Source organism: Lissotriton vulgaris, chromosome 3_1 (assembly GCF_964263255.1).
Source record: "Lissotriton vulgaris chromosome 3_1, aLisVul1.2, whole genome shotgun sequence".
NCBI classification, from domain to species: Eukaryota; Metazoa; Chordata; class Amphibia; order Caudata; family Salamandridae; genus Lissotriton; species Lissotriton vulgaris.
Genome location: NC_141689.1, coordinates 1,752,378,401 through 1,752,522,579, shown reverse-complemented (window position 1 = coordinate 1,752,522,579; position 144,179 = coordinate 1,752,378,401).

The window sequence follows — 144,179 nt, the reverse complement described above, 5'->3', positions numbered from 1 at the left end:
ATTATATCCCTCCGCCATCCAAAAAAAAAAAATCACTATAGCAATCATTTTAAACGGTCAGGCAAAAGTTGCCAACATTCCCACAGAAAGAAACACAAAACAATTTTTACATTAATTATGTTTTTTAATAAGGCCATTCACTTATACATAATCTCATCTTAATTATAGACAAAGTCACAAAAATGCTAATAACACCTTTTTTATTATAACTTTGCAAGATGCTGAACACGAGCCGCACAACTCTACAACATAGCTTAAACACATTAGGAAAGCCAATAGCTCTGGCTAAAAACGTATGAGGTCCCAAAGGCGAGACTTTTTTTGTGTTTTTTCAATGCTTATTCTGTTTGTGTTACGTTTCTGATGCTCTACTGTCGTCTTCGAAAAGAGTCCTTGCATTGAAATAAAATATCGTCCTTCTCTTCAGGGTGCTGATAAACTTGTAGCTCCTTTGTGTTCACATTACTTTATGGGCCAATGAATCAAAATTTCTGCTATCCAAAAAGTTGCTGTCCCAACAAACTCTGGTTGATGTTGACTTGTGCATGACTTCTTGGCCCATGAGCCTCAGTTCTGAGAATGTTAAAAGTGTTTTAAATTAATATATGCTTTATGAGTGCTACGGTGCACTTGAGGGACGTTGAGGAGTTTGTATGACTGTGGGTACAGAAAAGACCACTTGAGATTTGAAAACACATTTTTCTTGCTGTGCCTCTGTATTGTATAACTGACAAAGAGACCCCCCTGCCTGTACCAGAATGTGAATGTATTTTCGTGGCTTCTTTCCAGACATAGCCTTTTTGTAGTGATGAACCTCACACAGGGTGGTTGTAGCATCGTGCTACAAATAAATATAGACACTTCTTGATGCTTTCTATGGAACTTTATTATCTGCTTCCAACACATTCCCTGTCCCTACTCTAACTGCCCTCATCCTGTCCTGACTCCTCCTCTTCCCCTCAGCCCACCTAACTCCGCCCACCCCAGCTACTGGACTGTCAACTATATTACATCTCCCCCCTTCTTAACAAAATGAGCTTAATGTCTTCAGTGTTCGCAATTCTTCAATCCACCACACGGGTCGGCGGACAGCCTGTTCTTCAAGCCTCAGTAGTGTTGAATCAGTGGTGGGCTTGGGTTTCGTCAATCTTTCTGTTGCCTTAATCAGGGCATTATTGACCACGTTGCGTGTGAACTGCTCGGTCCATTTCATGAGTGGAAAATGTTATGGTCCTCTTCTGGGTACCTGCATCTACTTTTACTTCCTCTTGTCTTGTCCGGTCGAGGGCAACACTGTTCTCCAATACAGGGTCATGTATACCAGACAGTACGGTGCTATCTGACGAGACTGTCTTGGTTTGGTTCGGTAACTCATTCACCGCATTTACTTTTACTCCTTTTTGTCTAGTCCGGGCGAGGGCAACACTGCCCTCCAATTCAGGGTCATGTACACCAGACAGTACGGTGTTATCTGACGAGACTGTCTTGGTTTGGTTCGATAACTCATTCACGGCCTCGGGTTGTCGGGCGAACTCGAGGGCTATCTGTGCATAGGCATGTCTCTCTTTCATCTGATGATCTCTTTCTACTGACATGTCCGGCTTTCCTTGCGGAGTGGCTGGCTGATCCCTTCCCGTCAGGTGACTAAGGTCCACTGTCTCTGTTTTCCTTTTGTAGGTCCTTTAAGTCAGTCTCGCAGACCCCTTCAGGGGTGACGGTGTCTGATCTATGTCCGGATGTACTTGTGATTGACCTGACAGGTTGTCTTGTAGCGTGACTGAGTATTCAGAGACCTTAGTGTGTGACATTTTGCTCTTGACGGGAAGGATGTCCTTTGGTTCCATGGTGCGTTTGGGTGGTTGACGCCATGGCTGTTGTCGGGACCTTGACTTGGTCAACTCACGGGATCGAACGGACGTGCTCTCTGGGTCAGAGAAGTCTCTAGTCGACTTCCAGGATCGGACAGACGCGCTCTCTGAACCAGAGGAGTTCCAGGTCATAGTCGTGCTTTCTGGGTCCGAGAAGTCTTTTGTCGACTTCCAGGATCGGATAGATGTGCACTCCGCGTCAGAGAGATCCTTCTCCCCATTCCTTCTCAAAGGTTTCTTTGAAACTGTCTTTGGTAATGGATTTTTGAATTCTGTAGTCCATGACAAATTGCTTTTCCCCTTTGAATTGTCTTTGAGATGCTTCTCCGTGTGCCTTTGTTGGAACATCTTCAATGCTGTCTCATTTGGGAGGTTGTTTGATGATCCTGTGCTTGTTCCTTGTGCTTGATCCCAAGCTTTTGCCTCTTTGTCCTTCTCGTCTGAAGTTAACGATTTCCTCTCCGTTTCTTCGTTGTCGCGGGAGCCATGGATGCATGAATCTTTTCTAGTTTGTTGCTGTGGAGGATCAGTCCGTCTTGTGCGACCTGTTTCTCCTTCTCGCTTGTTTGATGCTCTAGCACCTCTGATTTGGGGGTGATGTGTTCTCCTGCCAGATGTTTCCTTGGGCTCGTCTTCACTGCTTGGCGACTGATGTTCCTGCGCCGACTTCCGGTGTTGACCAGTGCGACCTCTTCTTCTATGGTTTGTCTTTCTCTCCCACTTGTTGTGCAGGGTGCCCTCTTGTCCAGGAGTGTGATCTGTCCCACTTGACACTCTTTCCTCATCAGAGTACTGTGTGTCATACTTTGAATGACTCCTTGAGGACCTCCTGGGGGGTGAATAACTCCTTGGAATTGTCTTTTGGATGGTTGACTCTGAGTTATCTGACTCCGAGTAATCCTTGGTTGACTTTGAGTAGTCAGACACTGAAGAATCTGACTCTGAGTAATCCTTGTCACTCTCTTTGTCACTGTATCTTTCACGTTATCTTTTTGCTGGTCTGTCTTCCCTCTCTCTCTCCTTTCAGTTCTGTTTGTTTTCTGAGTTCTATCTTCCCAGGTATCTTGATGGTTTGCTCTCAGGTTCACATCCCTCAATCCGTCTCTTGCTTTGATTTGCATTTCAATTTCGGCCTTCTTGATGATTTCCTTTAACGACCAATGCCCTTGCAGGATCTTGCGCTTTGTGTCAGGGTTTGTGCAACCTTCAACTATCCGAAAATGAACCGCATCCTCATTTGTAAAAGTGTTGAAGTGGCAGCCTCGTACCATACTTTGCAACCGAGTGATGAAATTTGGCAACGGTTCGCCTGGTTCCTGCTGTGCTGTATTGAAAACCATGCGATTATGATCCACATCTGTCTGTGCGTTGAGATGGGCACAGAGCTCCCTTTGGAGTCTTTTATAGATTTCTGTATCCTCTTTGGAAAATGTCCTGATTGGGCATCGGCCTTCCGGACCCACCAGATGGAGGAGTAGTATCAGACATTTTCTCTCTCTTTGCTCACCATTGGCTTTTAAGAAATCTTCTAATGCTTCGAGCCACCGGTGTCGTTTGAGATCCGAGATCCAGTCATCAGTCTGCATCGCTGGGGGCGGTACTTCACTGTATGGAGTGACCCGCTGTGTTACGTCTCCTCCCGCCATGAGAGAGGGAGATTCTGGTCAAGGTCTTTGGTCTGTCGTTTGCTTAGAAATTGATAGTCTTTGTAACCATCACGGTATGCGCCGGTGAAAGAACTTGGATGAATTCTACTCTCTCCAGGGTCCTCTGTAGGACTGCCCTCCTCTGGGTCTTCTGCAGGTCTTCCCAGCAGCTCTTCTCCTTTCGGCGCTCTTCAGTTTGTGCTCAGTGTCGTCTTACTGCGCATTCGCTTGCGTTTCTCAATGTTCGCGTTTCCACCCGTGCTGACATTTGTTTGTTGTCAATGCATGATTGGTAAGTCACTCTTGTGGTTGCTTGTGCTTGTTAGTTGATTCACTCTCGTGTTTGCATGTGCTCATTCCGTTTTGGTTGCCAAGACTTGTTCACGCGCCGTTATCCACGCTTATTTATTTGCCTTACCAATGCCTATTTCTTGGCATTTACCAGTGCTTGTTTATTTGCACATACCAAGGCTTGTTGACTTGCATGTACCAATGCTTGTTTATTTGCATGTACCAATGCTTGTTTATTTGTCTTTGCTAATGTTTGTTTGATCTTCGCTAATGCTTGTTTGGCCTTCGCCAATGCTTGTTAGGTCTTCGCCAATGCTGGTTTGGCCTTCGCCAATGCTGGTTTGGCCTTCGCCAATGCTTGTCTGGCCTTCGCCAATGCTTGTCTGGTCTTCGCCAATCCTTGTTTGGTCTTCGCCAATGCTTGTTTGGTCTTCGCCAGTGCTTGTTTGGTCTTCGCCAGAGCTTGTTTGGTCTTTGCCAATGCTTGTCTGGTCTTCGCCAATGCTTGTTTGGTCTTCGCCAATGCTTGTTTGGTCTTCGCCAATGCTTGTTTCTGTTATGTTCGCCAATGCTTGTTGCTAAACTCAGCTCGCCTGACCTCAAAATGGCCGCCTACAGTTTGCACAGGGAGGATGTCCCAAAAGTTGCCTGACTCAAAGATGGCCGCCGTGGTTATCTGCATGCACTACTTTCTCTCTCTTCATTCGACCCGATTCTTCACACAGGACTCACCGGCCGTTGCTCATAGGGTCAGCATACTCCGGATTTGGCTCCCTCTGGTCATGGCTACAGTCAGGTGAGGTTGGGGTGGGCTCCCGCCTCACTTTGCAGGGTCCATCGGCGGCAGCGTGCCAAAACCCACGCATCCGGCGTGAGGTTTTCCGACGTCGGCATCCAGTTTTACTGCGCTCAGCAGCGCTTGGCAGTGGACCTTCGCGGGGGCAGTCCACACCAGGATTCACTCGTTTCTGGCCACAGTAGTCATCAGGTGAGATTGGGGTGGGCTCCCAGCTCACTTTCTCAGTTTCCGCTCTCTTAGGCCGACAGCATGCCAAACCTCACGCATCAGGCGTGAGGTTTTCCGACGGCACCCAGGCTCCGGTTCCGGCGCGTTCAGCCGTGCTTGGCAGCAGGCTCTCGGGGACAGCGTCCTCTTCACCAGGGCACTTCTTCACTCACTGTGTGGCGCTGTACAGGGTCGGAGTGGGCTCCCGACTCCTGTTTCTTTCCGGCTGCTGGGTTACATACACTCGGTGGGACTCGCGCCTTCAGCGCCACAGGGTTTCTTCGACCGAGCGTTTCAGCGCTCCCAGGTTGGGATTTCCTCGGGGTTCCCTGGCTTCTTTGGAGTCGCGGTCACTTGTTCTGGGCCACAATCATCAGGCCTCAGCTTTACTCGGCAGCGGAGCTCTTCCCTCGACGCTGCATGGGACAGGGTGCCTGTATGTGGTCTCGTGGGCTGCAGTCAGTGTCATCCCACCCTCGTCGCCAGTTGTAGCATCGTGCTACAAATAAATACAGACACTTCTTGATGCTTTCTATGGAACTTTATTATCTGCTTCCAACACATTCCCTGTCCCTACTCTAACTGCCCTCATCCTGTCCTGACTCCTCCTCTTCCCCTCAGCCCACCTAACTCCGCCCACCCCAGCTACTGGACTGTCAACTATATTACAGTGGTCTCCTGCCTGGAGCATGCACAAAGAGGTGCAAATGTTCTGCATTTGGCTGTGACGAAGAAATACAAAAGTCTGAGCCTCACCTAAGGGGTTTCCTTTACCTTGCACAGTAGCTGCAATTCCAAAACCTTATTGCGTGCAATGTTTCAGACTTTTAATCAGTAGCCCTTTGCTAACAAATCTTCATTTAATTTGGAAAGGGAGTCTAGTCACCAGTATTCTCACCTAAGTGTCTGGATCTCCACCCATGGGAGTGCAGGCAAAACATTTCCACTCCATGTGGAAGCTGCCCTGGCTCTCCATTTTGTGCCATTCCACATGGTATGGTGAGCATAAAAAACGATGGATTTAGGCCCAGATCTCTGTACTGGGGTGAATGTATGACATTATTCTGCATTCTGTCCATCAATTGTACTTTTTGCATGTGTCACCCTGAGCGGGACCGGTATGCTCAGACGTGAGTCCCATGCTCTCCATGCCACTGGAGTCAAGCTATCCAGGCTGATGAGGGCTGAAAGCCTGAAACCGGTCCTAGGATGCTTGTTTCCAGGCCAGGGAGGACCTGGCCTGGCAGTTCTGGCTGGACTGTTCCCATTGGGCGCAGGGTCAAGACTGATTTGCATATGGCTGGGTCCAAACTGGAATGGCATGGTGAGCAAAAAAAACGATGGATTTAAGCCCAGATCTCTGTACTGGGGTGAATGTTTGACATTGTTCTGCATTCTGTCCATCAATTGGTCTTTTTGAATTTTTCACCCTAAGTGCGACGGGTATGCTCAGACGTGAGTCCCGTGCTCTCTATGCCACTGGATTTAAGCTATCCTGGCTGATGAGGGCTGAAACTCTGAAACTGGTCCTAGGATGCTTGTTTCCACTCGAGGGAGGACCTGGCCTGGCAGTTCGGACTGGACCGTTCCCATTGGGCACAGGGCCAAGACTGATTTGCATATGGCTGGATCCAAACTGGAATGGCATGTTGAGCAAAAAAAAAGATGGATTTAGGCCCAGATCTCCGTACTGGGGTGATTGTATGACATTGTTCTGCATTCTGTTCATTCATTGCTCTCTTTGCATTTGTCACCCTGAGTGGGACGGGTATGCTCAAACGTGAGTCCTGTGCTCTCCATGCCACTGAAGTCAAGCTATCCTGGCTGATGAGGGCTGAAAGCCCGAAACCGGTCCTAGGATGCTTGCTTCCAGTCCAGAGAGGACCTGGCCTGGCAGTTCGAGCTGGACTGTTCCCATTGGGCGCAGGGTCAAGACTGATTTGAATATGGCTGGGTCCAAACTGGAATGGCATTGTGAGCAACAAAACAATGGATTTAGGCCTAGATCTCTGTACTGGGGTGAATGTATGACATTGTTCTGCATTCTGTTCATCAATTGTTCTCTTTGCATATGCCACAATTGGTGGCATTTAAAATTGACCACTACTTTCTTTTACAGTTAATACTGTGAGCCAAACTCGAGAATGAACATCACCAGAAACCCACTCCTGCATTTGTAGAATCTTCTTCTCAATGTTTGTGTTGTTTACCTTTATATTTTATGACATTGCTCTCATTTTCTCACTGTGCTGTGATCTTGAAGTTACTGCTACCTTCTAGCACAACCTAAAGGGGAGGTTGTAGGAGCAGGGGATGGTGTTCGGGGGTGACAATTAAGTTGGGTGGGGTATGGGATCAGTTGCTTGGATGTTGGCGGGTGTGGTAATGATGGCGGGGCAAATGTGGGGACAAAGAGGAATTGGTGCAGATGTGGGGGAAGCAATGGTGTCAGAGGAAGCTCTCTGAGTACATAAACCCATGAAGATAATCCCAGGTTTATCAGATTAAGGGAATGTAAAGACTGAATGCTTGCAGCATTTGGCATTTCGCTTTTGAGACCAGTCACAGAAGAATCGCTGATGTTTAGAGCCTGATGTTAAAGGTTAGTGTCATTTAAGATTGAGGGGTGGTAAATATTAGTATAATATTAACCCAGGTATTGACAAGGAGGATTTTAGTCATAGGAGAACATGCATTTTTCTCCTTTGTTGGGAATTTAAGGTTATATTTGTGCTTTACGTGAAGTTGAATTAACCTGTATAGGAGTTTTGGATTTGCGGGGGGAGATATGTGTTATTTCTTTCTCCCACAGAGGGATCAGAGGGATAACCTTTTACCCTTGATCATTATTTAATTAATTATCAATTTAGAACTTCAACGTGTTATAAGTTTGTGAGGATGAATTACACTGAGGGATTCAATATATGATTTACCCCTTGTAGATTTTTAATGGTGGAATATTTGAGTACTTTGAGACTGAGTGTTCTTCTTAAGGTTGGTGAGTGCAGGATGAATATTTATAGGTAAGGTTTGTTTGGGAGGTTGTATGTAAGCACAAACCTGGTGCCATAACTAGTTTTAATGTGAACCATTCCCCTTTCAGGGACAAAGGAAAATCTAGTGTGAAGTAGGCCCTTCAGTGAAAGATGGATCCTTTTGCCCTCTGTAACACTGATTAGGAAGTATTTATTGGAACACTTGTATATCCCAACAGAGGCATCACCCTGTTATATCGAGGCAACATATTTTATGGGTTTAGTACTGGTTTGAGGCCGGGGTTTGCAACCAATGTTTGATAGTCATCTATATTTATTTTCTTTACAAATAGATGACATGACAAAAACCGCACCAACATCGAGGAAAATAGATAATAGCCCATACATTCCCCATTGAGGAGTATGTGAGGGGTGGAGACCTATGTTTAATTGATGATATCATCAGTTGGTGAGTGCTTACAATCCATAAAAATTGATGATGAGAATAAGAGTGAGTAAATGCCAACCTGTTTGGTGTGATGTTTATTTATATGAGTGATTAGATTGTATTTGTTTAAGTGTGAATTATGTTTTGTGTATTCTATACCACATGAAGATAGGTTCGATATATGGTTTTAAAATGGAATTGGTTGTATGCATTTTCATTTAAGTTTTGCCCTAAATGTTTTATTTAGCATTATTGTCTTTGTATTATGCCACAGAGATAGTAGATTTTATTTTTAAACCATTTTATTTTTATCGAGGTCATATGATAGAATATCCGAATAGTGATATTTAAATTGTCCTGAAAATGTGGTTGTCATAGGTATTGTCTCCCAAAACATGTTGATGATATATTGAGGACACGATTTACACAGCATTTGGCTTTTGTATAACCCTGGGCGTAGTTCACGAAGTAGTGCTACGCGATGCTAAGCGAAGAGCACTTCGTGAGCTACACGTAGCACTACGCGAACTGCGTAGTGCGCTGTTCTTGATGATTGCACAGTGCCGGATGCTTGTCCGCACTGTGCAATCATTGAAAACAGCATCTTACATAGTGCGAGCTGTCTTTTACTGCCACTCGAGTAGATTTTTACTCGAGCGGCAACTTTCTCAACGCGGACTGGTATTTTCTCATCGTGAGCGGTCGCAAGCATACGTGACCACTCGCAATGAGAAACCTGACCTCCCCACGTTGAGAATCTCGCCGGGAGGTTTATTTTCCACTCTCGCGATAGGCAACTTGATGTTGCTGATCGTGAATGAGGAAAAAGTCTCGTCGGGATGTCATTTTGCTTGCTCACGGTCGCCAACTTGACGTTGAGGCCCGCGAGCAAGCAAAAAATGACCGCTGCACTACGCTACGCGTGTTTACACTGTGCTATGTGCAAGTCGCTTAGTGCGAAGTTGCGCAAACTTCACCAACTACGCGAGCGTAGGGTAGTGCTTTGCCCACGGTTAGTTTTGTACATGTTTAATAAATTCATAGAAACCTGGTGATACCATCAGTAGATGTGTCTAATAGTATATGCTAATTGAACTTTCTGAGATGATTTCCTTTATATGATATGCATGTGTTGCATTTTTGAGGGGTCTCTCTCACAGTTTAGTACTGACTTTCAAAAATGCCACCTGCCCTAGAGAAAGGCTCTTTAACACATCAAGGGCCTCTTCCCTGCTCGGTTGAAGGGGAAAATTGCCCAGAGCAAAGAAGACCCTAGCCCGCATCCAAACTAAATGTAGGCTACGTTTTGGGTGAACATGACTGAGGGTACTGATGGTAAGTGTGGTGGTGGCAGACACAGGACCAGCTAGAGCATCCTGTGATATTTGCTCTGTCGCCACAAGGGGCTGGTCCGAATCAGAAGCCTCTGAATCTGTCATTGTTATGGCCTCCTGGTCAGCCCGGTCACCTTCTGTGTTGCTTACTCCTTTGGAGTCTGCAGCTCCACCCTCAAACTCCCTGCAGCTCTCCTGTAGCACCCCAGAAGTCTGGCCACCATCTCCTTTACTCAGAAGATGCATAAAGTACTCGTATGCATATATCAGTTACAGAGTGTAGTGACAAACCCAAAACGTTAGATATATCAAACGGATGTAATTCTAAAATAATTTTAAATTAAATTATATATCAATGACACACAAAAAAACATTATTAAAGGGCGGAATATGATTTTTGAATACCGCTTGCTGATACCCACGTTTCAAGGATTTCCTGTTACCTGTAATATAATTGACCGCCGGATTGCAGGGATGGCGCTGAGTTCGGACCTCTGTTGACTTTGAGGCTAAATGGAACTTATCATTGCTCCATAACAGCACTTTATTGTGAAAGATTGACTCACTACACTACGTTTTTTGGAAAAGATTGAGAACCATATGATACTGACACAACTTTGTGGGACAAATCGGACAAAGATCTGCCAGTGGCATTCACAAACGCTACAATAAACAGAAATTTGTGTGCTATATGATAATAAAGAGCCTTGAGAAAGCCTGAACGGGGCGAAACGCGTGTCGGCTGTGGATCATTGTCAATCGAAAAATAAAAGCTTGAATTATCAACAACATATGGTTTCTGGAAGTTGCTTCTGACAAAGGACATGGAGTAACAAGAAAGTGCTCTAATTGCACAAGGGATAAAAGTGACTATCTTGGATGTGCACTGGTGTATTATTTGACCTTTAATATAATTCTTTTAATCATATTACATTTATCAACATGCTTAGAGGACATATTTGAATTTTATGATGGATTAGCTCCTCAAAAACAATGGACCTGATTAACAAAGGTACTTAACATTTTTGAGTGATTTATACTTTTGAGTATGTTTACTACTTATTGCCTAATCACAATATCTGACGGTAAATTTGCAGTAAAAGTCTAACCAAACTGAAGTTGCCCAGAAACTTGGTAAAAAAAATAGTTAAAGTAGTACTATAGTTAGGTACACTCAAAATTCACTAAAACTATAAAACAAAGGTTAAGGTGATGTTACAGTTAGGCATGGTAATACGTTCTTAGCTTACTTTAAAACATTTCCAGAAATTAACTGAAAAAACAAAGGTTAAATTGATGTTGCAGTTATTTATGAAAATAAGAACTTAGCTTGCATGACAAAAACCCAGAAATGTACTAAAACAACCAATGATGAAGTGACGTTATAGTTAGGTGTTGAAATGAGATTTAAAAAAATGGATGTAATCTATAATGTCTTCAATTATGTCATTTAACATGTCATGGGTGATATAATATTTGAGGTCATAAGCAGTGTATGGTAGATGCGCACGTTTAGTCCTATTACAGCAGTACTACTCACATACTATAAAATGTTACATACCAGCATATGTGTGGAGATCTTTCATTATTCTATCTTTTATGTGTGTCGATCTCCATCATTTGTGCTGAGGTCTCCACACCCTAAAGTATACATTTTAGATGTAAATGCGGGAGGTTCCTGGGTTAGTGAGAGGAAAATATGGAATAATTACTCCTAAATGGGAGTGGGTTTGGGCTGTGGTGTAGCGTGGAGGGGCCACAGGGGCAGTTTACCTGGGTGCAAAATTAGGGGAACAAATTGCAAATTGTGCCAGGCAATACTAGCTTTGCCCCGGGTGCTTGCAACCCATGCTACACCGCTGGGTTTGGGAGGTGTGTGAAGGGGACTTGCAAATACATACATCCACCCACATACGAGTAAGCTCATTACTATTTACAAAGTACACCTCTAAATTTAAAATAGCCGACAAAGACTCAAAACAGGAGAAAATGTACTGCAACCCAGTTTTGGAGTAAATCTATTGCCACATTCGCCACTCACAGGTAGAGGAACTCATTCCCGTAGAGATCAATGGGGTCAAGGACTTAAAATAATACCGCATAGGAAATAATAAAAATTAAGATAGGGTATTTATATGTGTACGGAACAAACATCATATTCAAGTGTATATTCTTTTAATTTAAATAAATTATATTAATATTTAAATTTTTGTTTACAAATAATTAAGTACTTAGTTTTTAAGAACAAAATAACATTAATTAAAAAAATACATTTTCATAACATTTAGTAAATACATTTAAATATAATGATGATAGTGACGGTCAGGATTTAAAAAAAATATTGTAAATAATTGTACTTGGAAATTGAATTATTATATTTTATTTATTTAATTATTTATTACACATTATGGGGGTCATTATGATTGCGGATTTTCCGCATCCTCGGGGCCGGCGGAAAGCACCGCCGGCCCAGAGGATGCGGAAAAACCGCAGCGGACTGACCAAAGACCCACCGCCACATTAGGATGGCTGGTGGGTCCTGGTTTCCGTCCGCAGCTTTTCTGCCACGGTCGGCTTACAACCGCGGCGGCAAAGCTCTAACATGGTGAACGTGTCTTCCAGACACCGTCCACCATATTAGGATGGCCTGTAAATTATGCTTTTCCGCGGCGGGTTTTCCGCCGTGGAAAAGCATACGGAACTTCACTGCGGGGGCCCGTTGCGGGCCCCCTAGGTGAAGGGGGGGTGGGGGGGTGCACATGGGGGGTACCTATGGTACCCCCCTGCATTTGCATGCAGAATGCGGCAGGCACCGCACGGTGCCTGCCTCTTACTGCATGCAAATGCAATGCGTGCATTTTTAACATTGCGGCGGGTGCAGCTTGAAGCTCCACCCGCCGCAATGTTAAAAATAGAGGATGTGACCACAACCCTTGCGGTCACATCCTAATTGCACAGGAGGGAACTCCGCATGCCATGCGGAGGTTCCCTCCTGCTCTGGGGTCGCGGACGGACGCAAGTCCATCCGCGATCCTAAAGACCGCATGCAATTCTTTTAGCTCTATGTTGATAATAATTGGTTTAAATTAATTTTCATTTTACATTGCATTTTTTTATAACTTAAAAAAAAAACTTTAAAACTTTCTTTTTCTATATACTTTACCACAGGGAGATCTCTGCCCTGATTTGGGGACCTCCTCCTATTTGTGGTAAGTTACTAGTTGTAAACTTACAATCATAATTCCGGTTTCAAAAGGTTTCATCCCTAGGACTAAGGTGGCAGAATCATGTAAGACTGCAACTAGTAGGAAATGGTGACTAGCAAAACAATATAAATGTATTTTATGCACTAAGATGAATGTTGCAATTCTTGTATACAATACCTAAAAGTTGTGTTTCCCTTAAGCTATTTTTTTATTGGATATATATGACATTAACAACTAGGTGTGAAAGAAACTTTTAATGGAATGCCAGGCACTGTCCCCACCTGCGCTTTCAAGGCCTTTTTGCACAGCTGTTGTTGTGCATGTCTGACAGCCAGGCCCTGTTTGGCTTGGATGTTTCCATTTGGTGAGGTGTAGGGCCTGGCCAGAGGGCAAGACCTGTCATACAACTGCTTTGCAATGGCTGAATGCCCACAATGGGGTTGGTTACCTGTGGAGTAGGACAAAGAAGCAAGTTGTAGAACAGACCCTGTGCCTTAATGTTTCTGTTTATGGAATAATGACATGCACCATTATTAATTTTATTTGTAATCCAAAGGATCCATACATCCTACAAGAAATATTTGAGGAAGCTGTGCGAAAAAAAGCTTGCCTGGGCAATACCCTCTCCATGGGGCCATAGTCTATGCACATCAAGAATTGTCATCTCAGGCACATTGGACGCATAATCTTCATTGCTATTCTGGCTCTGCACTCAACACAATAGTACAATCCTTCTCACTCATTTTATGCAAACTGTCACTATTTCAGTGATGCACAATTCCACTCATTTATCTCACTGTATGTGCATCATTTGAACTCTCATTCAATTCACTGATATTTAAAACATGAATGTTTCTATATTTCTTTTTACATTTTGAGCATAGAAAAATACTACAGGAAAATCAGAAATGGTACTTGGATTATTAAAATATATATATATATATATATATATATATATATATATATATATATATATATATATATATATATATATATACATATACACACACACACATATATATATATATATATATATATATATATATATATATATATATATATATATATATATGTTACTCAAAGTGATCCTTCAGCCTTTGGGACGCGCTCAGCAGTGTGTGCTCTGCCTGGGGGTCGGATCCTGACCCAGGAAATTCCAGAAAACAAAAGAGGCGGCACAATCAGGATATCTGTGTTTAAGCCTTTATTTCAAGACTATTCACCCCACCAACGCGTTTCAGCCTTACACGGCCTTGCTCACGGTCGGTTAGTCCCTCTACAGTGTTTCTATATATACTGGCCCATAAGCAGCCAATTATGAGGCATTATGGGATATGTAGTTTTTGTTACATTTTAGTGAAAAATTGTTTTTTTTTTTTTTTTTTTAAAAGAAAAGAAAGACTTGGCATGCTTGTAATTTCAACATGTTGTAAGTAACTTGATAATTATCAAAATAATGCAGGGTCTAGTACCCTAGTCTTTTCGTGATGTTGCCAGTTCTGTGTATAGAGAATATAGGGTATAGTACCCTAATTTCTACTGCGGCTTTCAGTCCAGGTGAATATGCAGGTCTTCCCCAAAGTTCATCCCTCTCGGGTGTTTGGTGCGGAGTCTGATAATCATCCGCGACTCCATTTGTCGTAGTCTGCGGACTACATCACCTCCTCTTTCCATTTTGTCTAGAACCTTTACTCCGAAAAAATGCATCTGTCTCCAATCTCCGTTTTGGCATGTGTTCATGTGTTTGGCAGTGGCATATTGCATGTTGGAATTTTTGACTGCCCTTATATGCTCCAAAATTCTTGTTTTCAACATGCACGTCGTGCTCCCTACATATTTCATTCCGCATTTGCATTGTATGATGTAAACAACATTTTTGGAACTGCAAGAGATTTGTTGATCTATTTTCATGGACTTGCCATCCGGTTCTTCAATCATTCTCATGTATTTGCCAATTTTGCAGGCCTTACAGGAGTTGCAGGGTTGAAATCCATTGCGTTGTGTACTAAGCCAGTTCTGTTTTGGTTTTTCTTGAAAATGGCTTCTGACTAGTAAGTTTTTCAATGCGGTGTTCTTTTTGTATGTTATTAGGGGAGCATTTCCAATGGTGGTTCCAATGTCAGGATCTTTTGTGAGCATGTGCCAGTATTTCTTCATTATTCGAGCGATGTTTGAGCTTTCTTTACTGTAAGTCAATATTAATCTTGGAGGAGCATTGGCTTCAGTTTTTTTCGGTTGATCCATCAGTGTCTGAGTTCGTGTCTTTTGATCAATTTTGCGTTTGCATCTCTTTAACACTCTTTCATCATAGCCTCTCGCTCTGAATCGACATTTACTTTCTTCGATGACCTTCTCAGCTTCTTCAGGTAAGGAGCAATTTCTCTTCAGTCTAGTAAATTCACCATACGGTATGCTCCGTAGGAGGGGTGCAGGATGAAAGCTTGTACCATGCAGTACACTATTTGTGGCCGTCTTTTTCCGGAAGAGGGTGGATTCCAATTTACCATTGTGTACATATATCTTGGTGTCCAAGAAATCAATTTCCTTCACACTAGTGTTACATGTAAATTGCAGACCGACATTGTTCTTGTTTAGTTTGTCGAAGTACATTTTAAATTGTTCATCCGTACCGTGCCAAATAATGAATAGGTCGTCGATGTAACGGACCCATAACATTATTCGTTCTAGATCTTCTTGGTTGTCTTCATTCCAGGCGATTGTCTTTTCCCACCATCCCATTGTAATGTTGGCATAGTTCGGTGACAGAGAAATGCCCATGGCAGTTCCACAGATTTGTTTGTAAAGCTGTTTGTTAAATAAAAAGACATTGTTTTTTAAGCAGAGATCAATCATTTGCAACAACATGTTTGAATGGTCTAGATATGTAATGTTGCGTTGTTTCAAGTAATATTCGCAGGCCTGCATTCCGATTTCATGGCGGATCGACGTGTAGAGTGAAACTACATCAATTGTTACTAAAAGGAAGTCGGGGTTCCAGGTCACATCCATTAGGGTTCTCAAGAAATCTCCAGTGTCTTTAATGTAAGATGGCAGAGTTTGGGCAATGGGGGCTAGAAATTTGTCTGCGTAGTTTGAGATGTTTTCATACAATGCCCCACACGATGAGACTATTGGCCTTCCTGGTGGTTGGTTTAGAGTTTTATGGATCTTCAGGAGAAAATATATGCACGGTGTTATTGGGTGATCAATCGTGAGATATTTTCTCTCTTCATCATCTATTAGACCCTTCTTATGCCAAGTCTCCAAGTGTTCGTGTAGTTCCTTTTTCATGTTACTCAAAGGATTCATTGTTAACTTTTCATAGTTATTCAATTGATTTAGTTGTCTCATAGCTTCTCCTGTGTAGTCAATTGTGTTGAGTAGGACAATGTTGCCCCCCTTGTCCGCTGGTTTTATGATGATTTTATCATTATCCATTAGCGTTTTGATGGCTACACGTTCTTCTTTTGTTAAGTTTTCGCGTGTCTTGTTTCTGACTTTAACCAGATTGTCAAGTTCTTTTATTGTTGCTTCTGAGAACATATCGATTTTGTTGCCTGGTGATAGGATGGGATAATATCTCGATTTTCTTTTTAAGCCTGTAGCTGGTCTGGCATCTGTTGGAATGTTTAATTCCTCCAGAAATTCAGTTTCTGTGATAGAGGCTCCCTCCAGGTCAAACAATGTCTCAAAGCTATTTCTCATATCAGGAATATCTGCAATGGTTTCAAAGTGAATTGTATCTGTATGCTCATTAGCTCATTAGCTCATTAGCAAACGCCAGTACCCACTACGAAATCGCAATCCGAAGCCAACTTAATAGTGAACCTTTCAGACCACCAATTAACAGAAGCAGAACAGCGTGTCTTGAACAAAGGCTTATCTTTTTGTCCTGAGGCTCATTTCGACTACACGGAGACTCGCATAGATTTCTATAAATACATTAGAAAGTTGAAACTTGCAAAGGTACACGCTAATAACCAGACGGTACCAGAAACCAATGCTAATGAGCATACAGATACAATTCACTTTGAAACCATTGCAGATATTCCTGATATGAGAAATAGCTTTGAGACATTGTTTGACCTGGAGGGAGCCTCTATCACAGAAACTGAATTTCTGGAGGAATTAAACATTCCAACAGATGCCAGACCAGCTACAGGCTTAAAAAGAAAATCGAGATATTATCCCATCCTATCACCAGGCAACAAAATCGATATGTTCTCAGAAGCAACAATAAAAGAACTTGACAATCTGGTTAAAGTCAGAAACAAGACACGCGAAAACTTAACAAAAGAAGAACGTGTAGCCATCAAAACGCTAATGGATAATGATAAAATCATCATAAAACCAGCGGACAAGGGGGGCAACATTGTCCTACTCAACACAATTGACTACACAGGAGAAGCTATGAGACAACTAAATCAATTGAATAACTATGAAAAGTTAACAATGAATCCTTTGAGTAACATGAAAAAGGAACTACACGAACACTTGGAGACTTGGCATAAGAAGGGTCTAATAGATGATGAAGAGAGAAAATATCTCACGATTGATCACCCAATAACACCGTGCATATATTTTCTCCCGAAGATCCATAAAACTCTAAACCAACCACCAGGAAGGCCAATAGTCTCATCGTGTGGGGCATTGTATGAAAACATCTCAAACTACGCAGACAAATTTCTAGCCCCCATTGCCCAAACTCTGCCATCTTACATTAAAGACACTGGAGATTTCTTGAGAACCCTAATGGATGTGACCTGGAACCCCGACTTCCTTTTAGTAACAATTGATGTAGTTTCACTCTACACGTCGATCCGCCATGAAATCGGAATGCAGGCCTGCGAATATTACTTGAAACAACGCAACATTACATATCTAGACCATTCAAACATGTTGTTGCAAATGATTGATCTCTGCTTAAAAAACAATGTCTTTTTATTTAACAAACAGCTTTACAAACAAATCTGTGGAACTGCCATGGGCATTTCTCTGTCACCGAACTATGCCAACATTACAATGGGATGGTGGGAAAAGACAATTGCCTGGAATGAAGACAACCAAGAAGATCTAGAACGAATAATGTTATGGGTCCGTTACATCGACGACCTATTCATTATTTGGCACGGTACGGATGAACAATTTAAAATGTACTTCGACAAACTAAACAAGAACAATGTCGGTCTGCAATTTACATGTAACACTAGTGTGAAGGAAATTGATTTCTTGGACACCAAGATATATGTACACAATGGTAAATTGGAATCCACCCTCTTCCGGAAAAAGACGGCCACAAATAGTGTACTGCATGGTACAAGCTTTCATCCTGCACCCCTCCTACGGAGCATACCGTATGGTGAATTTACTAGACTGAAGAGAAATTGCTCCTTACCTGAAGAAGCTGAGAAGGTCATCGAAGAAAGTAAATGTCGATTCAGAGCGAGAGGCTATGATGAAAGAGTGTTAAAGAGATGCAAACGCAAAATTGATCAAAAGACACGAACTCAGACACTGATGGATCAACCGAAAAAAACTGAAGCCAATGCTCCTCCAAGATTAATATTGACTTACAGTAAAGAAAGCTCAAACATCGCTCGAATAATGAAGAAATACTGGCACATGCTCACAAAAGATCCTGACATTGGAACCACCATTGGAAATGCTCCCCTAATAACATACAAAAAGAACACCGCATTGAAAAACTTACTAGTCAGAAGCCATTTTCAAGAAAAACCAAAACAGAACTGGCTTAGTACACAACGCAATGGATTTCAACCCTGCAACTCCTGTAAGGCCTGCAAAATTGGCAAATACATGAGAATGATTGAAGAACCGGATGGCAAGTCCATGAAAATAGATCAACAAATCTCTTGCAGTTCCAAAAATGTTGTTTACATCATACAATGCAAATGCGGAATGAAATATGTAGGGAGCACGACGTGCATGTTGAAAAAAAGAATTTTGGAGCATATAAGGGCAGTCAAAAATTCCAACATGCAATATGCCACTGCCAAACACATGAACACATGCCAAAACGGAGATTGGAGACAGATGCATTTTTTCGGAGTAAAGGTTCTAGACAAAATGGAAAGAGGAGGTGATGTAGTCCGCAGACTACGACAAATGGAGTCGCGGATGATTATCAGACTCCGCACCAAACACCCGAGAGGGATGAACTTTGGGGAAGACCTGCATATTCACCTGGACTGAAAGCCGCAGTAGAAATTAGGGTACTATACCCTATATTCTCTATACACAGAACTGGCAACATCACGAAAAGACTAGGGTACTAGACCCTGCATTATTTTGATAATTATCAAGTTACTTACAACATGTTGAAATTACAAGCATGCCAAGTCTTTCTTTTCTTTTAAAAAAAAAAAAAAAAAAAATGTTTTCACTAAAATGTAACAAAAACTACATATCCCATAATGCCTCATAATTGGCTGCTTATGGGCCAGTATATATAGAGACACTGTAGAGGGACTAACCGACCGTGAGCAAGGCCGTGTAAGGCTGAAACGCGTTGGTGGGGTGAATAGTCTTGAAATAAAGGCTTAAACACAGATATCCTGATTGTGCCGCCTCTTTTGTTTTCTGATATATATATATATATATATATATATATATATATATAATTTACTGAAAAAAACATAGGTTTCAGGGGCGTTATAGTTCGTTGGACATTTCACTCATACAAAACCATAGAAATTCCCCCATTATAGTTAGTCACTGACCATGTCATGAGTGATGTAATATGTGACTTCATCAGCAGTGCATTGCTGGCGCGCAAGTTATAGTTACCTGAACTAACTATAACGGAGGAATGTATATGGTTTTGTACATGTAAAATGTCCAACTAACTATAACGCCACTGAGATCTATGTTTTTTCCAGTGAATTTCTAAGGATTTTTAAATGCTAATGTCTAACAATAATGTGCCTGAAACCTATGTTTTTTTTCAGGGAATTTCAAAGGTTTTTTAAATGCTAATTTCTAACTATGCCTACAGAGGTTGGACATGTGAAGAAAGAAGAATAAACGCACAGAAAGAAGCAAAAGAAATGCCGAAGGAGGCAACAGAAGTCACAAAAGTACCTCCAGTAAGCGCTACAGCGCTGCGTGGCACAGAGGTGTAAAAAGGGGCGTGGCCTGGACCACCTCTCTGCAACTCAGGCCTGTGGCGCTCACTGGAGGTACCTGGTGGCCTACTTGGCCACCAGGGGCCCTCAGGATTGAAGGGGACTTAAATCTTTAACTTATAACGCTTCCCAGGGCATGTTTGCACATGTCACCTTTGGTCCCGTCCCTCCCTTTACCACTGTGCAAAGGCGCCCTGTGCCACATTTTAAGTTCGGGGATTAAGTCCCCTTGAATCCTGAGAGTGCCTGGGTCCAACTAGCCCACAATGTACCTTCAGTAAGCACCACAGAGCTGCTTTGCAGAGAGGTGGTCCGGGGCCATGCCACATTTTACACCTCTCTACAATGCAACTCTGTGGCACTTACTGGACGTACCTGGTGGGTTAGTTGGACCCCAGGGACCCTCAGGATTCAAGGGGACTTAATTCCCCAACTTAAAACGCACCACAGGGCGCGTTTGAACATTTGTAACATCAGTCCATGCTCCCTCCCTGCACCACTGTGCAAACGCACCCCCTGGTGCGTTGTAAATTGGGGGATTAAGTCCCCTTGAGTCCTGAGGGTCCCTGGGGGCCAACAAGCCCGTCACTTACCTCCAGTAAACGCCACAGAGATGCATTACAGAGTGGTGTAAAAAGGGGCGTGGCCTGGGCCACCTCTCTGCAACGCAGTGGAATGGCGATTACTGGAGGTAAGTGGTGGGCTAGTTGGCCCCCAGGGACCCTCAGGATTGAAGAGGAATTAATTCCCCAACTTACAACTCGCCAGGGGGCTCGTTTGCACAGTGGTGAGGGAAGGGGCAGGGCCTGAGGTAAGTTGCGCCAGGGAGCTGCTTTGCAGAGAGGTGTTCAGAGGCCATGCCCCTTTGTACACCTCTCTGCAATGCAGCTCTGTGGAGGTATCTGGTGGGCTAGTTGGCTCCTAGGGATCCTCAGTCCTGGGGTGGGCTCCTGGGACACTGCAGGAGCTGACCCTGGGGGTGGTGGTCCCCAGGGCCATTACAGGCTCCAGGAGTGGGGCAGTGCGGCCCCCCTCCCAATGTGTTCACAGCCCCAGGGAGGTGGTGGCCCCCGGGGTTCGGGGGTCCTTAACGGACCCCCATATTTACATTTTAGTGCCCCGGGGAGGTGGCGGTCCCTTGGGCCCCCTATATAGGTATTTATCTTTAAAAAGAAGCCCGAAGGGGTGGCGGTCCCTGGGGCAGCGGGGGGACCGTGTGTTCACTGCACAATAATTAATGAAAGCCCTGCGGGTGGCAGTCCCTTGTGCTGCAGGGGTCCCCCTGAGCCCCCATAAATATTTTTTACATGCCCCCGGGACTTGGCCCACCGGGGGCTAATTAATAACAAAGCGCGGGAGTACGCGCTTCGTTTTTTTTTATTTTCACGGCCAGATCTGCTTTTTGTTGCCCTGGGGGTCCTTGTGGGACCCCTGAGCAGGAAAAGGGGTTCAGGGTGTTTCTACCCTGCCCCCTTATCTTGTTTTATGCAGTTGTTTCCCTGGTTTCTTGTGCCTCGGTTCTATCGAGGCACAAGATGGCTGCCAATACTTCCTGGTTTAAAGTGTTGACAGCCGATTAACATGCAGCTCGTGATCAGCAGGGTGCGTGGCTCTATATATTGATATATTTTTTTTTCTCAGCAACTACTGAATGGATTTATACCATTTAAGAAAAATTGTTCTTTCTGAGGCAATGGCTAACTTTATGCCAAATTTGGTGTAATTCCATTTAGCAGTTTGAGCTGTAGCTGCGTCTAAAGTTTGCTATGGGCAATGCATTTTTTTACCTCTTTTTTTAAATTTCTCAGGAACTCCTGAACGGATATACACCATTTAACAAAAAGGGCTCTTCCTGAACCAAGGGCTACTTTTTTGCTACATTTGGTATAATTCTGTTCAGCAGTTCGGGCTGTAGCCGTGTCTAAAGTTTCCTACGGTAATTAACATGGAGAAAAAATGTTTTGGGACCCCCCTTATTTCTCGGCTCCCGCTTACGAAATCAACCCGAAATTTTCAAATTAGGAGAAAACCAGAGTGCCCCACTAGCTTTAAAAAATTTGCTAAGATTCGTCAACCGGCGCCAAAGAAAAAAAATACTTTTCCTATTGAAACTAGGTCCTAACTATAACTGGCTATATATATATATATATATATATATATATATATATATATATATATATATATATATATATATATATATATATATATATATATATATTCACTGAAAAAACCATAGGTTTCACACCAGTTATAGTTACCTGGAAATTTTACTGACATAAAACCATTGAAATTCCACGTTATAGTTAGTTGGACTCACTATAACTTGCGCGTGTAATGCACTGCTGATGACATCACGTAATACATCACTCATGACATGGTCAGTGACATCACTATAACTATAACTGGTGTGAAACCTATGGTTTTTTCTGTGAATTTCATAGGTTTTTTAAATGCTAATTCCTAACTATAAGTCTCACTTTATAAGTAAGACTGTTAACACTCTAGTTGTTCTTTAGAACACTCTGGTACATTTTATCATTGGGCTATAGTTGGGCTACATAGGGCTGATATTTGGGCTACATTTGTTTTTTTTGTCTCTGGTGGCCATCTTTGGGCTACATTGGGCTACATTGGGCTACATTTGGGCTCTAACATATATATAGCAGATATATATATTTTTTTGAACCTAAATTACTCAAAATCCACTGTAGCACATATCTTGAGACATAGCAAAGGCACATCGGGCTACCAGTCCCTACAATTTTGCCAAATTTGGTGTAAATCCATTCAGCCGTTCGGGCTAAAAGTGAGGTCGACCGCCCTATGGAAATTAACATGGGGAAAACGCGTTTTGGGATCCCCCTTTTATCTCGGCCCCCGCTTGACGCATCCCCCCCAAACTTTCAGGGAAGGACCGGAGCTCGACGAGGCCATTTTGAGGACATTTTCAGGCAGATTCGTCAACCGATTCCAAGATAGAAATGCTGTATTTTTAAAATGGTAATAAGCGCGACGCGCAGAATTCACAGCAGCAAAATGCGCGTAATGGCACTACAGTACAACACATCCTTCTTGTGCTGGTGCTCATTTACTACTTTCATGATCTCTACTACAGAAGGGACTGCACAAGCATCTGTGACCCCTTCTGTTCTGCGATGTGCCCTGAGGGTGCATAGTAAAGACACACATGACTTCTATCAATATTTATATCTATGTGTATATATTGCACTAGCAGTGATAGCAGGAGTGTGGTTATGATTACTTCAGAATTTATATGAGAAAAGCAATTTTTGATTTCGTCATGAAAACAGTGGTGTTGAGGAAAGAAAGGGGGCCCCCATGTTTCTCATGCCTTGTGTATGCACACAGGGGGTACAAAATGTGCCACCCTGTGTGCATGCACAGAGGTTTCAGCACAGCAGGAACTTCCTTTGATGTTCCCCATGTGGTGCCTATTTTATAGGCACTGCAAAGGAAAGGCCCGCAAATGACAAAAAAGTAATTATAGGTCGAGCGGTCCTCACGTAGTTTTGAAGGTGCTACAGGTGGGGGTATTGCTGCACCGTCAAAAGATGTAATCGGGCCCTCTGTGTCTTCCTTTTGAATTACTATTTCAGCTACCATCTACAATCAAGTATTATCAGTATTGCAAAGGAGGCTTTTCTGTGCCCTTTGTGGCTTTTTCCTCAGAGGTACGACACATTTAATCAGACACTTTACACAGTTCATGTTCATGCTCTGGTTTGTCTTTCTGTCTGTTATCTGTGCCTTGATGCCCCTTGGGGTTAAGTTTGCGCATTATAGGTCACTCATTCATTCATTCATTCATTCATTCATTTATTCATTCATTCATTCATTCATGTGTACATTACTGTGTAGAGTGACATGTGGCTAATGGGAGGAGTAATCTTTTCCTTGTGTAATTGTAAGAAAGTGGATTGATATTTGAAGTGGGAGGGCGCCCACCTCAATGAATAGTGACATTAACTTATTAGCGTGAAACCTAAAGTCAGTAAATTTACCTGAGTTGAACCCCATGGTTGGCATGCCACAGAGCAGACAGGCTTAACTTAGGGTAATGTGCAAAGTTAATGTTAATGTTATATGGGCTTGTATAGCGCGCAGCTGCCCCAGCCAAGGGGCGTCCCGGCGCTTTCTGTATGAGGAGTGGACAGATGGTGGGATCGGGGAGGTAGGAAGGGAGAAATAAAGTTTTAGCAGAAGAGGTGAGTTTTTATAGCTTTCCTAAAGGTCTGCAGATCCTGTATCCCTCTGATCGGATCAGGGAGGTCATTCCACAGCTTGGCGGCCAAGTATTCGAAGGAGCGGCCGCCCATCCTGGATAGTTTGATACGGGGTACTGTTGTGAGATTTTGTCCTTCGGAGCGTAGGGTACGTCGAGGGACGTATGTTGACAGAAGTGGGCAGAGCATGGGTGGAGAAGCCATCTTTAGGATTTTAAATGCTAAGCACAGCGTTTTGAAATGAATTTGTTTCTCCATTGGGAGCCAGTGGAGTTTGGTGAGAGTATTGGCTACGGACGCATGGCGGGGGATTCCTACCAGTGCCCTAGCGGTGGCGTTCTGTACTTGCTGGAGTCTAGCTTTTTCAGCTACGTTCGTTCCTAGCAAAAGGGAGCTGGCGTAATCCAGCCTGGAGAGGATGGCTGCCTGTACTATCGCTTAAGGGTTTGGTTGTCGAAGAATCCTAGGATGGGTCTGAGATTCCTTAGAATGCCGAAGCAGGTTGCTGCCACTTTTTTAGTGTGCTGAGTGAATTTAAGGGCAGAGTCTACCCAGACTCCCAGGTTTTTGGCACAGTCCTTGGGTTCCGGTGTTTGTCCTAGGTCTGCTGGCCACCAGTTGTCCCCCCAAGTGTTAGTCTTTTTTCCTACCACCAACAGCTCGGGTTTGCCGGCGTTGAGCTGTAGGTAGTTCGCTGTCATCCATTCTGTGATGTCAACGAGAGTGTGTTGGAATTTTTGGGTGCTAAGCCCACTTTCATCGTTTAGTGCCACCACAAGGTGAGAGTCGTCAGCGTAGGATACGAGGGACAATCCGTGTCTCCTGGCTACCTCTGCCAGGGGCTGGACATACACATTGAACAGGGTGGGGCTAAGAGCTGAGCCCTGGGGTACGCCCTGTTCAATGGGATATTCCCTGGAGAGGTGGGGGGTGGAGACTCGGAAGGACCGGCCAGATAGAAAGTCTCTGAACCAATCAAGGGCTAGTCCTGATACCCCAACATCTTTTAGCCTAAACAGCAGAACCTCGTGTGACACCGTGTCGAAGGCAGCGCTGAGATCAAGTAGAATCAGTGCTGCCGTTCCACCAGAGTCTAAAATGGTGTGGAGGTGTTCAGTCACACTTAGTAGGGCTGTCTAAGTGCTATGACCAGCCCGGAAGCCATGTTGTGACCAGTCTAAGATGTTATTAGATGCCAGGTGTTTGGTCAGGATGGTGTTTACATGGGCTTCTGCTACCTTGGCTGGCCATGGGAGGAGGGATATTGGTCTAAAGTTTTCGGGTTTGTTAGGGTCCAGTGTAGGTTTCTTAATGATTGGTGATATCCAGGCTTGTTTCCACTTGGAGGGGATTATAGCAGTAGAGAAGGATTTGTTAATGATCTCTCGCAGAGGGCCCAGAACAATTTTGTCAGCTTCTCTGAAGGTTTCTGGTTTGAGAGGGTCTGCTGGTGAGCCGGAATTGATTTTATTGCAGATTTTAGTAAAGTCTTCTTGGCTAAGGGCCGGAATGTTAGCGAGGTTAGATTTGTTAGGGTCATTAGAAGGGGTAAGTTCTGAGGTGGGGGGAAAAGTGCTGTAGATTTTTCGAAATTTTTTTAAGAAAAAAGAGGCCAAATTGTCGCATAGTGCAGGTGAGGAGTTTGGGTTAGCCATTGTTTTTTTGGTGCTGAGTTCTTTAAGAATTTTAAAGATGGTTTTTGATGCATTATGGCTATTCTTGATCTCCGTGGCGTAGTAGGCTGCCCTGGTCCTGCATATGCTATGATGGTAGGTTTTTTGAGATTTTGTGTATAGGATCTTGAGGGCGGGGTCGTAGTTTTTCCTCCAGCATCTTTCAGCTTTTTTGCACTCTTTTTTTTAATGCGGAAAGTTCTTTGTTATACCAGGGACTGGATTCATGGGTATGTGCTTTGATCCATTTGGTTGGGATCCAAGTGTCTAGGGCTTGGCTGATCCAATTGCAAAATTGGTCATATCCATGATCAGGGTTTTCACTAGGTGGGGGGGGACACGTAGTGAGGAGGGCGTGGAAGTCCTCAACACGGAGCTTCCTCCAGGGTCTTTTCCGGACCTGCTGGGTGGGTACATTGAGCAGTATGTTTTTACAGGGAATTGACATGGTTACTAGATAGTGATCAGCCCAGGTCATGGGGATGGGCATTTCGACCTGTGCATTAGTGATATTCGAAAAAATGGGGTCCAGGAGATGGCCACATTGTGGGTTGGGCCCTTTATAAGTTGGTCTAATTGTAACGCCGCCAGATAAGCTAATAGAGTATTAATCTTAGAATCTTCCGTCCGATCAAAGTGGATGTTCAAATCTCCAATAATAGTAAAGTTGGCGGTATCAGTGATCTGAGAGCACAGGTTCTCAAGGAGTGAGTCAATGAATTTACCGTCTTTTCCTGGGAGCCTATAAATCAGGAGTCCTACCAAGTTAAGCTGGGGATTGATTTTGATGTTGTAGCGTGTACATTCGCTATCTTTGATGTCAGCTTTAGTTAGCTGGCACGTAATATGAGTTTTGGTCATTACGGCAATACCACCGCCTCTGGAGTTTCTGTTGAGAGTGTGAGTAGTATAACCTGTTGGAGTGGCCAGGTTTAGGACGGTGTCCATGTCATCTTGGAGCCACGTCTCAGTTAGAAATAGGATGTCCAGGGCAATGTTAGTGACCAGATCGGAGATTTCAGCGTGATGCTTAGGCATAGATCGAACGTTCAAATGGCCGATTTTGATTGTTGAGCATTCGGCTCTGACGTGGGAGGTTTGTCGGTGCAGTGTCGGAAGGGAGAACCCACATGAGCATACTTGGGGCGTATTTATATGGGCAGGGTTGAGGATAGCGCATCCTTGCCTGGGGTGTCGTAAATTAAGTAGCTCAGTTTTAGAGTATGTTGCCTTACCACTTTGGCATGAGTCATGGTGTCTGGCGTCTTTGGCTGTCTCGACGCTGACGAGCGCAGACGGGCAGGACTCTGGCTTGACTCCGGTGCGGCACCGGCGTGCCCGCTGTACGCGTCCGCTGCGCGGAGTCATGCCTTTCCCTTTTTATAGTGTCCACTGGGGTGCCCTGAGGCTATTCCCAAGCTAAGATGGCCGCCGCGTTTTTGAGTGACGAGGTGCCTTCAGCTCTTAGAAAGCTGGGACAGTATAGGTGAGTGCGGGGAGCGAGGGGCTTAATGTATCAAGCCGATCGTACTTAGCGCTGGGGGAAGCTGATGGGTAGCGGAGTTTCGTTTTCGTTTTCAAACCTGCGTGCCACGGATTTATACAGTACAAAAATTGTAATAAAGTCAAAACATCAAACAGTAAAAATTGCAACTGAACTTAGAAAAATATAGCAAAATGTATATTACAAACTGAAAGCAAATCAACAAAAATCCAAAAAGTAGAACCTTCGACATGAATTGTTAAAGTTGTAATTGAGAATAGTTCCGGAATTCTATAAGCCTCTATGAAAGTCTAAGATCACTGTAGTCTGCAACTTTGGTATGATATCTAGCTGGCCCTGATGACGCACAAGTTGAATGCACCAACTAGGTTTTTCCCAGTCAAAAGTTTTACCTTCCGGCTTAAGATTTTCAGAGTTTGGCGGACCGGGTTACTCCGTCACAAACCCGATGGACATACCGTCCGGCGTATTACGAGTCCAGTATATCCTATTGCACTAGTAATGTGGTGGACGGAATATCCATCACATTTGTGATGGAGTAACCCATCCACCAAACTTTAAAACAAGCCATTGGGCCTAGTTAAAATCCTGGTGGATGGGATACTCCATCACAAACATGACGGATATCCCAGCTGCTGTATTACATGATATATAGAATACAATGGAATTGTAACACGACATTTGGGATATCCATCACTTTTGTAATGGCGTAAACGTGTCTGCCACAATTGCAATCAGGTCCTGAGTCTTTCAAGATCAAACATTTCAGGGTTTCTGGAGAAGTTCCTACTTCTTGACAAGGGCACAAGTTATAGTTTCTCTAGAGCACAAGTTGTAGTTACTTGAGATAATTTTAACTGGTGAATTTAAGTGGTTTGTTCATTTAAAACAGTATGCTTTTATTTACACTGTCACCTAACTATAAAGTCTCTTCAATTAATTTCTATGTTTTTTTTAATGCAAAGTAACATACTATTACCACACATAGATATAAAGTTAATTTAGCCTTTGTTTCTTTCAGTGAATTTCGAGGGTTTCTTAACCTAAAGTAATATGTTATTGTCATGCATAAAGCCAACACCATGCTGCACACAGCCGAAGCAGGGCCTGGCCTGTGTCTGTCAATTGGTTCGGTTTTCCCTTATATTTTCTAATACTGAAAGTGATGCATCTATTCTTGAGACAGGCGTTCTAGTCTGAAGTAGCAATCTGATTATCTTTCTTAGTAGTCACAAGATAGAAAATATTCTACTTTCCACAATAAATTCTGTGTGCCTATTGACTTAAAGCTGTGCAAACAGGTCAGCAATGGTGGCATACCAGTTAAGAAATCTGTTGTAATACCAAACGTTGCCTAAGATACTGCTGATCTGGTTGGAATTTGGGAACCAACACTGCCCGTATAGCCTAATTCCAGGTCTGGGTACATTGGATTTTCCTTTTTCGAACTAAGGGCCTCATTACGATGGTGGTCAGATGATCGTTTGAGAGCCATTGTATCCAGATGGAGAACGTATGACATTTAGTCAGCGGCTCCACCTGCCTTATTATGATGCGACTGCCGTGAAGGCGATCGTAAACATGCCTTTTTTAATTGCGACTTGTGCTCCCACCCGAGAAAGGATCGCAGCACAAACCACATTTGAAAGATGCATGTTTTTAAATATCCATGCACTGTGTGCCAGGCACTATGTGGTGCCTGGCACACGGTGAATGAATGTTTGGGGGGACTCCACACATGGCCCCTTGGGCATATAGCGGAGGCCAATGGGGACCCTGCTAGAGGCCCCAAAAGTCCTATTCCAGAAAAGGGACATTGAAAACCCTATGGTGGTGCATCCTCTGGCACTGCCCCCATTGTAGGGATTGTGCTCAGACAGATGCTTTGAAGGGCTCCTTGACTCTGTCAGAGGTGTCTATCGGTTCCACCGCCCTCAGCGCTCCGACAGACTACATCATGATGCGGCACTCTGTCCACAGTTTCTAATGACAGATGGAAGACAGGAAGAAGACTATCAGGTGTTCAGCCATGTTAATTTTAACTCAGACAATAAGGGACTGATTATCCTGCCGGTGGCTATCCACCCAACATCATAATCAGGCCCTTATTGTCTGAGGTTGGTCCTATAATTATGTCCCAACATCAGTTAAGATTAACATGGCTGAACACCTGATAGTCTTCTTATCAGCATTGAGCGTGCACTGAAAACGGCTACATCATCAGGATAAACCAGTCAGAATTTCTTCGAAACAACTAGCTGGAATTTTGCATATAAAATGGTTGGGTGAGATAACAGGAGCGTCTGAATAATTATGGAATAGAAAAAGGAAGGATTTACATGAACATGCAGGGACAAATGGACTTATACTGTCTCCACTGGAAAGGGGGTATCAAGTATATTTCTTATGTTATATGAAACAAGTAAACTGAACACAGTCTGTGCAAAGGAGGGGGCACTTGAACTCCTGGCTGTTGTTAGGGACATCCTTGGAAGATGGCTGGGTGGTCTCGTGCAAGTGCCACAAGGTGTCAAAAAACCTCTGATTGAGGTAGTACTACAAAGCTGTTTGTTCACACATCATCCATTCTCATGGTTGAGTCACTATTATCAATACAGTTCTGTTCATACAATCTTTTTAGCCCATCATCGCATCAATGTGCTTTCACGCTGCTCCCCTCACACTAACACATACATGAATATCACACAGTCTATTATTACCTTCAGGAAAATGTACCACCATATCTGGCTGCCCTGCTATGATTTTATTTTTACTCCGGAGCCCAGTTGTGCCCTTTAGAATAGAGTGGGCCCTGCAATAAGCTTTCTCAGTTAACACTGTTAAGAGGATAGGCAAGTGTCATGCACCAAAGTATGCAGAATAAGGGCATGGCTACACCTATTCGCAAATAATTTGAAGGCACATATCATTAAATAAGTAATGGGCTGGTCAAAGTGTTTCTGTAATTTGTTTAACTCCAAGAATAAAGAAAATGGAGAAGCAAGAGTAGGAACTGTGTCAGCCAAAAGCAGCCATGCCACAGTGCTATCCAGATAACATATATGAATGGCCTCTTTAGAGAGCAGCTAGCCGACAGGAAATACATCAGAACAGGAAACAGCTGTGATGAGCAGCACTGAACCAGTGACAGTGATGTGTTGCCCTAATCTTAAAACAAAGGCGTTGTGGACATACTTCAGGTCTAGTGGGAAATGGCACCAAGACTGGTTTCAGAGTTTTGCGTGATGACTGGATTTCATGACTTTACTGTTTGCCCAGTTTCTGGCAATCAACAGTACTGTCAATGGTCTTTGTTGCAATGATGCTCCCTCCCACAGCGGTAATGCCACCACCACCGTGACCTAGTGGCATCTTGTTGCAACCTTATGTTCATCATAGCACTTCTTGCATGACAATAGAGCAGCCAATGATTTAACTGGTATTCGTTGCAACACAATAGTTATATTAGGGTTGTAGAACGGCCATGTGGGAATATTATTAAGGAAAAAAGTGAGTTACGAATGGGATGTGCATTCTTTAGGAAAATAACGCGAAATTACAAAATATTTGACGAATCCAGCTCTAAGACTCCACACTGCAGCGTTCCAAATATATCAGGAAGAGGACTGGAGACTTTGGTTCCAGGTTGTAAAATGTAACGCTATTTTAAGCTTTAATTTCCTGCATTTCTTGCTATGTCTTACAACATTAAATATTTATGTGCACATTAGTTTAAGCAAATTTATGTGTTAGGGAATTGTGCCAGCAGCTAGTACATGATGGGAGATACGGGAATAAAAGCACAGCCCACTAATTAAACATGTTAAACACTGCTTTATTAAGAAAAACATTTGTTTAACAAATCAGGAACATGAGTAGAAAAATCAATGCAAAAATGCAGACCTAAATCGAGCCACTAGCATGGACTCCAAATGATATAAACGTGCATGTGTTGCATCAGCTGCAGTGAACTAAAGTATGTTTTAAAGAAACCTCATTGTGGAATGGACGTGTTTCAAACAGGTAGGATATTGTTCTGAGTCACACAAGAGCGTCTTACACGCAAAAAGTTTTATTTACTATTCTTGCTGACATTTTATTCTTTAGAACAGTATGTGGCATCACGTGGAAGTGGAAGGTAGGTATAGTTTTATTAGCCTGGTAGATAAAGCAATATGGCTGAGATACCCGCCACCCCCTCTCAACACAATCCCCAAGGATGGGAAACCGGAAACAGTTCTGAAGTTTTTGGAAGACGGGAGGGAGTGACCCTCCCGGGCCGTATTTATTAAAATATGAAACAAAATTAAAACATTAAATCAACAGTTTCATATTATGTACAATTTCATTACCACATTGCGATGTTTGGCTAACCTTAACATATCCTCTAATACAAAGGTTCTCCTAGCCGAACTAACATCCTACCAAACATTTACTTAACTTTTGAAATTGTACATCCTAACATTTAAGGGCCAACGGCAAGGTCGTAACCGGTGTCAAGATCCCTAACCCAGACATATCCCCCTCACTTGAGAGGGGCGGCAGGGAGGCATACCTCAAGTGCAACTACCAATTTCCCTTGACTTGACGGGGGCCCCAATAAAACTCGACGCCACTTAAAGGTCGTACGAGGACTCGTGTGAGGTATCTAGAAGGTAGCGTAGACCCCCCCCAAACCCCACACAACTTACCACATCTGCCGTCGCAGACGTCCTGGCCCCGGGAAATTCCCCAGGAGGGGGCTGTAACCCCTCCTACCCATGAAGGGGCCTTGACCGCCTTCCCTTTCCTTTCGGCGACCCATCCTTAGAAGGGACCGCCTCCCCGTTGAGGGGCCAATGGCCACCTCCCCCGAGCGCCCCCATCCGTAATGGGTGACGCCCACTCATAGGGATCTTCCAATTAGTGCTCACCGATCATGACCTTACCGCCCGACCAAAATAAATACGACAATGATAACTAAATAACTAAAGACTAAATATAACAGACAGTAGCAACAACAACTTTATTCAAAGCATGCTTACTGATGAACACTAAAGCACAATTACTTTATTTGCAAAACATAACACAAATCGATCATTCTTTATTGCATACTCAAAATCTTCACGATAATACCACAACCTGTAAACGAAAATCAGAATTATCCATCAAACTTTATTCAAAAACCACTCGCTGTCTTCAGGGGCTGGTGGGTGGGTCAAAATTGGCTCTTCGTTCCGTCTCGAGCTCACGTGCAGCGAGGAGGTGCAGCTTCAGAGCACAGGAACAAGAGGATGCTTTCTGGTCTTGTTCCTCCTTTTATCCGTCTTCAGGGCGGGCGTAAACCCGCCCCTGCCTGCCCCAAGGGCGTGGCCAGCCGCGTCAGTGTCTAGGCCAACCCACTCTAGGGCGGGAAAAGGCGCGCCCCGGCTACGCCGCTTCGGGCATACCAGCCGAGACTCGCCTCCCGCCCAAGATGGCTTCCCGGGGGGATCGTGGTACTCTGCCATACGTTCGGGGGGACCGATTGGTCGCCCCTTTCCATGATCTTCATTTCTCTTAGTCAACTGGTTCTTATCCCTGTCATTACCAAATGAGTACGGTTACCAATCTCCAAAACAGGAAATAAAACTGGAAAGCTTACTTTAATCCCATCTACTGTCAGCTGGTCGCTATAAAAAGGTAGTATTTCCTCAACACTTCTTATAATCCAAAACCTAGGGTGGTTGGGAGGGTCATAAAGACTAGGATGAGGACATGGAGAGGACAAGTTAGACTAAGAGTAATGAAGATTACCCTAAGTACTCTCAGCATTACCTATAGGTCCCTCGTCCTCTTGCCAGTTATTCCTAATGAAGAATACAAAGCAACATAACTTTTGACAGGAGGTTAATCACAACTATCAAACAAGGTAAAAACCAACATCAATATTTATGGTTTCAAAGATTGTAATACTCCAAGACCAAATATTTTATGAACATTCCGATCATTCTGGAGTCTGTCATGTCTAACGAAAGTATGCTCCAAGGCCCAAGTAACATTTCTACAGATCTTTTCCAAAGAAATCTCCCAACAAGTAGCCACACGTCTAGTGAATCATCCTTACTCTCTATCTGGAGGAGTGTTGTCCAATTTTCATTATGCAAATAAAGTAGCCTCCGTTATTTTTCAAATCAAAGTCATTTTAGAAGACGTATTTCCTTTTCCCAGAAAGACCATGGGTAACAAATAGGGAATCCGTTTTTTCTGGATTTGCTGGAATTATGAAACTAAATAGATAAAGCGTGCTTAACATCAAACGCATTTAGAGAATTTTCTTCATCAGAAGAAGGAGCAGGAAAGAAAACAGAGAGAATAATCTCTTAAAAAGTTTCAAACTTAGAATAAACTTTAGGCATAAAAAAGGCTCAACTCTTAAAATAACACCATGACCAGAAATCTTAAAAAGGGAGCACAACGCAACCAAGTTGAAGGCTCACATATCCTTTGACCTGAGGTGATAGCTACTAAAACATACTTTAAAGGTTTGAAATGTTAAATTAGCTGTATGAAGATTCTCCAAATGGAAGACCTGTTAACATTTCAGAACCAAAGGAATATCCTAAGGACGAAGTACAGCTTGATATATGTGATAAGTGATAAGAACATTCTTTATAACAGTCTGCCACTAAATCACCTACTTCTTTCATCACATCATCAGGTTTACAAAAACCTTGATTGCAAACCACCGTAGTATAAATAGAAACAAGAAAACAAACAGAAGACAGTCTGTGAGAAGAACAACAAAAATCACATGTGGCAGAAGAACCAAAACTATATATGCCTTCTCCCATTGAAAGTTTTTTAGTAACCTTTGGATCAGAGGAAATAGAGGAAAAGCATGCAAACGTTTCTTTGGCTGTTTTAGAATTAGCACATCCACCCCAGGTTTCTCACTCTGGGAAACTTGAGCCAAGCCTTAGAAGGTTTGGAGGCAAAAACATACATGAAAGGAATTCCAAACTTCCTGCAAATCTTCTGAAAGGCTCACTTGGTCAGCTTCTAGTTCCGGGAAGAGCAAAAGAGTCTGCTAAATTGATCTATCTCCCAATTGTCGTGACCTCTGATATAAACTGCAGAAATCGAGAGGAGATGTTTAAATGCTCAGAATTCAAAGAAGAAGCTGCTTCATTCAGGGCCCCAGAGTGTGTGCTGCCTTTATGATTTGTGTTGGCCACTGTCACAGTATTGGCGCGCCTTACCAACACATTGGAGGGGAGAAGATCAGTCTTGAAATAGAGAACAGTACTGTATACAGCTATTAACTCTCTCCAGTTTGAGGATTTTGAGGCTTCTACTATGTTCCGTGCAGTTGCACTGAAAGAGATCCTAGAGTTGGTCCTCAACCATAAGTCCTTGCACCTGTTGTCACCACCAGTGGTGTTTCCATAAGAATCACAGCCTCCGAGTTTCCGTTGCCTGAATTCAGCCACTATTTGACATCCAACTTGATTTCTGGTGTCACTGGTGTGCAAAACCTGAGGAGATTCCATAACAATTGTCTTAAGTGAAACCTTGGCCATTGCACTGTAAATATGTATGTCACCATGTGTCCTTGGCTCTCCATCCAATTGTAAACTGAAGCTTGGCTTTGTGACATGAGAGACTACTAGAGGAACTGCAATTGACATGTTCTCTCTAGTGGAAGAAATATATTTACCAATTTAGTGCTGTATTTTGCTCCATTGAACTAGAGAAGGATGTCTAGAGCTATTGACATGTTTGGAATATTTAAGAGGACGGCATGCTGGTTTAGAGTAAGTATAGTGTTTTCCAAATGTTGTTTTAGAAGAAAATATGTTTGAACCTGCAGCAAAGAATCATCTAGAGAAGGAAAAACTGAGATTACCTGAAGATGGACAAGAGCAACCAAAGGGTCACCACCTTCCTGAAGAGCCTAAGGCTGACCTCAGGCTGTGGGTTAGGTCCCTGAATTCCTACTGGATGTCTTGTAAACAAAACCACAGAAATAATTGATGTTATGTTGTTATGTTATTTACATTTTTAATGTGCACAGCTGCTCAAGCGAAGGAGCGTCCTGGCGCAGGGAAAGGTAGACACAACATAACACTAAATCCAGCAGCAAAAAAGCAGAACACTTAAAACAGGGAACACTTAAAACAAGAAGGTTTTCAGGGCCCTACGAAAGGATATTAAATCATCCAAGAGGCGGATTTCCAAGGGGAGCGTTTTAAACATTAGAATATGAATAAATGCATCCATCAGGTTAGGTCTAGGGTTGCTAAAAACTGATCTTTCTGTAGCAAAAGAACATTCTTTTGCGACGTCTTCACTTTAAAAAGGAAATCCTTTACAAATGTGTTAAACTTTTTCAAGCCCATAACAGTTCAAAAAACCCCTGTCAATTTGGTTACAAAGAACACAATTGAATGAACTTGCATCCCTTCTCCTTGTCTTTAACTTGGAAAATTGTCTTCTTTTGTCAAAGTTGATGAAACCTCTCTTTCAAAGCTTTTAACTTCTCCTGTCACCTTTTTAAGGGAGTAGGAATGAACCCAGAATGGCCTGGGGAAGAAATAAACTCTATCTCGTATGCGCTCTTGACAACACCCATGTGTCTATTGTGGATTTCCTCCTAGTATCTAGGAAGTAATGAATCCTAACACCAGACTCTAACATTTACCAATTAATTCAGGACTGCCTGTACATTTAGGAGAGATGGTTATCTGCTTTTTTTCTTTTGAAATATGAAAGGGAAGGATTTGGAATGGAATTTTGAACCAGTTTCCATATTCTGTTTTCTTCTGAACACCTGCCTGAAGGATGATTTGTGTCTGAAAGGAGTTGAAGCTTATAGCTGGTATTTTCGAAATGTAAAATAATGCTTCCAATTATTATAGATTCTATGCAACGTATTTCAGACCCAAACAATCTAGAACCTTGTAATTACATTCTTATTGTAGCACACTCTGTACCGAATCAGTCTTTCAATCTTTCAGAAAACGATTTTGAGGTGCTACAATTGAAGCACAACAAGCCAGAGCAGACACATGTACAGCATTAGGGGAGAATCAGATAGATACTCCTTTTGTTTCTTCATATTGACCAGACGATCTGAACATTGATGTCCTCCTTGTAGGGCTTTGAAAGGCCCCTTAAAGTAAAAACGTAGAGACTTAATCGTGTAGGGCCCATACACACAAGTGAGTATTGCAAGATGAGATCCTGAATAGACCTTTTTAGGTCTCGCCTAGCGACTGCAGCGCATGCGCTGATTCTCCTTGGTGAGACTATTGTTGTTGGTTTGGTGCGCAAAGGGAGACAAACCATGTGCGCGCATGGACAGGCGATGTGCACGCGCATGGCGTCTCCTCTCTAGCGTCTGTTAAGCTAGTTGTTTTTTTTGTTTGGATCCCGGGTCTTGCCTAGTGCGTGCGCGATTGTAAAGCTCCCTACTGCCAATTATAGTCAGTCCCTTCCCCCCTCCCCTGTCTGCCCGAGGATAGGGTGCCCATGCACCCACATTTGCTGGATGTGGAAGTGCTGCTGTCACGGCTGGTATCACAAGCGCGCATCTGTGCTGTGCTGACAGCTGCGTGCCTTTAGCTGTGCCCCGTCAGCTGTCTGCGAAACCACTGTGTCTGTTTCAAGTGCTCCCACCCCTCCAACATTTTCAGTTACTCAAAAATGTATGCAGAAATACAATGCAAAGTATCCAAATAATAATAAACATTGTGGTGGTTCCTTCCTGGTGGTGGATTTTTTTTTGCATAAGCAGGTACGGTACCTAAATGCATCAGGAAAGCTGCACCACCATCTTACAAGGCACCAGTAGGTTATACACATGTTTCATTAGCGTCAAAACCAAACAAAAAAGTGCAGTTCATTTGGGGGTGAAGGACGTGACCAGTACTGGGAAAAGAATTGTGCAAGAAGCCATAATTTAGTAGGAAGTCGCACAGTGACTATAGAAAAGGGTGGAGTCATGAGAGGCAGAGAAAGTAGATTACAATTTTTACATTATTGTTAACAACAAAAGAAATTGGTATGAAGAAACCTCAATATTAAAGTTGTTGTTTATTTCATTGGTCGCATCATGAGTGTTATTTTAAGGGGTTAAGGCACTTGCTGCAGAGGTCTGTGTATCTAGCAAGTGTCATGGTAGGAGGGTGGGGTGATTACTCTGGTGGTTAATGCACTTGCAAGAGAAATCAGCGCACAAGCTGGTCACACATTTGACTGAACATAAAATAGTGTCAGTGCACCTGCTGGAAAGCACAGACTGTAACATGCAGATTACAAAACTGAATTTTACTTGAGAAAGCTCAGTCGGTTAATGCTTTTGTTTCAGACATATGTGTATTAATCAAGTTTCAATCCTGATCATATAGCTTAGTGCAATTTGCAGCATGTAACCTTCAAGGCATACATTTTAAACATTGAAGAATTATCTAAGGTAGTTGAATGTAAGCTTCTGGGTAGTTATAACTACTTATAAGTGCTATAAATATTAATTAGTGTAATTTACACATGGTGATCCTGTCTGAGTGTTCTGGAGTAGGGCTGAGCCGAATGACTGCCTGTGGCGTAGATGCTTGTGAGCATGCCATCCATCATCATCGTTTGGTCTCAGTGAGACACCCTAAGTTCGGGGATGCCCAGATGTATGTGCCATGCTGTGAAAATTATACACTATGGTTAGCTGTCCTAGCCATTCGTATTTCAGTGGACGATACTGCATGTAACAGTCAGTTGAATAATGCATAATGAGGATCTGCTATTTTAGATCTCTGATACACAAGATTAATTAGGAGTACATTGGTAATTTGGCAGGACGTCTCTTCTCAAACAGGCTGGGCCAGGTGGGAGAATTGGACTCTAATGTCTTGGCATGACTCCAACTACACACCTGTGACAGGTGGAAAGTCGAAACACAGTGAAGTTCATAAAGTTGATCCTGCAAAATGGAAACCAGAGAGACTGCACAGACTGGAGATAATTGGCTTTGGCAAGACCACTCGCTGTAAAACGCCTCGAAGTCAGCAAAGCTGTGTTTTGGTCTTCATTTATTGGAGATTGAGGATTGGACCTTGCGCTGCACATTATAATAATAATACTGTGTTTTATAGAGCGCGAACAGCTACCTCACGAGGAGGTGTCCCGGCGCTAAAAACGTACCACAGAGAACCAGGGGCAGAAGTGGGAGACCTAGCGAGGCTGGGAGAAGAGCCAAGTCTTTAGCAACTTCTTAAAGCAAGGTTCAGATGGAGCCTGCTGGATTGCTTGAGGTAGGGAGTTCCACAAAGCAGACACGTTTGCTGAAAAGGTACGACCACCAAGGCGTGCCTTTTTTGCTCGTGGAACAACCAGCAGGATACGGTCGTTAGACCGTAATGCACGGTTTTGGGAATACCTTGGAAGGCATTTTTTTAGGTAGGGTGGGCAGGAGCCATGCAAAGATCTAAACGCAAGCGTCAGGGCTTTGAATTTTATCCGGTTGGCCACAGGGAGCCAATGCAGGGTTCGAAGGTGCGGAGAGACTGACTGTTTGAAAGGAATTCGCAGTAGCAGCCTCGCAGCCGCATTTTGAACTACCTGCAGTTTATGGGTTAAGAATTTTGGGAGGCCCAGGTATAGACCATTGGCGTAGTCCAGCCGTGAAGTGACAGTCGCATGGACTACCATTTTCCTGCAGCTCTCGGGTAGAAGTTTAAGAAATTTTCGGAGGTTTCTTAATTTACTTAGGCAGCAGCCAGCCACTTGTTGGATATGGGAAGAGAAAGACATCTTATCATCCCATCTCACTCCAAGGTTTTTTGCCGAATGACTGGGCAAGGGTGAGGAGCCCATTTCCACCGGCCACCATAGCTCTGGGGCGGGGACAGGGCCTTTACCGAAGAAGATGACTTCGGTTTTATTGGCGTTTAGTTTTAGTTAGGTCACTTCATAGTACTAGAACAGAGAGAAAACAACCTTTAGCAATGCAATAGGTCTCACATTTGCGAGAGTTTGAGCTATTGGCATTGTAAATGACAATGCCTTTTATTTATGTGTTGGATTTTAATGGCAATAGCTTAAACTCTCGCAAATGCGAAACCTATTGCATTGCAAATGCTTGTTCAAGTCTGGGTTTACTTTCTTTTCAGCTGGATCCTTAAGAATGTTTTCTTCTGCCATAGACTACCTGCCCACAAGACTGGCCACCACTGAGTCCACATGAATAGAGGCTAGTCACTTCTCATTCATGCCCTACAAAGGGTACAATACTGACTTATTTCTAGGAAGGTTGATTTTGTGTGGGTACTTCCCTTTATTAAATATCATATCCATCACATCCTGGTGAATAGGTTCACCCATACATGTAGTTTTTTTTTACATTGTCTCAAAACAGTGTCCTTTGATGATCCTGCAACTTCATCTGCTGCAAACCATGTTTTCTTTAATCCGATTCAAACGTTCAGGCAATAAGTGCTTTGATAATCACTTTCTCTTGTGCTCAATAGGCAATGGAAAGGAATCATCAGACACTTCAGATGCAAAAAGATCGAAATATATACTACCCTGATCAGGCAACTCACTTTCACCGTTCTTTTTATGTTCAAGGGAAGCCAGGGTTTCGATAATGAGTCTTTCATTACTTTCACCTTCCTGCTTGCTCTTCTTCTGATGTTTCAAAGACTGTCTATTTGATGATGATGAGGAAGGTGAAGAGAAAACCTTCTCTATTGTGAGTGTTTCCTTATATTCAGTAACAGGTTGCACTGCACATTCAGTAGTAAAACAGTAATATTCCCTGATACACTAATCTTGCATTTTAATATCATTAAAACCCTGACAAATGTAACTCAATCTATTTGCACTAGAGATGTGCAAATCGACAAGATTCACTTATGCGGCCATCAGGAAACTGAGCACATGAGAGCAAACCATAAAATTCAGTGGGCACATGCAACCAATCTACTCTGCACATGTGAACAGCAGGGAAATTCACACCTCAAAGGGCTATGCACATACCAATATTTGTAATTAGGGCTGGGCGTAGTTCGCGAAGTAGCGCTAAGTGGAGCAACGCAAAGGGCACTTCGCACTACGCGTAGCACTACGCAAACTGTGTAGTAGCCTGTTCGCACTGTGCAAGATGCCGTTTTCAATGATTGACAGTGCGGACAAGCATCTGGCACTGTGCAATCATTGAAAACGACATCTTGCACAGTGTGAGCTGTAGTTTTCTGCCGCTCGAGTAGATTTTTACTCGAGCAGCAACATTCTCAACGCGGACTGGTAGTTTCTCATTGCGAGCGGTCACGAGCATACGCGACCACTCGCAATGAGAAATCTGACCTCCCCGCGTTGAGAATCTCGCCGGGAGGTTTATTTTCCACACTCGCGATCAGCAACTTGACGTTGCTGATCGCGAACAAGGAAAAAGTCTCGCAGGGATGTCATTTTGCTTGCTCGAGGTTGCCAACTTGACGTTGAGGACAACGAGCAAGCAAAAAATGACCGCGGCACTATGCAACGCGTGTTTGCACTGTGTTACGTGCAATTCGTGTAGTGCGAAGTAACGGGAACTTCGCAAACTACACAAGCGTAGTCCTTTGCCCAGGGTTATTTGTAATGCACAACTCAAAACCAATCCTTAACGTCCACAACTGAAGAATGTAGAATGAAGAAATCAATAGGCACCCGACATCTTCCCTACTAGAACCGGAAGCATAATAGTATACTTTATGTTCATAGCTCAGGCATCCAGTCCTTTCTACCTAGAGCTGGTGCTCCCACAATGCCGGAAGAATTTGCCCCAAGTCCGGCAAGGAGCCAAAACCATCAGCACACGATCGAAACTGTTGCTAGGCACTGCCTCATTCAATATTCAATGCATGGGATGCACAATGATGTGTGACCACAAAAATACTGGTTCTCTGAGAACTTACCCTATGCTTTAGATAGTTGGAGTGCGCAGCATAACAGTTTTTTGAAAATGGTTTTATTCAGAAATTAAGATCAAGAAAGTACACTGCTAATAACATCAGCAAGATCAGTTGCAAGAGTGTTCTTAAGCTGTACAAATTATAAAGCAATGTATTGTTAAAAATTATAGCAATTTGTTTAGCAAAACCATATAACCAGGGAAACACTCTAAAACTATTCACTACACAGGTTAAATGTGAAGGAAGGAAAAAACAAATGTAAGTATGCAGAGTGCATTATGCCATGTATTAGCGGTAATGAGAGCGAGGATGGGCTACGACTCACAAGAGGGGAAGTCTTGTGTTTATAATGATGCCCTTTCCCTCCTCAACAATATTAATCAATGCAAATCAGCAATTATGGTTTATGCGAAACTGTTTTAGTGTGAATTATTTATCAAGAAACATTTAAACAAATCCAAGTACCAAGAGTTAAATGCATGCAGCGAGGGGCCAGACTGTTTGCAGAATAGTTTTCCTATGTAAAATAATTTTGAGATGCAGTCTGTGAGACAGTAAACTATATTAAACTGTGTTTTCTTATGTCAGTCTTTAGGTTTCGTTACAATATATGTGTCAATGTGTGGTAATTAGTACAGTCCTAAGTAAAAGGTGTTTGTTTGCTTTATAATAAATAAATAACTGTGTAATGGCAGTCAAAATAAGTGTGGCTCATCAAACCTTTATTTAGAGTAACCATAATAATTGGCAGATCGTAACACATCTATTTCTACATTGCATATGTTAAATTCAAGCTCAATACATTAGTAAAGCAAAATTGACATGAAAAAACATGTTTTACTGGCTGACAGATTGCTTGTAACAATGACATGCAGCATGTACTTTCCTCAGGGATACAACTCTCATAATAGTCATTATATGCCTCTACTATGATTACCATACTAAACAGATTTAACCCCTTGCATGCTTTTATTAAACTGATATTTAGAAAATAGGGTGTTATGCCTTGTTAATCGGATAAAAATAATTTGTATGATACGCGTTTTTTAGATGTGATTTGAATTTAGGTTGTTAAAAATGAAATGTGTATTTTAATGTCAATTTTAGCTTCTTTATGGTGTCCAGCTGTATTATATAGAGATGTCTTGAGACTTCTTTCAACTTTTGTAATGTTAATATATGTAGACTTGGTATAATGTTTAATCATTTTAATTTAGATTCCATGTTGATAGAATACGGTCTAAATAACTTGCTATTGAATTATTTATTCTTTCATTCATCTTCACAAATAGAATTTTAAAAATTGTTTAGTTATTATTTCACTAGTTTCTATTACTCAACTGAGTGTGTACTTGTCACATAAAGATTCATCTTGATTATAGAAAGCGTATGTTTGGTAGAGCTCTAAGCTACGTAGTGGGAACTTTTCCATATCAGATGTAAAGTCTGATTTTGAAAGAAGTGAATCCTTCACTTCCAATTCATGACTTTGGGACTGCTGAAATTATTGTTTTAGTTGAGCTTAATTTGCAATTTTGCGTCTAACTCATAGGATTACCTTTTCCATTTATTAAACTCAAGTCCACAACTCGCATCTCAGGGTGAGTGTTAGAAATGGGGGTCTCTAGTTGACAAGGGATTGCATCTTAGTCCAAGTAGGGACCTTTTACCTAGTCAGGATGAGGGAGTTACACTTCTAAAATAACCCCTGCTCACCCCCTTGGTAGCTTGGCACGAGCAGTCAGGCTTATCTTAGAGGCAGTGTGTAAAACATTTGCACCTAGCCGACAGTAATACAGTGTAACACTACAAAAGGACACCACACCAGTTTAGAAAAATAGCCAATATTTTTATATACAAGACCAAAAACGATAAGAATCACCAATACAGTCTTTAAAAATCCAGTTATGAAAATGCGCTTTAAAAACAGTTCCTTGATGTCGATAGCCCCGTCCGGGGCTATCACGGCATTGTGAGCAAGCAAAGCCAAACAGTTCAAGCTGGTTGCAGCATCACTGACCAGCTACGGTGTCGGGAAGTCCTGCAAACAGTACCTATTAGAGATGCAGGGCGCCGAGGCCCTTGAAGTCACTCGCGTTGCAGTTCGAGCTCCTTTCTGTTGGGATCAGGAGCGCTGGGGTTGGCAGGCATCGGGTGCTGCGGTGCGAAGTGCAGCGCTGCGTTGTGCGGTGACCTCAGGTCGCAGTGCGAGCAGTGGCTCGGTGGCGGCGTCAGATGGCGTTGTCGCTGAGACCAGGCTTGAGCTGTGAGGTGAAGGCAGTGCTCGTCACGGTGCTGGCAGGTCACGGTGCAAGCGGTGGCGTAGTCATTACTGAAGCGCTGCCGTCAGCTAACAAATGGGAGTTGATGGTGCCGGTGTTGGTAGGCAAAAGCTGCGGTGCAGGATGAGGGTGCGTTATGTAACTTTATGAGCGGTGCCCCCGAACCACAGTGCAAGCAGCGGCGTCTATTTAGGGGTGGACCTGCATTGTCGCGGAGGCCAAGGCGTCGTCGGAAGCTGTGCCGAGTGCAGTGCCCACAGGTCGCGGTGCGAGGAGCGGCTCAGTGGCATCATCAGCAGGCGTCGTCGGTGGGACCAGGGTCACGGTGCGGTGTTGCGGGGTGCCCTTTGAGGAGCTATTAGGATACGGAGTCAGCAGCAGCGTCGTAGACATCGTCAAGTTGCTTTTCATCTGTGGCAGCACAAAACACACAGTCACCAGTGCTGCGGGCAGTAGAGCTTGAAGTCTTTGCGGTTCCTGAGACTTTGTGAACAGGGGGCAAGCTCTACCTCAAGCCCTTGGTGAGACTTACAAGTTAGGTTGCAGAAAGTCCAGTCCAAGTCTTTCACTGCCCAAGACAGAAGCAGCCACTGCAGGTAAGCCCAGCAAAGCACTCAGTAAAGTGGTCGTTCCTCCTTACAGCTTCTCCAGCTCTTCTTCTTGGCAGTCTTCTTGATCCAGATGAGTTCTAAAGTTCAGGGATCTGGGCCCCAGTATTTGTATCCAAAAATCCTTTGATCGTCTAGGCAGAGGGTGTCTGTGTCCAGCCAGAACCAGTTCTGCCTTCTCTGGTGTGACTTCCCAGCAGGGGGTGGGAACGGCATTATCAGAGGCAGACCAAGCCCTTTGAGGTGCAAGGAAATCTCCTCGCTCTTTCCCCATTGCAGCCCAGGTCGGTTCAACCCTTTCCTGACCTACCTAGACTATCAGGAGCCACCCTTCTTCCTAGCCATCTTTCGTCCAAAACCCAGACAGGCAATCCACATTCCAGCAGAGGCACACGGGATGACTGAGCAAGAAAATACCTACTTTCTAACAATGGTGGTTTCAAACACAGAATGTAAAAATCACCTTCCCTAAAAGATGTATTTTAACATTCTGAGTTCAGGCATACTAAACTTGAATTTCAACCTTGTTCCCTGGGTTAGTTTAGGATAATAAGATGTTATAAGCAAATTGCCCATTCTGGCCTTTGAGAACAGGTTGCCCTGCAACAGTGTAAAATGAAATGGGCTGTAATTCACTACCAGGACATGCCACACACACCAGGGCATGCTCTACCTTTCACATACACTGTACTCTGCCTACAGGGGTATTTTGGGCCTACCTTAGGGGTGCCTGACAAGTAAGAAAAGAGAAGGTTAGGGACTGGCCAGTGTGTGCATGGGCCAAGACAATTACAAACTGCGCTCAGACTCTGCAATGGCAGGTCTAAGGTACCTTTTCCGGGCTACTCACGTGGGTGGCACAATCCGTGCTGCAGGCCCAGATGTAGCATTTGATTCCCAGGCCCTGGCACACTCAGTGCATTTCACTAGGAGCTGATAAGAAAACCAAACAGCCAATCATGGAAACGCCAATCCATAACATACTTTACCAAAGGAGCACTTGCACTTTACCGCTGATCAGCAGTGTGAAAAGTGCGTAGAAACACTACCCCAGCAAAAACAGAGTCAAAACTAGGAGGGCAGAAAGCAAAACCTCAGGGGAAACACGCCAAAAGAAGCCAAGTCTAACAGTGAGTCATGCTTTTTTGTTTGAAATCTATTTTATTGTGTAAGAAAAGACAAGTGGGCGGGTCAACCTATACACGGCTCGTCGCCTACAACCCTTTACAGGGCCGGCCACATAAGTTAGGGGAGGCATATAAGATGGAGATATTAAATACCAAAGCAGATGTTACACAGCAAGTCGCCTACAACCCATAACAGGCCGGCTGTGGCTGACTGTTGACATTTCATGCTGCTACCAATGTAAGGAGGCTTCTCTGTAGTGAAAACAAGAAGACCCAGACCCAACTTAGAATATGAAGAGGTGAGAGAGACCGGAGACATGAAAGAGAGAGGAAATGAGCAGCTAGGATGGGAGGAAGGGGGACACGTGGAGTAAAGGGGGAGAAGTAGCTATTGTGGGGGAGGCGTGAGGACATGTAGGAAGGATCAAGAAGAGACCATCATAATAGCCATGAGGTCCCAGAGTTGCGACCCAGGGTAGTATCAGAAAGAAATAGGGCGGCGGGGTGTGGGCAGGGGGAAGCGCAGGGTATTCAGCTTGTCCATCAGGAAACGTTGTGTCAGCTGGGAAAGTCAATCAGTCTAGTTATGCGGGAGCTCTGTCAAAGTCAGGTGGACATACAGCGTCTTTGAATAGGTGGAGAGCCTGAAGCTTTGGGGGCAGAAGTTCATTTTACCAAGGAAGGTGACTAACGGTTGCCATATTTTGGTGAAGTGTGTGTCATGAGCCTGCAAGCGTGCAGTAAGTAATTCCATGGTTACAATGTGCCACAGTCGCATGAACCAAATGTTGATGGAGGGGGTTCGGTTTTTCCAGTACAAGGCTATGAGCTGTTTCGCGTCACCAAGCATGTGGTGGGCGATATGCCAATCACTACGGGTGAGCGCGTTCAGGTTGTCAGGCTTGATGCCTAGGAGAATTGTGTCAGGCAGGGGGAAGCCAAGCACTGTCCTGATATGACTAAGAACCTCTTTCCAAAATAAGGTCAAGAGTGGGAAGGCCCACCAGATATTGATGAAGTCTCCGGGGGTGCTCAGGCATCTCCAGCTTTTGGGGAGGTTGGGAAGGGCAATATAATCACGGCGGGAGCGGGAGCGGGAGGTCCGGGGGAGCCAGGAGAGGTCCCAAATGGTTCGACCAGTTACCGCCCTGTCCATGTGGAACCACACCTTCTCGCTCTCCCTTGCCATCCATTCAGAGATGAAGCTAAAATGGGAGACCTAGGAATAGTATTCTAGTAAGTTATGGCACGCAAGGCCGCCCCTATCCCTTGAAGGATTTTGTTGGAGAAACCTGGCCTGCGTCTACCGCATATGAAGCTTTTGATTTCCCGCTGAAGAATTTGAATCTAAAGTTGCGGGTTGGGAGTGGGAAGGCATTGAACGAGATATTGAAGTTTCAGAAGTACTGACATTTTGATGGCGTTCAGATGGCCTAGCCAAGAGAGAGTGAGAGGTTTTCCAAGCGCGTGAATCCTCTAAAACCGCCCGCCTGCACTCACGCCAATTGACTTGGGACCACTTGGAAAGTCAGGAGTCAATTGGAGTCCCAAGTAACAAATGGAGCGGAAGCCCACTTGTAAGGAATGAGGGATTGGAGGGTGGGGATTTCTTCCCTTGGAATCGTAAGGTTCAAGGCCCAAGACTTCTCATGGTTAATTTTAAGGCCAGATGCCAATTCAAAGGATCTCAACAGAGTGAGTAAAGCTGGGAGAGATGTGTGCGGACAGGACTGCGTAAGAATCAAATCGTCAGTGCCACTTTATGTTGTTGACCCCCAAGAGGGATGCCATGAACGTCGGGCCTGTCAGATCATTATGGCCAGGGGTTCTACCACAAGGGCAGCCAACAGGGGTGAGGGGAGCATCCCTGCCGCATACCTCTGTCAATAGATATGGGGTGTGTAAGTTGACCGTTAACCCGTACTAGTGCCTGCGGGGAGATATAGGGAGCTATTATCTGAGTTAGCATGAGCGGACCCAGCCCAATCTTGTGCAACACCACTCGGAGGAAGGTCCAGTTCACACAGTCAAACGCTTTTTCCGCGTCGAGCGACAATAAACATGCTGGTGTGCTCCAGTGGTAGGACTTCCTGACAAGATGGTTGCGGATGAAACCAACCTGATCTGGTTCGATAAGGTCAGGCAAAAGAGGGTCAAGTCTTTTAGCCAAGATTTTTGTATATATTTTAAGGTCTGTTTTCAGAAGGGCAATGGGACGAAACGAACAGTGTGGGGTCCTTAACTGATTTGGGGATGAGGGCAATCTCTGCCATTCCCATAGAGAGGGTCGGTCCCGTGGTGTCAGTGATCGAATTGAAAAGACGCATTAGATGCTTTTGGAGCTGCGGTAGAAAGAGCCTGTAAAAAGACAGGGGAAGTTCGCCTGGCCCGGCGTTTTCCCTAGTGGCAGCTCCTTCAGAGCGTTCGCAAGCTCAGTGTGGGTGAGGGGCTCTTCCAGCAGCTGAGCATGATAGCGGCTGATTGGTGACCAGGGGCAGAGGTCCAAGAGGACTTACACCCAGTCCGGAGGCGGCGTATCCCAGGCATATAATGCCGAGTAATACTTATAAAAGGCGTCGCGCTTAGCCGCTTAGCCGCTTCAGTGGTGGCCATCGTGCCATAGCCAGACTGAACATTGGCAATGTGTGCTTTGGCAGCATGAGCCCGTCAACGTCGAGCTAATACGGTACCCGGCTTGTCACCCCCCTCGAAGTAGCGTTGCTTCAGTGCCAGAAGGGCTTGTTCTGCTTTATTGGTATGCAGAGAGTGCAGCTGTCCTCGGAGGTTCGCCAGGCGTCTTTTGTTCGCGAGGGAGGGATTCCCTAGAAAGGTTGTCTTCCAGGAGGCTCGCCGCCCGGGATATGGCAAGGGATGTGATGTGGCCTCGGATCGTGGCCTTAAAGGCATCCCACACTATAGGAAGGAGGTTTCGGGAATGTCATTGGTTGCGAAATAGGACTCAATGGTGTCCCCCAGGCTCTCAACATCTACCGGGTGCAGTAGGATATGCGGAGGTAACCGCCAACTTGTGGCCCAGGGGGTGGCCATCGCTGGGTCTCGCAGGACAAGTGCAAGGTGGGCATGGTCAGAGACAAATATATGTCAGACATGGAGGCCGAGAGCGATTCGCCGATCAAGGCGTGGGAGATAAAGATGTGGTCGATACACGAGTAGGAGCGGTGTATGTGTGAATAGTAAGAGTACTCGCGAAGGTCAGGAGAGTGGGATCGCCCAGCGTCCAATAACCCGAGGTCTGAGATTTGTAGTTTAAGCACCGAGGACATCGCTCCCATCCCCTGAAACGAGGCTTTGCTGCATCCCAGTGCGGCGTGCCACACCATATTAAAATCGCCCCCCCAAGATTCGCGAAGGGTGCGCCTGAGTTATGTGTTCCCGCAGGAGTGCCCATATGTATGGGTCCTGTGCCTGATTGGGTGCGTAGAGATTACACAGCATAAAGGAGGGATGCTTTATCTTGACCCCAACCTTGATAAAGTGGCCATCAGAGCCTCAAAATATCTTGGATTTCCCCTGCCTAATGCCAGCTCGGCAAAGTATGGCCACTCCAGCCATTTTAGAAGGGGCTGTAGCCCAAAATTGGAGAGGATAGCGTGGGTGAGCTATGCCATGGACATTAGTCCTCAACAGGAGAGTTTCCTGCAGAAAGATGATGTCTGGGTTGTGCTGCAGGAGGTAGAACCAGATCTGGCATCATTTGTTCGCAGAGTTAAGCCCCTTAACATTGAGGGACAGGATCTTCAGGCAAGGGATAGTAGCAATGTCTACGTCAGGGGCCAGGGCGCACCGGCATGCCAATGTAAGGAGCGGTGTGAAGCATGAGGTGAGAAGAGCGGAGGGCCGTCACTTGTGTCAAGGAGGTGGGTCTGTCATGGAGGAAACCCCCACAAGCCGTGCAGGGAAATAGGGAGGGAAAAAGAGGAAATAGAGCCGGGGAATAGTAGAAGAGCCAGAAGGAGTGCCCCCCCACCAAGGAGATTAGAGAGAGAAGTGAAAGATGAATACAAAAGAGGTGACGGAGGAGGGGGGAAAGAAAGGTGAAGTATCAACATATTTAAAAAAAATACATAATATTGGCCAACTGGGCCACAGTGTCCTGTCTGAACTGGGGTTGATTGCGGCCTGGAGGCACAGAACACCCGGAAAAGTAACTCTCCCAAGAGCAGGGGGGGTCTTTTTCCGAACTGAGAGCATGAGAGCGAGGAGGGTGAGCCCACGTCTCCAATCTTGGAAATGTGGAGCCGGGGGTTCATTAGACTTGGAGTGGGGCTACGACTCGCCAATTCCGTGCATTGGATGTGGACGATGCGTCACCGTATAACACATGTGGGTGTGGACCTGTACAGTCATGGTGTGGAAGAGCGAGAGCCCGCTGAGGAAGGCCTCTCCTCCATGGAGCGAATATGCTGGAGGATTTCCTGCTTGGATTGGGAAGCCGATTGGCCCCCTAAGTGTGGTGCTTTCCTGTGGTGACGCACCTGGGACCAGGACGGTTTGGGCAGTTCCCGGACGCGGGAGGATGGGTGTGGCAGACTATATTGCGGTGAGAGGGAGATGTGCAGGAGTTGTGCTGCTTCTTGGAGGGACCGCACCATCTGACGCTTGGATTCCCACTGGAAAAAGAGCGCAAAGGGATGACCCCATTGGTACTGAATGTTGAGGCTCCGCAACTTGTCTGTCACCGGCTTGAAGTTGCGTCACCTCTGCAGTGTGGTAGGGGCAAGATTTTGGAAGATCTGAATGATGGTCCCTTTATAGGTGAGATCTGGTTTGGAGCATGCTTCCCTGAGGATCACCTCCTTCTTAGTGAGAAAGTGGATCCGGTCGGGATGAGGTCCGATCAGGCAGAGGGGTCCAAAACTCGTTGAGCCTGTTCCAGGGCGGGAGGAGAGGCGTCGACATCGTCCCAGATGTCATGGAGGAGTTTTGCCACAAATGTCATGATGTAGGTCCCCTCCGCTCCGACCGGAACCCCCTGATGCAGAATTTGTTGTGGCGGCTCCGGTTTTCCAAGTCCTCCTGTTTTAGTTGCAGATTGATGTGCTGTTCCTCTAGGGTGGCCAGTTGCTGTCAGAGGTGTTCCTGGTCCTCCGTTCGAGCGTCCACTGTCTTCTTGAGACCATCCACTCTCTCACCCAGGTCTGTGACTTCCTTTCTTAGTTCCCGGACATAGGCGTGGACCTCTGAGCGCAGGGAGCCAATTTCAGATTTGAGCTCCGCCATAATATTCACCATGAAAGATTGCGAGACTGGGTTGTCCTTCTGGGCGCCACTGACTCTTTTCCCGCTTTACTGCACGTCATCGCCTCCCAAGGTCGAGCACCGACAGAGCCCCGTTGAAGCAGCAGAAGCCTGCAGGGGGTGATGTGATTCAGCAAAGAGGTGTCAGAGGCCTCCAGTCAACGAGGTGCAATCCAGCACTGAAAGTGCTGTGAGTGACGATCCTCAGGGTATGAGAGGGGGAAGTTGCCAGTCAATGTTGCCGAGGGCAGTGTCACCACAGAGGCCTCCACACCATGTGCACCAGCCGCCGCAGGGGCCAGGGCTGCCGAGATCCCAACCTTAGACAGGCTGCAAGGAAGATGCCCTGTGGTCATGGGTCTATGACAGGCCTCCGCGTGGGCGAAGACAGGAAGATGATGGCACCAGGGCCACTTGGTGATTTTCAAAGACACCCCCAGCCAGTTATTCCAGCCACCAGGAGAGGGGGGTTACTGGGAGGGTCTTCCTCTGCGCAGTGATCATCAACAGGGGAGCCCCACAGGACTGGCCACCCCCGTTCAGGTTGAGAGTACCACGAGGTACAGGATGGGGCACGACAGCCCGGGGGAGTCCAACCCTAGGGCCTTAGAGCAGGGGTAGGGTCCGCCAACAGCAGCGGGTGTAGACACAATGGTCTCCCACCCCGAAGATCGTCGAATGACCAAATGCCCAGAAATCACTCCATTGAGGGGCCCAGGGCGTCGAGGGTAGGCCTCAGACAGCACTAGCGTGGCGGCAACAAGTGCAAGGGGTGAGGGGCAGAAACCAAGGGGAGTGCACAGGGCCCAGCCCAAGCAAGCCAGTCCAGGCGGGCGACAATGTGCGGAGACACCCCTGCCTGGCACCTCACCTGCACGGTAGGTGCCCCACCTCAGGATCCAGGAGAAAGGCGGTGTGGATGAGGCAAGGTGCAGGGCAGCATCGCACCCTGCCACAGGACTGCTAGGCTATGCTGCGAGGGGTCGTGATGGTGGGGGGCACGGCCGCAGGTCAGCGCACCATGTTCAGTCCACCATGTTCAGTCCAGGAGGCAGAACAGGCCCAAAATGGTGGCCGCTGCAGCCGAGGGCAGTGATGTACCCACCAGGGGAGCCTGGAATCCGCTCCAGAGAGGCCCCTCATGAAGGTCCAATGTCCAACGCGAAACTGAGGCGACCTCGAGAAGGCCAACGGGGGCAGATGGCGGCGGGTGAAGACAAAGGTGACCCGGGGCTGCTGTGAGCAAAAGGGCAGCAGCTGCCGATGAGCGCGACCAAGAGAGGATGAAGGGCCGTATCTCCTTGTTAACTCAGCCCCTGTCTGCGCCCGCCCACCGGAGGGTGCCCCAGCCGGTCCGACACCCCTGCGCCCCAATTCGCAGCGCCGGTAGAGCCCTGGCTCGGCTTTTCTGGCAGTTGAAGGCAGCAATGATCAGGAGCTCTCCCGAGACACGTCTAACGCCATTCGCATTGAGACCACACCCCTGAGTCATGCTTTTTTAAATGATTTTCAATTAAGAAGCTAATAATGCATTTTAAGTCTGTTTTTATTCCAAACTGGGGTTTCAATTTGTAGATCTAAACTAAACGTACATTGTATTGATAAATTGCAAATTAAGAGTTTCTTTTTTATTTTTACTATTTGAGGTTGAGCAACTTCAGAGTTTTTTAGTTCTGGCTTGACAGCACAGCAACAAAGAGTTCTCAGACGTTTGACTGAGAGAAGACAGTAGTTGTGTGCATCCATAAAAGAACGGTACTTGTATTGTTCTTTTTTGCTTCGAGGGAAAGTTTGTGGTCAATATAGCAGGGCTGAGTGTTGTTACAATAAATCCAGTACGATTTACATACTTTTTAGGACAGACATAAGGTTGATAGGCATTGAAGGGTGGTTTGTTATCACTAAGTATTAAATCCTGCAGAGAGTTAGTTTCATACATGGAACATCACTGTTTACCATAATAGGCAATGTTCTCATTACCCCCTCTGACAAACTTTTGTGATAGAAGATTTGCACTGAGATAATTGCACTTTTATTGTGGCGTTCTATTTGGGCTAAGCCAGAGACTCGATTCACTCAGGATATTATTCTTGATTGTATAGGCTTGGACCACTCCTCACGCATACTGTGGTTGAGATACATTCACCGATGGTATCTCCTCCTTTTTAATATTGATGTGTTCCGTGAGCCTGAAGAGGTTGTTTCTATCTCAAAAAAAGAAATTAAGACAACGTTCTTAAACTTCCGAAAGGCAGAGCGAGATAAAATCTCTGGTAATCTTGTTACCGTGAAATTTTATAAAGATTTAAATCTAACTTCGGGATTCCAATCCTATCTTGTGTATGTGACTCGTCCCTCTCATCAGTATGTTTTAACACGTGTCAGATTGGGTATTGTTCACCATCTGGTTGCTTTTCCAAACATAAGAACGAGCTCAGATATTCCCTGTCCGTGTGACAGTATGTCTCGGCAGAGTAGTTGCCATTTCTTACTTTTCTGTAAATTTTTCCATTTTTTCAGATTAAAATACCTTAAGCCAATTTTTATTAAATACAATATTCGCACTACAGAAACAGCACTGATATTTTTATCCTCATTAGAGAACGAGGAGATTTGTTTTTTTCTGGCTACTTTTATTTTGAAGTGTACAGCTGCCAGGAAAAGTATTGTACTATAATATTTTTATACTTACCTGTCTGTACCTATGTTATACAGCTGCCAGGAATTGTTTTATGTCGCTATTATTGTTTACATTCCTGTCTGTATATATACGTCTTCAAATTTTATATCAATTTCTGTAATTAAGGTATTATTCATATTAGTAGATATCCACAGTATATTTTGATTATTGAAACATTTTTGATGTACAGCTGCCAGGAAAGGCCTATTGAGTAATCCCTACTGATCTCCTGTCTGTTCATTTATGAATGTCCTGTATTTTATAATAGTATGTTGATTTATAGAGACAAGATTACTTATTAATTGTTGCACTCTAACCTTTTGCACATTGTCTTACCATTTTTTCCTATAAGTGTTTATATGGTGATTTTAAATATTTTAACTATGTACTTCTTTTGCTTGTATGATTTGTATGTACAAATCGAATAAAAGCTTTTTTGAAATTGAAATTGAATTGTTCTTAATCCCTTTTATTTTGCTTTGCCAGCTGTAGTTTTATATACATTTGAAATGTTCTGTCTGTATGATTGATTGTTGCTTTGTTGCAAATCATACACTCAATATAGTAGGCCTGAGTTGGTTAAGGCAGCAAGCCAATGATAAGGTGCTATAGGCCTGATTGGTTCAGTGGGACAAGTTATAGTTTATGCCATATGTAGAACCTGTTTATTATGAAAATTATGGCAAAGGCTTTTTTTTGTGAAAGCCATTCATTAAAGCCAATCGCCCTTAATGGTGAATTGTTATCACACTATTACAGGCTGTTGGCAGGTATTTTTTGCATGCCATCTCAAAGATTACAATGGTAGGCAAGGGTTTTAGTGTTGACCATCCCTTCTGAAAAACCTTGGAACTTGATGATTTTCCCTAGTGAGAGGGGTTCTATATTGTTTTGGCAACTGTAATTTTGTAGATATTTGTAAATGTATGTCTGTAAATATGATGTTTGCCAGCGTATACATTCCTCAGTGCGCCTGTGTTGTTTTTGTTACATTTTGGTATTGTTTTTTAACGTTTAATCAAACACTAATGAATGGAAATTGCACAGTGTATATGTATAGAGTAGAGGTATTGGAGAAAGCTCCTATCCAAAGGTGTGTAATTTCAATGAATTAATGAAAATTTGGCAGTCATCTACCGTAAGATGGAATAAAAGGGGAATGCCATGGACAGTAACTGCTCATATTATTTACAGTCATCCAGAAGGAGCAGCAAGGACCAGAGAAGTGGTTGCTAGGTTCATCTAAGACAATATAAGTGTGGGAAAATTTGCACTTGTCAGGTGGAAAAATGTCTCTGGGGCATAACACCGCACAAGATGTCAAGCAGATTCTTCAGGGAGTAGGGGTCAGCAGCAGTTGTTAATTACCTCTAGATTCTATATTAGAGAACACCATGCAAAGGTACATAAAGAAACTTAGGGACAAGGGGAGATCCATGCCACTTCAAGGGGTAAAAGCCGGGATTGTTAAAGCTTAAAATAATAAAGACACAAAGCAGTAAGATTTAAAATGTTGCTTTATCATTCAAAAGCTGTGAGGTGCTAAGTACCAAAACGGATTTGTTAACAGCCAATGAGAGCCTCTGCAAAACAATTGGAGGGTTCCAATCATACGTCCAATCATTAATCAGAATAAAACGTTTACCTATACATGCACATTGGTTTATGAAACCAGCAAATGAAGCATAGTAACAGTTTGTGATGCACACTTTTGACATTATCGGTTCTTAAGATATTACAGTTACATTAGTGTTTCAGAGAGTCCAAATTCACTTGAAGGCCAACAGGACTGTGTACGATCTGCAGGCTTGCTCCTATTGAGTGTCACGAAATAGAAACTGAATCATAATCAATTCCACAGGATCAGCACCTTATGTCACCCACAGCTCATCCCATTTCTCTATTATTGGGTATTTACATAATCCCCTATGTTCTTCTCTGTGAAGGGACTTTCTTTCAGCTTGCGCCCAGTGTAGGGCTAATGTATGCCATGATTCTACTCAGGGGTCCATTGACCCCCTTCTGCCTACTAGTGATTGTTCTCTTTGCCAGAGGAGGCCCAAATCAAGGTACCCAGAAGGTCCCCAATGTTTTTGGGAGCTTGGGAATATCCTGAGTTCACAGGTTTCCCAAGATGGTTGGAGGGGTTGCCCACCAGTACAGTACAGTACCAGTACAGGTGGTCAAAACTAAATAGACGTAGGATCAATAAAATGTCACTGAAGGTCAATTCCACATCATATGAAAAAAATCAGCTGATGATGATTTGCAGCACAGACAAGAGGCGGTGCCCCTGGGGAAAGTCTACGGATGGGGCAGAGACAAGTTTGGTAAAATATAAAGATTTGTATTAGCATAATTCAGGCATTTTGGGATATTGTACAAGGATATGAAAGTGCTCTTGCCCACTCCTTCCCATGCAGGACGTTCTTAAATTCTGCCTCCCAGGCATCTCTCAACATTTTTAGTGATGTTTGAAGGTGAGAGTATTGTGATCTGTAAAGCCAGCTCCCACAATGTCTTCCAATACCTTGGTTGGTAAAAATCAGGTTCTTTTTCCACTTTTGCCTGTGTCGTGTGAAATATGTCTGAAAGAAAGCCATATGTCAGAGATTCTCCCTTGTGTAGTGGCTAACAATTCATCAAAGCCTGGAATGATTTAAATCAACCAACTTGGAACAGACCCCCTACCACTTTCAGCCCAGCTGTTAGCCAATATGTGAGTTTGTGATTATCTAGGAGAGAATGCTGGTCAAGAAGACCCAGTAACAGAATATTTGGGGCTTTATATTTAGTGAGAAAACAAAGCCTTACAAGGCTACCCATTACCACCTCAACTAATTGGAGCAGTCCTCTGGTTAATCAAGGAGTAGGGAGAAACAGGTTGTAAATATCAGTCAAGCCCAGTGGCACAATAGTTGCCCCAGTTTCCTCAAGGGCCAATCTGACAAGCCACCTGGACAGCCACTACAGTTGAGCTGCCAAGTAATAATCCTTGAAGTGTGGAGCTCCTAGGCCTCCCAAGTCTACAGAATCTCAGTATGGATATGGGCACCCTACATCGCCCATTTGACCACACCAGATCTCCTAATATGGCATCCCGATAATGGAAAAAATGCTGAGTAAGGAAAAGAGAGAGAGTTGCAAAATAGTACAGGAACATGTACAGCATTAACATTTCGAAACATGGCAATGCATCCTCTGGTCGACAGCGGGGGCATTCTCCAAATAGTTATCTAGCTCCTCAGGGAGGTCACACCTTTCATGAAATTGCCGAAGCGCAGATTCTCACTCATGTGAAAAATGTTCATACCTAGGGATATGATCCTGTTGACGTTCCACCTTATTTGTACACTACCTTATGTCCCACTTAGTAGGAGGGAATCTCAAAATAGATGAAAAAGACACAGCTTGCCTTTATTAATGAATAGTCCTGAGACATCACAAAACTAGTCTAGCTATGCTATGGGTCCATATCCCTCAAGGGCATCTTTCACATAAAGGAGGACATCAAATACATAAAGAGATATTAAATGCATGCCATCATTGAGGCGATACCTCAATGTCAGCCATTTAAGCTTGGGCAGCAAAGGGTTCCATGGATCAGGCAAAAAGGAGCAGGGATCGGACAGCCCTAATGAGACCCCCTGTCAAACTCAAATGGATCAGATATACTCTCTTTGAGTTTGATATTGCCTACTGGGTCAGTATATAAGAGACTCACCGTTTGGATAAATCTAGACCCAAATCCAAATTTACAGAGTACTTTCAAGAGGTAGGTTCCAGGTATAGAACTAAAGCCACAGAATACGACTAGTGCCCTCGAGCTGAGCCCATTATCTTATATAGTCTCCTGATATTATGAGAAATGTTTCTAACCAATACAAAACAGTTTTAATCTGAGTGGCCCAGTTCGGAAATAGAACACTAGAGTTGGTCTTCCAGAACATTACTTAGTATTTTTATTTGGTATTTAATAACACTTTTGGCCTCTCTCAGTGATGGCGGCAGGGTACTGGGTCCAAGGTAACTTAATATAGCTGGGATACTTTGAAGGTGAGAAATCAATGACTCAATTAATCAGGTTTCTTTTGAAGCATAAATAGTCACCCGTTAGGGTCTCAAGGCGCTGAAAGGGGGGCGGGGTTCTATGGTTCAGTCAAAGAGCCAGGTCTTGAGGTCCTTCCTGAATTGAGGGAGCAATGGTGATTGCCTGAGATGTAGAAGCAGGAAATTCCATATCTTTGATAGTGAGGTAGGAGAAGGATCTTCCTGCAGCCCTGGTCTTGTAGATCCATGGGATGGTGGCCAGGGCCTGTTGGGAAGAATGGAGATGTCTGGTGTTTGAGGTATGCAGGTACGGAGTTGTGGCGGGCTTTGTAGACGTGCGTGATGATCTTGAAGGTCATTCTTTTGTTGATCAGGAGCCAGTGAAGGTCTCTCAGGTGACCAATGATGTGGCTGCAGTGGGGGATGTTCAAGATGAATCTGCAGAGCAGGTGCCTTACCCCTGGCAGTTTTTAATTCTTGAGCGGTAATGAGGCTTTCCATTTCATCTGAGAGGTCTGCCACAATCCTGGCGCATTCTAGTGCCTCTACAACTGTTTGGTATGTTGATGGCTGTGAAATGGGGGGAGGGAGGTTTCTGTACAGGTGGCTATAAAAGTAAAGTAACGCTTTAAAAAGGCAGCTCTACATGGCTCCATGAGTGTGACCTGGCATTATTAGCAGTCCATTCAAGACAGCATAATTTCTCAGTCAAGGGTGCTTCCTGTTTGTGAAAGTCACCAGGTCTGTCATAGCAGTGGCGTTAGGTACACCCCTACATTAGGTTTCTACATAAGAACACTCCACTAAGAGGAATTACCACTCCAAAGACCTATATCCGCCCACCACCACCTACATACAGTGTATGCCACCTTCATTGCCTCCCTCTCCAAGACTATAGAGGATGTTGATGTTCTCATCATCTGATCAAAGAATTATATCAGTCGGGTATCTAACATTTCCCTAAGGACTCCGTCTTCTAATATCAGGACTAAGAAGCACCAAGTCTGAATAGGTGACTAAGGCCTACACCACCACAGATCTAGGATCAATGGTCTCTGATCTCAGATGTCTTGTCCCAGATATTCGACATGTGTGATCCGAAGGCACAGAACATAGAACAGATCACCTTGTTCAGTCTCACATATAAATCATTAATTTGTGAATAGAAGAAATAACAATTCATGGTTGGATTAGGCATCTTCCATACATCTGAGAGAATCCAATGACATAACCACTGCATTATTATTTCAGTGTTTTATATAGTTTGTGTCTTGGGGAGGGGGGATGCAATCTATCAAGGATAACATACAGTATGTCATTAAATTTCCCCCAAATAACCAAAGGATCTGTGCCCTCTCTGCCAAATGCATGGATAGTTGATCAAGGAAGCTTTGTTGATGTACATTGTGGTGCGTAGATATCTCCTACCATGACAATGTCCATATCTAATCTGCCATCAAGAAATATCAATCTTTCTTCAGGCTTAGTAATGAATCTATTGATGCGGAAAGGAACCCCTGCACTAATACAGATCAGAATTTCCCTAGAGAATGTGTAGTGATCCATACTGAACATTTGTCCATGCCAACCCTTTTGGAGCCTGCTACTTTCATCTTGTGCTGTGTGGGATTCTTTGTTATGTGAACTTTGTGAGACTTCAGGCCTCTGATGTCCTATATCCTTAGATTGTCGCATAACACTGCATCGGAGCTCCAATTAGAGAAAGTAAACAATAATCAATTAGAAACAAACAACCATAATCACAACATTGTGAACTTCCTGAGGCAATATGCAACTGGCAGGTTGCCCTAGGAAAACTAGGACATTGTGGACTTTCTGTTGGGAGAGGGCAGGTAAAAGCTCATTAGTAAGAAAAGTCCAAGCTTCGTTTGGCACAGAATCATGGGGCAGATGTATCATTACCATCTTTTGTGATTCCCAAAGAGCAAATTTTTAGAAATTGCTATTTGGGAATTGCAAATTGGGATGTATGTAGAAATTCACTATTTTTTAGTGATTTCTTAAAATTCTTCAGGAGGCCCATAGGAATGAATGGGAAGTTATTCTCAATTTGCGATTCGCAATTTGCTAATCGCAAATTGAGAATAATTTCAAGGGTGCATGGGTGTCCAAAGTACACCCTGTTGCACCCCTGAAATATGCATGGGTGCACATGTGGTGCACATACATGCCCTAAGGGCATGTATGTGCGTCACATGTCACTTTGAAAAATGCAAAAATGTGCATTTTTCAAGGAATTCGCAACTTTGGTGGTAATTTGCGATTCCTTAAGGGCATTTTGCTAATTTTTTTGGCTACATACATTGCATTTAAGGAATCACAAAATTTGCTATTCCTTAAATGCAATTGCAAGATAAGGAATCGCAAATTTTGCAATTCCTTATTTTGCACCAGATTTTGCTTCATACATTCCATTTAGCAAATCCGCATTCACAAAGGCTGAAATTCTGCGAATTTCAGCCGTTGCGAATGCGAATTTGCTTGATACATCTGGCCCCATATCCCTGAGGAAAAAAGGAGTTGTTTATCATTTCAATGTGAGGTTGTGAGTTATTATAAGACATCCTGCAGAAGGCAGAAGTAGTCGGCCAGGACTCTGGAGGTCAGAGCACTGGTGTCCATAGATGGGGAACTCATTTGAGTGTCCATCCCTTCTCCCCAGCAAGATCCACAGGGTGCAGACCCAAAGCATCAAGGGAAGTCCATAGGATCCTCCACAGGAGTGTAAATTAACAAAGTTGTGCATACTTGGTCTGAGGGAAGTCACAGCTGCAACAATGAACTATACAATGCCATCTGCAGTTTGAAGAATTACAATTGGTGGTTATTCCACCTGAACACATGGAAGAAGCTAAGTTTTTGAAAGGCCCTCTTTATTTCAGGAAGCAGTAGACAAAGAAACAATTGGTGTTGAGGGGTCTCAGAAGGCAGACATGACCAATAAACCCACCTGGTGATCCCTGAGAACTTGTGCATTGGGAAGAAGGACAGGTCCCATGAGGGGTCCCTCCAAAAGGAAGTTGGGAGATAGGTTAATTGAAGGGGCAGCAAATCTAGAGTCAGTTCCCAGAGAATCATACAGTTTCCAGTCAGTCAAAGTCAGCAGTATATGCACTGAGTACAGAGAGGAACCTATGCACATGAAGGGCTGCAGGAAGCAGTGGACATGGGGACAAACTTAAGCCCAAGCAGTCTGGCCTGGGCTCAGTGAGGGCACAGAACAGTAAGGGATCATAACATTTTATTGACAAGGATCCAACAACAAAACTGTCCTCAACACAGCAGCACCTGCCACCAGGATTGGCAACAGCTTAAGCCTCATACCAGCTCCCTCAGTCTGCAGTAGTCCACAAACAACATCCTCCCATAGGCCTCCACTAGGCCTCTGTAGCCAGTCAAGTAGGATCTACATCATATGTGTCAAGGGGCTGTGAACACCACTTACCTTCTCTTCAGGCCCACCGTACCAGTGGGGGCTGCTTCATCAATATTCACAGGCAATTCTGGGCAAGGCATAGGGAGCTGACACACTCCTCACTCGCTCCGCTCCAATTCGGGAGTCCATGGTCCTCTGTGGCACCTGTAAGGACCGATCTTTGGCTCCAAAGGTTCCAATTTTCAAGGTCCCAGGAGGGATATATACCAATGCACTGTCACACAAGTCACTCTGCATGGAGAGTCGGAAAAAGGCTGACCCCCTTTCACTCACCAAATGGGCCACCCCAAATCCTCAGGAGGCATGAACTGGCTGTCCCAAGGGTCAGTTACATTGCTCCTGGCAGGGTGGAGAATGAGGATGTCCCCCGCTCTACTCATCTCCCCCGAGGTAGCCCATGGCCAGGCGCCCCCTCTCCTCCTCCTAAGGTGTTCTGGGTCTGGGCTGTGCTGCAATACACAGGTAGGCCTCCGCAGCCAGGGTGGCAATCTGGTTACCTTCGCTCTCCTTCCAAGTTGCTTCTCTGCCCCTTTCATGACCCTCAGGAGAGTCCCAGGGCAAAGCAATCCAGATCAAAAAGTTGGAAAGGGTGCAGCCCTTCAGGATCACTATAGATGTGCAAGCAATAGGCGAAAGCTCTGCAAGAACACTGCTTCGATGTGGGACTGCCGGCCAGGCCTCCCCTGTATGCCTGCATTGGTAATAGTGTTGTGCCAATGGGAAAGTTAATATGCCTTGTTGGTTTATTGAAAAAGTCCTGTCATATTCCATAGATGAAGAGTTTTTAATGAAAAGTTATGACTAAGACAGTAGGCCTGACTTTGTTCTGTGAAGAGTGGGTTCACGGTCAGAAAATGGCAAACTGTGGTAGGAGCAGCAGTATGAAAATATAAATATATATGTAATGTTCACCGCTTCATTCCGGAGGTACAGCAGCAGATCATCAGCATACAATGACACAGCATGAATAGTGTTGTTTAGGGGGATGCTCCAGCGCTGGACTTCCGACCGAAGACCGTCTGCCAATGGCTCTTTAGTGATGGCAAAGAGGATAGGGGATAAGGGGCAGCCCTGAAGTGTGCTGTGGCTGATTGGTAAGGGAGGTGAAATCAGGTGGCTGATACGTGCCCGGGAGACTGGGTTGGTGTACAGAAGCCTCGTGCAGCCCAGAAGGAGCATGCTGAGGCCAGCTGTGCATAAGACCTTGAAAAAGTAGTTCCAGGATAGAGAATTGAAGGCCTTCTCGAGGTTTAATATCAGGCACACTGCCGTGGTAACGCAGTGATGGCTGTTTCGATTACGTGGAAAAGCCTTCAGATATTATTGGACATGCTGCGGCCTGGGACAAACTCGTTTTGGTCGGGGTGTAAAATGGCAGGCAATAATTGCTGGTATCTCTTGGCAAGTATTTTGCTGAATATATATAAATATGTAAAAACCTGGAGTATCAGGGAAAGTAGTAGTTTATGGGGGGTCAGTTAAAGTTTGGCAGATGCAGGACATCAGTTAAAAAATCTTTATTTCAAGCACATATTCATACATAAGTATACAATCTAAACTTATTAAAGTATTAGTTTTTGGCTCGTTATTCAAACGTGACTAAAGTGTTGGTATTCCCCTTACATGCCCTTTGCCATAGCACTTTGTGTTATCTATCTTTGGGACACACCACAGTCACCAGTCACAAAGGAAAGGACTCTGACGGTGAAAATGCGCAAGTTGGTATTGAGCAGATCCCTTACTGGTCGTCTTCTTTACTCTGAGTTCTAGGGCAAGATCACTAAACATTTTCAACTGGTGCTATTTCATGTCCTTAGTGGTAGGTTAAGGCAGTAATTGCTGTAAATATCTTTAATCACTGTATTATAAAACCAGAATTCTGGAGGTGGAGAAAGTTTGTGCACATTTTCTGTTTGGAATTTTGTTGGAGTGGTAGAGTGATGTGTTCTGTTGTTTTTTGTGCTACAGTGCTCTTGTGCTGCAATGAGATTTTGTTGTATTGTACTGCAATTGTTTTCCATTCTATAACAAATGCAGCTATGTTCTTTGCCACAAGCAGCACATGCCTTGAGAGTTCTTGTGACAAGCAACGATTTACCAGCAGAGGCAACTCCTACGCTATGGTGGAGAAGCATCGCCCCACTGCCGAAAGGCAGCAGATTAAAAATAAAATGATAATAAGCTTTCTCCCCAGTTTCGGGGTGGGGCCATCCTCTCTATCCCAGCATTACCAGCTAGGGAGGAATAGTGTTAGGTGCACTTTAAGTTCTCATCTTTGTTTGACCTGCTGTCTTATGCTGGCCAAACATACGTACATACAGGGCTTAAAGTGGGGGGGCTATGAGTGGCTGAGCCCCCCCAGTTTTTTGGGGAGGCCTCGAAAGGGGCTCTAGGGGGCTCTATTTTCGGACCTCAAAGGTCAAAGGTAGGGTGAGCAGACGTCCCGGTTTTTGTTTGGTGTTACTAGTGTGGGTAACATGTCTTGATAGTGAAATACTGCCCATTTCATTTTTCACTATTGAAAGGCTATCTTGCCCATAGGATAACATGGGGAATACTGTGTAAAACGTTTCCCTGCATATCTTCCCATAACGGCAAGATAGACATATGGAATCTAGTATCCCTGAACTCAGAATTTAATAACACATCCTTTAGTGAAGATGGTTTTTAAATTCTAAGTTTGGAAATGGCACTTTTAGAAAGTAGCTATTTTCCTGTTTAACCTTTTTGTGTGCCTCTGCCTGGTTGTGTATTGACTGTCTAGTTTGTGAGTGACAGGGGCTGGGGGCGGCTCCAGGAGGCTGGCTGAGTCAGCAAAAGGCTGAATAGACCCATCTGCATGTAGAGTGGTGGGAGGGGTAGCACCTGGGTCTCAATAGGGCTGTGCCTGCCTGCCACAATGCTAGCTCCCCCTCATGCGGTGCGTCTGATAACCCTGGCCAACACTCACAAAGGAAGAAGAGGTACACTGGCAGAGTGCACCCAGAACTGGTTTAGATTGGGTCCAGGACCCCTCACACAAGAAGAACAAATACTGTTGGGGTATAAAAGTAGGACTGGAGCCCCAGTAAAAATAGATTAGGAAACGTTGTGATCAAGAAGGAATGTGTGCTGAGTGTCTGGGAGCTGACCTACAGTTGCTGTGATTGCTGAGGAAGGGACTGGCTGCTGTGTGCTGTGTCCCCCTAATTTGAAGAGGAGCTGTGCTGTGTGCTTTGCCCCTCTGAAGCCTGCCTGTCTCCAAGGGCCAAAGAAGAACTGGGAACTCAGGGATACAAAATTTCTCCAGGAACCACCCTTCCAGCTGCTGTGTGGGTCTCTGCACTGTGCCTTTGTGAAGCTGCCTCCCTGTGAAAAATGTCTCTGTGTGCTCATCGGCACACAGCTGGGGCGTAAGGTCGTGAGACCTGCTCTGCCTCAAACATTATCTGCCCCAGGATCGAGTCCCTCACGCTCTGTGTGTGTGGATTAACGCACCGCTGAGGAACTTTGGAGCTCCTGCTTTGCCCCCGAGTGCTGTGTGCGCATTGACTCCACCACCGCACCTCGAGCTGTGTTGTGTGCCCGAGGCCGGGTTCGCCGCTCTGAGAAGGAGCCTTGACACCCTGACTGTATTCACAACCACTGGCCCGGGATTGTCATTTCCGATTCGCGCTCAGATTGGTCACAGCAACGAGGATTTCCCCCAGCAACGCAGAGGTTCGTCAGGCGGATCTACGTTGTGTCTGGAGAAGCCGAGGCGTCCCCTAGCAACCGGGGTTCCCTCGCGCTCGTCATCGAGGAAAGGAGCTGCCTGAACCTGAAGCTGAACGTGAGGCCAAGGCGTGTCCCACCGGCAAAAACGGCTTCACAGGAGATGAGCGCAGACGTTCACATCCTAAAGGAACCGGTAACCGGAGTTTGCACGGGGGGGGAGATTATGATCACACCCGCTACTGGCGGGCCTGTCTTCTCTTTACAGGTCGCCCTGTTGCTACTTACGTGTCAGTGGCGTAACAAAACTTAAGAGGGCCCCCCTGCAAAGTACCTGGAGGGGGCCCCCTCTGACCACACGCAGGAGCTTGGGGAGCCCCTCATCGTGGGGGCTGTGGGGGGCCTTTGTTACACCACTTTGGGGAGATCATTATTCAAGACTTCTTCTGGACTTTAGTCCAATAGCTGCCCTTGCTTTCCAGTTTAATAATTCAGTTCACATCTGGTTGGCATTCCTCGCAGTTGATCATTGTCGCCCTCTCTATTTCTTGGGTCACCGTTAGCACTCTCCTGCCATGCCCCTTTGTAGTGCTGCTTCTTACCTACTTTGTTTGCTGGGTTTTACAAGTGTGTTTGCAGCAGTGCGCCGGGTCCTTCAGTCAGATTCCTGGCATACCCCGGGTCACTGTTGTACCACTCACTACTGAAGCCAGTACGGCTTGTTTCATAAGGAATCTATTCCTTGGCATATGCCCAGTATTATCTGTACAGCACATGCCCTCAATCCTACAGCCAGTCAGCTTTCCTCCCCTTGTAACACCAAGACAGGGGATGCTGTCTCTTGAAACAGAGCTGCGCAAAGGAGGTGGGCTCCAGTTCGCCATTGCTCTTCTGCTCCCATTCCCTGGTTCTCAATTGAAGAGGGCAAATTCAAGAATGTTCCTCTTTTCCATGGTAGAAGTAACTATGTTGCCCTTAATCCAAATCAGTTTTACCAAAGTCTTTAAATATCAATAAACAATGTGCCCCGGATTCTGAGAAAGGACTTATAGCCAGCTTCAGTGTGCTAGATGTAGGCAACTTGCCTTCTGGTGATGAATAGATTCTTTATGGTGAAACAGATATCCAGAAACTGTGTTCCGAGTTTCAGGTGCCAGCAAGAGATACTATCCAAGCTTTTAGACTTTTCAAAGATTTCAGTGGAAAGAAAACCCCTGAAGCATTAAAAAAGTTAGTAGTTTGCATGGAAACCCTGCCAGCAAGGATTGCGGATTGGGAGAGAGGTTTCAGCCCAATGAACTTAATTGCTAGTCCAACAAGGGCCTCTCTTCTTATAGAGACCAATTCTTCATGCTTCTGGGTAAAACTTAATAGACCTCCATTTGAAACTTTTGACGCAAAGCTGTATGTAAAGAGTTGGCTGGCAAAAGGTAGAAGGTCTTCTGAAGAAAATTGTTGTGAGAAACCCCCAGGGCCGGACTGGGAACCAAAACCGGCCCGGCAAAGTGCTCGTCCGGCCCCCGGGGGGGAGGGGGGGGGGGGGTGTGAGCTCTATGCCGGGCCGGTTTTCGGCCAATTTTGTTGCAGGGCCGATTTTGAAGCTATGCTGCATAAACGGCCCTGTAACAAAAACGGACCCCAGGGGCCCTAAACCGGCCCCAACCTTGCGGCGCACCGGGGGATTGCCCGGTGCCTGCAACGGCCAGTCCGGGCCTGGAAACCCCAGCAAAATAGACACAGTGAATATCTTCAAGGGTTTTGTGAAATCCTGCAATAGATTTCTAAGTAATGTAAATAATTTGTACATGTTTTTTTAAAGTGTTTGGTATTTTATGGCTTATACTTAATAAATATACTTTTTTGCCTATTTTATTCTGCTTTGCTGGATGCGACTTCATGATTTTCTAAAGCACAATATGCTAGTTATCTTGATTTAGACCATGCCCCTACTCGGATAGGCCACACCCCTTTAAGAAATGTGCCACACCGCTTTTAGAGCACCCCCATTTTTTTCCCACTTAGCATTTCTCCACCTGCCTGTGAGACACAAATGGGTGGAGAACCAGCACAGGCTCCCAGGCCCTAACTGGGTAGCATTTCAGCCTGCTCAGGGCAATCACGACGCTGCTCTCATGTAAGAGCAGCGTGGTGATTGGGTGGGTACGGGAGTAGAGAAGCATTGAGGCGGTGGGAGCAGAGGAGCACCAAGGCGGCGTTCAGCAGCAAGTAAGTTCTTTTAGGTTTTTTGGGCAGTAACGGCTAATGTTTATCACTGTCAAAGCTGGTAAAATACACTTCTCCAGGAATTCAGCTGTTTAAAACACCATTGAGCCCAAACTGTGGCAAAGACTTTGTCATAACTTAGCGCTACAAGTGCTCTCTTTATGTGATACAGCTTTGGTCTTTCTTGTCCCAGAACTGATTCCTCTTCCTACCCCCTCCTTTATGCAGCCTCCCATGGTTGCCATCTGCATGGCGTAGTATATCAACGATTGTAGAAATTGTCTGGAAGAACATAAAGATTATAGGATGGAAAGTGCAGGCAAGTAAAGGTAGAAGGGCTTATTAAGAAACAGCCGTATTCCTGTTTACAAGACATGGGTTGTTGGTATCATGGTGAGGAGCCGCACTCACACCTGTAGCAATGAAAATTAGAATTTGTCGCAAATTCGTGCCCTAGCGGATTCTCCCAGCATTGTTGCCTGTGATCCAGGTAGCTAGGTTAGAGGCGCCATCATCACAAAGTCCTTCAATAATACAGCACGGTGGCCATGTGTTTGTGCCAGAAGTCTGATTTAACACAGATTCTGTTTCTCGGGTAAAAACACTTGTTAGGCCTCTCCTATGCAAGGAAGCAGGCACCATAATGTAGAGAAACAGACGTCGGATCACACTTAACTTTTCTCCTGATTACTGAGGTCAAATTGACAAGGTAATTCCTAAAGATATGACCAGGATTTGCTCTGTTGCAGGGTTGTGCGCTGAGAGTGCAGCATAATATCTGATATGTAATCTCCAAGTGTCAGCCCCCTTCCTTGCTCCATTGTCAGTGCCATGTGTGCATTGGTTTAAATGCCCTGCCCATCACTAGACTGTCTGGAACCACTCCAGGCATTAACTTGATAGGTATAAATTGCTGCAAAATAGATCTCTGTGCAGTTGAGATTTGCATCTTTAGTTGGAGAAAATCTCCAGCAGCTCTGCGAATGGAACTGTTGCAGTAAAACATAAATAACTCTGCATTCTGGCTTTTCAATGCCAGAAAAACAGCAAGGCGCTGGTCCAAACGGTGATGGAGTTACGGCAATAAGAAAGCTGCCAGAACGAGTCTTTAACTCTTGACACTGCGTGAAGTTACAACTGGGGAAATCAAATTTTGAAATGTTTTTCCCTGGGTCGTAAAAATGGCGGTTGCTCTATCCGTACCTTTTATGGGTCAGTAATTGTTATTTATAATTTTGGGTCCTTTCCAGTAAATAATAATTCCGGTTAATTTTGTACAGCAGCAAATATGTTTAGATGTCCGTGAAGCGGTAGGTCGGGCCTTAGATCTGAAAGATCACTCTTGTGAGCGTTTCAGGACTCTCGCGGCAGACTCTTTGACTGCAATAAAATATTATTGTATAGCGCCAAATTTCGCTTAATGTAATTTCTTTTACAAAACAGTGACGGCCATTGGCAGCATGTTTAACACGACTGCAACGATACTGACTCTTCGAAATGAAAGTAAATGTATACAGGCATTCAGCTTAATTTGTCATGAGAGCAAGTCATTCATTAAACCTACTTATAACAAATCCGGTTTCATAAATGAAATCGAAGATATATTTGAACTTTTGACGAGAATTCTAGTTTGCAAAGTGCAATTAAAAGTGTGCATTTGTCACCGGCCCGCCCCATGGATTTGGAGATCCTACAGACTACGGGATTAATGTAAGATTATACTTGCAATAGACTTATGCTAGTCATTTAGTATCATACTTACCAATCAGTTGCGTCACCCTTGCTCCAAGAATGGAGCGCAAGGGTGATGCAACTAGCAAGAGATTTTTCAAGCCACAGAAGGCCACCTTGCGGGGTTTAATAACTCTAGACTAACACAACGTGACGGAAATCCCTGTGTTGCATTACTCAGTGAGGCGTTCCATGAGTGGCGCATGGGTGTTTCCACACATCCACCTAAGAATTTTAGTACGTTCCCAGATTTAATACAAAACCAGATAAGAAGAGGGTCTCAGGGAAGTTTTAAAGACCTGCGCAGATAAATCCCCACTCTATATATGCCAAAACACAAAATCTGCGGGTCTCAATAAGAGTACAGACAGTGCACTAGGCCTGACAAGAGAGAAAAAGAAAGGCAAGCTAAGGAAGTCCCACTTAGGAGGACAGAATCGCATCACCCACTGAAGTGGCATGCTTCATCATCTGGGATCTCCTCTTGGCTACAAACCTAGGGCCATATTATCAAGGGGGTTTATCTCAGCTTTTTTGGCTTTAAAAGCCAAGAAAGCGGAGATAAAATTATCTCCCTATTACCTAGCTGTCGCTAACACCAGTTTCTGGCATTCCAGCCACCTTCAAGCCGGATTCAAGCAAGCTGGGCTGAAGACGGCTGGAATGCCAGAAACCGGTCCTCGGAAGCTTGTTTTCGGTCCAGGGAAGACATGGCTTGACAGTTCGGGCTGGACTGTTCCCATGAGGCACAGGGTCAAACTGATTTGCATATAGCCATGTCTGAACTGGGGTGGCAGAGTGGGCTAAAGAACGGTGATGGAATAAACCCAGATCTTTTGACTGGGTGTGAGTGTTTGATTGATTCAGATGCTCCGTCCATCACCACCCCCTTTTGTACCGCTTTTGGCTGCCATAAGTGTGGCAGGGTATGCTCAGACGTGAGTCCCTTGCTCACTTTGCCACTGGATTCAAGCAAGCCAGGCTGAAGACGGCTGGAATGCCAGAAACCGGTCCTCGGAAGCTTGTTTTCGGTCCAGGGAAGACATGGCTTGGCAGTTCGGGCTGGACTGTTCCCATGAGGCACAGGGTCAAACTGATTTGCATATAGCCATGTCTGAACTGGGGTGGCAGAGTGGGCTAAAGAACGGTGATGGAATAAACCCAGATCTTTTGACTGGGTGTGAGTGTTTGATTGATTCAGATGCTCCGTCCATCACCACCCCCTTTTGTACCGCTTTTGGCCGCCATAGGTGTGGCAGGGTATGCTCAGTCGTGAGTCCCTTGCTCACTTTGCCACTGGATTCAAGCAAGCCGGGCTGAAGAAGGCTGGAATGCCAGAAACTGGTCCTCGGAAGCTTGTTTTCGGTCCAGGGAAGACATGGCTTGGCAGTTCGGGCTGGACTGTTCCCATGAGGCACAGGGTCAAACTGATTTGCATATAGCCATGTCTGAACTGGGGTGGCAGAGTGGGCTAAAGAACGGTGATGGAATAATACCCAGATCTTTTGACTGGGTGTGAGTGTTTGATTGATTCAGGTGCTCCGTCCATCACCACCCCCTTTTGTACCGCTTTTGGCCGCCATAAGTGTGGCAGGGTATGCTCAGACGTGAGTCCCTTGCTCACTTTGCCACTGGATTCAAGCAAGCCGGGCTGAAGACGGCTGGAATGCCAGAAACCGGTCCTCGGAAGCTTGTTTTCGGTCCAGGGAAGACATGGCTTGGCAGTTCGGGCTGGACTGTTCCCATGAGGCACAGGGTCAAACTCATTTGCATATAGCCATTTCTGAACTGGGGTGGCAGAGTGGGCTAAAGAACGGTGATGGAATAAACCCAGATCTTTTGACTGGGTGTGAGTGTTTGATTGATTCAGATGCTCCGTCCAGCACCACCCCCTTTTGTACCACTCCATTATTTTCTATGGGAGGGTGTTGTTGTATGAGTGGTTGGCAATGTGTGGTGCTGAATTTACTAAGTTACTGTTCCTTTGCAAGGTGTACTATCCTATACTCATAATGTGTCTCCACCCCCTGTTTTGCTGGGTGGAGATATATGTCTACACTTTTGAGTAGCTTTACAAGTGTAAATGATGACAAGCAAAAAGTAGCAATGTTTCCCAAAAGTGTGAGAGTGAACATACACATGTAGATTTAATCACAAGTACACTTACATTTGTGAATAGGCTGTTTTTAGCCCCAGAAAGAAAACCCTCTCTTTCGATATTCACTGCCTTTCTACAGTACCCATGTAGACACTCTTCCAGTTTCTTTAGGAGCAGTCCTTTCCACCACTAAATGCTCTAACATTGACTCTTAGGACCCCAAGATATTATCAAATAAACAAATAAATTTCTCGTTGTATGGCACCACACTCTGAATTATCTTCATAATCATATGAAAAAAGACATTTAGGACCTGATTATGATGTTGGTCGGAGTTGCCTCTGACCGACATCACTGCAGATGCAGTGGTTCTGACTTCACAATTACGATGCACGGTCGCAAGCTCCCCTAGAGAAATGGGAGTTTTTGTTAATCCTGCAACTCACGGTGCCTGACACATGGTACAGGTATTAACAGGGCAGCACCTATGGTGCCCCCTAACCAGAGGCCACTGAGGGGGCCATGCTAGGGACCCCTTAAGTTGCTTCCTGACAGGCTTTTCATGTCAGAAAACCCAAAATGAAAAACCTGTCGTAAAACGACATCGTAATCCTGATGGCAGAAACGCCATCTTTAAGGTGGTTCTGACTGGCGTACAAGCTCTTTAAGCCTGTTGGAATTCAGCCGGAATGACTAGCCAGTTTGACTTCCAAAATATCAACCTTCTAAAGGAACACTTTTAGCTTCATACAATCTTTTGAGAGGAAGGCTTATTTGCATCTTTTCATATCAGCAGAGAGAGGAAACATTTCAGTGGAGTATGCTTTACTTTCAACTGCAGAAATGGGGCTACCACAAGTGGTGCTTGGAGCTGTGTATTGTTAATTTTAATCTATGCAGCCAAACGTTGGCTCACATAAGTGTTGCAGTCACTTTTCCTGCACTTCATGACCTTGCAACACCACCATTTTTAATGCAGGCTATGTGAGTTCTAGGAACAGTGCTTCATATTCTGCTCTTAAGGACACATTTCTTTATGGGTCAGTCATTATCAAGTCAATGTAAAGGATATTATTTCGAAGCAGTGGGAGGACTTGACTCTTGGGCCTTTTGGCACAGTCAAGATCATTGTCACCTTCGAACTCCCAAGTTCAATTAAGGGGCTGATTACGATCTTGTTTGGAAAGACTCCGTCCTCAAGTCGGAGACTTTCTGACCATATCGTAGGTTTTACTTCCGACCCCCTAATTACAATGTAAGCTGTCGAAAGTGAACCCAGCTGGTCATTACGGCTGGTTTCCGGCAGGCTCCAGTCGGAACCGGTGCGCAATCCATATGCACAGCGTTTTACGCCATCCAGATTACGATGCTCGGTTTCCGGCAGGCTTTCCATGGAGAGCTTTCTGACAAGGAAAGCCTGTCGGAAAGTGAGTTTGGGGACCCTTAGCATGGCCCTCTTCAAGTAGCAACCTATGGTTGGTGGCTGAGGGGCCACCTATTGTGCCCCCTGTTGGTCACTGTACCGTGTGGCAGGCTCCCTGAGGTGCATGCCAAGCGGTGCCAGGATGAACACAACCACCCATTTCCCTATGGGAGTTGTGCTACCACTGGTTTACTGCCGTAGCACACGCTCTCATAGGAAAATTGGAGTATGCGACCGCCCCATGTGCAGTCGCATCGTAATTAGGCTGTTGGGACCGCCGACCAGAGGTCGGTCGGTCCCGTTTCCATGACGGTGCCGACATCGTGATAAGCCTCTTAATGATTAAAATAATTATTTGCTGTAACAGTTCTCTGACTGCTGAGAAATTATGGATTTAGGTAACTGTGCCTGTCAGAATTTACAGATCACTGCCGATGAGGAAATAGTCAAAACCCACTCCTCCTTTTTGGGTGCCCATAAAATAATGTTTGAAAGATTAACCACCGAACACAATTCCCACATGAAGGAGTGTCCTAGATGTCCTCTTCTCCCCCGTCACACAGAAGTAATGAGCTTCATGTCCTTTCACTTCAGTGAAATGACGAAATATTATGCCATGAAATATGTTCATCCTACCCTCGCCAGTGTCTTGATGACATCAGTACATTGAGAATATTTTGCACTCATCCCATATGCATCAAGCAAAAACACAGAGATAAGACTTCCTAAACCTTTGGATCAGAAACCTGCCTTCACCGGTTCTGTAAACCAAAGACTGATACTTGTGTCATTGTTATTGGGGGTGTGCTGTAAATGTCTCTGTAGTTTTCCACCCGCAGACTTTAAAGGCCAGTCTATGCTTCTCAATGCCACAGATGACACCAACAGTACTCCACACTGCTGCAATTGGTTTCACCAATAACTCCATTTTCATTTGGCTAATGCATTTAAACTAGTGTGAATAAATCCATCATATAACCAGGTGCGGCCAGTACAGGTAAAAGCGGTGGGCAGTGGGGTGGGCGGGCCAGTGGGGGAAGTCGACATATGACGGGATAGGTAAAATAAAATATATGAATAAATAAATGAATAAACTACTTACTTTGCACTTGCCGCATCGCCAACTCGGTGATGTGGCAAATGCGCAAGGTAAGTGGTTCTATTTATTTTATTTTCCCTATCCCGTCATATGTGAATTCCCCCCACCACACCTGTCTCACCACTCTTACCTGTACCAGCCGTGCCTGGTATGGGGGCACAAAAACAGACCAAGAAATGTTTACATATATGGCCAAGATGAGGCAAAGAGTTGCTACTGGAAGTGCTCTCAGATAATGGGGGGCATATATTTAGTTAAGCAGGCAACTATCCTATTCTTTGAAAGTTTACTATAAACATCTATCTCAATGGCATTTTCTTGATCCTGGCCAATGAAAGATACCTATTAGTAATTAAGAGAATGTTCATCAGCTTCAAACAAAGAGAAGGCTCCTTCTCCTCTTTAACCCAGCTTTGCCAATGAATACCTGACTAATGTACAAATTATCCAATCAAACACCAGACCCAAAGCATGTAAAGTGATTTGACTACATATTGACAGTGGGAAACTAGCAGCAACACAGTCCCTATTTCCCAAAACTCACCAAAATGCCTTCTGAGCTTAGAAAACAAATGACAACAACCAGACAGAGGTTACACCTCTTCCTATACCAATATCTTAGCAGTCTCTGCCATTAGATGAGACTCTGAGAGCACCAGGTATTATTAGTCACTCACACCTAAAAGATTCAACCAACAATTTGGTCTAATTCGCGCATATGTCGCCTATATTATTTCACACATTCTAAAGCCTGGCTGTTAGGGGATATATGGTTCAAAGAAAGTTTAACTGACATCGCGTTCAGAATTCTATACAGCTTTTCAGGAAACGCAAACTAGAGGTACATATCCGAAAAGCAGACTTGATCTGCACAAGAAAGCACGTCTCATCGCACTCCTCACTCAATTTTATAATGACGAGACGTTCAAAAAAACAAACAGATTATCACTTTCATTATTAGCCACCATGGTCACTGCACCAAATTCATAGAAACAATTCTGTCATTGCATTCCTCCTATAACATCCATAGCAGGACAATCAAGCCAGCACCAGACTTTCAACAGTGAATTGGTCGAATGAAACAGGTGATTCCTAAAGCGGGAGCCCCAGTGGCATGGATCACTGTATGAGACTACCTGTAAGAATCCCAGGCCCTGCAAAACATGGGAGAGCTAAGAACAGGTGGTGAAACATTTCAAAACTTCAAGGAAATGATCAATCTAAATTCACTGAAGAACACCCCATGTGCTGACCATTACAACTCGTACGACCTACTACTATACCCCAAGGCACAAATCACAAAATCCAAGCCTTCATACAATTCTACTGTCTCCTCCTACATCTAAGGCAATATGTTACCACCTTCAAACATGAGGCTAAAATCGAAATCACAAACATTGTGTCAAAGATAAAAGTAGTAAATCTCTCAGTGGAAACCTGTTATCATACCAATGGGCAATTACTATCCTATTATACCAAAACAAAATTCTGGGGCAACTGGCCACAACACGATTTCAAAAATAGATGGGACTGATGTACTGCTTCATGATCTCCAGCTAAGGTTCAGGCCAATGAAATGAACTGACTTAGCTCTGGCTAAAATCAGAATGGATCTTTTCACTGCTGCCAGTGAAGGTCATTAAGTGCCCTTGGACATGGCGTCTGCTTCCTGGTTTCAGCATTATATTATGTCGTTTTGACCTACTCCTAAGATGTAGCCTAGATGGTTGACAACCTAGTGGCCTTGCCGACATGCGTAGTATGATGTTGGAGCCTTTATTACCTGCCTCGCAGAGCCGGCTGGGGTCTTGTGGTTATTGGTGTGGTATGCCAGCATCAGATGTAAGACTCAAACAGGTGTGTGTTTGTTACGAGGGTGGATTGTTTGGAGATGTGATTATTCTCTCCTGTAGGGCCTGAACTGAACAACAATGTGAGTGTGGAAATATAGGAAATTACGGGGATTTGCACATCTGTCCTGAGCTGTTGTATGAGGCTGATGCTCGGGACCCATACGTCATATTTAAACATCGAGGTGTTTTGCGAATTTAAACCTTGATATGTATGTTTGGAAGGCCTATGCAAAATCGGAAAGATATGTGTGTGGGTGCAGGCCCATGTATAAAACCTGATTCAGGTATTGTTATTCCCATTCAAATTGCTTGTGTCTTTTTAGGCGACCACTAATTATGACCCAGAACTGTTTCCTATGGCCTACTGGTAGGAGTTCATACTGATCATATAGAAAATGTATTTTTAAGGAAATTAAAGGGGGTTAAGATGAATTTTGACCCATTTTAAGGTTTTTGTATGTGTTTTGTGTATTCCTTGTTGTTTGTCCACCTCTTCTTTTTGCAGGTCCGATGCACAATTGGTTGAATATTGTTCCTCATGCCCTGATGAATTTGCATGTAAGTTGTGGACTGGCAAACAAACATGTCAGCCATTCACAAGAAAAGGGTTTAAACATGTAATTTGATTAACAGATGTCTGGAGGACAAATATATGACAATACATCGCATGCTATTACATCGCATGCAATTACAACGCAGTTGTTACATTGCAAATGTTGTTACAGAGCCTTGCTACTACATAGCAAAAGTTGACCAAGCATATGCCTTTACCACACATTCCATTACAACGCAAAGGCATGCGCGGGAAAGGCAGACACTTGGTAAATGTGCTTACGGTAAGTATATGTATATATTTAGAAAATTGGTGTGGGAGCACACTAGATAATAATCTAGAAACACGTGTCCAGAGATGGCCAGCACTAATCTGCACCCACCTGGTGAAACACTCTGAAGACTTTGCAAGTGTACTCGCTTTTCGGACTGCATCTACCATGATGCTTAGGGGCGACCCTGCTGGGAGGTGAAGCAGTGTGCTCCCACACCAATTTTCTACTTGAAGGCTCCCTCGAGCCGCTGTGGGCTGACAAGCTCGTGAAGAGGCACCTGCGTGCCTGGAGAGATACTACGTTCCAAGGATACGGCAGCCTGCTCAGCAACCCCAAATAATGCCTAATCTCTGCTGATGACAGATAATAATCTAGAAACAAGTGTCCAGAGATGGCCAGCAATAATCTGCACCCACCTGGTGAAACACTCTGAAGACTTTGCAAGTGTACTCGCTTGTCGGATTGCATCTACCATGATGCTTAGGGGCGACCCTGCTGGGAGGTGAAGCAGTGTGAATTTTCTACTTGAAGGCTCCCTCGCCTCGCTGTGGGCTGACGAGCTCGTGTACAGGCACCTGCGCGCCTGGAGAGATACTATGTTCCAAGGATACGGCAGCCTGCTCAGCAACTCCAAATAATTCCTAATCTCTGCTGATGACAGATAATAATCTAGAAACACGTGTCCAGAGATGGCCAGACCTAATCTGCACCCACCTGGTGAAACACTCAAAAGACTTTGCAAGTGTACTCGCTTGTCAGACTGCATCTACCATGATGCTTAGGGGCGACCCTGCTGGGAGGTGAAGCAGTGTGCTCCCACACCAATTTTCTACTTGAAGGCTCCCTCGAGCCACTGTGGGCTGACGAACTCGTGGAGAGGCACCTGCGCGCCTGGAGAGATACTACGTTCCAAGGATACGGCAGCCTGCTCAGCAACCCCAAATAATGCCTGATCTCTTCTGATGACAGATAATAATCTAGAAACACGTGTCCAGAGATGGCCAGCATTAATCTGCACCCACCTGGTGAAACACTCTGAAGACTTTGCAAGTGTACTCGCTTGTCGGACTGCATCTACCATGATCATTAAGGTCGACCCTGCTGGGAGGTGAAGCAGTGTGCTCCCACACCAATTTTCTACTTGAAGGCTCCCTTCAGCCGCTGTGGGCTGACGAGCTTGTGGAGAGGCACCTGCGCGCCTGGAGAGATACTACGTTCCAAGGATACAGCAGCCTGCTCAGCAACCCCAAATAATGCCTAATCTCTGCTAATGACAGATAATAATCTAGAAACACGTGTCCAGAGATGGCCAGCACTAATCTGCACCCACCTGGTGAAACACTCTGAAGACTTTGCAAGTGTACTCGCTTGTCGGACTGCATCTACAATGATTTTTAGGGGTGACCCTGCTGGGAGGTGAAGCAGTGTGCTCCCACACCAATTTTCTATGTATATATTTATATGTTTTTTAACACCCTAAAACACTAAAATGACCCTTACTACCCCAATACCATACCTCCTTCTTCCAAAAGCAAGTTGATTTATTACAAAATTGCATCCATCATGAGAATGGCCTTGACTTTATTCTGGGTGGTATACAGACAAAATATTGAGTACAAAATATCGAATTACACAAATATCGACTTCAAAATATAGAATGGACAAAATATCGAATGGACAGAATACAGTCATCAAAAATATCGTTTTTAAGGTAAGTAATTTAATATCGAATTTTATAAATATAGAAAGTCAAAATATCAAAGTATATAATATAGGTTATTAAAATTATCAAATTTTTAATAATATGACATTTTTTATAGTGTTTTGTCTGTTAGTATATGTGTGAAAAGTGTATATTTATGTTATAATCTATTTTAAGTAATGAATTTTATGTTATTTAATTTTTGCGTAATTTAATTCTGTAGAGGGTTGTGGGTTTATAGGGGAATAGGCTGGGAAGTAATTTAATTATAATTAATTAAATATTTACATTTATTTATTGGTATTTATTTTGATTTAATACTTATTTAATTTTTATTTGGTAATTAATTACATTTTAATTGGCAATTAATTTTACTTAATTGATTAATTGATAATTATGTTAATTTTACTAATTTATTTTCCATAGTGGTTTGTGGTTTTATAGGGGAATAGGGTGGGAAGTAATTTAATTATAATTAATTAAATATTTAAATTTACTTATTGGTATTTATTTTGAATTATTATTAATTAATTTGTATTTGGTAATTAATAAAATTTTAATTGGCAATTAATTTTACTTAATTGATTCATTGATAATTATGTTAATTTTACTAATTTATTTTCTGTAGAGGGTTGTCGTTTTACTGGGGAATAGGGTGGGAAGTAATTTAATTATAATTAATTAAATATTTAAATTTACTTATTAAATCATTTGATGTATTATTTGGTATTTATTTTGATTTAATTGTTAATTAATTTTTAATTGCTAATTAATTAATTGTTAATTTGTAATTAATTTGTATTAATAGGTAATTAATTGTAATAATTCATTATTATTTGTATTTTCAATTGATTAAATATTATATTATATTAAATTGGTAATTACTTTTAATAATTTTCTTTTCGATATTAATATATATATTTTTTAAAGAATATTTGGAGTATTTACTTTCCCTACTGTTGCACTCACTGGAGTGGGAATAGTAATTTTTACCCCTACGCTATCCAACGCTTTCCTTACTGTTGCACTCACTGGAGTGGGAATAGTAATTTTTACCCCTACGCTATCCAACGCTTTCCCTACTGTTGCACTCTCTGGAGTCGGAATAGTAATTTTTACCCCTACGCTATCCAACGCTTTCTCTACTGTTCCATTCATTAGAGTGGGAATAGTAATTTTACCCCTACTCCATCCAACGCTTTCCCTACTGTTGCACTCTCTGGAGTGGGAATAGTAATTTTTACCCCTACTCTATCCAACGCTTTCCCTACTGTTACACTCACTGGAGTGGGAATAGTAATTTTTGCCCCTACGCTATCCAATGCTTTCCCTACTGTTGCACTCACTGGAGTGGGAATAGTAATTTTTACCCCAACAATATCCAACGTTTTCCCTTCTGTTGCACTCTTTGGAGTAGGAATAGATATTTTACCCCTACGCTATCCAACGCTTTCCCTACTGTTGCACTCACTGGAGTAGGAATAGTAATTTTTACCCCTACGCTATCCAACGCTTTCCCTACTGTTGCACTCTTTGGAGTGGGAATAGTAATTTTTACCCCTACGCTATCCAACGCTTTCCCTACTGTTGCACTCTCTGGAGTGGGAATAGTAATTTTTACACCTACGCTATCCAACGCTTTTCCTACTGTTGCATTCATTAGAGTGGGAATAGTAGCTTTTACCCCTACGCTATCCCACGCTTTCCCTACCGTTGAACTCTCTGGAGTAAGAATTGTTATCCAACGCTTTCCCTACTGTTGCACTCACTAGAGTGGGAATAGTAATTTTTACCCCTACGCTGTCCAACGCTTTCCCAACTGTTGTACTCTCTGGAGTGGGAATAGTAATTTTTACCCCTACTCTATCCAACGCTTTCCCTACTGTTGCACTCTTTGGAGTAGGAATAGTAATTTTTACCCCTACGCTATCCAACGCTTTCCCTACTGTTGCACTAACTGGAGTGAGAATAGTCATTTTTACCTCTTCGCTATCCAACGCTTTCCCTACTGTTGCACTCTCTGGAGTCGGAATAGTAATTTTTACCCCTACGCTATCCAACGCTTTCTCTACTGTTCCATTCATTAGAGTGGGAATAGTAATTTTACCCCTACTCTATCCAACGCTTTCCCTACTGTTGCACTCTCTGGAGTGGGAATAGTAATTTTTACCCCTACGCTATCCAACGCTTTCCCTACTGTTGCACTCACTGGAGTGGGAATAGTAATTTTTACCCCTACGCTATCCAACGCTTTCCCTACTGTTGCACTCTCTGGAGTCGGAATAGTAATTTTTACCCCTACGCTATCCAACGCTTTCTCTACTGTTCCATTCATTAGAGTGGGAATAGTAATTTTACCCCTACTCTATCCAACGCTTTCCCTACTGTTGCACTCTCTGGAGTGGGAATAGTAATTTTTACCCCTACGCTATCCAACGCTTTCCCTACTGTTGCACTCACTGGAGTGGGAATAGTAATTTTTACCCCTACGCTATCCAACGCTTTCCCTACTGTTGCACTCACTGGAGTGGGAATAGTAATTTTTACCCCAACAATATCCAACGCTTTCCCTACTGTTGCACTCTTTGGAGTGGGAATAGTAATTTTTACCCCTACGCTATCCAACGCTTTCCCTACTGTTGCACTGTTTGGAGTGGGAATAGTAATTTTTACCCCTACGCTATCCAACGCTTTCCCTACTGTTGCACTCTCTGGAGTGGGAATAGTAATTTTTACACCTACGCTATCCCACGCTTTCCCTACCGTTGAACTCTCTGGAGTAAGAATTGTTATCCAAAGCTTTCCCTACTGTTGCACTCACTAGAGTGGGAATAGTAATTTTTACCCCTACGCTGTCCAACGCTTTCCCAACTGTTGTACTCTCTGGAGTGGGAATAGTAATTTTTACCCCTACTCTATCCAACGCTTTCCCTACTGTTGCACTCTTTGGAGTAGGAATAGTAATTTTTACCCCTACGCTATCCAACGCTTTCCCTACTGTTGCACTAACTGGAGTGAGAATAGTAATTTTTACCTCTTCGCTATCCAACGCTTTCCCTACTGTTGCACTCACTGGAGTGGAAATAGTAATTTTTACCCCTACGCTATCCAACGCTTTCACTACTCTTGCACTCTCTGGAATGGGAATAGTAATTTTTACCCCTACGCTATCCAACGCTTTCCCTACTGTTGCACTCTCTGGAGTAGGAATAGTAATTTTTACACCTACGCTATCCAACGCTTTCCCTACTGTTGCATTCATTAGAGTGGGAATAGTAATTTTTACCCCTACGCTATCCAACGCTTTCCCTACTGTTGAACTCTCTGGAGTGGTAATTGTAAGTTTTACCCCTACGCTATCCAATGCTTTCCCTACTGTTGCACTCACTAGAGTGGGAATAGTAATTTTTACCCCTACGCTATCCAACGCTTTCCCTACTGTTGCACTCTCTGGAGTGGGAATAGTAATTTTTACCCCAACTCTATCCAACGCTTTCCCTACTGTTGCACTCACTGGAGTGGGAATATTAATTTTTACCCCTACGCTATCCAATGCTTTCCCTACTGTTGCACTCACTGGAGTGAGAATAGTAATTTTTACCCCTACGCTATCCAACGCTTTCCCTACTGTTGCACTCTTTGGAGTAGGAATAGTAATTTGTACCCCTACGCTATCCAACGCTTTCCCTACTGTTGCACTAACTGGAGTGAGAATAGTAATTTTTACCCCTACGGTATCCAACGCTTTCCCTACTGTTGCACTCACTGGAGTGGGAATAGTCATTTTTACCCCTACGGTATCCAACGCTTTCCCTACTGTTGCACTCACTGGAGTGGGAATAGTAATTTTTACCCCTGCGCTATCCAACACTTTCCCTACTGTTGCACTCTTTGGAGTGGGAATAGTAATTTTCACCCCTACGCTATCCAAGGCTTTCCCTACTGTTGCACTCTCTGGAGTGGGAATAGTAATTTTTACACCTACGCTATCCAACGCTTTCTCTACTGTTCCATTCATTAGAGTGGGAATAGTAATTTTTACCCCTATTCTATCCAACGCTTTCCCTACTGTTGCACTCTCTGGAGTGGGAATAGTAATTTTTACCCCTACTCTATCCAACGCTTTCCCTACTGTTGCACTCACTGGAGTGGGAATAGTAATGTTTACCCCTACGCTATCCAATGCTTTCCCTACTGTTGCACTCACTGGAGTGGGAACAGTAATTTTTACCCCAACAATATCCAACGTTTTCCCTTCTGTTGCACTCTTTGGAGTAGGAATAGATATTTTACCCCTACGCTATCCAACGCTTTCCCTACTGTTGCACTCACTGGAGTGGGAATAGTAATTTTTACCCCTTCGCTATCCAACGCTTTCCCTACTGTTGCACTCTTTGGAGTGGGAATAGTAATTTTTACCCCTACGCTATCCAACGCTTTCCCTACTGTTGCCCTCTCTGGAGTGGGAATAGTAATTTTTACACCTACGCTATCCAACGCTTTTCCTACTGTTGCATTCAATAGAGTGGGAATAGTAGTTTTTACCCCTACACTATCCAACGCTTTCCCTACTGTTGAACTCTCTGGAGTAAGAATTGTTATCCAACGCTTTCCCTACTGTTGCACTCACTAGAGTGGGAATAGTAACTTTTTACCCCTACGCTGTCCAACGCTTTCCCAACTGTTGCACTCTCTGGAGTGGGAATAGTAATTTTTACCCCTACTCTATCCAACGCTTTCCCTACTGTTGCACTCTTTGGAGTAGGAATAGTAATTTTTACCCCTACGCTATCCAACGCTTTCCCTACCGTTGCACTAACTGGAGTGAGAATAGTCATTTTTACCCCTTCGCTATCCAACGCTTTCCCTACTGTTGCACTCACTGGAGTGGAAATAGTAATTTTTACCCCTACGCTATCCAACGCTTTCCCTACTCTTGCACTCTTTGGATTGGGAATAGTAATTTTTACCCCTACGCTATCCAACGCTTTCCCTACTGTTGCACTCTCTGGAGTAGGAAAAGTAATTTTTACACCTACGCTATCCAACGCTTTCCCTACTGTTGCATTCATTAGAGTGGGAATAGTAATTTTTACCCCTACGCTATCCAACGCTTTCCCTACTGTTGAACTCTCTGGAGTGGGAATTGTAATTTTTACCTCTACGCTATCCAATGCTTTCCCTACTGTTGCACTCACTAGAGTGGGAATAGTAATTTTTACCCCTACACTATCCAACGCTTTCCCTACTGTTGCACTCTGTGGAGTGGGAATAGTAATTTTTACCCCAACTCTATCCAACGCTTTCCCTACTGTTGCACTCACTGGAGTGGGAATATTAATTTTTACCCCTATGCTATCCAATGCTTTCCCTACTGTTGCACTCACTGGAGTGGGAATAGTAATTTTTACCCGTACGCTATCCAACGCTTTCCCTACTGTTGCACTCTTTGGAGTAGGAATAGTAATTTGTACCCCTACGCTATCCAACGCTTTCCCTACTGTTGCACTAACTGGAGTGAGAATTGTAATTTTTACCCCTACGGTATCCAACGCTTTCCCTACTGTTGCACTCACTGGAGTGGGAATAGTAATTTTTACCCCTACGCTATCCAACACTTTCCCTACTGTTGCACTCTTTGGAGTGGGAATAGTAATTTTCACCCCTACGCTATCCAAGGCTTTCCCTACTGTTGCACTCTCTGGAGTGGGAATAGTAATTTTTACACCTACGCTATCCAATGCTTTCCCTACTGTTGCATTCATTAGAGTGAGAATAGTCATTTTTACCCCTACGCTATCCAACGCTTTCCCTCCTGTTGAACTCTCTGGAGTGGGAATTGTAATTTTTACCCCTACGCTATCCAACGCTTTCCCTACTGTTGCACTCACTAGAGTGGGAATAGTAATTTTTACCCCTACGCTATCCAACGCTTTCCCTACTGTTGAACTCACTGGAGTGGGAATAGTAATTTTTACCCCTACGCTATCCAACGCTTTCCCTACTGTTGCACTCACTGGAGTGGGAATAGTAAGTTTTACCCCAACGCTATCCAACGCTTTCCCTACTGTTGAACTCTTTGGAGTGGGAATAGTAATTTTCACCCCTACGATATCCTACGGTACAAATATTGTGTTTTTTTAATTAATATCATGTGAATATATATATTTTTGTTTTAAAAAATAAAGTTCTTTTTTTAACTTAAATTATTTATTTTATAATTTTAAGGTTATTTAAGAATTTTTAAGTATGTTTTAGTTAATTATTTTCAATATTTCATTTACTTTAAATTAATTTTATGACATTTACAAAAATTCGATATTTTGACTAACTATATTATTTATAAACGATATTTTTGATTCAATATTTTTGTACTTACCTGTTTGTAGGTAGGATTTCGATATTTTGGTAGTCGATATTTTAAACTCGATATTTTTAATGCCTATATTTTTGTACTCAATATTATGTCAGTGATCCATTATGGGTAGGTGGGCTATAATGAAAAATAAGGTGAAAGAAAGAGAACTCCTGGTGTCTATTCAACATCTGTGAATGTACCAACCAAGAAATACTCTACTTCAAAGGGCAATCTTCCACCTTCATGGCAAGATTTTAACTTTCCACAGAACATTTTTCCATTTGTGAGTTTAGCCTGCATTTCAACTGCTATAGACTTTTCCCACACGCATAGGAGCCCAACGACTGAATGCTCTGTCCAAATTTAAAAGGCAACCCCCGTTGATCCACCTTGAGGTTCTCCCACAGAAAGGCAAGTTTAATCTTCTATAGGCTGCTTTCAAATTAGACTTGATCCATATGACTGTGGACTAGCTACTTCTGACCAAGATGAAGACAAATAATATTGATGATTGGACAGCCCTTACTCATTTGACAAGAGCTTTTGACCGACAGAGACAAATGCCATTTCACCTTGGTGCTAAAAGAAGGCAAGGCCTACATAATTATATTCACTGCTTTGACTCCCATACCTCTCCTCTTCACCTCCACTTCTTTAGTCACATTTTCAACTATGTTCTTTGCTTATAATCTCCCACCTGTCCAACAACCTTCACATCTCTCCGATATCCACTCTCTTAAGTCAAACTCTCAGGCAAGCCTTTTTACCAGCCACAAAACATACAATTTCACCAACGAACTAATCTTTTGAACAATCTCAACTAAATCTTATCTTACATGTTTCTGCATCAAACCATTATCCTCAATCCATCTAAACAGGGCTCATGGATCGACCTTCAAAACATTAATCTTTCTCTAGCAAAGTCACTAACCTATTTGCCCACTCTCATTCCTTTCCACAATCCCTATCACAAGAATTAAAAAGGTAATCATAAACAGGTATACAATAAGCCAGCCTTGAAGAATCATTCTTGAGAAAAGCACGCATATTGGAACCAAGAGTAAGAATGAACCCTACTTACCAATAGAACTAGCTGTCACTTGCATGAACTAATGAGTAAAACAAAATTAACACAAAAGATCCAATGGCCCAGCTGCATAGCTAGGTAGAAGAGCACAAAACCATCTCCCTGTCTAGAAATATTCATCGGTTTCAGTAACATTTTTCAGAGAGATTGCACACGGACACGAAGTTTGCAGGGAGTGAGGGTTCAGATATGTGTCACTGAGATAAATAATATTGAAATAGGAAAAAAAAAGATAGGAGTAATAGTATACCTGTTAGAAACTGGGTGTCTAGTTGGCAGAGGGATGTACCCTGCCCAAGCAGTAACCACAATTCCAGTCAGGCTAAGTCACAAACATACCCTAAATTAGCCTGTGCGCACTCCCTGGTAGATTGGCACAGAACAGTCAGGCTTACCTTAAGAGGCAATGTGCAAAGTATATGTGCAACACTTCAAGCAGTAAATCAGTGAAAACACCACATAAAAATATACCACACCTGGTTAAAAACTTTAGAGTTTAATTTAAATAGCAATACAAGACCAAAACAACAATAATTAAAGAAGAAGACAATGAGTTATGAATATTTAAAGAATAATCTGAAAATTAGTGCATAAAAGTATAAAGCGCCAACAGGAGCTACCTGTTCACCCTAGACCACATCAAATTCAAAAGTGCAGGCCAATCACAATGGAGTGCTGGTTGGATACAAGAACCAGCTTTGGCCCCCGCAACGTACCATGGTTGCATTATCATTGAAGACGAGATGCCAGGTGCAGGCAAGGCAATGTATCGTTGATGGTCCACAAAGGAAGGTGATGCGTCGCTTCTGAGGCGCGCAATGGTGATGATGCATTGGGAATGGATTTGAGTCAGCAATACGTCGGGGTCAATCCTCACAATGGTGGCGATGCATCTGCAGTGGAGGAGATGCACTGGCTCCGAGACCCTGCTTCAACTGAGATGCGTGGATTCTGCTAGAGCAGCACTTCAACCCCACCTCCAAGAATCCAGGACTGGATTGGTACCCCTTGGCAGGGCAGACTCCCAGATGGAAATGGAAATGGAAATGGAAATGGATGTGCATTTGTAGAGCGTGAATTGCTGCCCGGAGGCGTCCAAGTGCTAGAAGATAATAAAGGGGACCTCATAGAGTGACTGCCTGGGGATTAGTAGGGAAGGTTGAAAAGGAAAGTTTTTAGTAGCTTTCGGAATGAGGAATGGTTGGAGTTGGCTCTGAGATGCGGAGGGAGAGTGTTCCAGGTCTTGGCTGCATTATAGGCAAACGTCCTACCTCCCGACCTGGTCTTTTTAATTCTGAGGGGTGTAGCTAAGAAGGTCTGACTGGAGCGGAGGTTTCTGGTGGGTACGTAGTGGGTGATTAGATCCCTGGTGATCATAGGACCTGTGTCCCAGAAGGCCTGATGAGCAATGCACATGGCTTTGAAACGGATTCTTTGACGTATTGGCAGCCAGTGAAGGTTGACCAGACCGGACCTCACTGATTGTGTGCGAGGGAGTTCGAGCAGTACACGGGCCGCACAATTCTGTACTATCTGAAGTCTGCATAGGGTGTAATCTGGGGTGCCAAGGTACAATACATTGTTAAAATCCAGGCAAGACTGAATCAGGCCCTGTATTGCTACCTGATTGGCTTCCATAGGGAGGAGAGGCAAGATTTTCTTGAGCATTTTAAGGAGGCCAAAGCAGGTTGCTGAGAGTTTTGTGGCTTGAGTCTTGAGTGAAAGGGAACTGTCCACCCATACCCCAAGGCTCTTGGTGTTGTCCTTGGGTGCTGGAGGGGGTCCTAGCTCAGAGGGCCACAGAGAGTTGAAGAGGAGGGGTCGGAGGGGCCCAGGAGCATCAGCTCTGTTTTGTCCCCATTCAGTTTAAGGGAAGATAAGGACATCCAGCTTTTTACTTCTTTTAGGCAGTCTCTAAGTCCGCCTGACGCAGGTGGGTTGGCTACCTGCGCCAGTGAGACCACCAGCTGTGTGTCGTCCGCGTAAGAGATGATCTTAATCCCAAAGCGGCGGACGACATCAGCCAGTGGCCTTATATAGATGTTGAAAAGAGCTGGACTTAAAGAGGAGCCTTGGGGGACTCCGCACCTCAGCGGTCTGCTAGTGGACACCGCCTCGCCGTCAAAGACTCGGAAGGATCTGTCCTCCAGGAAAGATTTAAACCAGAGCCAGGCTTTGTTCTTAATTCCGATGCTGGACATACGGTGCAGCAAGGTGTCGTGGCTGACCGTGTCGAAGGCTGCACTGAGATCAAGGAGGATCACTGCCACTGATCCTCCTTGATCCAGGATTTTTCTGGATTCCTCCGTGACCATGATGAGGGTGGTCTCGGTCCCGTGTTTGGGTCTGAAGCCCGTTTGGGTGGTGTCTAACAACTGTGAGTCTTCTAAGAAATTCACCAGATGGTGGTTAATGAATTTTTCTAAGATTTTGCTCAGCCACGGGAGCAGGGAGATTGGCCGGTAGTTGCTAAAGTCTAACGGGTCTAGATTCGGCTTTTTTAATAGAGAGCGGACCATGGCTCATTTCCAGGCTGGAGGGACTGTGCCAGAGGTGATCGATGCATTAATTACATCCCTGATGATTGGGAGAGTGAATTGGGATGCTGACATTAAGATATCTGGAGGGGCTGGATCGTCCGGTGAGCCGGTTTTTACTTTCCGGGCTGTGTTTTCTAGAGTGGCAAGATCCAAAAGAGGGAAGTGGTCCAGAGTAGGTTGAGGCTGGGGGGAGGGGGTAATTGGAACTGCGTTGGATTGGGTTAGGGAGGTGATATTGCTGGGGGAAAGGTAGAGTAGATGTTATTAACTTTTTGGTGAAAGAACTCGGCAACATCGTTGCAATGAGTAATAGATTTTGTAACGTGCAAGCTGGGAGGGGTTTGGATAATTTTTTTACAATATGGAAGATTTCTTTGGGTTTTGATTTGGCCTGGAGGATTTTGTTCGAAAAATAAGTGGTCTGGGCGGTTTTGATTTCAGCTTTGTATTCTCTGATTGATTCTCGATAACAGATTTTGCTTCCTGGCGAGTAGTCTAGGCGCCAACGTCTTTCGTTTTTCCTACATAGGCGTTTCTTGTCCCTGAGAGCCTCCGTATACCAGGGATCCGTTTTGTGGGCGCGTTTTAGCGTGATTTTATGTTTAGGGAGGGTGTTTTCGAGAGTATGCGTGATCCAGTCAGCATAGGCCTGGTTGGCTAGGCCTGGATCCTCATTGTAAGGGGGTTGGTTAATGGAGAGCTTGGAGGACCAGTCGTCAACTGAAAGGCGGGACCAAGCTCGGGTAATTTTAGTGGTGGGTCCAGTCTGAGGTGGCTTAAATGTGGCCCATGTGAAGGGCACAAGGAAGTGATCTGTCCACGGGAGCGGGATCGGCGGGTCAGATGTAAGGTATGCACGAATGTCTGACATAATATCGACAGACAGAATATCGAAATACAAAAATATCGGAGCAAAAATATCGACATCAAAAATATCGGAATCCTATCTTCATAAAGGTAAGTACAAAAATATCGAAAAAAAAATATCGTAGTACAAAAATATCGGAATCAAAAATATCGTTTTTTTAAATGTATTAATAATAATGTAAAAATAATGTTAAAATACATAATAATTGTACAAATATTAAATAAAAATATTAAAACTAAATTAAAACTAATACATATACATTTAAAAGAAATAAATCACTTAATAATTTAATGTAATTTTTTTTTTAATGTTATTTATTTGATTTAATGTAATATTTTTTTGTTTTTACCCTGTACGCCTGTACCCCAAAAACCCAAAACTGAATCTGAACCCTAAAAATATCCCTGTACCCCAAAAACCCAAAACTGACCCTGAACCCTAAAAATACCCCTTTACCCAAAAACTGAAAACTGACCCTGAACCCTAAAAATACCCCTTTACCCAAAAACTGAAAACTGACCCAGAACCCTAAAAATACTCCTTTACCCAAAATTAATTAATATTATTTAATTACCAATTAATTATTAATTAACAATAACAATAAAGTAAATATATTAGCACATTAGCTGTAATTAAGTTAATTTAATAATTAATATTATTTTTCCCAATTAATTAATTAAGAATAACAAAAAATTATATATAAAAAATTACTATAATTAATGTAATTAAATAATTAATATTAATTAATTACCAACTAATTAATAATTAAAAATATGCACAAAATTATATTAATTAATTAACTAATTAATATAAATTAATTACCAATTAATTATTAATTAAAATATGTACAAACATATATTAATTAATTAATTATTATTAAATTACTTCCCACCTTATTCCCATATAAACCCATAACCCGCTACAGAACATATTTATCAATTAATCAATTAATTAAAATTAATTAAAAATTATTTCTCAATTAATTAATTAATAATTCCTACTACTTAATAATTAATTTAACATAATTATATTACTTCCCACCCTATTCCCCTATAAACCCACAACCCACTACAGTAGTAAAAGACAATATTTAATTAAATTACATTAAAAATAAATAATAAAACATAATAAATACAATATAATATACACTAAATTTATTTAAAAATTGATATTAGTTACATCGAAGTTATTTATTTCGATATTATTGACATCGATATTTAAAACTTCGATATTACTGATATCATACTAATATCGATATTAAGACTGTCGATATTACTTACCTTCGATATTTTGTCCCATCGATATTTAAACTTCGATATTATTGTATATCGATATTTAAAACTCAATATTTTGTCTGTGTACCGTATGCACAGTTGCTAAATACTGGGTCCAGTAGGTGACCCTTAACATGGGTGGGGGTTTTGACGTATTGGGTAAGTTGTAGTGCAGCTAGGTCATCTGCCAGTGTGGTGACTACCTGATCTGATACAGAGTCAAAATGCAGGTTAAGATCGCCTAGCAAAGTAAAGCAGGATGCGGTGCTAACACGTTCTGCGACCGTCTGCGGAAGAAGGAGGCGGAATTGCTTAAGGGGACCTGGGGGACGGTAGATAAGAGTTCCGGAAAAACAGTTATTCGGCGAGAGGTCAATGCTGAACGCGAGGCACTCACAGTCGGAGATGGTTTTGGGGATGATACGGCACTGAAACTGTTCTTTATGGATAATTGCTAGGCCTCCCCTCTCCCATCAGGCCGGTCCTTCTGAGTCATTTGAAAGCCAGGAGGGAGAGCTCTAGCTGAGGCAGGATCGGAGTCTGTGGTGAGCCATGTTTCTGTTAGGAATAGTATATCAGGGGTGAGTTCTTCTAATAACAGGGCAATTTCTGTCCTATGTTTCGGCAGGGATCTGCAATTTAACAAGATGGCAGAGTCCAGGAGCTGTAGCAGGTGAATTCAAAGTCTTTTATGTCTCCAAGACTTCAACCATGAGGCAAGTTAGCAAGCCCTTGGAGTCACTCTGTTTCTGGGTTCAAGTGATGTCCAGTCCTTCTCACTCAGGCAGGGAGGGAAGCAAGTCAGCAGAGCATAAAAGCTGTCTTCCAGAGCAGCAGTGCAGTTGGGTGGCATGCCTTCTTCCTGCCAGAGTATTCACAGGTTCAGAAATATACTGAAGTGCTAGGGTCAGAAGTCCAGTTCTTATACTCAGACTTCAAAAAACTTCAAAGAAGGGCTTTAAACTGCACAGAGGTCCTTCCTTCCTCTCCTGACTCCAGACTCATTACAGGGGGGTAAGCAATCCTTTGCGGCAGGACAGGACACAGCCTATTCAGGTATAAGTGTGAGGCTGTGCCCATCTCCTCCCTCCCATCCTGCCTGGGATGGGCGATCAGGATATGGATGGCCCATCAAGTCACACCTAAGCTCCATTTGTGTGTGGCTGTCTAGCGGGAATGCTCAAACCCTAGCTGTCACCCACCCAGAGAAGTATTGGAGACAGACTGCAAGCACACAGGGCTAAGAGCAGAAAAATTCAATCTTTCTATAAGTGACATTTTTAAAATTGTGACAATAAATTTGACTTTTCCTTTGAAAAGGATTTATCATTTCAATTCCAGTGATACTAAACATGACAGATCTAACTCCTTCCAATTGTAATTACAGCTTATTAAATGTAACAAGGAATCCCTAATCTTTACCTCTGGGAGGGGTAGGCCTCATAGTAGTAAAAAACGATTTTGGGAGTTTTTCACTACCAGGATATGTAAAACTCAAAAGTACATGTCCTATCTTTTAATTACAAAGCACCCTGCCCAATGGGGTACATAGGGCTTACCTTAGGTGTGACATTTATGTAATAAAAGGGGAGGTCAAGGCTTGTCAAGGGGTTTTATATGCCAAATTGACATGGCAGTTAAAACTGTACACACATGCTCTGCAGTGGTGTTTTATAGGGCTACTTAGTTGGGTGACACAATCAGTGCTGTAGGCCCACTGTTAACATTTAATTTACAGGTCCTAGGCATATGCAGTGCACTTTACAAGGGACTTACGTGTAACTAAAATATGCCAATTGTGAATAAGTCAATCAAACTATGTTTAGGGGAGTAGGCACACACACTTTAGCACTGGTTAACAGTGGGAAAGTGCACAGAGTGCTAAGGCCAACAACAACGAGATCAGCAAAATTGGAGGCAAGCAGGCAACAAGTCTGAGGGAAGACCACCTTAAGGCTGACAGCTCTAACAATACCACTAACTCAGCACTAGAGAATGGCACCCCTGAGTGTAAATTACTGCTTTGCCATCGAAGGTGAGGAAACACTGGTACAAGTTTGTACACTGAAAGGATCACTTTAACCCGAGTCCAAACAAAATTAATGTACAATGTGTTAATAACAACAGTGTATAATAATGTAAAATAATAAATGTATTACAATTATACGGCGTTAATTTGTGGTGATGTTGTAAACTGCAAGAATGTAACAAGCACTGACGATGGCAATGAAAGTGACTTTTTTGTCATTTATAGGTTTAGGCATGCAGTAAGTCAACAAACATGCGCTCTGTCTCTCAAGCATCCATTCATCCATCCACTAACTCATTCTTGCATTCTCCCTGTGACATAACCGCACTAAAACACAAACAAATTCAACAACAAATGCAAGAGAAATTAAGTAATACAAGTAGAAAAAAGAAAGCATGTGCTCTCTAAACAAAGCAGGCATACACTTGCAATGAAAAAATTAAATACAACATCAGATGTCTGTCTCGTAGTGGTATTGTAAATAGCCTGTCAATTTTTTACAGTTTCAGCATAACCACCATGTTTTAAATCAACGAGTTAACTGTCTTAGAATTGTTTACCAGTTATACACTGTGGACAACAAAACTGCAATCCATAATGACCACCTGGTTTAAAGGAAGGGGGCCACTTGGAATGCATTGCAAAGGAGATGGAATGAATGGCAGTAACCGGCTCGGTAGTACCTGGGACTCTTTAGTATCCTCTTAAGAAAAAAATCAGGAGCAAAAACAAAGAGGTGAAAGAGTAACTATAAAAGGAGAAAATCGAAAACTAAAGGACAGGCCAATCAACCATGATGCTGAAGTGCACTAATTTCCTGACGAATATTAACCCCTTGCATGCTGATGACGGCCCCCATCCGTCATGCACTACGGCGCTCGTGTGCTGATGACGGCTGGGGGCCGTCATAAACCCGCCCACTCGTGATTTTGATGCACAGGCGCAGAATCGCGGCAGCATGCAAGGGGTTAATATGTGTTCAGAAAATGCCATCATTCATGGGGCACGAGAGCCAATTTGTGATGTGGAGTCTCACAGGCAAATGGTCTATATCCATGGTTTGTCAAGGGGGGAACCATCACCAAAACCATGTCTACTATGTTAATCTGACAGATTCCATGTAACTTAATATCCATCTATAGGCTTTAATACTGAATTAAGCAAACACAAGGAGATAATAGACAGAGCGCTGAAACTTTTCAGACCTCACCCCAGTCACAGATATAGGTTGAATCCGTCATCGTTGTTGAGCTCACTTTGCCACCCAGATCAGACCCTGCCATATGCAAATCAGTCTTGACTTAATACTGAATTAAAGCAATTCACTCCTAAACAGAATGATGCTACTATCTGCTTCATACAATCAATATGTCTGGTATATTGCCTATATTCTAATATTTTGCAATAAATATAGTCAGGTCTTTAGCCATGATCATTGGCGTGCCGCTATACCCAAGTGAGTGGTACTTTGCAGAGTATATGCTTTGCCTTAATGTAAAAAAAATGCAGAATAAGAACTCATTTCAGTGGCAGCAGACAACTTTGGACCAATCAAATCATGCACTCAGGGTAACAAGTGTGTGGGTGGAGACTAAGCCCCTCTTTCAATAGTAACCTGAAAGATTTATTTATTGATCACATAAGGACTGACATTAGCTGCCCTCTCAATGCAGAACTATTAAGAATAGAGCAACGGAGTGAGGGAGGAAGGTCATGGCAAAATTAGATTGAATTAGTCCTTTGTGTGAACACTAAAGTTTTTAGGCCTGTTTACAGACCATATTGTGTACTGAGGGTCAATGTAGGGGAACACAATCTATTTGAGGTTTACCTCACTTGCAACATCACTCACAAATCACTCACAAAGGTAAATCCACACATGTAGATTCATAATAATTGATACTACTTGAGCTATTCACACAATCTGAGTGTGAAGTTGCTCAATAGTGTAGATTTACATGTCTCCACCCCCTGAAACAGGGTGTGGAGCCAAATTTGTGAGTGTAAATTTGCTACTGCTCAAAAGGAGAAATAGGTAGTATAGTACCACACATGGCAAAACCACTGATACTGCAACACTTTCTTATAGCGAATATTGGAGATAGGGACCAAAAAAAAAACCCCACAGGAAATAATGTTGAATTAAATGAAATTATTAGAAATAATAATTATGATTTAAAGTAGTAAGGAATATCTAAAAAAAAGTATTTTCCTTTTATTTTAACATATTTTAAAAACCTTCATAATTATTTATACATATTTTAAATACAATTTTACATATTCAAAAAGTTACAATTCCGATTAAATGTAAACTAAGTTATTGATGCTATAGCATTTTTTATGTTTTTCTACAGTTACAATTATTATTTATCATACTATTTATCATTAAATATTAATACAAAGTTTTTCAAGTTTCATAAACTCTTTAGTTTTTTTCTCCACTTTACAAAATGGAAAGCTCTACCCCGGCTGTGGAGTCTGTGTGGTGCAATACTTATTCCAGCTCTGAGCTGAACTACGTTTACTTCTGTTTTGTGTCCTTTCTGACAGTAGTAATGACAGAGGTACAGTTCGTGAATAGACGTGGGCTTACTCTTTTGTGGTTGGGTCAATGTCTCTCCCTCCCTACACATCTCCTTGCCGTCTTCTAACCCCTCCTTACTCCTCCTAAAACCCCTAGATTTTGGTCATAAATATTCCCCATATTTGAGACACTCCACCCACGTTTACTACTAAAACATATACCTACACATGCGGAGACTATGCAGTTGAGGTGGAGATCTCTGCACAGAAGTAAATCGTTCAGGCAGTGCTATAGGCCTCTTCACGTAATTTAAGAACAGCATTTGGTAGTATGTTTGTAGTACTATTGTGTGCTACAAAATATATTGCAAAGTACAGTTTGTAAAAAGGCCCCACAATTGTTATTCACAGAATCATGGTTGGTAGACTTTTATTGTATTGGGTTAATCAAAATTCTGTTTGTAGTGTATGAAGTCTTCAATTGGGAATGTGTTGGATCAAAGTTTTTGAATGGTCACACACTCATTTGTTTGTGGGCTTTCACAAACTAACAAAAAAACAACACTTTTTTGCTGGTTGCATGCAGTTTACTAATGTGTAGTTCTATTCACTCTTGGTACAGTGTTACACAGTAGTGAAACATTTGACACCTTTCAGGAATCTTTCTGAGAGTCTCTAAAAGGCCTAATTTAAGACATTTTCAGACATAAATAAATATTTATGTGGGGAAATGCCTCTGTGAATTTAGTCATATGTTCAAATGTAAATTCTCATTTGTTTTAAGGATGTGATATGGTTGAAGCACCCCTATCCGAAATTGTTAATGCAAATCAGTACACAACTGTAACTTCTACAAACTTTCAAGAGCAGCGTGAATTCCATAAAAGTGAAACCTTTTCTCCAGAGGTATATCACTTTGAAAAAACATCTAACTTCAAAGCTTGGTCATTGTGAATCAGCCTTTCTCTTTTCTATGCTTGAGAGGAGACTGAAAAGTGCCTTCACTTGAGTACTTTTAACATCAAAATGTATTGTCTCTGGGCTCTTTTTGATCTTTTTACACAGAGAATCTTTTGTATCTGACTCTTCAATGATCTTGACATCATTGCAAAGACAGTAGTAGGGGACTGCCTAATTTTACCTTTTGCAAGGTTTCAATTCAAGGATGAACAGACACAGTTGGATATCTTAAGATAAGTTTTATTCTCCAATTACGATAACACAACTGGCAGGGCAGCCAGGAAAGAAGCAACTGCCCCACACTTCAAATAATACAATTCCCCACCATCTACATTCTACATTCCATATTCCTACACTAAGACCCAACACATCTTCCCCTTATACAATAACAATATTAATAAAATATTAACATCTGAAAAACTCAACAATACCTTAATTCGAAAATTCACTTTACGTCATCCCGCACACACACGGGTGCCTTTCTTTCCTTAAGGTTTCTTGTGTGTTGGTGATTCTTGCCACCAAAAGCATCAAGCATAAGTGCCTCTTGCATAGCTGCCTCACTGGCTGGCTTACCAACTCCCCCCACCATTTCTGGTCCTCTTTGAGGAGCCAGCCTTTCCTTATTCCACAATCTGCCATCTTGCAACCTGACCACATTTCTCTTCACATACACCACTCTTTTAGGATCCCTTTTAATGCTCTTTAGTAATAATACCTGACAACCTAACTCTGAACGAATCTCCTTCCTTAACTTCCAAATTATATGCTTTGTCCTAAGATACATATTTGCTTTGTGCACATTTTCGTTTAGCACTGACAAAGCTTTTTCTTCTCAGACACATCCAATCCATTCATTCATGGACGCACTAGTTTCTTCGCAGCTACCCTCCATTTGAGTAACACAAAAGGGGACTGTTAGAAATGGGGGTCTTTAGTTGGCAAGGGCTTACACCTTTGTCCAAGTAGGGACCCTTCTTCCTAGTCAGGGTAAGGGAGTTACACTCCTAAAATAACCCCTGCTCACCCTCTTGGGAGCTTGGCACGAGCAGTCAGGCTTATCTTAGAGGTAGTGTGTAAAGCATCTGCACATAACCAACAGTAATACAGTGTAAGCACTACAAAAGGACACGAGACCAGTTTGGAAAAATAGCCAATATTTTTATACACAAGACCAAAAATGATAAGAATCCACAATATAGCACTTAAAAATCCACAGTTATTAAAATACACTTTAAAAACAGTTCCTTGATGTCGATAGCTCTGTCTGGGCTATCACGGTGTTGTGAGCAAACAAATTTAAACAGTTCAGGCTGGTCGCCGCGTCGCGGATCAGCTATGGTGTCGAGAAGACCCGCAAACAGGACCTGTTAGAGATACAGGGCGTTGAGGCCCTTGAAGTCACTCACGTTGCAGGTCGAGCTCCTTTCTGTTGGGATCAGGAGCGCTTGCGTCGGCAGGCATTGTGTGCTGCGATGCGAAGTGCAGCGGTGCGGCGTGCGGTGCCCTCAGGTCACGGTGCGAGCATCGACTCGGGGGCAGCGTCAGATGGCGTCATCGGTGAGAACATTGGCAGCAAGTACTTTGGAGATTTTTTAATCTCGGGCACCCGAGCAACTTCCTATGTTACTACTAGCAACACATGAAGGCATATTTTGTATACTTTTCCTACATTAGTAAGGACTGATATTTTTTACCTGTAGGGGGCTTTCAATTACTGAGATTGTCCCTCGCTTGTACGAATTTGGAACTTTTCATATTGTTGCAAATCAAATTTTATTATATTTTTTAATTTGTTGTGTTTTTAATGTGCATTATGATGTATTATTCCTAATGTGAATAGGTGTTTTTATGAACATATAACTTCTTGAACCTACTAAATAAAATAAAAAATGTTTATATATTCTTTTTAAAACTGGATGGAGATTTGACTTACTGGCAACTGATTACCGAACCTTGAGGTTGTTTGAGTGGTATGTGTGTTGTGGTTGCATGACTGGTATGCTAAGATAATACCCCAAAAGGAGTTATTTCTAGACCTGGTTGTCGGTGAGAACGGGGTCGCGGTGCCAGGTGAAGGCGATGCTCGTCACTCTGCTGGCAGGTCACTTGCAAGCAGCGGCATTGTCATTACTGAAGCGCTGTCGTCGGCTGACGAACGGGAGTTGATGGTGCCGGCGTCAGTAGGCCAAGGCTGCTGTGCAGGATAAGGGCGGTGCGTTGTGTAACTTTACGAGCTGTGCCATCGAATTACAGTGCAAGCAGCAGCACCAATTTTGGCATGGAGCGGCGGCATCGGGGAGGCCAAGGCATCGTCGTAAAGCGAGGCGGTGCGGAGTGCGGTGCCCACAGGTCAGCGTGTGAGCAACGGCTCGACGGCGGTGTCAGCAGGAGTTGTCGGTGAGACCAGGGTCGCGGCGCAGCGTTGTGGCGGTGCTCTCTGCAGTGCCCAAGCTTTGGCGTGAAGCGAGGTGGTGCAGAGCGCAGTGTCCACATGTCACGGTCCGAGCAGCGGCTCGGTGGCAGCATCAGCAGGCAACATCGGTGAGACCAGGGTCGCGGTGCGACGTTACGCTGGTGCCCTCTGCGGGTCCTTCAGAAACACGGAGTCTGCAGTGGTGTTGTAAACTTTCTCGAGTTCCTTTTCTTCTGTTGCAAAGCAAACAGTTCCCAGTTCAGAGGGGAGAAAAGCTTGAACACTTTGCTGTTCCTGAGACTTCCTGAACAGGGGGCAAGATCTACCTCAAGCCCTTGGAAAAACTCACAAACATAGATTGCAAAAAGTTTGGTCCAGTACTTTCACTGCCCAAGACAGAAGCAGCCACTGTAGGCCAACACAGCAAAGCACACAGCAAAGTGGTAGTCCCTCCTCACAGCTTCCCCTGCTCTTCTTCGTGGCAGTCTTCTTGAAACAAAAGAGTTCTAAAGTTCAGGGGTCTGGGCCCCAGTATTTGTATACAAAAATCGTTTGATCCTCTAGGCAGAGGGTGTGTGTGCCCAGCCAGAACCAGTTCTGCCTTCTCTGGTGTGATTTCCCGGCAGGGGGTGGAGCCTGCATTGTCAGAGGCAGACCAGGCCCTTTGAGGTGCAAGGAAATCTCCTCCCTCTTCCCCCATCGCAGCCTAGGTCTATTCAGCCCTTTCCTGACCTACCTAGACTATCGGGAGCCAACCTTGGTTCCTAGCCATCTGTCATCCAAAACCCAGACAGGCAATCCACATTCCAACAGAGGCACACGGGATGACTGAGCAAGAAAATACCTACTTACTAAAAGTGGTATTTTTGAACACAGAATGTAAAAATCATCTTTACTAAAAGTTGCATCGTTAGATTCTGAGTGCAGGCATACTAAATTTTATTTTCCCACCTAGCTCCCAGGGCCAGTTATGTTTATAAGATGTTATAAACAAAATCCCCATTCTGTCTAATGGGGAACAGTAGCCTTGCAATAGTGATAAACGAAATGGGCTGTAATTCACTATCAGGACATGCCACACATACCAGGTCATGTTCCACCTTTCACATACATTTCACCCTGCCCACAGGGGCACTTTGGGTCTACCTTAGGTGTGCCTGACATGTAAGAAAAGGGAAGGTTAGGGACTGGCCAGTGTGTGCATGGGCCAAGTCGACATGACCATTACAAACTACATGCAGACTCTGCAATGGCAGGTCTGAGGTACCTTTTCCGGGCTACTCACATGGGTGGCACAATCTGCGCTGCAGGCCCACGCGTAGCATTTGATTCACACACTCAGTGCACTTTCCTAGGTTTTCCAAGAAAACCAAACAGCCAATCATTAAAACACCAATCCATAACATACTTTACCACAGGAGAACTTGCACTTTACCACTGATCAGCAGTGCGAAAAGTGCGCAGAAACACTACACCAGCAAAAACAGAGTCAAAATCGGGCGGGATGAAAGCAAAAACTCAGGGGAAACACGCCAAAAGATGCCAAGTCTAACACATGTCCCCTACAGCAGAAAGTAGGAAAAACTACCAAACCTCCTGGGAGTTCTCTTCACTAAGGCAGACCATCTGCATTGGCGTGTTCTGTGCCAGGACGTTGTTCCACCGTAAAGTCCATTCCCTGTAGGGAGATGGACCACCTCAGCAGTTTCAGATTCTATTCCTTCCTTTGTATTAACCCCCTGAGCGGCCTGTGGTCTGTCTGAACCCAGACAGGTAGGGCCTCAGCTTCTTCAGTGCCCAGACCACAGCGAAAGCTTCCCTTTCTATGGCACTCCGCCTCTGTTCCCTGGGGAGTAGTTTCCTGCTAAGGAAGACTAGAGGCTGGTCTAGGCCCTCTTCAGTCAGCTGTGAGAGCACCACTCCTACGCCATGCTCTTAAGTGTCAGTCTGCACAACAAATTCCTTGGCGAAGTCGGGTGCCTTGAGCACGGGTGCTGAACACATGGCGGCCTTCAGGGCATCAAAAGCCTTCTGGCAGGACTCAGTCCAGATCACCTTCTTGGGCTGCTTCCTGGAAGTCAGCTCCGTTAAGGGGGAAGCAGTGGTGCCATAACCTTTAACGATTCTCTAGTAGTACCCGGTGAGTTCTAAAAAGGCCCTCACCTCTGCCTGGGTCTTGGGGGGCTCCCAAGCCAGAATGGTGTCATTCTTGGGTTGTAGGGGGGCCACCTTGCTGCTCCCTACCTGGTGTCCCGAGTACGCCACAGAATCCTGCCCGATCTGGCACTTACTGGCCTGGATCGTGGGGCCACCCCTCTGCAGCGCAGTCAACACTTCACCAAGGTGCTGCAGGTGTTCTTCCCAGCTAGAACTGAACACTGCAATGTCATCCAGGTAGGTGGCGCTGAAACCCCCCAGCCCAGCCAACACCTGGTTGGCCAACCTCTGAAAGGTGGCAGGGGAATTCTTCAACCCAAAGGGCATCACCCGGAACTGGTAATGTCCTTCTGGGATTGAAAATGCTGACCTATCCTTTGCCCCATTGGTTAAGGCAATGTGCCAGTACCCAGACGTTATATCAGAGGTGCTGAGGAACTTGGCAGCTCCCAACCGACCAATGAGCTCTTCGGCTCTGGGGATGGGGTGTGCATCAGTCCTGGTGAAGGCATTGAGCCCATTGTAGTCCACACAAAACTGCTGTTCTGGAGTGGCCCCAATGGTGCAGCAGCCTTTGGGACCTAGACCACTGGGCTGGCCCACAGACTGCTGGACGGATCAACCACCCCTAACGCCATCATCTTAGAAACCTCCTCCTTGATGCTTGCCTCGACTCGTTTAGCCAACCTGTACATTTTGTGCTTCACAGGGGGACTGTCAGCAGTGTCCACATTATGGGTACACCAGTGAGTAACACCTGTGGTCAGGGAGAACAGCGGGGCAAACTGTCCCAGCAACCGTTCACAGTCGCTCTGCTGCTCAGCGGTCAGTGTCAGAGAGAGGATCAAACTTTCCACTGACCCATCACCTTCCTTGGCCGACAGGAGGCCGCGGAGAGGCTCACTCTCTTTTTTCACCCCGTCATCTGTCGCCAAGAGCATTCTCACTTTGGACCTCTCGAAGTGGGGTTTGAGGTGGTTCACTTGGAGGACCCTGCAAAGGGTTCTTGGAAGCCTGCAAATCCACCAGGTAGGTGACCTCACTTTTGCCCTCCACCACCTCAAACAGCCCAGTCCACTTGTCCTATAAGGCGCAAGGTTCCACTGGGACCATGACCCACAAGGTTGAAACTCGACCAGAGTGGCCATACACTTCTTCATTTCTTCCTGGCTGGCCCGAGGTTCGCCTGAGCGAGTTTCTTGCAGCCGGCAGTTTGGTTCTGGAAGGGCAGAATGTAACTGAACACATCCTGGGGGTTTTCCTCGGAGCTGCCTCCCAGCCTTCCTTCACCAAACTCAGAGGTCCTCTCACAGAGGGACCATACAGAAGCTCAAAGGGACTGAACCAGAGAGACTTCTGGGGTACCTTCCTGTAGGCATAGAGAAGGCAAGGCAAGAGGACGGCCCAATTACGCCTCATGGGGTTTGCCCTTCAAGGTCTAGTTAAACCTTTCTACCAGACCGTTACCTTGTGGGTGGTAATGGGTGGTGAACTGGTAAGTGACACCACACTCCTTCCACAGGGATGTCATATACTTCGATGTAAAATTGATCTCCTTGACGGAAACCACCTCTCAAGGGAACCCCACACTGGAAAAGATCCCCATTAATGCCTGGCCCAAAACTGGCGCAGTCGCTGTCCTGAGAGGCATTGCCTCCGGGTACTGGGCTGCATGGTCCAGCAAGACCAAGATGTACCTGCTGCCCATGGCTATTTTGGGATCCAGTGGCCCCACAATTTCCATCCCTACCCTTTCAAAGGGTGTCCCAACAACGGTAAATGGTTGGAGAGGAGCTTTGACCTTTCTCCCATTCTTACCACTTGCCTCGCAAGTTTGGCAAGACCGGCAATGTACATCTGACTGCCTTTGCATTTGGGGCCAGAATAAGTGGGTGACAAGCCAGTCAAAGGTCTTGTCCTGCCCCAAATGTCTTGCCAAAGGTAGATCGTGAGCCAGCCCCCGTAGGAATGTCCTGAAGTGCTGGGGTAGCACCAGCACAAGGGCTGACCCAGGCTTAGCGACCTTAGGCTCGCTATACAGGAGATCATTCTCCCAGTAGATTCAATGTGATCCGGACTGATCACCAGTTGCCTGGGCTGTAGCCTGCCTCAACAGACCCTCCAGACAAGGGCACTTTTTCTGCTCCTGGCAGAATTCCTCACTGGTGGGACCCCCTTCTTGCTGCCAATGGGTCAGCTCAGAGATGTCCTCCAGTTCAGCTACCTGTTCCCCTGAGGCACAGAGCGTCCCCCTCAAGGTCCGCCTCCTCACAGGCGTGGGAAATTCAGGGGTCGGGTTCCCGCACCCCTTGCCCTTTCTCTTTAAAGGGATCTGGGCCACTGTTTCAGGCTCCGGGTATCTCTAATCATCCTCTCGGGCTGCCATGGACCGAGTGGACACGCATGCCCACTCTGGCAACCCAAGTATCTCCAAGTGGGACATGAGCTCAACATCCTTCCACAAGGACTGCTCCAGGTCGTTACCAAGCAGACAATCTAAAGGCATGGAAGGCCTCACAACCACCCTCAAGGGACCTGCGACCCCCCCACTCGAAGGTCGAAGGGAACCTGCATCACCAGACACTGACGCTCAGAATTGACTGCAATTACTTGGTAGAATGCCCTGGGGACTACCTGCTCCTCAGAGACCAGATGACACCGGACTGAGGTCACACTGGCTCCAGTATCCCTGAGAGCCTCTACCCTTCTCCCATTGATGGTTTGTGTTAGGGAGCACCTGGGTCCCTGGGACCATCTCACTGTCCCCTAGTGAGACGAGGGTCATTTCCTCGGGGTCCTCATCCTCCTGTGAGTACTCCTCCTCCTCTTCCTCCCCAAGCACTAAACTAGCCAACACCTTGGACTGCCCAACAGTGGGTGGCTGTGCCCCCTTGGAGCACCTGGTGTCCCCCTTCATGTGCCCTACCTGGCCACATGCAAAACATTTGCTGGCCGGTCTCAGCAGACTTTCCTGATGAGACCCCTTGTTTCTTATCTCAGGGGGATGCGAACCTTTACCCTTGGTGTTAGTACGGGGCCCTTTAGAGAACTCCTATGCTTTACGCTTGTCCCCTCCACTTTTCTGCAGGTGACCCTGCCCTCCTTTGGCTGAGTCTCCCCCAAACACTTTCTTGTGGACCCTGGTATTCACCCAGCAGTAAGCCTCCATATCAAGCTTCCTAGGATCAGTCAGCTTACTATCGACTAGGTCCGGGCGCAGATCTGCAAAACATAGACTGGACAAGTGCTCCCATGCAATCAAATTGTAGAGACACTGATAATCTGTCACATTACTGCCCTTCAACCAGCCATCCAGTGACCGACAAAACACATCAACACATTCCAACCAAGTATTGGCATCAGACTTCTTACTGGACCTGAACTGATCCCTGTACTTTTCAGGAGTAAGACCATACTTAGTAAGGAGGACGTCCTTCATGTCTGGATAGGTGAGGTGATACTCCTTACCCAAAACTATTAAAGTGTCCCTCGCTACTTCAGGGAAGAGATGACACAATCCTGCACCCCAATTCTCCTCAAGGACCCCATTCATGTGCATTGCTGCCTCGTACCCCTGAAACCACCTTGGTATGTAATCCCCCTTCTTGAATTCCTTACCCACATTCTTAGGGATGTGCACGATTCTGTCTACCTGTCTTGACGAGTTGCTGCCACCATCTGAGGCGGGCCAACTCCTTAGCAACTCCTTAAGACCTCGCTCATGGTCTAACATCATCTTCCTTTCCTCCATGGCTATTCTTTTATTTTCCCTTTCACTTTCCAGCCTGAGTTTTCCAAGTCGAACTTCCTTGCTTCCCACTTGTCCTCACGCTCCTCCAGGGACAGGCTACTGCCGCCTGGCCTAAAGGGATCCGCCCCTCCCAAAAGCACCCCCACCCTAAGAATAGGCCTCTCCGCCTCTCCACATAGATCGCCAGATTGCCCACTTGCATCTCTTGCTGCTACCCAGGACCTCATCGCATTTTGTAGCTCGTTCGTCCTAGTGAGGCCTCTTAATTGGACTTTAAGGCTCTTGCAAATGGATTTCAATTCCCTAATATTGTACACTTCCAACCTATCCTCCTCAAAGGCAATTTCCAGGGATGCAATGGGTGATGCTCTTGATCCCGGCATGACAAAGTAGCAAGCTCAAACTGGCAAGATAAATAAATAGGCCAAAAAGAAAAAGGACTAGTATGTGGCATGTAATGTTCTGTGATATGGTAGTAGTGCACACCAATCACTGTAAGTCAAGTGCAAACGCAAGTCCTATCCTCACAGCAGACAACCAATATTAGAAATGGGGGTCTCTAGTCTGCAAGGGCTTGCATCTTTATCCAAGTATGGACCCTTCTTCCTAGTCAGAATAAGGCAGCTACACTCCTAAAATAACCCCTGCTCACTCCCTTGGGAGCTTAGCACGTGCAGTCAGGCTTATCTTAGAGGCAGTGTGTAAAGCTTATGCATATAACTGACAGTAATTCAGTGTAAGAACTACAAAAGGACACAACACCAGTTTAGAAAAATATCCAATATTTTTATATACAAGACCAAAAAAGATAAGAATCCACAATACAGTACTTAAAAATCTAGAGTTATCAAACTACGCTTTAAAAACAGTTCCTTAATGTCGATAGCTCTGTTCAGGGCTATTACGGCGTCATGAGCAAACAAATCCAAACAGTTCAGGCTCGTTGCGGCATCGCGGACCAGCTACGGTGTTGGGTAATACCGCAAACAGTACCTGTTAGAGATCTAGGGCGCCAAGTCCCTTGAATTCTCTCGCGTTGCAGGTCGAGCTCCTTTCTGTTGGGATCAGGAGCACTGGTGTCAGCACGCGTAGGGTACTGGGGTGCAAAGTGCAGCGGTGCAGTGCCCTCAGGTCGCGGTGCAAGCAGTGGCTCAGTAGCGGCATCAGATGGCGTCGTCGGTGAGACCAGGGTCGCGGTACGAGGTGAAGGCGGTGCTTGTCACGGTTCAGGCAGGTCACGGTGCAAGCAGTGGCGTTGTCGTTGTGAAGCGCTGTCGTCGGCTGAAAAATAGGAGTCAATGGTGCTGGCGCCGGTAGGCCAAGGCTGTAGTGCGGGATGAGGGCGGTGCTTCATGTAACTTTACGAGCTGTTCCCTGGAACCACAGTGCAAGCAGCGGGGTTGATTTTGGCATGGAGCAGCGGCATCACGGAGGCCAAAGCATTGTCATGAAGTGAGGCGGTGCAGAGTGTCAGCAGTCATCGTTGATGAGACCAGGGTCGTGGTTCAGCACTGTGGCTGTGCTCTCTGTGGTGCCCAAGCTTTGGCGTGAAGAGAGGCGATGTGGAATGCGGTGCCCACAGCTCGTGGTGTGAGAAGCGGCTTGGTGGTGGCATCAGCAGTCATCGTCGGTAAGACCAGGGTCACGTTGCAACGTTGAGGCAGTGCCCTATGCGGTGCCTTCAGGACACGGAGTCGGTAGCAGCGTAGTAGACATCGTTGAGTTGCTTTTCTTCTGTCACAAACACAGTCCCCAGTGCTGAAGGCAGAAGAGCTTGAAGCCTTTGCTGTTCCTGGGATTTCTTGAACAGGGGGTAAGCTCTAGCTCAAGCCCTTTGAGAAACTCACAAAAGTAGATTGCAGAAAGTTCAGTCTAGTCCAGTCCTTTCACTGCCCAAGACAGAAGCAGCTACTGTAGGCCAACACAGCAAAGCACACACCAAAGTGGTAGACCCTCCTCACAGCTTTTCCTGCTCTTCTGCTTGGCAGTCTTCTTGATCCAAAAGAGTTCCAAAGTACAGGGGTCTGGGCCCCAGTATTTGTATACAAAAATCCTTTGATCCTCTAGGCAGAGGGTGTCTGTGCCCAGCCAGAACCAGTACTGTCTTCTCTGGTGTTATTTCCCGGCAGGGGGTGGAGACAGTATTGTCAGAGGCAGACCAGGCCCTTTGAGTTGCAAGGAAATTACCTCCCTCTTCCCCCATCGCACCCCATCGCACCCCAGGTCTATTCAGCTCTTTTTGACCTACCTAGACTATTGGGAGCCACCCTTGCTTCCTAGCCATCTGTCGTTCAAAACCCAGACAGGCAATCCACATTCCAACAGAGGCACAGGAGATGACTGAGCAAGAAAATACGTACTTACTAAAAGTGGTATTTTCAAACACTGAATGTAAAAAACACCTTTAGTAAAAGATGCATCGTTAGATTCTGAGTTCAGGCATAGTAAATTTTATTTTCCCACCTAGTTCCAAGGGCCAGTTATGTTTATAAGATGTTATAAACACAATTCCCATTCTGTCCGATGGGCAACAAGTAGCCTTGCAAACGTGAAAAACGAAATGGGCTGTAATTCACTATCAGGACATGCCACACACACCAGGGCATGTCCCACCTTTCACATACACGGCACCCTGCCCACAGAGGTACTTTGGGCCAACCTTTGGGGTGCCTGACATGTACGAAAAGGAAAGGTTAGGGACAGTCCAGTATGTGCATGGCCAAGTTGACATGACAGTTACAAACTGCACGCAGACTCTGCAATGGCAGGTCTGAGGTACCTTTTCCGGACTACTCACGTGGGTGGCACAATCCCTGCTGCAGGCCCACGTATAGCATTTGATTCCCAGGCCCTGGCACACTCAGTGCACTTTACTAGGGGAAGACAAGAATACCAAACAGCCAATCATGGAAACACCAATCCAAAACATACTTTATCACAAGAGCACTTGCACTTTACCACTGATCAGCAACGCGAAAAGTGCGCATAAACACTAGGCCAGCAAAAACAGAGTTAAACCCGGGAGGGCAGGAAGCAAAAACTCAGGGGGAACATGCCAAAAGATGCCAAGCCTAACTGGGACATTCCAGTGATCACTGGGTGTGATGTGCAATGCAATATCAACTCACTTTGCCAACGACAATTGTATATTGTCCTTTATCACCCTATTGCATCTCTCCACCAGTCCACCAGTCCATTACTTCTAGGATGATACAGGGAGGTAGTTACATATTTCAAACCCCATTCATCCATTAAACTGCTAAATTCCTCAGATGTGAACTGTACATCATTGTCCCTCACAAACACAGTCAGAGTGCCTTTCCCCAAAAATGGTTCACGTGAAAACTTTACCACTTCAAACTTATTTATATTTCTTACACATTTCACCTCCGGCTAGTGAGAATAATAATCCTTCAAAACAATTCCACATCTTTGCTTTCCCTTAACATGTTCATTTGTCCTATTATATCCATCCCAACTTTAATCCACAGTCCCTCCGGTACTCTCATCGCTTCAACAGGACTGTAAACTGTCATTTGCAACTTATCACTAGGAGCACAACTGTACACACTGTTACCCAATGCTTCACTTTCCTGTCCAAAATTGGCCACCAAAAGGTATCTCTAACACTCCTTTTCATCGCTCTTATGCCTACATGTCCTTCATGTGGCATGTCCAACACCTTGACACAAACACTGATAGGTACCACCAAAAGTTTGGTTCTCCTATCTATGCCATCAGATACACTTGACTTGTCAAAAATGTCTTTATACCGCTTAAGAGAATCCTCAACTTTCCCACTCTGCCATCCTGTATCCATGTATGCTATACATTTTTGCAGTACAATATCTTGTTTCACTGCCTCCTTCTATTCCTCCTCCCTTAGGCATCCTTTTTCATCCTCTGTAGTGTACGCTACTACACCAAAATCATAATCATTGTTACCTTTGTTATCTTCACCCTCCTTCATCACCAAGGGTACCCATTGCAAACAGTGTGCAAAGATATTCTTCACCCCCGGTGGCACTCTAGTCTGAATTGAAACTCCTGAAGTCTATAATGCCATTTAGCAATCCTAGGAGTTGCTTTGCACCCGCCAGCGTGGTAAATAAATAGACCAAACGTTTGTGCTCCTTTCGTAAGACAAACTCCAAACCCCTCAAATATTTCCTAAAATAGTTCACTCCCCACCAGCACGCTAAAGCCTCTCACTCTGACTGAGTATGAGCCTTCTGCCCCTCGAAGGGCACGTGACACAAATGCCACCACCTTATCCTTGCCATCCCTTGTCTGCATTAGCACAGCACCCAATCCATATTTACTGGCATCCGTCACCACAATACATGGATCATGTGTGTCAAACGACTTGAGCGGTATGGCATCAGCAATTGCATCCTTGATCACACAAAATTCTGTGTTCCCTACATCTAACCTCTCAGACTTCAAATCTTTTATTTTAACAACACCCTCATTTCCTTCGTTTTGTTCTGCACACATCAGCACAAACTATGCATAGAATTCTCACATCCCAAAGAATGATCACAACTGGTCCTCAATATGGGGTGTATGAATTTCCTTAATAGCTTTAACCAAACTCCCTTTGGGTTCCACTCCTCGAGGCGACAATTTATGGCCAAGATACACCACACTTGACATTGCAAAGTGGCACTTGTTCACGTTCAATGTGACTCCATTAGCCACTAAAATAGTTAATATCACAGCCAGGGTTTTGTCATGCTCACTCTCATTTGCCCCAAAAATGAATATATAATCTTGGTAACACCTCACGTTACATACCTCCTTGAACATGGCTTCAATTACATGCTGAAACACAGATGATGCTGAAACCAACCCACAGGTTGTCTGCTTAAATCTGTATGCCCCATTGGGTGTAACAAAAGATGTCAAATGACGTGAATGCTTTTGCAGCACAATCTGGTGGTAGCTGAGGACATATCTAGTGTTGTTAATACTTTTGCTCCTTTTATCATAGTCAGCATTTCAGTGATCTTCGGTAGAGGATGTCTATCGACCCATACCCTCTCATTCAGATCACGCAAGTCACTACACATCCTCAACATACCATTTAGCTTCCTAGCCAAAAGCACAGGTGAAAGCAATTCAGACCTCTCTATGGGCTCAATTATATTTTGTTGACATAATTTCTCAATTCCAGCTTTCAACTCCTTTCTCAGACCAGTTCTACAACTGCTTTCAACTGAATTTAGTGTCTAAAACACTTAACTTTTCCTAACCCTCCATAAAACACTCCAGGGAATACATCTGTTCAAGCACTCTTTGCTACTGACACCACAACTACTACTTCCTTGCGCAACATGACCTGTTCCGAACTGTTGAGATCCAATATGATTCCCAAGTTCTTCTGACCTCAACCAACCCAGCAAATTATACCTATCAACAGCTTCATACACCGTGCCATTTGCTACACTCCCTTTAAAGTTTAAAATAACATAAAACTCTACTATTACCTATACCACAGGTTTCACTTTAGACTTTCTTAAATGCACGTCTGCAATTTCTTGCATTCTTCAACACTAATCAGTGTAAAGAAAGCCCCCGAATATGCCATCATACTGATGTTGACATCATTGATAGCAATGGTACAATGAGGCATCCTAATAACAGCATCCCTCATTGATGAGAACTCATCTATCATTCCAGTGGGCTGGCTTACTTCCTTATTACTTAGCTCGTCCACCACCATAAACACTACACTACGCTCATCAGAATCAGATTGATTATTCATATCGGGACAGTTTCCCACTGTGTTTACACTTTTGTAAGGTTTCAATTCTTTATTCCCCCTTGTCTTATAGACTTTCATAAAATATAATTTCTTCTTACACTTGCTATACCATTTGTTAGTAGCATGACACAAAGGAGAATTCCCCAGATGACTTTTGCTCCCACACCAATAGCACTACAATGGTTTTTTCCTCAGATTAAAAACATTTGTTTCCTTCTTTGTCCTGCAACTGCAAAGCATGCACTTGTTTATTCAGGGACATTGGATACATGACTTTTGTTGTTGCCTCTATTTCAATCGCAATTTCAACTGCTTTATCTAATGTGAGGTTCTCCGCTGTTAACAACTTCTCCTGCGCTTTCTTACTATTGGATTTTTCCACTATCTGGTCCGGTATTACTTGCTCCTCGAACACCTTAAAAATGCACATAGCAGCTAATACTCTTAGATCACTAACAACATTTTTGATTGATTCACTAGGAAGTTAATGTCTCCTATAAAATGTATTCTGCGCCATTATAAAAAAATGTATTCCTAATATGTAGGTTTAGCACCATCATGGCTGAGGCATACTCATCAACTATATCACTTTCCTCTAGCACAGGCGATGCGGGAATATGTTTCAAAATCTTTCTACCTTCTGTACCTGGAGAGTGATGACAAATTTCAAATAATTTTTATGTGTGTGAACACTTCACCTTCAATAGCCTCCAAGTACACTACGAATCCCTCTTCCATTGTTCCCACTCTACAGGAGATGACTAGAAGGGTGTTGGTGGATAAATGGATTTTTGCATGGTAACTGATTCACAAAATAATATAAAACACAATACTTTGCGTGAAAACTAAGTTACTCTAGTAATGCCCCGGTGCAGGAAAAGACGGAAGAAAACAAGAGAGCACCAAGCTCGCATACATTAAGATTTGCGAACCACTGACACTTAAAACAATGAACAACTTAAGTTGGTGGGCAGATCACTAATCAATTTGATAGCAGCAGAATCTCCCTTGTTAGCCGCTTATCGGCTGCCAGTGAATGAGGAGAAAACATGTGGTCAGTCGTTAAGAAATCCACTGCTGTCATAGCTCCTCACTACGTCCGCTCTTAGTACCACAAGAAACAACACACACCAAGTATCACTGACAAGACAGCACAAAAGGAGTGGTGGGCAAAAGGGTAGCTACAACGTGGAGAAATCTTCTTCAAAAATGGCAGCCGCACACTGTGTAGACAACGTGAAGGTGTCACAAAGAAATCTCTCCATCCGTGGGCACAGGGGTAGCTAGACCGCATAGCTTTAAAATGTGTAGCTGATGTCACATGCCACCAATAATGGTCTACATCACACCCACAGGAAACAGTGCGGTCCAGTGGCATTGCGGTGCTGTGTTTGCCTAAAACATATATCAATTACTTAACCAATTATCCAGGAAAATGTTCCGGGATACTGGAGAACACCAACGATCAAAGAACCACAGCTACTCCTACTACTGCAGGCAACATCATAGACACTCTCCACAGGGTCCAATCTCCAGCGCCACCCTGTGTATTGTAACTGGTGAGTCGTTTCTCCACTCGTTGCCAATGCAAGGCTCCAATTTAAGGATAAACAGACATGGTTGGATATTTTAAGGTAAGTTTTATTCTACAATTACGATAATCCAACCGGCAGGGCAGCCAGGAAAGAAGCAACTGTCCCCCACTTCAAATAATTCAATTCCCTACCACCTACATTATACATTACTTTTGCTGGATGAAGGAGTCATTGTTGTCCACAACGATCCCCAGGTATTTGTACTGATTTTCATTTGAAATGGTTTAACCATTTAAGCTCCAGGTACCTAGTTTTTTTAACCTCTTTCCTATGTTTTCAATCAATCAAACATGGGGATTGTAAACTCAGTACTCACCCAGAAGGGTCACACGGCGTTATGGGAGGAGGGGGGGGAGTCCGCAGGTCTGTTTTACCCGAAGAGCCAGGTCTTGAGAGTCTTCCTGAAGGTGTTGAGGGGGTGCGCGTCTGATGGCAGCTCGTTCCTGGTCTTGGTTGCAATGTGAGACAAGGATCTTCCACCTGCTCTGGCTCTGTGGATGCGCGGGGTTCCGGACATTTTGAGGTTGGAGGATCTAAGGTTTCTTTTGGGCATGTGGAAGTTGATTCTGTCATTGAGGTATTTCGGTACGTTGTTGTGTAGGCGTTTGTAGGTGTGGGTGAGGATTTTGAAGGTGACTCTTAGCCTCCACAGGAACAAGTGGAGTCTTCATAGGTGTTTTACTGCTGTGTTCTTGCCAGGGGGTGCCGAGGATGAGTCTGGCTGCAGTGTTCTGTATGGTCAGGAGTTTGCGGAGTAGAGTGTGTTTCCATAGTCCAGTCTGCTGGTGATGAGAGCATGGGTAACGGTCTTCCTTGACTCAGGGGTATCCATTTGAAGGTATTGCAAAGTATGCAGAGGGTTTTGAAGCAGCTGGATGTGAAGGCGTTGACCTGTCGGTTCATGGTGAGTGAGGAGTTGAGTATAATGCCCAGGTTCTTGGTGTGGTCTGAGGGGGTAAGTGGGCTTCTGAGGGCGGTCGGCCACCAGGTTTTGTCCCACGCTGAAGGGGTGGTTCAGAGAATGAGGACCTCTGTCTTCTCGGTGTTGAGTTTCAGGCAGCTGTTGGTCATCCAGTCTCTGACGTCCTGCATTCCTTTCTGGAAGTAGATTTTGGCAGTGGTGGGGTCTTGGGTGGTGGAGAGGACGAGCTGGGTATCTTCGGTGTAGGATACGATGTTGAGGCCGTATTGTCAGACGATGGCTGCGAGGGGGGTCATGTAGATGTTGAAGAGGGTTGGGTTCAGTGATGACCCCTGTGGGACTCGGATCCAGTCCAGGGCTGTTCCTTGTATGCCAGAGTTGTACAGTCTGGCGAATAGCGCCTTGAGACCTTGCAGTGAACTGTGCGCTCTATAAGAATGTCTGACTATACTATGACTAGTGTGTGGTGAGAGACGTGTCTAAGGCTGCTTGAGTAGGATGAGGGCTGCGGAGTGGCCTTGGTTGAAGAGGGTGCAGATGTGCTGTGGTTGCTTCTGGATCCGATTTGGGACAAGTCGAGGATGGCGTGCCAGTCTCCGTGATTGTAGGTGGAAGTAGGTTCCAAGCTTGTCGCATAGGTCTTGGGATGGAGTGATGTCTTTGGCTTCGCTGCACAGATTGGTGAATTCCTGAATGATGCTGATGAGTTCCTTGGAGTTGGTGGAGTTGGCAAGGATTTTATTGTAGATGAAGTTCCTCTTGGTGGTTCTGATTTGGTTGTGGTACTCCATTGTGGCCTCCTTGTAGGTGGAGTAGTTTCCGGTTGTCTTGGTGTTTCTCCAGTTCTTCTCCAGGTGTCTGCAGGTACGCCTGGCTTCTTGGAGAGCGGTGGTGTACCAGGCAGCTTTCCTGGGGCGCTGTTTGTTGGGGTTGCATAGCGGGCAAGCTCGTCTGCACAGTTGGAGATCCAAGTGTGGAGTTGTCTGGCTGCGCTGTTTACATTGGATGTCCAGGTGTGGTTGTCTCGGGTGAGGGTGCAGTTAAGTGGTTCATCGGTGACTTTGCTCCAGTTCCTTCGTGGTCGACGTGGGGTTGGTTCGGGTGCCTTAGGTTTGTAGACGGTGAAGTGTACGCAGTGGTGGTTGGTCCATGGTGGTTGCATTGTGCGGCTGAAGTGGACGCTGTTTACTGTGGCAAAGATGGGGTCGAGGGTGTGTCCAGCTCAATGGGTCAGTTTGGTGACGAGTTGTTTGAGTCTGATGTTGGTGACCTTGTCACAAAGGGTGGTGGAGTTGGGGTCATTGGGGTTCTCGGGGTGGAAGTTCAGGTCTCCACTGAGTATGCAATTCGTTGATGTGATGGTGTGGGGTGCGATGAAGTCGGTGATGGTGGTGGCGAAGGGTGTCCGGAGGCTGGGAAGTCTGTAGACAAGGGTTCCTCGGAGTGTGGTGTTGGGGGTTATCTGGATCTGGAAGTGCAGAGGTTCAACGGAGGGGAAGGCTTCGCTGGAGGTGGTGAGGCAGAAGGTGCTCTTGTGTGGCGGTCCTTCTTCTGGATCTTGTATCCATCCGGGATGGAGATGTTGATGTAAGAAGCGAAGGAGGCATTGGTCCAAAGCTCCATGAAGAAGGCGATGTCAGGCAAGAGGGATTCGAGTAGGCTCCAGATTTCTATGGTGTGCTTGTGCACAGAGCGTGCATTGAGGATGATGCATCTTAGGGTGTTTCCGTTGGCGTCTGCAGTGTTGGAGGCCGGGGTTGTGGTGAGGGTCAGGCGGCAGTCGAGGCAGGAAAACTGGCTGTGGGTTGTGTTTGGCGAGGCCTGTTGGCAGCCTCTCAGTCTTCCAGGGTTGAGTACGAGGAGGGTGGCGGAGTCATAGTGATGGACGGTCCTAGATCCTGGGTTCCTGGCGCTGGCTGCAGTCGGGACGCGGACAGGTGCAGACGGGCTTGCCTTAGGCCAGCCAGCAGCGTGGCCGCCATTAAGTAGGGGAGGTGGGAGGGACATGCAGCTGGGAGGTGGGAGCAGGGATGGGAGCGGTGGGAAAAGAAAGATGGTTGGGAACAGTAAGGAGGGCTGAATAGAAGAAATGGGCACAAGTGGCAGCGAAAATAAAGACACAATATGCGGGTACAATGTGGGCAATGAAAGAAAAAAACACAGAGGAGAGACACGAGATACAAGTTAAGTCACAGGCAGAGAGCGGTTAGTACCCTACCAGGGTGGGGCTCGCAGCGCATCAGAGCACAGCGGGGCAACTGGGGAGAGAGCAGGCCGAGAACCTATTAAGGTTACCTTCCAATTTGTTTGCTACATACAAAGCGTGCAAGGCATCCTATGAAGACCTATTCTTGATCTCTGAGATCAATGTACCCTCTAACTTCAGTGGGGGCACGTATATAAAGCACAGGGCTTAAGTCATTGAAAAACTTTCTTGTAGTTAAGGGCACTCTAAAATGTCTTTAGAAAATGCTAGAACTGAACAATGAACATTTTTTTAAAGCAGTTGATTTATTCTGAACTGTCCCATTTCCGCCATTAATTTGGGGCCTATGTTGAAGCTCAAAGAATGAGCTCTTAAGTCACAATGAATTTAATTTGTATAAAACATGTCCTGCGTTCAGGCAATGTTAAGTATGGAAAGAAAAAAGTCAGCCCCTTTCTTCAATATGAAATTCTAGAAAGTAGAAGGTTGTTTTATACTGCTGCGGTGCCTTAGGATTTATCTCACTACCGTACATTTGATTGAAACAAATCTATTCTCAAGTGTGCAAATCATTCACGATATTGCTAAAGAGAGACATTTGTATTAACATGCCACTGGCGAGAGAAAAAATTGTGTAATCATTAATAGCTGAAGAAATTTGAGTAAAGAGGATCTCAGACTGAGCTTTGTGGAAAGATTCACGAAAACGCTAGTGCATGTTTATAGGTCTTTTTAGCAGTAACATCATAATTCTTTCTCCACCTTCTCTATAACTCTTTACAGAAGAATCTCAATTTTCTAAACATAAATATGCTAAGGGATTTTTTGGTATTCCCCGAAAGGGGGAAGAAGGTTTTATTTTAGAGGATCGGTTTTTATTGGAGCAAGTTGGTTAATGATCTTAAGAGGCAATTCGTTGATAGCGGTAACACCCATTACCGTATTTCCAGTAATTGTTGGCTTGGATGATGATAATAAAGCTTTTAAAAATGTTATATCAAGCACAAGAATCTTTGGACATACTTTGATTAAGCAGCTGATCTCCGTGATAAAGCAAATGAAAGGGAAATGAATAATGACCTGATCAGATAATTTGGTCGTTTGCCCAATTGGAGATTAGTATAACTGGAGAAAATTAGATCTAGGGTGACCTGCCATATGGGTTGGTCCTTGCACCATTTGCTTGAGATTTAAATGTAGGAGCTCCTCCTTTAACTAACAGGCAGCGTTACAGTTGGGGTCTTTTGCATGGACATTGAAATCTCCAAGAACAGTGAAGTTCAAATATGGAATATAGAAAGGTGTTAAAGAATTAGCCAATGCTTTCACAAAACTAGCTTGATATTCTGGTGGGGTATTTATATATGAGTGTCCATGAGACTGAGCAGTTGGAAGTCATTTTGTTAAAATCGATCTTGCATCATCTTGGAATTATCAGTCTATGCGTCTACATACCAGAGATATTATCTAGTTTTAGTTTTTTTCTGGCCCATAGGTATTAGGCCATCTCTTTTCACTCATTTAGGGGCATATCATCAATACAATTATCGCCGCTTTAGCGGCCGTTTTCGGCCGGAAAGCAGCGATAATTGTATTGTACCATTAGCAAGGCCACGCTATCGCGTGAATCCTTGCCTCAGCGCCCTTTTCCTTCACGCCCAGCTTTGCATCTCTAATGAGATGCAACGTGGGCGTTCCACCCCAAAATAACGGGAGAAATGTTGCTGATTGACATTTCTCCTAATATCTAGCCTCACACTAACCTGCAGAAAAGTAGCGCTAACCTCGGTTATCACTACTTTCCTTACGCCTGCTTTTCAACTCTTAGCCATGATATCCTATGGAAGGTGGCTATTATGGCTAAGTCTGCCCTGCCCTATCAGCAAGCAATCGCCAAACAGTGTGCGATTATCGCTGGATTTCCAGCGATAATCACACATTTGGCAGCTTGAGCCTTGAATTTTATTGCTGTTGAGATAAGCGTTGCTGATAGCACGCTATCTCAGCGATAAAATTCAGCACTAGCCGGCGATAATTATCCTCGCTCAAAGAACGCTGAGCGATAATTATTTCTTATATTGTATGTTGTAGCACTTTTTTATATCACTTGAAAGGAATGTACATGTTACAGGGCCATTGGTACCTTGACAATGCTTCCTTCTCTAACTTTGAGGAACCTGAAGATCTAGGCGAAGAATACACAGAAGGGCCTGTTGGAAAACAAGTACTGGACGGGAAGACACTGACTTAAAAACCAAAGGCAAATGAGATCATGGAGCTCAGATTTGCATTAGTTCAACATCTAGGAGTTAAGCTGAAAGAGAAATGACATTGCTCCCTGAGATTTAGACACTTGCCTCTTTTTCCTGACCATTCACTTGAAATCAATGCATAACACCGTTCCTACCTAATTTACAGCAGGGGAATATCAGGTGTGAAAATATGGATTGGAATATCTTGATTAATGCAATGCACATAATCATGGGAGTGTTAACATTTCAGTTGAGTCACCTATATCTGCTGACATTTTTATTTGTAAAGCGGGCACATTTGGGTCTGTGACTCTTCAGTTAGACAATATAGTGAATTACTGTATAAAACTCCATGTATGCTGCACTGATTAATTCCCGGGAGGCAATGGGCTTCTATAAGAGCAAACGTGGCCCTTACTCTGCCACTAAAGTCTTGCACTTGGCACTGTCTAGTAGGTTAATTACTCCCTGTGAATGAAGTCAGCAGATCCAGTTCCAAAACCACTGTAGATCATTTCAGGAATGTGCCCCTCCAGCAGTTCTTTAAACAAGTGTACAAACATAGCTTTAAGGCTAGAAGGACGACGCCTGCCATTGACCCCACACCAAAAATGCCCTCTTAATTAAGGCAAGTTACTCATGTCTGGCCTTGAGAGCTCAACTACTGGTAGCTTTCCAAGTCCCTACCAGCTTTGTGGATAAAGGCTAACCATGGTAGATATATGAATTGTAGAATGCCTCACACTTCAACATTAAAAAAGTATTTCTAAAATGTTTAAGTTTATGTTAACTGTCACAATAGTTTGCTTAATTTTCAGAGAATAACCTACTACATGTCCAATGTTTTTTCTCTCGGAAACCCATGAGGAGTTCACGCCTCCCCTTACTGAGTACACCTCTTCTCATTGTGACTGCTCCCATGTAATACCAAACCCTATAACCTTTTGCTTTTAAGAGCAATAGTCTAATTACCAAGAAATAAGAGACAGAGTGGACATCCCCACCTCCCCTAGGCTGGGTTGGTACACAAATGTCCAGTGACATTTACAAACAGGAACAGACATGCACCAGTTGGTATACACTTCACTAGCATTCAGCCAATTAATTCTTAGGAACAGTGTAGTGGCAAGAAGAATTTACACACTTGTTCTTTGTTGTGCTGTGCAGGACCTCTCATGCTAGTCTGGCATGTCTGTAAAGTTGTGATGTAAGCTCTGGTGTTGGGGTGGCGAGACAAAGGACCTGGGAGTTAGATTAGGGAATTTATTAACTACGATTTGGTGTTTTTTTGTATCACAAAAGTGACTCAAACTGACGCAAAGTAGTTTTTTCTAATTTACTTTCCAGCGCAAATCTTATTTTGGGCTGGACATGCACTTGAAAGTAGCATAAAGCAATGCACAGTGCTGTTTTGCACTACTTAGTGCCTAGAGGGGAGTTCTATGGGTGGTGCATGTTTTTTGACACAACATCCTATCTTCTAAAAAAAAGTAGACAGGTTTTGCATCAAAAATATCACTCTTTTGAAATAGTCTGCATCAAGGAAAATGCTTTTATTTCTCCTTTCTTTTCTGATTTTGCATGTGTGCTGCACTGAACAGCACATATACACAGTAGGAAACTTTTTCAGTTACTGTAGGCGTGGTATTTTGTCCTGGAAGGGTATACTTCCAGTACAAACCCTATAGTGTATTCATTCAGGCACCTTTGCCCTATGGTGCAAAGTGTGTGCGGGGCGCTCAGCAGCCTGATTGTATGTTGGCTCTAGGGAGAGAAGAGGAGAGTGACATATCGCTATGCATGTTACGGTGTCCTGCTCTCTCATGAGAGTATTATTGGCTGCTGCACAGCATCACATGAGAATTTAGTAGATGGACTCATAGGTGTTTCTCCATTATCCCTCCTTCTGCAGGTGTGGTGTAGATGACTGTAATAAGGACAAAGATTGGAGGGGGTATTTTAGGTATATATTTAAAATGTGGTGAGAAAAGAAAGGGTTAGCGATTAGAGGAAGAGGCAAAACAGTGCATCACTAGGCTGTAGTGATGTCTTGTACAGATGTACTGATGTACAGATTTGTGCAGTGAGGATCATATCTTCTTGCCTGCAGTGTTGTACTGCATGTATCTCCGAGAGTTTGCACGGCCGCACTGCAAGACTCCTTACATTAGCTGTCTCCAACTTGGACCGGCATGTTTGGGACAGCCGAAATGCTAATGTGTGAGAAGTTTTAGGATGTGGTCATGCTGGAAAAAGGTAAGAAGCGATTCTGTCTGATCACAGTTGATGGCATGATTCTACTCCATAGGGCAATAGCATTGTGCAGTAAAGCTACAGAGCTGAAAGCAATATTTTGTGGGCTTGTCGAATGGGGATGCTTTGAACTACATTAAAGACAATCACAAAATACTGACCTTCTATTAAAGGAGACTTTAATAATTTCCTACATCAAGTTGATTCATCCTAGGTTGTCTTTTTAAGCATCGTTACAAAATATGAGACTTTTAGTGATTGTTCCACAGGTCACCAAAACGTAAAACTGATCTATTGTGATACTTCCATTTGGAGAAAACGCTGTGCTCTGAAACACAGGTTTTCCTGGAAACTATGGATGCCTGTGGTCTTCCTCAGTTGGTTAGGAGCCCCTCTCATACGGCAGGACACATTCTGGATGGGATCTTCTCTAACGACCCTAGGAGAGAGGTGAATGATCCCATCCCACTCTCTTGGTATGCCCACTACGCCATTCCATTTTCTCGGTGAATTGCAAAATCTCACCATGATCCCAATTTTAAAAACAGGGAGGATCTTCTTATAAAGCTTAGCAATCCTCCCCACCTGAATGTTAAGTCAATCTATGAAGATTTTTCCAATTGGCTCATGGCTGTTTTGGACTCTTGCCCCTCTTAAAAAGCATAATGTGGCCAGAAAACGCCCCTCAGCGCCTTGGTTCACCGAAAAGTTGAGGGAACTTAGGCAGGTATGTAGACAGCAGGAAAGAATATGGCGCTGTGCGCTCAATTCAGCTGGAAGGGACCTGCATAAACTCAGCCAAAGGAATATAGGCTAGCTATTAATGAGGAAAAGGTTATCTATTACTCTAATATGATGGAATCTATCAAATATCCAGGGGGACTCTTTTCTGTGATTAACTCCCTCCTAGCCCCATCGGCCACTGCCAACACTGAGGCCTCCCAGGAGATATGTGATAAAATGGCATGTTTCTTTCATGACAATATCAAGGACATATATTCCTCCCTGGAGATATCCAATGTTGGAGGGTCAAAGACTGATCATCCTTCGGACTCTCTGTCAGCTCCCCCAAAGGATTGCTGTTTAATCGCCTTTCCCACTATACTTCAGGAAGACACGGAGCGGATGTTAAGGGGAAATAGGTCTGGGTCCCCTATGGAGCCTTGTCCCCTGAAGATCCTTGAAACTGTGCATAGAGGCTATTGTGCCTCCTCTGACCGAAGTTCTTAATACCGTGATTACTTCTGGACAGTATCCTGCTGCCTAGAAAACGGCCGTGGTTAAACCTCTATTAAAAATGCCCTCTTTGGATTCAGCGGAATTGAAGAACTATCGGCCCGTCCCAGATAAAATATTGGAGGAACACCTGAACCTCCATCTCAGTACCTATTTGGAGGATCATCTGTTGCTCGACAGCTCACAACATGGATTCAGAAGAGAGCACAGTAAAGTGATGGCGTTAACCGTTCTTTTTAACAACATTCGCAAACAGGTTGATGCAGGTCATACCACCTTACTGATCCTTCTGGACCTAACAGCAGCCTTCAATACCATTTCTTATCCCAGATTGGCTGGAAGGGACAGGGAAATAGGGATTGAGGTCTCTTCCCTCAATTTGCTCACTTCTTTCCTTACGGAATGGGATCAAGAGTAAAGATGGGTCAATTCCTTTCTGCTCCTAAACGGTTGTTCTGCGGAGTCCCCCACGGATCCTCATTGAGTCCTACCCTTTTTAACCTTTATGTAGCACTGCTTGCCAGGGTTGTAAGATCCTTTGGCCTAGAAGTGTTATCCTATGCTGATGACACTCAAATCATGATTACCATCTCTGAGAGTGTCAAAGCATCAGCAGCAAATTTTAAAAGCTGAATGCAGGCCGTAGCTGCATGGATGGGAGAGAACTATTTAATACTCAATGGGGATAAAGCAGAGATTAAAATTTTCGGAGACAATCAGGATATTTGGTCCAATGCCTGGTGGCCAGATACGCTTGGATCCTGCCCTCGCCCTGGCCCTAGTGCCAAAAATCTACACATCATATTTGATACCTCCCTTTCTCTGAGCCCCCAAATAAATAGAACAGTCTCCACCTGTTTCGGAATGATAAGAACACTCAGAAAGATATGTCAATTCCTCCCCCTCTCCGCGCCGAAACAGGCAGTGGTGGCCCTTGTGCTGTCCAGATTGGAATATTGCAATGCCCTTTATGTAGGGATAAATAAGCGTTCCCTACACCTACTCCAACTTGTGCAGAATGCTGCTGCCAGGTTAGTGATGGGCCTTCCTAAATTCCATTCTCTTGCGGCAACTATTAGGAGCCTTCATTGGCTTCCTTTGGGTCGGAGAATTATGTTTAAAGCCCTGTGTTTGGTACACAAGGCCTTTGATAATATGGGATCAGAAGGCATAAAAAAAACTGTTTCGGAGATATGTCCCTGGTAAGCAGCTAAGATCTTCCAGCAAGAAGTTGGTAACTGTGCCTATGTTCAGGAAATCTAGATGGGGGGGGCATGTCATTTTCGCTGGCTGCGGCCAACTTGTGGAACTCCCTTTCTCTTTCAATTTCGATTCTGGAAAAACACTCCTCATTCGCAAGGCCTTGAAGACCTGGCTGTTCACCAATATGAATCTATAAGCCTTCTTCTATGGACACCCCTGAGTATGAAAGACAATTGTGTAGGTGGTTAGAGGACTGCATGCATAGTGGATAGGCGTTTGAAGCAGTCCATGTGTTAAGGCCTGGCTCAGTGCATGAGTAGTTGGATACTGACTGAATGATTAGAGTACTGCAAGGAGAGTGCCTGGGTGAATTTATAAGTGTTTTGCTTTTGACTTTACATGGTGCTGAATGGCTCACTAGAGGAGTGCAAGGGGAGTGACAGGGTGTTTGCTGGAAGTGTATGTATACTGACTGGGGAATTGAAGGTGTGAAAGACAAGTGTGTAGGTGGTTAGAGGAGTGCATGCATAGTGGATAGGCATTTGAAGCAGTCCATGTGCTAAGGTCTGGCTCAGTGCATGAGTACTTGGGTACTGACTGAATGATTAGAGTACTGCAAGGAGAGTGCCTGGGTGAATTTATAAGTGGTTGGGTTTTGGCGCAATAAATGGATTAGTACATGGTGCTGAATGGGTCACTACTAACCCTCCATGGGCGTAGTGTTGCCTACTTCGCCCTTTGCAAAGTAGGCATAGCAGGCAACACTACGCCCACTCCGTAGGCGTAGCGAAGCTGGCGAGAAACTACGGCCACCTACGCACTTCACGTAGCCCCACTGCGCGCCACCTGCCCCCTCCCCTAAATACCTTATTTTTGTTAAATAGCCTTAGAAAAGGAATTAAAAAGCACTTACCTTGTCTGCTGCGTCCGGGGCTCCCTCTTCTAATCGCACCGCCGTCTTGGATACCAATGTGTAGTGGGGCTACGCGAAGTGCGTAGGTGGCCGTAGTTTCTCGCCCACTTTGCGTAGCTACACGTAGCCCCACTACTCATACCACGCCCAGGGTTAGTCACTACAGGAGTGCATGGGGAGTGACAGGGTGTTTGCTGGAAGTGTATGAATACTGACTGGAGAATTGAAAGGTGAAAGACAAGTGTGTAGTTCGTTAGAAGATTGCATGCATAGTGGATAGGGGTTTGAAGCAGTCTATGTGCTAAGGCCTGGGTCACTGGATGAGTACTTGGGTACTGACTGAATGATTAGAGTACTGCAAGGAGAGTGCCTGGGTGACTTTATACGTGGTTGGGTTTTGGCGCAGTGAATGGATTAGTACATGGTGCTGAATGGGTCACTAGAGGAGTGCAAGGGGACTGACAAGGTGTTTGCTGGAGTGTATGGACAATGACTGGGGAATTGAAGATGTGAAAGACAAATGTGTAGGTGGTTAGAGGACTGCATGCATAGTGGATAGGTGTGTGAAGCAGTCTATGTGCTAAGGCCTGAGTCACTACATGAGTACTTGGGTACTGACTGAATGATTAGAATACTGCAAGGAAACTGCCTGGATGAATTTACAAGTGGTTGGGTTTTGGCGTAGTGAATGGATTAGTACATGGTACTGAATAGGTCAGTAGAGGAGTGTAAAGGGAGTGACAGGGTCTTTGGTGGAGTGTATGGACACTGACTGGGGAATTAAAGGTGCGAAAGACAAATGTGTAGGTGGTTAGAGGACTGCATGCATAGTGGATAGGGTTTTGAATCAGTCTATGTGCTAAGGCCTGAGTCACTGTATGAGTACTTGGGTACTGACTGAATGATTGGAGTACTGCAAGGAGAATGCTTGGGTGAATTTATAAGTGTTTGGGTTTTGGCGGAGTGAATAGATTACTACATAGTGCTGAATGGGTCTCTAGAGGAGTGAAAATGGAGTGACAGAGTTTTTGCTGGAGTATATGGACACTGACTGGGGAATTGAAGGTGTGAAAGACGAATGTGTAGGTGGTTAAAGTGTCTGCAAGCATAGTGGATATGGGGATGAATCAGTCTATGTGCTAAGGCATGAGTCACTGCATGAGTACTTGGGTACTGACTGAATGTTTGGAATACTGCAAGGAGAATGCCTGGGTCAATTTATAAGTGGTTGGGTTTTGGCGCAGTGAATGGGTTAGTACATTGTGCTGAATGGGTCACTAGAGGATCACAAGGGCAGTAGATTTTTAAGCAGTTATGTGTCAGGAAAGAGATGAAATAATCACATGCTTTTATCACAATGGTTACAGAAGTGGACATAGACTCACAATGTGATTCTAGACAAGCAAGACAATTCCCTGGACTTTACCAGAAGAGACTCACTAGTCTGAAAGGGGTTAGGTGACTGCATACATTCTACACTTTTCACAACAGCACTGCTACTGTGAATGCCTGACTCATTCTGTGAATGCATAAACAATAACTGGCTTCTAATACTACTGAAACTTGACAACAGAAAATGTTTTTAAGCAGTTGTGTTTCAGCAAAGACATGAAGTAACCGCATGCTTCTGTTATTATGTTTGCACAAGTGTACACAGACTCACAGTGTGAATCTAGACAAGCAAGACTATTCCCTGGACTTTAGCAGGAGAAACTCACTAGTCTGGAAGGGGTAAGGTGACTGCATACATACCACACATTTCACTACTGCACTCTAGTATGAATGCCTGACTCATTCTACAAATGCATAAGCAATGACTGGGTTCTAATACTACTGAAATTTGACAACAGGACAGCTTTTTAAGCACTTAAGTGTCTACAAAGACATGAAGTAACCACACGCTTCTGCCACAATGGTTGCACAAGTGCACACAGACTCACAGTGTGAATCTAGACAAGCAAGAATATTCCCTGGACTTTAGCAGGAGAAACTCACTAATCTGCAAGGGATAAGGTGACTGCATACATTCCACACATTTCACTACTGCACTCTAGTGTGAAAGCTTGACTCATTCTGCAAATAAATAAGCAATGACTGGGTTCAAATACAACTGAAATTTGACAACAGGACAGCTTTTTAACCACTTATGTGTTTGCAAAGACATGAAGTAACCGCATGCTTCTGCCACAATGGTTGCGCAAGTGCACACAGACTTACAGTGTGATTCTAGACAAGTAAGACTATTCCCTGGACTTTAGCAGGAGAAACTCACTTGTCTGGAAGGGGTAAGGTGACTGCATACATTCTACACATTTCACTACTGCACTCTAGCGTGAATGCCTGACTCATTCTGCGAATGCATAAGGAATCACTGGGTTCAAATACTACTGAAATTTGACAACAGTACAGCTTTTTAAGCACTTATGTGTCTGCAAAGACGTGCAGTAACCACATGCTTTTGCCACAATGGTTGCACAAGTGCAAACAGACTCACAGTTTGATTCTAGACAAGCAAGACTATTCCCTGGACTTTAGCAGGAGAAACTCACTAGTCAGGAAGGGGTAAGGTGACTGCATACATTCTACACATTTCACTACTGCACTCTAGTGTGAATGCCTGACTCATTCTGCAAATGCATAAGTAATCACCCAGTCTAATACTACTGAAATTTGACAACGGTACAGCTTTTTAAGCACTTATGTGCCTGCAAAGACGTGCAGTAACCACATGCTTTTGCCACAATGGTTGCACAAATGCAACCAGACTCACAGTGTGATTCTAGACAAGCAAGACTATTCCCTGGACTTTAGCAGGAGAAACTCACTAGTCAGGAAGGGGTAAGGTGACTGCATACATTCTACACATTTCACTACTGCACTCTAGCGTGAATGCCTGACTCATTCTGCAAATGCATAAGGAATCGCTGGGTTCAAATACTACTGAAATTTGACAACAGTACAGCTTTTTAAGCACTTATGTGTCAGCAAAGACATGAAGTAACCACATGCTACTGCCAGCATGGTTGCACAAGTACACACAGACTCACAGTGTGATTCTAGACAAGCAAGATTATTCCCTGGACTTTAGCAGGAGAAAAACAGTAGTCTAATTAAAAACAAAGGCACCACATACAACACCTCACAAATTAATAACTAACATTTCAAATTGATTAGTAAATTAAGAAGTATCTGAAACACACACCAGATTTTCTTATACAGAATGTCTGTAGTGCACTGTTCTTAGCAAAACCAAAAAATGACACATTTTCCCTCTCATTCTGCACACATATACATGTAAAAATTAAATCACATTGCTTCTCACATTAATTGAAAAGCTAACACACATTCTATTGGTTACACATTTCAACCCTTTCCAATTGACATAACTTCGAACCCTATCCTTATTCTGCTTAATGCCTGTTACCATAGTAACAGTTCATGGAACATTCAACTGAACACACAGGTCACAAGTTCAGCACACAATGTTGCAAATCCAAACAGCAAGTGTGCTTGACTTTTCAAAATATCAGCTTATCCTATGTAATGTTCCTTTCAACCAGTTTTTATTAACCAATAAGAAACATGCTTTTAAAACACAGAAACATGCACCCTATTTTTTAGTCTATAATGTTCTCAAACAGCCAATCATTTCTGTTCTTTTTTTAAAACTGCATCTTATCCACCATTTTAGAAAAATCTTAGTTTTCAAACTGCCCATTTCACATACAGACACCTTCTGAGTGCATCCAGACCTCCCTTCAAGATGCTCAGAGTGTGGATTGTGAGACAAAGCTATATTTTCTGGTTGAAAAGGTATGCTGACAGCAGAGCTATTGACAAAGATTTAGCTTTGCCAAATGTAGGCGTAAGCTTGATGTATATTTAAAAAATATTACTTTTTTTTGCTTGAAGCCGCGCACCCAGCATGTTTTGGAGTCACGCACCCAACGTGTTCACACCAGGGGGCCGCGCTGGGAGTCACGCACCCAGCGTGTGCACACCAGGCGGCCTCACTGAGCCCGGCACTGGGTGCGCGACTCCAAATGTTACCCTCCTATCACTAATTTATATTCTCCCCGGGGACCCCATCCCCCGGAGCCTATATACATTGGTGGGGACATTGCGGGGAGCCCCAATTCCCCCACTGTCCCACGGGCTCCCTGCGTCCTTCGGGAGCAGGCATCGCTTTTTCACATGGGGAGCTGCTAACATACAGCTCCCCGCGTTGAAAAGCAATCGGGTTTGGATTTTGAAAGAGAGAACAGGTTCCCCTGCTCTCTCTTTCAAAATCCAAACCAAGTTTGCAATGGCAGGACGGGAGCCACGAGGCTCCTACCCTGCCATAGCAAACTGCAGTGTATCGGGGTTGGGCACCCAGAGACACCGCAGGAGCAGGCCCTGGGGGGTGGCGGTCCCCAGGGCCATCATTGGCTCCAGGAGGGGCTTAATACAAAGCCCCGGGTGTGGTGGTCCCCGGGGCTGCAGGGGACGTGAGCCCCCAGCAAATATGTAAAAAAAGCCTGGGTGGCGGTCCCAGGGGCTTGGGGGCCCTTGGAGGCCCCCCACCTATTTAAAACAAAAGCCCCAGGTGTGGCGGCCCCGGGCCTGTGGGGAGGGCTGTGCCCCTCCCCACAAATATTTTTAGAAAGCCCTGTGGGCCCCCACACATATTTTCAAATGCTCCCGGGACCTGGCCCACCCGGGGGCTTTAATTAAACGAAGCGCGGGAGCCCACGCTTTGTTTTTTTTATTTCTCGGCAGGATCCACGGACCCTGCGTGGATCTTTACACTTTTTTCTTTAAAAAACACTATTTTGGGGCCCTGGGGGTGCTTGTGGAACCCCCTAAGCAGGCCTAGGGGGTAAGGGTATTTATACCCTGCCCCCTTTTTGCGTTTTGCGCACTTGTTTTTCTAATCTCTTGTGCCTCGGCTCTACTGTGGCACAAGATGGCTGCCAACACTTCCTTGTTTGGAGTGTTGACAGCCAATTAACATGAAGCTCGTGAACTGGAGGGTGTGTGCAGGGTGTGCACAGGGTGCGCAGATCCACCGCGGCCATAGATATCCCTATCTTTATTCCTTAATTTTTCAAAAACGACTGAACGGATTTACACCATTTTTAAAAAGTTCGCTTTCTGAGCCAAACAGTACCCTTTTGACAAATTTGGTGTAATTCCGTTCCGCAGTTTTTACTATAACATTGTTCAAATTTTCCTATGGGAAAAAGATTTTTTACCACTATTTTTTTAATTTCGCAGGAACTACTGAACGGCTTGACACCATTAGAAAAATAAGGCGCTTTCTGAACCAAGGGCTACATTTTTGCTAAATTTGGTGTAATTCCGTTCAGCAGTTCGGGCTATAGCTGTGTCTAAAATTTCCTACAGGAAATAACATGGGAAAAACACATTTTGGGACCCACCCTTTTTTCTCGGCCCCCGCTTGACGAATCACCCCGAAACTTACAGGATAGGAGCCAAAGTTATTGCAAATAGAATGTTGAGGATTTCCTACGGGAAGTAGGTCCTAACTATAACTACCGATTGGCGACCCCAGTAGGTAATCTATATCTATATATACACAAAGTGGCTCCCTTTTTCAGTGGGTATTAATGGCGCTTCTATGGTGGTGTGGGTCATTGCACGGCAGAGCTACGCCTTCTTCACATTAACAAAAACCTTCAAAAAGAAATCAGATTGCACTCCAGAGTGCAGGTAAGTAGTTTTCTTTATTTTATCTTACCGAGACCAACAGATCACCTACGTATTTCGGACTAGCTAGAACCTTGATCATGGGTGAATGTATCCTCATACAAAAGAGCTGTTAAATATCCATTAAGATAACCTAATTTCCTGTTAGTTACTCTCATAGAATTCTGGTACATGTAGTGCACACTCCGAATCATATGTGAAAGTGCAGATACTTTTGTTGTTTAACTTATACAAAGTTATTTGTCAATCAAGTGTGAATCCCTGCGTTAATATAAAATGTAATTTACCAACCAAAATACTTTTTTGATGCTGGATCATATTGCCAAATATTTTACAGACCATATGTATATCAAGCAAGATAAAAGTTTAGGGTTGATACCCTTGATTTAACTCATATTCAATATATATATATTACAGAGTGGCCTTGGCCAGTCTGTAGTTAGAATTAGAGTTGCCAAAGAAAGGAATTTTGGGGATTTTTGTCCCTTAATAACTTTGCATATATTTGTCAAATCTCTGCAGACCTTTGCAGACCTATTGCCCCAGTTACATTGGCAAAGGATGCAATGTTTCAAAGTGTTTGGTAAAGGGGCTGCAAAGAAAAAAAGCGGTCTACAAAAACAGACTTGGAACTCAATAACTCAGATTTTTATGAAATTTGCAGGATGCACTGTGATCTGATAAATCATCTCATTTGAGATGTCATAAGAAATGTTATGAAAACTATGATTTCACATGCTATAAGAGATGTAATATGCAAGAGTATGCCAGTGCATGGAGAAGGGTTAATCTATAGTTATTGTAGTGTGGTGAATGAGGTGACAACACTCTGTATGGAGGTACACGACTTATATTACCTTGAATGTGCTGCAGAAATTATAAATTAAAGTTATAGCTATAACTTCCATATTTCTAATATCTGTTTTGTTTAGGCTGGGTTTGTATGGAAAGAATAAATAAAGTTTTCTTAACTGCAATGTATCCCAAACCTTTGTTTTTACGAGTAATTTCCATTCTTTTCATTTTGTTTATAAAATTGTTTTTACAAATCGTAGTGTTGAGCGTCATTTATTAAGGTGCCATTAATTAAGGCATCACGCATTAAAATTGAGGAGAGTGTACTAGAATGTTGTAGAGTGGAATTGCATACAATACAGTTTGGTATAGGACCCGGATCCCCCAGCATGCTCCCCGCTCCCTCCCGATAACCTGATACCCACATTAAATCATCAACAGAGATTTGCGTGGGTGTAAAAACGGCCATGTTTATTAATTGACATTTCATAAACATGACAATGCATTTTAAATTCATTATTCACAGTTATATCAACATATTTTTATTATTGATATCAACATAATTTTATTATCGACTTTCCTTATCTTCTTCAGCAAGATTCTAATCCTCCAGCACTAAGGGGCCATCCAGCTCGCATCTTCCCTGCCGAGCATCCACGCAAGGTGCAACGCACCTGCGCCAATGAGGATTGGGCCCCAAACCTCTGATCCTTGTCCGTTCTCACCAGGGGCCCGCCCTCCGACCACCAGGCTGCCCAGGGACCCAGGAGGCTCGTAACCTGTCGCCCTAGCCTCCCCAGCCGGGGTCATATTTTCCACCGGAGAGTTTACCGTCTCCCCGCCCCTCAGTGCTGGCCTAGGGAGTACGCAAGGCGGACTTCCGTCCATTCCGTCGGTCAATTATACTGTTGCAAGGTCTTTCTACCGCAATACGCCCCTCTAAACTACTGAGCTAAAGGGACGGGTGGGTAGGAGTTAAACTGGAAAAAAGGCGGGAAGTGAGGGGGGGACGCTTCTGCGTCCAGCAACCGGTCCGGTGTAAGAGAGGGCGAAGAGGCAGAGGTCCTTGCCCCAGGGACCTAAATAGGTCCCTAGTCCCCGCCCTCTGCCCCACCGGAAAGGCGTCACCAGATACCCCGGAAGGACTTGCGCGGCCGGCCACCCCATTGGGCTGACCAGCCGCCAGAAACTCTAGATGAGGTAGGGGCGGGGGCCGGGGGGCCGGGTCCTAAGTGCGCGCTCGTTTAGGCTTGCGCTTGTCACAGTGGAGCAGCATAGCAACTTTCGGTGGAGTGGTGTCCAATGGAATGGCATAGAATAGAATGTAGTACAGTGGAATAGCATAGATTCAAGTTGCATACAGTTGAGTGGCAAACAGTGGAGTAGTGTAGAGTGCTGTGGCATACAATGTAATAGGGTATATTGGAGTAGTGTACAGTGAACATGCATACAGTGGAGTGGTATACAGGGGATTGGCATGCAGCGTAGTGCGTACAGTCGAGTTTAGTTCAGTAGAGTGATGTATACAGGAGTGGCGTACAGTGGAGTGGTGTACAGTGGAATAACATATAGTGTATTGGGGCAGAGTGGTGTATCATCCAAGGGAATAGCATAGAATTGAGTGGCATACAGTGGGTTGGCATACAGTGAAGTGGTGTACAGTGCAGTAGCGTAAAGTGGAGTGGGATACAAAGAAATAGTGTACAATGGAGTGTCATACAGTGGAGTGGAATATAGTGGAGAGATGTAGTTGAGTGGTGTACAGTGGAGTGGCGTACAGTGAATAGCGTAGAGCGGAGTTGTGTATAGTGCAGTGCAGTACAGTGTAGCAGGGTACAGTTTAAGTTACATTTTTGGAGGATTGCACATTATGGTGTGGGCAACATTGCATTTCTTTAGATGTACAAAGCAAAATAGGGCTATTCTTGGTGGTCTTGCATTGTTTAGCAAATGTTATGTAAGTATTGTGCTGAGTTTTTGATTGTATGTGTAACGCAAGGGTAACTCAAACGCATCCCAAGTTTTTACCTGGCGTGCCATGGTATACCGCTGTAAGCTAGCGGTATACTGTGGTACTTGTCTATGACAAGCTAGCTAGCATATTATTGGCTAATGTCTGCCTTTACAAAGTTAAAAGTCAGGCATGATTTTTTATGTACACTTTTGATGTGTTTTGATTTGGGGCCATAAATATAGGTTCCTGTATATTACCATTTTTTTAATGTGAGAATTGGTATTCGTTTCTTTTTTTATTTTCTAAATATTTTTTAACCACTTTTGCAGTACTGCAGAACTATCTAGCATGTCCCATGCTTTTTACACAATTTTGACTTTGTATTTATTTATTGTAGATAATGTGGCCATTTATAGAAATGTCAGTGGTACTGGATAGATTTGTTTTACAGAATACATTTTTTTTACCTAGTTAGTCCCTTGGCACTCTGTGATATTTCAGAATAATATATAGAAATGTATACTTATTTTTCTGTTCCTATTACCACCTAAATTAGGTGGTACTGGGTAGGGAAACCATATGAAACCTAATACTTGGGGGTGCTAGGTGGTGCACGAGCGGAATGGCCGCATACATGTGAGGCTCCCGCTGTCCAACTGCCTAAACATTAATTATCCTGAACAAACTAAATAATTTTGCTGTAATTTTCACCTCAAGCGAGCAAAGAATAATACAGGAAACCGCCGGAGGTCCCGGCCAGAGTGTGCTGAGGCTGTAGAGACGTGGACGTGGGCTGGACTCCTGCAGAGAGACAACGCTGGAAGAAGAGGGAGACGCGACGACGGGCACGACTCTCAGGCGAGTGCCGGGGCTTCTGCATTGTCGGCAGGCCGCGCGGAGGCGTGGAGTGCGGCCTGCACACTAAGGACTGCAAAGCTAGGGGGAAGATTGAACTAAATGACCGGCAGCAGTGAGTGAACGGCAGCGACTGCCCCTCGGCAGAAGATCCGCACATAGATTGCGCTCCGGCATGCAGCAAAACCCTGAGAACTAGTAAGCCTGCGCGCACCCTAGGAGGCGACCAGTGCGAGAGCAGTTATCACAGGCCCAGGACACGTTACTAGCAGCAAAGTGTAAGTGACATACCAGGCCCCGAAATAATAGCAGAAGGCATGGATAAATGACTTTGCCCTGATGCAATAACAAAATCACTCTCAAAGACGGGAGAATTCGGAGACGCATTTAAAACTGTAATGGCCCTAAATCGGCAAATAAAAGGCGCGCGATAATGTTGGCTGAGCACGAATATTGAATGGAAGACAAGTTTTCCGGTAGACACAGCTCCCCCTCATAGTCTAAAGATTATTGGGAGTGCAAATCAAGTACAGATTACACCAACAGAGAATAATTATGGTTTGGGTGACGACGTGGGATCCAATAAAAGCAGAGAGGCTTGACAGAAAAATCATTAGGGAGACACATGATGCTGCCATGGTGCTGGAATTGATTTACGATGCACCATATCAGGGCACGACTGCCCGCTAGGCTCCGGACAGGTCAACAAACACCAGCAAAGAGATAGCACAAAAATGTAAGTGGTGTAGGGACGGCTGCCAAGCACCTGCAAAACTATATGCGACATAAAACAGCGACTGCATTACTACTGCTATGCCAACTGCGATCTCTGAGCTGCTGAATAGGAGCAGAGTGCTGTGAGAAACGTTATCCCGCTCCAAAGCTACAGAGAACTTGTGAAACGACTGCTGTGCAGATTACTGAGAGGACAGAGCGGCGGTTGGGAGCTGAGGCAGATGCAGAGCAGCACTGAGGGGGTGTAGAGCCATGTGACAGCCAGATGCCCGACAACCTCGCCTCAATTTTGAGTCAAAAAAGAATCCCGTGAAGACCGCTCCAGGAGATGAAGAAGATGGCACATCAGATGCGGCATGCGGGGGGCGCTGGTGCTTCCAACGACTTAACTACCATCCTTACTGAAATGAGGCAAGGGTTTGCCATCATTGCTGACAAAGTTGACACACTCACGACGCGCATGGACAATATAGCGCACAAGCTTGAATCCCATGACACAAGACTCGAGGAAGCAGAACAACGTATATCTGATTCCGAAGATGTCACTGCACAACTAAAAACAGCAATGACTCAAATGGATAAGTTAATGAAAATGATAGATGTGAAGAATGAGGACATCGAAGCTCGCAGTCGCAGGAATAATGTACGCATCCTAGGAGTGCCTGAAAGCACAAATACTGGGCGACTGGAACTTATTACCCAGGCACCTTTTTTTTTAAGACGCTGCGTTGGGAATTGCTCAGGCTGTTCTGGGGTGGTAAACAACCACGCCTAAAATGGACCGCCATAGCCCAACCCTATGATACAGGGGGATTTGACGTGCCTGATTTCGAGGTATACTACATGAGCGCACAGGCGCATTACGCCTATCATTGGATGGTGCCAACGCGATGCATGCAACAGATGGCAGTGGAAGACTGGGTAGCACAGCCACTCCCTCTGGCTGACCTTATACATGGCCCTGTAGAGGCCCTAGAGACACCGCTCACCACAGTGTCATGCATGATGGATGCCTGGAGGAGGATAGCGAAAAAATTACAACTAAAGTTCTTATACTCTCCACGTATGCCACTGAAGTATCATCCCAGGATGGCGTTGCTGCATGAAACAGGATTTCAGGTTATGTGCAAGCGCCTTAGGATTGCCACGTGGGGGGATCTTTTCTTCAACTGGCAGTTTTGAAGTAAGAAACAGCTGTTCCAGAAACTGCAACCCACACCACTAGACATTTTTTATTATGTTCGGCTGACGCAAGGACTTAAGGAGGTCTTGCCAGATTACCCAGAGGAGCCTGAGATCACCATCCCCCTGCATGGGATGCTGAGCTCGACAGATGGGAGACATACAGTCTCTGGTATTTATGGGGCCATTAGGGCTCAAAGCCAAGGGGTCGATAGCAATGCTCGCAGGCGATGGAGCGAGGACATGGGACACGATATATCGGATGAGCAGTGGAGTTTTTGTTGCGGCATGACCGCCAACATATCGGCCAGTTGCCGGCTTAAGATAATCCACTTTAAGTTTCTACAAAGACTTTACTTTACACCAGTAATGAAACTCCGATTTCACTTAGCGGAGGATGACAGATGTGTGTGATGTAAGGCAGAAGAAGCAGGGTTTATGCACTTAGCATGGGAGTGCCCTGGTGTATGGGAATACTGGACGCAGGTACACGAGGGACTACAGGCCATGATAGACCACACATTTGACAGGGACCCACTCATCATGCTATTGGGGTATACCATGCAGATACCTAAACAATACAAGAAATTACTTGACAATGCTTTACTGCTTGCAAAACGTAGGGTTGCCTGTCGTTGGGGGAGAGGTAGAGCACCGAAATGTAAGGAGTGGCTCACGGATTTAACCTACTGCCAGGAGCAACACGCAGTCTATGCTGAAACACTACCAACAGCGAGCAGGCCTAAAGATATCTGGGGGCCCTCTTCAGGCATACCTTTTAGGCAGCATGGAGGTATAGGACAGCAGAGAGACGGATGGGTGTGAAAATGCCGAGGCTCTGTAGATATGAATGTACCCTATAAGTATGGTGTTTATATCAAGAGACATCACAGATGATGATGCAGTACATTGTGGTTCTGTGACTAATATATGTAATATGTTCTTTCCAGCTTGGTACATCATGACAATAGTGGTGGGAATGGACGCCTATTCTAATTGACCCTCAAATTGCATTTCAAATGTATTTTGACATGTGACTCACGGATGTTTTCCGTAATGAATCCTAGCAATGTTGCTGACCTGCGAAGAGGCAAATGCTGTACTAATGAGACCTATTTACAACAAGGGGTGTGCATACTGGAATGAAGATACTGCATGTACCTGAAAATATAGAACTGTACCTATGTTTGTGTTCTGATGCAAAAAAGTATAAATAAAGTATTAAAAAAAAACTAATACTTACCAATATTTAGGGCTCTGAGCTAGAACAGCAGCAAAGTGGCCTTAAAACAACATGGCTGCCTGTCATTTTTGTAAAGACAGTCATTCAATCAGATATTGAATTGTCTTTGCTATGCACCATGATACTACCTTGAAACTACCTGGAAATTAAAGCCAAAGCAGTTATATCTAGTTATTTAGGTCGGCTTGATTTTGATTCTTTTTGATTCTTTTTAATTTTGCTGTACCTTTTTCTTTTTACCTCTAGAGCTAGTTCTCTCAGCGCTGGGACACTTCGTTGAAGTAGCTATGCATTTTTTACATGTTATTAATAATATTATTATTATAACACAAGTTTAAAATGCTAATATTCTAAGCATACTAACACTTTTTAGTCACAACCACAAAAAGGATCATCTGCACTCCATAATATTCAATCCTGTCAAATGTAATCAAAATCTGACTGACCTTTTTTGCGCTATGACCAATATGAAATATTAATGTAAAATGCAATGAGGTTTAAATCTGTTTTGAGTCACCTGTTTTTTTCTGTGCACCCCTTTTGCGAAACACTGCCAAACTTTCCATCCTCTGCCAATGTAAAGCGACAATAGGTCTAAAAAGTCTTGCAGAGATTCATAATTGGTTGCAAAGTTTTTAAGGAACAAAAATCTGAGGTCTCTGGTAAACCTAACTATAACTACAAGGAGGCTACCATCACTCTGCAATATATATACTAAATATACCACCCCTAACTTGCACCCCAGTCACACACTGTTTATGACCTTATATACATGCCACACATTGCATGGCATACAACATCATTGAAGAAAATGACTAATTGTTTCACAAATGAAATCATTGATGACGTCACTAGTGGCATTATGTTTTTTTTGCCACAAATAAATAGTAAATGTTAGTGTTTTTTTTGTTTCCGTTTCGCTTCCATAACTTTAACCATTTTGAATTTAACCTGAGATTTATAGCCAACCCCCAGCCAGCAGGGGCCTGGGCATAATGTTAGTCTCATTCTGTCTGCTTATGACCTTTTTGGGGTTTTTTTCAATATGATGCTGATGGTCCCTTGTTGGGTAATGGCAAGTGTAACAGAAATGTGCCTCTGTCAGACCGCCAATCAGAGTTCAGTAGATTCCTCAGCTGGAATTGCAAAACCGCAATGGACATGAGCGAAAAAGCTCATTAGTCCCATCGCATGCCTTAATTTTATTATTTAGATTTGTGAATCTTCCATTGATTCTTGAACCTTGTGCTATCTTTTTGTGTGTGGAATCATAAAATTACTATTAGTAAAATTGAACTCATAGTTTGTGAATACCAAAGAAATAGCAATTGTAAACAAAAGTGGAAGCTTACCTTTTTTGATCAAGCCCTATGTTATTGTAATATGGTATATTTTTAATATGTATATTTTTCACAACCACAAAAAGATGCACTTCAACATTGTGTCCCACAATGTTTTGGCAGTCTCTATATTTTACCTCAATATTATGTTCAAACAATATATTGTAGTCGAAATTTAAGTATTGTAACTTATTTTGTCTAAACATTCTACTACAAACCTACTTTCAAGAGTAGAGCTTGCATCTTCGTCTTGCTACCCTATAAGTGCCAAAGCCCAAAAAGCAGGGGTCATATGTACATAAGGATTGTATCACTGGAACTTTGCTTTTTTTGATGTTCTGCCAGTGCAATGCCCTGCGCCATATTTACAAAGCGGCATTAAGCCACTTTGCATAGCTTAACACCACTTTGTAAATATGCTACCCTTTCAGGCTGCTATCTGCGTAAAAGTAGCATGCCATGGGGGTTGCTGTGGGCATTCCACTGCAACAACTATTGCTTTTTGATGTTGTCCGGATTTACATGGATTTGAAAATCTGAGCCAGCACCAAAAACCAACACCATGCAAAAGCAGGTGTTAGATTGGCGCAATGAGGAGAAATTATTTTATTTGTCATCATTTTTGCTTTTTCTATTGTCTGCATTCTACAGCACACATAGAAAGAGAAAACAGCATAGATGATAGTTTTTGTGCAGGAAGGGAAACCTTCAATATAATCATCCCTGCAACGCAAGCACCTTTGCACCGTGCCGCAAGGGTGTCTTTGTTGGCTCTAGGCAGCTATTTTTAGCACCAGCATAAGGGAAAACACAGGGGCGCACCGTATTCTTGTAAATACGGCATATCCCTGCGTTTTGTAAATAAAGCAGTACTGCAATATATGCCGAAGCGGCATGCGACTTCCTTGTACATATGTCCCCAAGTTCTTTGAGCTTGTAAACATGCAGAAGTGTGCAGTTCCTAAAGTTTCTTACAAAATGCAATCATTTTTGCAAGCAAGTGTCAGTTGGAGCCCAATTCGCTAGGTACTGGGAATTGGCTTGCCACTGAATATGTATGACAATTGTGCATTATGCTAAAAAATAATTTGAAGGTTTGTTAGTAAATACTATTATTCATGTCCGAGATAATTTTCTTCACATTAGTAAACGGGCATGCGTTGCTTTCATACGCCTACGTTTTCCCTGTCACACTTGACAGTGATGGTAGGAATGGAAGATGTGTGATCATTCATGTTGCATAGAGATAATGTATTTCTGATAAAGGGATTTCACATTGCCAGGTATAGCATTCCTAAAAGTTATAGAACTACAAAAGATGATGTGTCCTACCCTGATAGTAGACATTCACTCTTTATGGTTTTCAAGGGAAACATGAATGTTATTCTTTTGTTGTGAATCTATTTTCTTTCACTGTGATTTTTCTTTTACCAACATCTATATGCCTCCTTTGTTGCAATTGCCATCAACTTTCTTTACGCATTCTTGGGGTGGGCACTCCGGGACAGATTTACTAAAATTTCACGCAACTCAGCAGGTATAAAAGCTACGATGTGTTCTCAGAGAAGAAAAGAGCAGGAGAGAACCATGGGGCATATTATCAAGGGGGTTTATCTCCGCTTTTTTGGCTTTAAAAGCCAAGAAAGCGGAGATAAAATTATCTCCCTATTACCAAGCTGTCGCTAACACCAGTTAGTGACAGCTAATAGGAGATAGCGACCATCTTGGGCCCCGCTTTGCATGTCAGTGATATTTATCACTAATGACATGCAAAGTGGGCGTGCCAAGATGTTAGCGACTGGAAACAGTCCCTAACATCGCTATCTCCTATTACCAACTTTTGGAGATATTCGCGCTAAGCGCGAATATCTCCAAAAGCTAACACCTGCCCTGAGCAGTTCTTAGCCATGTTATCCAATGGGAGGTGGATAACATGGCTAAGAGCATTTGCTCGATAATGCATGAATATCGCTGACTTTTCAGCGATATTCATGCATTGCGGCCGTTTTTTATCGCATTTGCGATAAACTTTGCTCATAGCAAGGTTTATCTGCGATAAAAATTGCCGATGTGCGGCGATAATTTTTGTCTCTAAACAAGTTAGAGACAAAAATTATCGCTAGTTTTTTGGTAATATGCCCCCATGTTTACAGAAATATGGCACTCTCCTCCCCTCTCCCCAGCGCCCGTGCTTAAATTAGCTCCTGTGCGCCACTCATGCACACACCTTTGCACTATACTGCAAGGTTGTCTGCGTGCGTGTGGCATAGGTTTTGCACTGGAAGGATAGCCTTCCAGTACAAAATACTACACTCAGACTAACTTTAAACATGTTCCTACTTTGTATGTGTGCTGCACAGTGCAGCACACATACAAAGTCGGAAAAATGAAGGAGAAATGAAAGCATTTCTCCTTCATAGCGCCTATTTGAAAAGGGCGCTATTTTCTCATTCTAAACCCAGTCTACTGTTTAAGTAAATAGGGTTTAGCATCAGTGGGTGGTTGCATGGAAGCACCCATGCACCATCCATGGTACGCCCTCTTGGTGCTAAATAATGCAAAGTGGCAATATGAGCTGCTTTGCTCTACTTTCAAGTGTTTTCCAGCTCTAATCAAGTTTTGCTCTGGAAAGTCAATTAGTAAAAAAAAAGATAGCGTCGTTTTGTTTCACTTTTGTGACGCAAACATGTGTTAAATCTTAGTAAATAGACCCCACCCTCTTATAGATCAACTGCTTTTTACTATCCTCATTCTCATAGCAGTGTTTGGAAAGTTATCATGGCATTTAGTTGAGTTACTCAATGTTTCAGTCACGAGTAAACCCATCTTGGTATGAGACAGTGCTTATGTGTGAGCTTAATGTTTCACCAGTTAGTTGATTCAGTTCTAAAAATATGTAAGTCTTATTCTGTACTTGCGTTGCTAGCATAAGTGTTCATTTTGTTTGTGTTGCAATTGATTTACCCAACGTAATATAATTTACCTTTAGACAATAGCTGATTAGTTCTTTTAGGAAGATATTCTCTTTCAGATACAAGCATGTTCGTTTTAGTTTCTTAACCACTGAAAACATCTAGAAATGTGGAGTGCCCGTTAATGCTAATGTGCACCAAACCACTACATAGCTTGCCACTTTTTGTTGTAAATGCATGGGGCCTCATTTATGAGGCTGTGCGTCACTTTTACGCCACCGGTGCATCACTTTTTGTGACGCACCAGTGGCGTAAAATATGTGCCTTGTTGCGCCATATTTACAAAGTGACGCATCTAGGTAGATGCATCACTTTGTAAACCCCTGTGCCACATTATACCTGCGCCAGGTATAATGTATGCAAGGGGGGCGTATTGACGCAAGGAAGGGTCGTAGAAGTGACGCAGTGAAATCTATGAGATTTCACTGCGTCACTTTTAGGATGCAGTTGCGCCAAAATCTTGCGTCTGCCTCACAGCAGGCGTAAGACTGACGCAGGCCCTTTCACATGGGACTTGCCTCATGTGAAAGGACGCATTGCTGGAGTTGCGTCAATTTTGTGACACACTCCAGGATTGCGTCACTTTTGCGCTTACAGATACGTCAGAAATACTGACTTATCTGTAACTCCTTGTGACATGATGCATCATACATTAAATATGACGCATCAGGAGTGTCGCAAGGAGTGCGCACTGAGAAGTGACGCGTCACTGCTTTCACGCAGCGGTGCGTCATTTCTCATAAATGAGGCCCATGGTATTTGCTACTCTCATTTTTGTGGCATCCAATGCTGATTAAATGGTGTTTTTTACGAAACAAACATAATTGTTTACATTATCTCAATATAAACAAAATATATGGACTGTGCTTTGCTGCAACAAAACATCAATAATCTCCAGAAAAAAGGCACATAAAAAAATAAAAACCTTATAATATGTAATATGGTGCTAATTAGCAACAAGATGCGAACAAGCACCCCTCAGACAGTTTAGGTATACTGGCCCACATACAACAGCACCTCTTTTAACATTACAGCTTTGCTCTGCTGAGTTCACTGTATTTAAAAAAAAACAGGTCGATATGAATCTAGCTCGTACATTAAAGGCACTCACAAGGGAAGAATAATTGGGGCTAGTGTTTTCCAACAACCAACTCTTTTCAGGACCCGAGGCTGCCAGTGCAATTGCTAAATATTACTACTACACATCGCAAACAGCTTTTCAGCTGTCTTTTCAATAAGGCAGGTGACCTTATCGGCCAGTAGGTGTCGCCCTCAAGCCAAAGATGAGCCCCTTATCAAGGTGTGAGCTGTGCGCCACCCATAAAAGCTTCTGTCAAGCTCTGATAGTTTTGCAGAGTTATCTAAAACACATATGTCTTTTTAGCACTAATCCTAATGTCAAATGTATAAGGTACTTAAAACGCGAAGACTAGACTTCCTATGAGGTGTTACCTCTTTTCCATCTTCTTAAAACAGGAGCTAGAATGTGTCGGGTGAGCATACGGCGTTGGCCACACCTCTCTTTGGGAGTGAATATTAGAATAACAAACGTTACCACAGGCTTAGCTGCGAGAAATAATAAAATCACATCCCACCAACATACTTTTGCTTTGGAAACTAGTCAGTAATGACACCATATAACACTGGAACTTTTAATTGGCTTGTAAATTGTGTGTTTAATCTACCAAATGAGCCAATATTAACAGTGCACTGCAGACATTTTATGTCCAAGATAAAGCATAAATGTGTATTTGTAGGTTTGGCCCTGCAGTAATAATTAAACTTGGCAGGATAATCTTATTATAGCAGCCACATTTCAGACGTAGCCAACAAATTCTCCAATATCACATGAATGTTGGATTTCAGACCAGGGTTTATACTAAGAATAAGAACACTTGATGTGTGCATTTCTATGATTTTTCATTTCAAAAAGAGGTTATATTTGGAAGATGATTTACTACAATTCCTTCTTATTACTCTCACATGTCTTTCTCATATCCCATAATTATAGTGGCAAAGTTGTTATATTCATCTTGTTCTTGATTTCTGCGAGACTACAACCAAGGTTTTCAGGCGATTTTGGGCCAGATGCACTATGGGATTTTATAGTCGCAAACTTTGCAATTCGCAAAACCACAGAGTTTGTATCACATAATCTTTTTGTGAATCCATTTTTCAAGTTGGTAAAGTTTTAACAGATCGTAAAATGGGTAAATTAATGGTCACTGTTAGAAATGGCCCTCTTTTGTGTGGTATAACCCCCTCCCCGAGTTGTGCCTTCTGTTGCTGTTTTGGCATAGAACTCTGAAGACTTTACCATTGCTAACCAGTGATAAAGTACTTGTGCCCTCCCTTTCAAACATGATAAGATTGGTATGTTCTTGAATGGCGCATTTAATGTTCATGAACATCCCTAGTAAATGGTAGCACCTGTAACCTGGCCTGCAAATTAAATGCGACTAGTGGGCATTAGCACTCATTGTGCCACCACTAAGGTAGCACTGTAAAACATGTCTTTAGGATGTCCAATGCAGTCTGGGTATGCAGTTTTAAACTGACATTTTGACCTGGCAAAATGAACGTTTTGCCTGCCCTAAACCTTCCTTTTTAGTACTCACTCCTAAGGTGGGGCTAAAAGACCCATAGGCATGGTGCGAGGTATTTGAAAGTAGGACATGTATATTTAATATTTTACATGACCTGAAAGTGAAGAACCTCCAAAGTAATCTTTCACTGTGGCAAGGCTAGCGTTTTCACAGGTCGACATTGGTTTACCCTATTACATTTAATAAGTGCTAAATTCAAATTGGAAATACCTGGAAAATTATTTTCAAAAACTTTGCTGATTTAAGGGACATGAAATAGTTTGTACTTACTGGGCTGATTTTGTTTGCTTTACAAAGCACTTGCACTTTCCCCGCTCCCGGTCGCTGTTCCACTGCAGCTGTGTGCTGTTTGAGTGGAGGGACGCGGCTCCACCCACTGATCTCGCTCCCGCTGCATCCTAAGCAGTATTTAATTCACATGTGTGCTCGGCTGCGCAGTGGATGAGCCACCAGCGCGCCAAAGGCAAGCCCATCTGCGCTCGTCTGCGGCCGACCGGGGCCAGTGGCCACAAACTATGCCCATTTTTTATTTACTCTCCAGCTGACCTGAGACTCATGCAGGGGAATTGGCCTCAAGCCCCCGAAACCTGTGCCATCCTCGATAAGGCAGGGATCCTAAAACTCAGGGACACCTGTTTAGAAACATCTTACTTAACTAGCAGTGGAGAAACCCCAATCATCAAAAAGGGCCCTCCATCCATAGTTTCTCCTGAGGAACATAACACAAAGGTATTAAAAATTAGCTACCTTAATACACGCTCATTGGTAAAATATCAGCTGGAAATTTTTCAGCTTATTGATTCAGATGGACTGGATATCGTCCTTTTATCTGAAACAATGCTTACCGCCGAAACTGTCCCTGATGTTTTAGCAGCAATACCTGAGAATTACTACATCCTTCAGGCTAACAGACCACCAGGAAAAGCCAGAGGTGGGGTGACTGCTATTATTCATCAGAACCTCCAGTTTACTACATTAAGGATTACAGGTATCCCTTCTGTGGACAGCCTTGTACTCAAAATTGAATCTCCCCAATCCTTTTTTATCTGTGCCCTATTCTATAGACCTCCTAATCCCATGCCTACTTTCCCTCAACTAATAGGAGAAATGATCTCCCATCTAGCTATAAATCACACCAGACTCCTAATATTTGGAGATTTCAATTACTGACCTAATGACGCAAGAGAGAGCGTGAACTCCACAGAATTGACTGATCTCCTCACTGGAATGAATTGTACTCAGCATGTGAAGACAGCCTCTCACATAAAGGGGCATTCCTCAGACCAAGTATGAACTTCTAACTTGGATCTATCTAAATTTACTATTTTACTTTGTACTTGGTCGGATCACCATCTTATCACATTTGTTATATCCACTATTCCACCTAGGAAAAATGCTCAGATAAAAAATAATCTGGCTAGAAATTGGAATCACGCTAATAAGGGCGAATTTTGCTCCACACTCACAGCCACAGCTCCTACCCCTGAAGAATCTCTACACACCCAGGCAGCAGATATTACAATCTGGCTTGAATCTGCTAGCAATCACATTGCCCCATTCATGAAAATTAAGATTATGCGACCCATGATGCCAAACGATGGTTCTCCAATGAGTTAAAATTAAAAAAAAACTTGCACTACGGCAAGCTAAACGTAGGTGGAGACATGATTACTCCTTGGATAAAAGAGCCTCTTACGTCACTTTGCTCAAAGATTATAAAAATGCAGGGGCATATTATCAAGGGGGTTTATCTCCGCTTTTTTGGCTTTAAAAGCCAAGAAAGCAGAGATAAAATTATCTCCCTATTACCTAGCTGTCGCTAACACCAGTTAGTGACAGCTAGTAGGAGATAGCGACCATCTTGGGCCCCTTTTTGCATGTCAGTGATATTTGTCACTAATGACATGCAAAGTGGGCGTGCCAAGATGTTAGCGACTGGAAACAGTCGCTAACATGGCTATCTCCTATTACCAATTTATAGAGATATTCGCGCTAAGCGCGAATATCTCCAAAAGCTAACACCTGCCCTCAGCAGTTCTTAGCCATGTTATCCAATGGGAGGTGGACAACATGGCTAAGAGCATTAGCTCGGTAATGCATGAATATCGCTGACTTTTCAGCGATATTCATGCATTGCGACCGATTTTTATCGCATTTGCGATAAACCTTGGTAATACCAACGTTTATCTGCGATAAAAATCGCTGCAGCTCAGCGGTAATTTATTGTCTCTAACCAAGCAATAGCGATAATTATCGCTTTTGCTTGGTAATATGCCCCGGGATTCTCCAGACTAGGGAGGAATACTTCTCTGCAAAGATTGTCAATTCACCAAACAAGTCTAAAGAATTTTTTTTCATAGTTAATGAACTTACCAACCCAGACATGATTATAGCAAAACCTGTCCCCATGCAATCTCTATGTGACTCGCTCAATTCTTATTTCATTAATAAAATCACTCTGATCAAAACTAGCATCCCGCCAGCATCCACCATTACAGCCCCCTTACCTCCTGGCAAAAATACACATGTACTTAACCAAATCCCCCCAATTTCAAAGGAAATTTTCTTTGGTCTACTAAAAAAAGTTAACTCTGGCTCCCCCACTAATTGCTGCCCACTGCATATCTTACGCAAGGATTTCCTTACTTGCCCCGACCCCCTCTGGTCACTCCTCAACAACTCGCTAGAATTTGGTATTTGTCCCCGACACCTTCAAAAGTGCTGACATCATCCCGATTCTGAAAAACCTAATTCAGATCCATTGGTGCTCAGCAATTACCAGCCTATCTTCCTGCTGCCCTATCTCGGGAAAATCCTCGAAGCTCATGTGACAAACTTCATTGAGCAATCTCACTTCTTGGACTGTCACCAGGCTGGATTTAGGCCGGCACATTCAACAGAGTCTGTCATCCTTGCAGTCATGGATGAACTCAGAGGGGGGATGGACAGAGGCCTCACCCAGGCCCTGGTACTCCTTGATTTGTCAGCTGCTTTTGACACGGTCGCTCAGGATATCCTGATCGACCATGTCAGCAATGCCGGGGGCCAGGGCATGGCTTTGAGGTGGATTTCTTCCTTTCTTACAAATCGTTTCCAGGCGGTTCGCTTGGTGA